Raw genomic sequence first — 144,179 nt, forward strand, 5'->3', positions numbered from 1 at the left:
GTCACTCACTGCTCCTGACTGAATAACTTTACTATCTTTATAAGGATCATCAATCTATATTTAATTATTACAGTGAGCACTTCAAATGATTACATGACAGCTTTACACCATTAAACTATCAGTCAGTCTGTAAATGCTTCATCAATAACTGTTCATAGTTGAATCCCCTTGACTTCAGTCATGTCCAGTTTCTCTTCTTCTTCTTCTTCTTCTTCCACACATGTTTCCTGCAGTGATTGTGATTATTGTTGAGATGGCAGTGTTTGCTGCTCCTACTGTTATTCTTCTTCAGATCATCTGTGCAAGAAGACCTGGTGAGTTTGAGCTTCACACAATCTGATGATTCACACTCATCTGATCTGGAACAATCATGGTAAAAACACATACGAGAGGTCAGTCAATGCTTTTATTTTGCAGGGAGGAAGGACTCGCAGCACCCAGAGGAAATAGAGATGCCTACAATATTACAATAAAATACTGCTGAGTTTGGAGACCATCTGAAACAAGATTTAAAACAGCAGAAACTCACAGAGGATTGTTCATTGTTTGATTTTCTTCTTCTCAGAAAACAGAGAAAAACTCCCCGAAGAAATAGTGACAACATCAAGTTTAGATTCAAATATCTTGTACAAATAAAAGGCCAGATTTATGTTCATTTATATGGTTTGATGGATGTTTTCCTACAGTGTTGAATGTCATTTTCTTGTGGTTCATATATAAACTGCTTTAAATGTAATATAAAATACAGTAATGGACAGACTGTTTGTACATAGGACATTACTGTCCATAGACACTTTGAAGAACTATTGAATATAGCAAGCATACATACTCTTAAATATGAAATAAGAATAACCATAAAGGGTACAATAAAGAGTAAATACTTGGAAAAAATATGAAAATACATGAATATATAAAATCAAAAGTAATATTTATAAATCATAAGCCATAAATTATTAACATGAAATATAAATAAAATGCATGAATATTGGCCTTTTTGGATCCACCACATAGCAACTGATCAAACTTCAATTTTAGTTTTGGATGGGTTTGAGACACTTAGCATGCTTCAAACTGCATGAAACTCGACTTATATGTCAGGATTGTCATCCAGTAGACATGGGCAAAGCCTCAGAAACGGGCAGGAAGGAGGGACTCTACAGCGCCACCTTTTGACAAAAGTCACCAAACTCGTAATACATATATTGATCTCATTAAAGGCAGGGTAGGTAAAAAATTTATAAACAACTTTCTTCCAAATTTGTTTAAACTTTCTATATATATATCAATGCATAATTAAAATGTAAGAACTCTGATAAAAAGAGTATAAAAATCGAGTGACTCTAGACCGTTTAATCTGTATTAAACACAGCTCATTATTTCCATCCGGGACGAAACATAGGATTGGCTTAGGCGACTGTCACTCTCTCGCAACCATGGCAACCACCCTGTTGCCACACATGACCTGCCCACTTGCGCGCGCACGTTTGATTTGAGGAATTCAAGAGGCACGGATCCTAGGAATACCAAAACAATGGCAGAGAAACAGCAAGCAAAATTCACAGTACCGGCCTATGCAGTTAGTGAAGGCAAACCAGGCAAAAAAGGAAGACAGTAACAGTACAAGAAAAGGCAATGAACAAAAAGTCTTTGGATAAACAAAGAAATAAAACGCGAGTTAATATCGGCGTGGCTTTCCAGCGATGGCGAGAATTGAGGGAACTCAAGGGGCTGAAAAGTGACTCCTTGATGGCTTTATTTCTGCTAGACAGGTAAATCTTTCTTTTTGTATTTTGATCATACATATTTTTTTGTTTATTTTTTCATGAAGCATGTGTCATTAGCACACGTAGCTGCGTAATATAGCTAACATAACATTACTTAGCGAGCCGTAGTAGAGACGATAAATAATCTATAGATGATAGCTATAGTGTTGAATTGTGCATAATTTTGCTTTAGATAACTAAATACATGTTTAACAGATAGTAGGCCTAACGTTACTCCGCATCTAGGAACTTTTCTTAGAACTATATTTACCCTCTGTCTAACTCTTTTACCATGTTCACCTGTAAGTTTACCTGCACGTTTTTTTTCGCCTTTGTTTTGTTTTTATATTCTCTACCTATGTTTACTGATGTCTTTATCTTGTATCTGTGTGTGTCGTACACACTTTGTTGTATGTGTGTGTTATTATTTTGTGTCTGCAATGCAGTTGTGAGTTGATATTTGAGTGTATGTTACTCTGTTTATCTGTAATCAAGACATTTTATAAATGTGATGTAATTGTTGTGTTGATTTGTATAATTTTTTTTTTATTAGTTATGAGAAAGACATATCAACGTCCACACCATCGAAAAGTGGATTTACAATGCCACCACCACCTGTATCCACTATTGTCTCGGAGTCGCTTTCTGACCGGTGAGACTTGTATGTTGTGTCGTTCAGTGAACGAGTGACAGTTTTTATAACAATCAACATGTTTATCTGTTTTTATTGTCATTTTTCCAGAGATGATGACTTCTCAGTCCCTGGAGTTGAAGAGTTGGATAGTAGCAGCGTACAGGATAAAAACATTCAGGAATTAGATGCAAGGTATTGATTAGTGAGACATTTGTATACATTTTTTATCAAACTTCACTTTATAGTTATTGTCTCCATCATTACTTCAACCAGTGATGGTGACATAAAATCTTCTCTTTTATCACTGGATCTGGATGTCATCAGTGAAGATGAATTTAACAACATTAAAAACTCAATGTAAGTTGTTGTGTTGACTGAATAGATGTTTTAAATTATATTGTTAGATTGAATATAATTTTCCAATTTTACTACATAGTATCGAGTGGGAAGATGACACCTGGTGTCCTGATATGGAGACAAAGTCTGTGTCATCATTTGAAGAAGACGAAACAAAGGAAATAGATACAGACTATGATGACAGTGATGATGAGGACTATATGCCACATATTTGTGTGCGGTAGGTTCAATACTGTATGACTATTATATTGAAGTTATTCATATGTTTGCTAGATATTTTTTAAATATTTGTGTTACAACAGGACTGGCGGTGCTCTGAAGACTCCGATTTGTCTGAATTCCCTTCAAACAATTAGTATGGAGGACACTGTGCACGATGCCGAAGACAACTCCCAAGACCCTACTATTGCAGACATGCATCCAGTCCCAGAGACTGCTAAAATCATGGTTGAGGATGACATAATTGGCCAGCCAGCATCTATAACATACCACAGTCGTCTGAAGCTGCTTGCCGAATATCTTGTTCTACCTGTGAACACGTGTACTGCTAAGGACACAAACACAAATGCAGAGTGTGGGGCACATGAACCATTTGAGGTCAACATCCATTCCAGGGGTACAGCTGCAATTGTGGAATGGGTGAGTCTGAACTTTGTGTGACTGTATTGATAACATGTTTTGAACAATTTGAAATGTTTTAGATGTGTAATATAGGTTAAATATATATTTTTAATTGTCTTTCTTTTTCAGATACGTTGTAATGGTCACACTGTTTGGAAATGGTCTTCACAGCCCAATTTTAACCCTTAAATGCATGACTGTTTCACCAATCATTCTTACATATTCGGGTCTTTATCGACCCGGATCTATATCTAACACAGAAGGATCTCTACCTGTCGCGATAATATAAAACTCCTCTGATATTAGAGTAACAATTACAGAAGAACAAAATAAATCATATTTTGTTTCCTTTTGGAGCTTGAAAGGGCTCAGTTTGAGCAGATGTTTTATGCAATCACCACTGTCCTCCTCAGAGCCCATTTCCCAGTAAATTCAGCAAATAATGGGCTAGTTTTATGTTTGAGGTCACGAATTTGCGATCTCAAATGTATTCTCAAAACTATATAATTTTCAACATCTTCAAAATCAATATTTCGATTGCTAACAGCTTCACCAGATCCATCCAGTAACAGTTACAGTCATATTTTATTGCGTTCAGTACTTGCTCTGCAGTAAATCACTGAGCCATATCATGTTTTTCTTATTATTTCGTTTTCTGTCTGAATGAGTCGTCACTTCAGCATTGTGTATCAGACATTGCACTTATTTCGTCATCTAAGATTCAATTATTGTTGTGCAGAAAAAATATATGTACACTCATACACACCTCGGGTCGTTTGCGACCCTATACAATTTTTACAAAAAATGAATACAAAAATAGGCATTCTTTTATAATTTTATGATTTTTTTCTTGTTAAATTCTTTATAATGAATTTATTGAGGAATACCAAGAAGGTTGATGTCTAACTTTAAAAAATGAACGAGGAGGAGGGTAGTGAATGACGTCCCGGGTCACTAAAGACCCGAGGTGTGCATTTAAGGGTTAAATATGGAATGCTTGCTGGGGACTTTATGTTGGCGTGTAACATACTGCTGTCTGGCAACAACTATGCCAAGATTTCACTTCTCTTTAAATTTACGAATATGGGGATGGTGGAGAAGTCATCTTTTTTCCGAATACAAGACTCATACTGTGTGGACACCATAAAGGAATTCTGGAAGGAGAAGAGAGCTGAAATCATTGCCCAACTACAGTCCAAAGGGCCTATTGTGGCCTTAGGTAAATTCACATACACACACAAATAAACAGGATATCTATTAAAAGAGAGTACAGAATATTTCAAAAGATGGTTGTTGATCTACCATGCATTTACAGGAGGCAAGGTGTGAATGATGGCTAAACCGCATAGAATGTGATCCTCAGATTTGTATGTATAACCCTATTTTTACACCTTGCCTCATGTGACCCTATTGACTCAAAGTGTGGGTCAACGACAATCAGCACCACTGTCAAGGTGACAACCCCACTATAGGTGAAATACCAGTAACTAAACATCACTTGGTAAAATGGAAACAGACACTTTGATGTATAAATGTTTGTGTTGTTTGTTTTACAAAATCTTCAATTAGTAAAAGATACCGGCCTTATACAGAGCTAATCTCATCTACGGTTGCCCAGTGATTTTATGCAGTTATATACTGTATGTATAAAATGAGTATGTCATTGTTGAACAGTGTTTAGCTCTTTTGCTTTCCCTTATAAAAGGTGATGCTCGGATGGACAGTATTGCACATATTCAACAATGGAAAATGAAACTAAACATATAATCAGTATGGTCAACATCGAGAAGAGGGAGACCATGAGGAACTCTGTTGTAATGGAGAAAGAGGCCTTTCAACAGACCTTCGAGGCACTCCGTCAAGAAATAAACTTGACTGAAATTTGTACCGATGCTCAAATATCAGCTCTCTTCAGTAAGTATCTTTACTATAGTCTTTATGTTTTTTGTAAAGCACCCCAAATTTCTGCACTCGTTACAGACAAAATACATCACTCTGATTATGACATGATATTGTTTTGGGTTATTTTGGGTGAGTATGCATTAAATTCCTAGCTTTTGTCCTCCAGACAAAGGGAAATACAGAGACAGCGGAGTCCACCACACTCTGGACGTCTGGCATGGGTCCAAAAACTTGAGCAAAAAAACTCATGCAGTAAGTATAATAAATCCGCATCAGTAATCACATTTCATCTGATCACAATAAAAACTTACCCTTCCATACCTTTTTATTTCTTTTTTAAATATATGATTGTATTTTTAATCCTGTTGACATAATCATAGTTTACCTAACACAAAAGAATAATTGTTTATGCATCCAGGCAGGGCAGCAAAAGGGGTGTGCCATTCTCCAGATGTGGAATAAAGACGGATATCAGCTAATAAGGGGATTCCTAGAAGCAGAACCAGGAGACCTGATGATCCCCGTCAACATGGCGTACTGTCTGGTGCACCTGCTCCATCAACACTGGAGCTATTGCAAATTCAAGTCAGCAGAGAGTTAGGTGAGTTCTTTAAATACTGGTACCTCTAGTAGTACCAGCTATTTTATGAGCTATATGGATTTATTGAAAAAAAAATTTAATGTGAATTTAAATTTCAACAATACATATTACACAATTTTAACTGTAACATATCAAACTCATAAACTGTTATTATAATCTAAAGTGGTTATATAAAAGTCATGATACAATCCAAATATCACGTGGGTGACTTTATCATCCAAGACAAATGTAGTAGTAAATATGATTTTTGGAAAACTAAGTAAAAAAAAAAAAGGTGTATAATAACGATCATTTATGGCCAAGATAAACACACAATCAAATAAAACTCTTCTCCCATAATAGATTATATATATATAGCGTTATAATATTTAACAGTAATGTGTTTGTTTTTGAAATGTGGTAATCATGTCAGAGAGATAATTATTATATTCTTTGTATAGGTCAATCGCTGCCGAAACAATGAATAATCTCCACAGGACCAGAGCTGATGTGATGCTACGTCCCAAGATACCTCTGGAAACCCAATGTCTTATATGTGTTATTGTTGATTGTGCTAATGTTTTTTATATTTGTGATTATAGTTTCTAGCTTTAGTAATACAGAAATTAAAAAGTGACATTCTACATTTGGTTGTCGTTATTGCCGAAATAATACATAAATTTAGTTTTGTAATCAAATGTGGTTTCTATTGCAAGTGTAAAGAATTAATTTATCATTTTCAGTAAATTTTTTTATTTAAAAATAAACGAAGAAAATAGTATACCAAACAAAAAAATAATAATTTTAATATTGTAGAATGTAAAACACAGAAACTATGTACATGTATTCATCCACACAATAGATGGGACAGTTCTCTAAAGCACTCTAGACTCTACTAGGAATAAAACCTCTGTACTGTTGCAGTGGATCAGGATAACGATCGCGTATCTTCCAGACGCAGCAGCTTGGTATCACGACTCTGTGACCCTGTCCCAATGCTCCATACTGCCACACTACAAATTGCCTGTATGCTGCATGACGAAACTGTCTATTACTCTGTCCCGGTTCTGGATTATCAGTCAATGCTCGAATGTCATTCCAGATACGTCTGGCAAGGCGCAGAACACCCTCTTCCAAAATGTAGGCTTCCATGTGTGGCAGTATGGAAATACAATAATCGGGATGTTGTCCACAGCACTTTTGTTCTACAAATGTGGCCATTCCTCTGCACCGCTGGCAGACACAACAAGGGGGTTGCCCTGACACAAGAGGGCATTTTCTGACATCCTTTCCAGAACATCAAACATAAGACTTGGGTCACGCGTCAGGCAGAGCTCCAGGACTTGATGTGCTTGTTCCAGGCTCAGTCCTCGAATTCTGGCCTGCAATGGAATATATAATTACAAATTATATAAAAATATGTAAATATTGGTGTGATTACACAGAACATTTGTCAACATGATTCAATTTTTTATTTTATTTTTATATAGCTTCGTGTTCTCTGAGATGACTTGTGTGCACATTACACTCCAGATCATATATACCTGTTCACATGCCCTTGTTTGAGCTTGAAGATCCAAAACTCGACGTAGGTCCTCTTGTCCAAGAAGTGCTCCTTGCCCTGCACTTCGACCACCCCGTCCTCGGCCTCTACTTCCTCGGACCCTAGTTGCACGGCCTCTTGCACGACCTCCTCTGCTTCGCCCTCGACCCCGGACCTGTCCTCGAGCTGACGATGCGGTACTTGTCTCTGGAGTGTAGTCCTCATCAGAGTCAACAATGCTTTCATCATGGAAACTCTTACATGCAGAACAACGTATATGTTATGAATCTTACACGAACTACATCTTCATCACAGTGTAAATGATGGTAATGGAAAAACGTGTATCATGCAACCTGTTTTTAGCTTTGCCTTATAGATAACTAACTCGTTAGCGAATTAAATTATGTTTATCTTCATAATTATAAAGTTATTTTTATTACATGTGATTCTGACATGATGTCACTACATGCACTGTGCTCCTTCCTCTCCGCTCGTCTCAGGTAAATAATGCGTCTTCCAGCTCAGTGGTCGGAGTCGCGCGTTCATGTGTTTTGGGGGCGTGGCTTTGGAAGGAGCCCAGAAGGGAGGGGGTGGAGTGAATGGAAATAATGAGCTGTCTTTAAAACAGTCGTGAGAGGTCTACACACACTCGATTTTTATACTTTCTTTTTCAGAGTACTTACATTTTAATTATGTATTGATATATAAATAAAGTTTAAACAAATTTTGAAAAAAAGTTTTTTATACATTTTTTACCTACCCTGCCTTTAAGCCGGACAACTTTCTAATTTACAGTCATTAGCTCCGACCAACAGGAAGTCCGATGTTTTGGTTTGAATGTGGATTTTTTCAGATGTCTGTTTCTTGCTGGACCAACACGAGGAGCCCATACAGTTTCATTCCAGAGCAGATTTGTTGCAGCATGGGAAGTAACCTGACTGTAGCATGCAGGACTACAGAGCTAACAAAAAGTTAAATAAATAAAGTTAAATAAAAAAAAATCTACAAGGAGAGCCTACATTAAAGGAGACGTCTTACTGCACAATGTCTTCCTTTCTTTGAATGGACACTGCCCCTGTGTATCCTGTCTGTGCACTCCATCAGGGTTTCATTGTCAGCTGCCTTAATCTTTGACAAAAACCACACTTACTCAAGTGACGCATACAATATAAAGATTATGGAGTTAATACTGTGAAAAAATAATGTATGTTTAATTATGGCAAACAAACACGATTTGCTTTGCAAAGGAAAACTTGACTCACAAACAAACAGAAAGTGATATAATAGTAAACTTTATTTTACAGAGACTTTAAAAGTTGTACCTCAAAGCGCTTCACAAGAACATCTAGTGGCTGTTTCCCAAAAAGGATACGAGTTTCACCTCTTGGGTTCTACACTCTTTGCTGATTCTGGGGAAATGCGGTTCAGATTCCCGCTTGTCGAATCTGACGTCATACATCAATGTTTCCGGGTTCAACGCTGTACTGTTGTGTTTCTAAAAGGAATCTTTGATCTTTGTTACTTTACTTTTTTCGGGTGTGGACAGAGCCTCTCACACTCCCAGTTCTGATGACATGGTTCTTCTTGTATAGCTGCGCGCACTGCGTCATCTTCTTGTTTGACAGATGTCAGCGTTAAGGTGCAATACTGCCACCTGAGAGCTCAACCAGGTACTGCCGCTGGAGTATTTACATGTCATGATATCATAAGCATCCAATTCATTTTAAATGTTGTGGTTATCGCCAATACCGTCACAACCTAAATTAACACGATATCGGTATTAAATGCTTTGAACGTCACATTTATTGCGATATTATGTTTGGCGATTGTTGCGGCAAAAATTAATTAGCTGACATCACTAGTAAGAGACAAACCTTAGGAGAATTCACTTTATAAAGATTTTATTTCTTGCAAGAAAGAGTCCACAGTCGACACAACCATACAATGTCTGCCCTGAGTGTGAACTAAAGACACAAAAGAACCCACAAACATTTATACCCCAAATGTCTGAGCAACTCTCCTCAGTACTTTTCCATACAGGATGAAGGTAACAAACACACACGCAAATGGCCTTCCCTTTTTTCTTAGACTATTTTAAATTAAAAGCAAGAAACACAATGGTCCCCCTTCTTATTTAAATTATCCGACACCCTTGGTTCGGGAAAGCTCTCAGTTTGGATGTCCCATCGTTACCCCCTGGGTTTCAACAGACGCTGTGTCTGTTGAGCTCAGAGAGGTGTTTTGCATAGCTTGAAGCAGATATTGACATATTAAATTTTTCCCCAACACGATACTGTATCGATTCTCAAAAACTCTGTATCGATATTTATTTACATCCAAGATTCGTGCAAGCAAGCAGCTTTACAGTATTAAATATTAAACAAACAGACATTCAGTCATGAAATGGACTATGCACTAGTTGTTAAATAGTTTAGAAATTAAAAACTGCTATACTGTGAACCTTTAAAACATATATACCTAAAGAATCCTGCAGTACTTTACTATTTTCCCTTAGATTGCACAAAATAGTGATTAGTCATATAAATGCAAATGATGCTGTATTGATTAAATAAAATAAAGTTGTTTGTAAGGTTTTATGCATATGGTGGTGTGTTCTTTATGAGCGTTTTTTCTAAAATTACATTTTTCAAAAAAAAAAAACAACAACAAGAAATATCGAAATATATTGCCTTTCTTACAGTATGGCAATATATCGCAATACATCGTATCGTAACCCCTGTATCATGATACGTATTGCCAGATTCTTGGCAATACACAAAACAACACCTCGTATATATCTATTTTCATCTATCCTTGACATTTGACTAGTCACTCTGACCTTGACATTACACCAACAACGACAAAATGGATAAGTTTGACCTTTTCTTATTAGACCACACACATACACACACATATATATATATATATGTTATATATATACACACACATATATATACATATATGCTTCTTCTCTTCTACCTCTCCTTTAATTCTGCAAATATCTCACTTCTTTTGTCCTTCTTTCTCTAAACTCTCATTGCAGGAGTATAATAAGGAACAAATGAATTTTGTAAATGATGTTGTTCATCTGTCAAGTTGTTTTACCTTGCTCTGACTGAAACTCTGAATGGGCACCATGAAATAAGTAGAAAGAAGGTACAGGTAGCATGCCAGAGATGTCCCTTACGGAACACAACCTTGACTTTTCCAGGGAAAAACATGACTTTTTTGTGCATGTTGACCTGCAAGACAGAAAAAGCAATATTTGCATGTTATGTCTGCATGTACATACATACTTAATTCTAAACGGTATTCATAATGCATTATATCTATTCATGAATATATGAAAAAATGTATTGTAACAATTATTCATGAGACCATAAAATGCATTATAAAGGTGCATTACAAGGCATAATTCATGCATTACGAATACATTTATAATGCATTATACAAAAAGGTAAATATGAGAGAGAAAGAGATAGAGATTTTGGAGTTGCCATTCATTCATCTTATACTGCAGAATTGCCCAGTGGTTTACACCTCAAAGCATTGTAAAACGATGATTTGCCTATCCATATCCACAGAGCCTTTGAAAAGGAGGAAACTGTGCCCGAAGGACACATCTGATGGACCAAATCTCTCTGAAAACAATGGTATGGTAAAGTTGGGTTTAAATCCTAATTCAATTTTAATTTTATTAATGTAATACCTGGATCAGGGAAGCAGGAAAACGGACAGCCAAAAGGCCATGGAAAAAATCTGCTGTGAATGCTGTTATGCCACACTTCAGACAACACATAAGTAAAGGCCGCTTGGCATCGATGAGGGAGTGTGAGGTCTGCAAAAACTCATACAGTCTCGATGACAGGCAAATGTTCCTATTCAGTAGAAAAATCTCTCCTCTTTATAATGTAAGGATCATATGATTTTCTGTTTATACCTCTCTTGTAATAGTGTCTAAACCAGTAAGGACATTCACTTCCTGTCCTTAATCTGAATTTCGTGCGTCATCAGAACCACATGACAAGCTATTTACCTGTGTCACGTAACCAGCAAAATATTGTAGCGCATTCCATGGACAAGAATTGAAAGTAGCTAAAACTGGCAGCTAAATGTCACTATAGATCATAATGGCAAATTCATTGATGTATATAAATATGAATATAGATCAGTGGGCAAAATAAGAATTTAGATAAGGTTTATCCAAGAAGTTGATAGATTTGTCCCTAATCTTTTGAAAAAAAGTTTCAAAATGGGTGGGGAAGTCATTAAATCTAGTGACAAAATTGTTAAATTGGCAACATTGCTTCACACGGGGCGTCGGCATCAACGCTTGCCGGAAGGCGTGTCTGAAGTTTGCGCTGAGGCGACCGCCATAGTGACAACAGCCAATCACATTACTTTCCGATGTTGCATGAACACAATTGGCTTGCGTCTGTGATCTGATTGGCTGACTCCTCCATTGGCGCTTGAAAAGTTGAGAAATCTTCAACTTCTACCATGAGGAACACGAGTGAAGCGACGTGACGTGACGAAACCCACAATTCAGTTCAGGCCGCACAATGTGCTAAAACCATTTTAAAAAATCATTCTATAGCATAGTCCTATATTGCAATTGACAGATCGCTGTAGCGCTTCAGTTCAGGCGGCTCGTGAACCAATCATCACTTCCTACTAGTTCATTTATAGCATCAAATAAACATGAATGAACATCAGAAGGAATTTTGTTTCAAATGCAGAAAGACGTCAGTACACACCATTTTTGAAGTTGAAGTCCACCTACATTATTAATCTACTAACTCTCCTGACTGCTTTGTCAGACAAAATGGTGGATTCGGCATTATGATTGGTTAGATCGCCTGTCAATCAAACTCTTGGCGAAGGGTCAATTCAATTAAATAACACCGTGTGCACCGTTTCATCAGATTTGTAAGGTAAATCATTTATAAACCTAGGCCAAAATAGGTTTATGTTTCTAATCAGTATATTTCTAAAAGTGCAAACTGTTCAGCACAATTTCAAAATAAAAGTTTAAACCCTCACTCTGAGTTTGCATGTTTTGATGTCCACATATTCTTGTTCAAGAAATTACAGTAGCTGTAGCATTTCTATCGTAAAGTGGCCACATATGAAAGATTAAATACATATTGGAATTAAATGTTGTTTGGCCAATATTAAACAGGGATTTGATCTGCTGTAAAGTGCAACAATCACCAGGCCACTGGCGCCCTCTGTAGGCATTTGTTATAATAAACATATAATATACTGCCTCATTGTTATTATTATATATGTATTTTAAATCATTTTAAAGGGTCTATTTTTATTACCACAAAAATATCAGATTACTCAATTAATTTCATTTCTCTTATTCAAGATTATATATTATAACATTTCTAAAGAACTTTTGTGGTATGAATAAAAACAAATGTGTTGTGTTAAACTGCAAGCATGAGACAACACATTCTCATATAATCTGACACCAGGGGGGTATTCCAAAAAGCAGGTTATGTGACATACCTGGGTATGTTTAAGGGTAAGTTCGTGGATAACCTCAACGATCGGTTCCAAAAACAGAGGTAACTTTCTGGGTATGTATGTAACCATAGCAACTGACTCTCTGAAGATAACCTGCTCGAGAGCAGGTTATGTTTCAGTGTAACTTCGTTTCAGAAGGTTGGTGAGCATGGCGTGCCCTTTTGACGAGGATCCTGTGGACGTAGAAGCACAAATTATACGAGGTTTTTTTCGTCGGGAGAGGGTTATAAGACCGCGTATTGATGTGTTTGCATACCCTAATGAATATTTAGAAGAGCGTTATCGTTTTTCAAAAGATTCATTAGTTTATTTAACACGTCTTTTAAAACCGCATATCGCAAATGTGACAAACCGCGGCTCTGCGCTTAGCACAGAAAACATTCTGTGCATAGCACTTAGGTTTTTTGCGTCTGGCCATTTTTTGTACAGTGTGGGCGATTCAGAGCATGTGGGAAAGGCAACTGTGTGTAGAGCCGTTCGTACAGTGTGTCTGGCACTTAAACAGTTGTTACCCACGTTTGTACAGTTCCCTGGCCATAAACCTCTGCTTGTTATTAAAGACGAATTCCACAGAGTGGCAGGTTTGTCCTTTGTAGTAAAATATATGACGCATATTTAATATTTAGTCATATTATTAATATCTATACATGTATTCATTATGCACACACTTCATACTTCCATAACTTTCTGTTTCAGGGTTTCCAAATGTAATTGGGTGCATTGATGGCACTCACATTCCTATTAAAGCTCCATCAATAAATGAGGGAGACTATGTTAATAGGAAATCTATTCATAGTATCAATGTGCAGGTAACAACTTACTTTTTTCCCCTTCTTAAAATCATCAAAGTCATTACTTTTTCCACTAACTATAGGTAATATGTGAGGCAACCCAAATCATCACCAATGTCGAGGCAAAATGGCCAGGATCTGTGCATGATGCCAGAATTTTCCGCGAGTCATCATTATGCCAGACATTTCAGCAGGGTATGATTTGCTTTATACAATTTTTGTTTTTTCGTTTTTACTATATTTGTGTTGTACACTTCAATCATTACAGGACAGTACAATGGTTACTTGCTGGGGGACAGAGGATACCCTTGTCTGCCCTATTTAATGACACCCTACCCTGAACCTGAGCCTGGACCACAGATACGGTTTAACCTGGCTCACAGCCGAACACGGGCCAAGGTGGAGATGACTATAGGGATCCTCAAATCTCGGTTTCAGTGTCTGCGTGGGCTCCGGGTTAGTCCAGAGAGGGCATGCGACATTATTGTGGCTTGTGTTGTGCTTCAAGTCAGTCAAGTCAAATTTATTTATATAGCGCTTTTACAATTGGTAATTGTTTCAAAGCAGCTTTACATATTAGACGCACAGAAAAAAAGGGAAGTGGTTAAAAATAAGCTGTACAAACAAGCGTGGTAATATGTAACATATACAAGATGGTGCTACATTAAGCCAATGTCGGCTGACTCCCAGGGGTGGAAAAAACCCCCTAGGAGAAAACCCAGCGTGGGAAAAAGTCCTAGGAGGGAAAAAACCCCTTGGAAGATATATATAATATATGTAAATGGATATGGAGATCAAAATCTGAATTATACATTTTTATTATAGAGATTAAAAATAGATTATATATATATATATTTGTAAGCGGATACGGGGATTTAAAAATCTATGCAGCCAGAACTGGATCTGTAGGCCCATTGTCTCCTGGGCTGCGTTGTAGTCAGGTCCAGACACAGGTTCTCCATCTGATCTGGATACGGCCTGGATCCAGCACCCGGAAAACCTCGGGATAAGCAGAGAGACAGATATTAGCGTAGATGCCATTCTTATTCTGATGTACAGGTATATCTAGTGTTATAGGAAATGTTCTCGGTTCCGGCCGACCTAATTATTGCAGCGTAACAATCCTTTAACGGATTTGAAAAATGTTAATGTATTGATAATGTGTTATGTGTATGCAAGAGCAAAGAGATGTGTTTTTAGTCTAGATTTAAACTGACAGAGTGTGTCTGCTTCCCGAACAATGCTAGGAAGATTGTTCCAGAGTTTAGGTGCTAAATAGGAAAAGGATCTGCCGCCTTCAGTTGATTTTGATATTCTGGGTATTATCAACTGGCCTGAATTCTGAGATCGCAATAAACGTGAAGGACTATAATGCATTAAGAGCTCACTTAGGTACTGGGGAGCTAAACCATTTAGAGCTTTATAAGTAAGTAGCAAGATTTTAAAATCTATACGATGTTTAATAGGGAGCCAATGTAATGTTGACAGAACTGGGCTAATATGGTCATACTTTCTGGTTCTAGTAAGAACTCTAGCTGCCGCATTTTGGACCAACTGTAGTCTGTTTAAAAGCCGAGCAGAACAACCACCCAGTAGAGCGTTACAGTAATCTAGTCTTGAGGTCATGAATGCATGAATCAACTGTTCCGCATTTGTCATTGAGAGCATATGTCGTAATTTAGATATATTTTTTAGATGGAAGAAGGCGGTTTTACAGATACTAGAAACATGACTGTCTTCACAATATTGCCACTATAAGAGGAGAGAGCCACCCTCCTTGTATTGAGGAAGATGGCCCAGAGGAACACAGACAGATTTTAGAGGCCAACAGAGACGGAAGACTTTTGAGAGACAGGATTTGTCAAAATTACTTTTATTAGTTTTTTTTGCACTGGTCTGCCAGGCAGTTTATTTCTTCATTTCCTGAAAAACAATAAAAGTAAAATTCATTAAAATGTTTTTTTTTTATATTGCTTTACACATACATACATACATACATACAGATAGATAGATAGATAGATAGGTAGAGACAGACAGACACAGACAGACAGACAGACCACTTTTAACATGCAACAGATTAATATTCAGACAAGTTCTCACCTTAAGGCGACTCCGTCCATCAGTATCTATAAGAACACACAACCCGTTAATTTCTCAATATTATCAAAGAAAATAATACATCATATGCAGTTAAATAAAATAAGCCTACATAAAAAATTAATTTTGTTCAAAAAGCCTTTAAGTGACAGAGATAGTAATTTATCAGGACAAAAAATGAAAACAAATCATAGAGGTAAACTTACATTTCACCCTTTTTTCACCATCACTTGTGGTGCATAGTATGTGTGATGAACTGCCCCCTGGAATGCCAGCAACCACTGGTCGCCCTTTATTAAGGGACAGAGCCAGCTCCTCAGATGGGGTGAGGGGAGGTGGTGGTGGCCCCCCGCCAGTTAGACGGGCTTCAGTCTTCTTTCTGTTAGCTGCATGACAGAATGAATATACTAAATCCTGTTATAATAATAGTTCAGTAATTGTGTAATCAAATATTACCTTTTTGCAGAATGTTTTTGTGTTTCATTTTGACTTGGCTTAAAGTTCTTGTGGCTCCAGAAGGATTACACCTTATTAAATAAGAAATATACATTATTATTTCAAGCTAAAGAAATAAATGGCAGGAAAAGTAAATGCTTTCATAGTGATTTAACATATTCAAAAGGATGTATAAGTCATACTTCATTATTTTGCATTTCAATAAAACGGGAGCCAATACCAAATTTGTAATTTAATACACTCACGCATTTACTCTGTCCGTTTGCCAAGCCAACTCTCTTGCTTTAGCCGATGCAGCTGTATTGCTTCTTTTTAATATTATTGGCTTAAACTCCTCATAAGCATGCATTAAAACTTCCAACTCCGCCTCTGTGAAATACGCCGCTCTCTTTTTTTCGCTTTGAGTTTCCATGGTGACTCGTGAAATCGGCGATCCATTGAAAATGTCTTTATACATGCACCGTGCACGAGCATTAACTCTGGGTAACCAGTCAGAGGTTGATTAAACTAACTCTTCTCAGGTGTTTTGGAACCGACATACTCATGGTATGCCTGTTTGGGGTAAATCAACCCAGAGGTTATAGTTTATCAAATGGTAAGTTAACCAAGCTTTCTGGAATACCCCCCAGCTCAATAGCTCCTGAATCACGAGAATTAATTATTTATTTTAAATAAATTAAAAGTTTTCTTTTTTCTTTTATTTTTATAACATGCTGTCTTAAAGGGATAGTTCACCCAAAAATGAAAATTTTGATGTTTATCTGCTTACCCCCAGAGCATCCAAGATGTAGGTGACTTTGTTTCTTCAGTCGAATGCAAATTATGATTTTTAACTGCAACCGCTGCCGTCTGTCAGTCAAATAATAGCAGTGGATGGGAACTTCAACTATAACAGTAAATAAAACTTGCTTAGACAAATCCAAATTAAACCCTGCGGCTCGTGACGACACATTAATGTCCTAAGACACGAAACGATCGGTTTGTGTGAGAAACCGAACAGTATTTATATAATTTTTTACCTCTAATACACCACTATGTCCAACTCCGTTCAGCTTCCGGTGAGTGAGGTCTGATCGCGCTCTGACAACGGAAGTGATGTCTCGCGCTCATTGAAGTATATGGGCGAGACATCACTTCCGTCATCAGAGCGCGTTTTTTGACCTCACTAACAGGAAGCTGAACGACGGCAGCGGTTGCAGTTAAAAATCATAATTTGCGTTCGACTGAAGAAAAAAAGTCACCTACATCTTGGATGCTCTGGGGGTAAGCAGATAAACATCAAATTTTCATTTTTGGGTGAACTATCCCTTTAAGTAATATGACAGTTTGATCTTTATATTATTTTTTTAATGAGTCCATACATATAGCACATATATAATGATCAAACCTGAACTTTCAGTGAAGATTCAAGGTGGACTTTTCTGTAAAAACCACATCATAAGACACACTTCAGCTGGATCACTAATGGCTCATTGGTGCTATGCTCCCAATATCCTAATCCTTGATATTTTTAATTTCTTTTTTTCTTTTACAAAGTACTAGTGCTGTCCACATGGACATTTATAACTATTCCAAAAAGTATAGTCTGAACCTCCTCCGGAAATGAAATATGGAGGCTGAATACCCCTGATATACAGTGAAACACTGTAAACAGTTTAACAAGTGCAAGCAATGCATTGATGTCCCAATGAAAAATAATAAAAAGACATTCCCAAAAGAAGTCTGTCTGATGTGATGTTGATTGAAATTATTATTATATATATATATATATATAATTTTGCTTCTCATTTTTGTTATCAGTAATGATTTAACATTACGTCACTTGATGAAATATGCAGTTATAAGTTGTAAAATATATTGGCATCAATATGCCATCCCATAATACCTGAAACAATGTCACCATATTTTATGGTGATGAATTCTTAGCAACCACCACAGCTGCTAGATGAGTACAAAAACATTTTTATAGTCACCATGAAATCAAAACTGATAATACTTGTTTTTTTATGAAATATTGCAGTATTTATTAAAAATAAAAAATCTTTTTTTAATTAAAAAAAAGGGTGGAGACGAGAGCCATGGGAACGGAGCGATATAAGCACCACGTTAAGCGTTAAATGTCCCATGGAGGAGCTCCGGAAGGATAAAAAAAAAAGCCGGTTCCATCCTCCTCCTTCCCTGAGCCGAAACCCAGAAGGAAGGAGGAACGCACTGCCAAAGATCGATCACCACTGTGGGAAAGGGGGACTCACTGCCGGGTGCACAAAGCGGAGGAGTTGTTGCCGTCCACCGAGTGGTATCTGGCGCCACCACCAGGCATCGTGGAGGAGTTCACCCAGCTGGTGAGCTTGTGTCTCCTCATCCTTCAGTCTCCTTCTCTCTCGCCTCATCTGTCCTAACCCTTAGGTGCTGGAAAAGGTTAGGGGGTAAGTGACAAGCAGGACGGGGCCGTGGGAACGAAGCGAGTGCAAATGAGCATCACCTGCTCACCACACCGGTCTCGAGTCTCACGGAGGAGCTCCGGAAGGATAAAAAGAGTGACGGCAGTGCAAGACGAGAGAGGACCAGGCCTGGATTTTATGTTGTTGTTTAAATTTATGCAGCAGTCGCCCGTAATTTATATAAATATTTTTTTGAAATAAATCTTTTTTCTTCTTCTTTTCCAAAGTGCATGTAAGCTGTGCTTGGACCCGTATTTGCATCTATATACATATATAGATTTTTTTCCGAGCACGCGAGGATTAAATATATCTCAGGTTGCATGAATCCACGCAAAGCTTTCTTTTTCTCAGGACGCATGAATCCACGCATGGGAATTCACTTACTATGGGTTCCTCGTTTTGACTCTCCGGCTTCAGGAGCAAAACTTGGAACCAGTCATGGTCGAGGATCTTGTCCAAGTCAATCCTCTTGGTTGGATCTGTCTCCATACACAAAGATATCAGTTCTTTGCTTTCTGTGAAGAAAGTGGGGAGAGATGTCAGATTATTATTGTAAGTTTTATACTTTGTGTAACTGATCACATTACTTTAAGCTGTAATTAAAGTTCACATGCTCTTACCTTTGGAAATTCCTGCTTTTCTCAAGATGTCGGCAATGACCTCAGGCTTCACCTTGTAAGGGTACTTCCCAAACAGCATGGCAAACAACAGTACGCCTAAAGAATACACTGTTGCCGGCTTGGCGTGGTACCTCCTTATTCTGCGGAAAGCTTCAGGGGGAGCGTAAAGTTTTGTGCCTGAAAGAAAGAGCAAGATTTTGTCCATTGCAATGAATTTGTATTTCTACAGCTTTTTAACAGCCATTTTTGGCTGTCTAGAAAGCTCATAATAATAGATTTGTAGAATAATACGTACCAAAGTACCTCGTATAACCAAACGTCTTGAAGCTTCTACTAACACCGAAGTCGATTAATTTGACCTGCAAGCTGTTCTCATTGATTAGCAGGTTTTCTAGCTTGATGTCGCTGTGGAAGATTCCCCTTTCAAAGCATATTCTTGCAGCAGTAACAACTTGATGCATCACAACTCGTGCTTTTGACTCGCTGATTCTGCCACCATTTTTCACTAGATACTGCCGCAGATTTTTGCAAGGCGTGGGCCGCTCTATGACCAGTATGTAGTCAGTGCGTGTCTCATACCAGTCCAGCAGCTTTATTATTTGGGGAACGCTGGGGCCTTCGCTCACACGAATCATCATAGCGACCTCATTTGGAAGCAGTTTGCCAAATAGACTCTACAGGAGAGAGAAAAGTTACACGAATGTGAGATAATTAGAGGACGTGATGCAACTCATCTTAATTATGTCCTAAGTAGTCTTGTAATTTAAACTAATTCAACTGGAAATGGTACGGTCACATTTACGGCTGAATGTCGAAATTTTGCAGGGCAAAATTCAGTCATTTTAACAGGAATCCACATGCTCTGGAGTTTTGCGTGAGGGTGGAAAAGCTCGATTGTGAATTTGCCATGCTGACCAACAGAAAGCTGCTTGGTTTGAAAGTTAAAACTATTGACAATGGATTTTTATGACACCGTGTGCTCTAAGAGTAAGAAAATGAAGGGAGCAGCAGCCTACTTACAAGTCGCTCATTTTCGTAGCATTCTTTCTTGAAGACGTATTTGAGTGCCACCTGTTCAACAAAAACAGAAAGATTTCTTAGTGAGAATGCATTACAACTAATTAATTATCTGTGCAGAGGTCACATGATTCTAGTAATGTAACTTTAAAAAGTACCAAATACTCTCGTTATCAAGGAAAGAAACAAACCTTTCGTGAATCAGACAACCGTATTCCTTCATACACTTTTCCAAATCCTCCTTGACCCAGAAGTCTACCAATATTATAGTCCTCGTTGATGTTCCCTGTACAAAGAAAGATTATAGTAAATGCACAGTATAAACCATACAATGAAAGAACACTTTAAAAATGGACACATTATTGTGGTCCAAAATCCATCCTCAGTCCACATTAATGAAGAGGACTTTAATGTTGGGGTTACTCCGTGGTAGTAAACTGACCTCTCTTTGCATTTGAACTTAAATTGATTATTTCATCCTCAGTTTTCCAAAAATTGTCGTCTGATAGCAAAGGAGCGCTGAGGTCCCCATTAGTACTGGATGACGCAGTTGGAGAAGTGCTGGTGTTCACGTTGTTGGATGACACAGTTGGAGAATTACTGTTGTTCACGTTGGATGACACAGTTGGAGAAGTACTGTTGTTCACGTTGGATGACACAGTTGGAGAAGTACTGTTGTTCACGTTGGATGACACAGTTGGAGAATTACTGTTGTTCACGTTGGATGACACAGTTGGAGAAGTGCTGGTGTTCACGTTGGATGACACAGTTGGAGAAGTGCTGGTGTTCACGTTGGATGACACAGTTGGAGAAGTACTGGTGTTCACGTTGGATGACACAGTTGGAGAATTACTGTTGTTCACGTTGGATGACACAGTTGGAGAAGTGCTGGTGTTCACGTTGGATGACACAGTTGGAGAAGTACTGTTGTTCACGTTGGATGACACAGTTGGAGAAGTACTGTTGTTCATGTTGGATGACACAGTTGGAGAAGTACTGTTGTTCACGTTGGATGACACAGTTGGAGAAGTGCTGGTGTTCACGTTGGATGACACAGTTGGAGAAGTGCTGGTGTTCACGTTGGATGACACAGTTGGAGAATTACTGTTGTTCACGTTGGATGACACAGTTGGAGAAGTGCTGGTGTTCACGTTGGATGACACAGTTGGAGAAGTACTGTTGTTCACGTTGGATGACACAGTTGGAGAAGTACTGTTGTTCACGTTGGATGACACAGTTGGAGAAGTGCTGGTGTTCACGTTGGATGACACAGTTGGAGAATTACTGTTGTTCACGTTGGATGACACAGTTGGAGAAGTACTGTTGTTCATGTTGGTCTCCTCTTGCTCTGGTCTGAGAGCATCAACCTCCTGCACAGTGTTGAGGGTAGATACACAGCTGTGCCAGCTGTACACTGCAGTGTTGCTGTTTTCTTCAGCTTTAGGAACATCTACGTTAACCTTCTCCACAGCGCTGAAGGAAGACACATGACTGTGCAGTGTAGTGGCGCTGCTGTCTTCAGCTCTATGCACATCTACTTTAACTACCCTCACACCGCTGAAGGAGGACACATGGCTGAACGCTGAACTGTTAGTGTCACTGCTCTCTTCAGCTTTGTCCAGTGAATGTACAATGTTATTCTCATTGGAAATGTTGATGCTCTGGGTGTTGTTCTTCTGTTCATCTTCACCATCAGAGCATCTCTGAGATTTTTGGTTCCTGCAATTTCTGCTCTGACCCTGTTGGGCTTCGATGGGCGTTTTCTTGGATTTCCTAGAAAAACACCATCTAAACAGCCTCCCTCTCTTCTTCTTTTCTACTCTCTCAGGGACAGGTGTTGGTGACATACATGCAGAAGGATCATGGACCGCAACGCAGCTGTGAGATGCGCACTGCCCCATTGCGTCAGATGTCTCGCTGATGTTCTGTCACAAACTTTATCACAAATCGATTTAACTTTTATAGCACACAGATCAGTGAAAAACTACAAATCAAGTGATATAACACACACAGACCGAGTGATATAACACAATTTGAGCGACTTTCACCACAGATGTACTACAGTACTAGAGTCAGACCGACTGATGCAGCAGAAACAGATGAACTGAACTTCAGTTTTCGCGGGGTTCCATTTATAGGCTGTGGGAGACTGTGACGTCACAAGTGCTGACGCGTCGGCCGGTTGCCAAGGGATTTTTCGAATGTTTTGGTCACGAGGATATGCAGATAAATTCAAACGATAACTGCTATTGTTTAGACATAAAATAAATATATTTATCAACTTTATCTTCAAATATTTCTTCCCTCAAAAGCTTCGTGTCACGATTACTACAACTTCTGTCGTCAAACACGGAGCTCGACGATCATAACCGACTCGAGGTAAAAAGCGTCATTCACAAACATTACTGTTTAAAAGAAATAAAATGATTTAAAAGAAATAAAGTGTCAGTGGTGCTTCATAAATGATAAATAATGATGGAAAACTTCGATATGATGATGTTTTCATGAAGCTTGAAACGAATTCAGCAATGTCGTAGTTAATCTAATTTCAGCACGTTTATTGAATTATGTTGATATTAATCGAAACCTTGACATTTAATCTGAACATTAGGCTAATGTGTATAGCCATATATGTCTCGTGATAGAACAGTATTACTCATACAAGCATATATGTGTATGCTTATTTTGCTTTTGTAAGAATATAATTTCTCTATTATTGTTATTATTATTTGTTTTAATAAACTGATTTCGGGAGTTCCCGATCGCGTTATTTGATGGTTTCGCTCTTTAAGGACCTGAATAACTGAAGGAGCTGTCCAAACATACTGTATTTAATTTATAATGCTGGAAAATTCATGGACATATGTCATTTTAATGCTTTTAATCCTTTCTGTAATTCAAAATCTGTTGGTGACTTGGCTATTATTTTTAAGTATAGCCTACAGTATTCCTGAAACATTTATTTTTTGGTATTTGTGTAAGTAAATGTCTACATCTGCCACTGCAAAAAATCAAAATGAGCCTTCATGAATGAATAGATGTATCAGTAAATGTTTAGTTTGGTCTGTACGTAATAAAATAATGTAAAAATATATAAAATAGCGCTATAAACATAAACTCAACAGTATAAAATGAACCTAAAACACCAAACTGATTGCAAAACTAAAGAATTGAATGTGGCATACAGAGTCTTCTGAAGGTCTTTCCACTGAATTACACATTTTTTACGTAGGCTACAAAATACTAAACAATATTGTCTCAATGAACACTGAAAAAAAAATATGCTAGATCTTTTAAAGCAATTTTCTCATTGAATTTTTAAGCAGTATTACCTAAAAATCTTCAGTTGGCGATGCTTAAAAGTTTGAGTGTCCCAGCAAATAATTTTACTCAAATTTATTGGTTGGTGTAACAATATTTTAAGTAGTTTTTATATGACAAATTACAGTTATTTCTACCTGAAAAAGTTTACCTAATTATAAAATGTAAGCTAATTTAGATTGATAATTTTTAGTTATTGAACTTTGAAATACAAAAAGGCACTAATCAATTAGTAATACATTACAATGAGTGGAAGAAACAAGACAACTGGTGAGTATGAAAGCACTTCTTTATTAGACAAATGCAACTTGAAACATTTTCAGCTGTTCAACAATTTAATAGAAACGTCTGTATGATTTGTTCTGAAATTGTGTTAGTATGTTTAGTGTGCAATGGTGTATTTGTCAATCATTAAAGGGTTAGTTCACCCAAAAATGAAAAATTTCTGTCATTAATTACTCAGCCTCATGTTGCTTCTACACCCGTAAGACCTTCGTTCATCTTCACAAATTAAGATATTTTTGATGAAATACGCTGGCTCAGTGAAGTCTCTATTGACAGCAAGATAATTAACACTTTCAATGCCCAGAAAGCTACTGAAGATATATTTAAAGGGATCCCCTTGTATAGCTTAATATAATGTAAATGATGTCTCTTATTGAAATATGTAGTACTAAACCCATGAAAGATTTACGTTATTTAAAAAATTACATAACATATTTGGACAATGGGTGGCGCCATTTTGTTTGCTTTCTATGTCGGTGACGTCAAATGGTTGCTCTCGGTGAGCTACTGACACTGTCCTATGGCTATTTTTACCGCAACACAACTCAGAATATAATATACGATGCCACATTGTGCACTTTTTGCTTGTAATTTTCAGTCGATGAGCCACAAGAGAAGCGATAAGAAGAGAAAAGAATGGGAAGTTGTGAAGAATGTGGACGAATAACTGCGTCTTCTTCACTTTAGCCCTGATGACTTTGAGGCTTTTTATCTGTATGTTTTGATGCAACAGTAATCTAGTAACGCATACAGGTCTTAATATCCGCGGGGTATGGTGTGTAAAAACCGTCTGATATGTGACCTGAATGAATCACACATGCTGAGAAGATGCTGCTGTTTATGCGATCACAGATATCTCGTGCATCTCAGCGCACCGCAAGCTTCGAGGCAGTCCATCTCAATCCGGATGTGTTATATCCATCGCCAACTGTAATATAATAATAATAATAATAATATGATCTCTGATCTCAATTCTCTAATTGCACCACAAGAACAAATTATTTTTTCTTTTTCAGTTTTTGAAGTTAAAAGTAAAGGAAACTTCCCCCCCATAAAACACTTTCCCACTGGATCTATTAAATACCCCCTTTTATAGTTATTTTGTGGCCATTAATACAATTGTTAAAATGTGTTTGTATGAGAGTACTCGTACAATATGATGCACATGCTGTTATTGCTGAGCAGACTTAAAATTAACAGTATCTAATACAGAATAGAAAGAAAAAAAGAAGACAAATATATACAAAAGAGGATTAGGGCCAAGCAATAATAAAAAAATAAAACCATCTCGAGATTAAAGTTGTTAAATTTTGAGAAAAAAACTTGTTAAATTTCAAGAAAAAAGTCAAGATAAAATGTTGAGAAAACTCGTTAAATTACGAGAAAAAAGTCGTTAGATTATGAGAAAAAAAGTCATTAAATTATGAGAATAATGTCATTAAATTATGAGGAAAAAAGTAATTAAATTATGAGGAAAAAAGTCGTTAAATTACGAGAACAAATTCGTTAAATTATGTGCACGCACACACAACACATCTAAATGAACCAATTCACTAAAACATGCTTTTTTTGAGAAACAAATAAATTAAGGAAAAGTCACACAAAAAAGTAAATAAATAACTTTTATTTCATTACTCCCCAATGCTTGTTCCTCAAATGCATTGTGTACAATAAATACATCATATTTCGGATACTGTTTCCTAGGCTTGCATTATGGATCTAAATAAATCCAAAATCACCATACAGCTTAGTGTGATTTTAGTTAAATATATATGGGCAATTCCAGCGTTATGGATGTGACATTTGAACTCATAATGACAGATAAAATGTCTCTGTAAAAATAAATTTCTTACAATATATAAATTGTCAATGCATATTCTCAGAGCACCCAATCTGGGAAATTTGTAGACAAAATATGTTTTTCTAAAATAATTTTAAACACCCCCAAAAAAGGCAAATAGGCACGTGTTATGGATGTGACAGAAAATGACAGAATTTGCAGTATACTGTGCAACTTTCTTAAAAGTCTGTGAACTTTTAAGTTGAATGTATAAATATTGATATTCACATGATAAAGGGGTCTTAGCTGAGCACAAAAATATCAATGTTTAAAATATAACATTTTTTATGAAGTGTATAATGAGGAAAAACCAACGTTATGGATGTGACAAAATTCTGTTATGGATGTGACACATCTGAAATACACATAAAACATGTTTGAGAAATCAACAATCAAACCATCATGGCTCTTTTGTTGACCCATAAAATGTCTCTGAATGGCAGTTTTAACATTAAGAAAACAGTCTGAAATTATTCTGAAGATTTTTAAAATGGCATTACAAGTTTATTTTTTTTAGATTGGATCCTATATCATAATAGCCTGACTACGTCAGACTTCCTACTTCCGCTCAATTTCATTTCACTTCTGTACTCAGTCTGATACAGTGTCAGAGCTTTCTGTTTGCCACCGGTCTGGAAACAGCCGGGCCAATCAACGAACAGAGGGCGGGCTGAGAGCCGTGACGTAGATGCTAAGCGCCGAGTTTTACATTGTAGGTTAGAGAAATCGAAAACCGAAACGACCGCGGAAATGGGAAACGAGACACGGGATGCAAACTTCGGGATGCATTAACTTCGCATAATCTGCAAAAGTCGTTTACAGCCATGTTCACTCCGGTATTTCGCTCGCATCATCATGTGTTTACAACAGGTTTACAGTGGAAGTTCAATCATAGATTTGAGTTCGATGCATGATGTCTGTGCTTCGATGCGGCTGTACAGGCGTCATAACTAAACGTATCTGATTGGCTTACGGGTAACCAATGATTTTAAACTTCAGACAAGCGCCCCCTAGCCAGAGAGAAAACACTTCTCTATTATGCCATTCCAGACATTACCAGGCTAATATCATAATACGATATGTAAAATAATTGATAATGAGAGAAAAGAGGAAAGAGGAAAGGTGAAGGAACTTATTTATTTCATTCATTCATGCTTAACACTTTCATCTTTCATATAATTCATGAATTTTCTTCTTAATTATTATTTTTTTCTTTCACTCTGCCAGTACTGCCTCTTTGAAATGATAACGGCCTCTGTTGTCAAGGAAAGGACTGAGGCGCTGGATTATTTGTCCTTTTTCCACCCATGACTTGTCTTCCTTTGTAGGGAGGATGTAAACGAATCCCATTTCATCATTTCTCCTGAGAAACTGAATTTCTAACCCATCAGAATCCAAATCGGTAACAAGGCCGACAAATTCCCTGCTAGACTTTTTGCCTTTGTAGCAGATCTGCAGACAATCGCCTGTTTTTATATTGACCAGTGGCTCAGTTGGATGGGCTTGGGGCTCATCCTCATTTGAATGATGAAATTTGTGTGTTGCTGCCTCTAATGAGGACGAATACTGACTATGTTTGATGAGGCCCCAAGAGATGGGCTCGATGTGGTGCACACTCTGGGTTCCTAAGAAAGAGTGTGAATAGGTCATAATACTACAGATATCACTTTAATAACTTTATCATTTACACGCATTCATTAGTGAGCACAAATTGCTATCCAATAGTTACCTATGAGAGGTTTTACATCCGTCCACAGACGCTCTAGCTGGTGTTCATGTGTGAACGTCTGTATGTCCCTTTCCATAACAAGTTTAATATTAATGTTCGGGCAGTAATGCGCAGCTGTTTTTGCGAAGGACTGTGCATTGTTCACAATAACCTTGCGGCTTAGCACAGCTGAACTAACGGACCTTTTCACTGTCCCACCTACTCCATCAACAGCTCCCTTTCCATGACTTGTGGCGAAGAAGTGCCATTCCACCTAAACAGTCAAATGATTGTCATTGAAGAACACCATATGTAAGCTTGTAACACATATGTCCATTATGATACAAAACATTTGAATAAATACCTTAAGGCTTGGAAAGATCTCCCCAAAGATTGTGGACATGAATGACCAAATAAATTTGTTTTTAAAGTGAGATGCTGCTCCATCACTGAAGATGTGCAATTTTTCCATTCTTGGATTTTTTTTCTTCAGGTCTTCCACCACCTTGGACAGAAATGTTACAGCTGCCTTCTTTTCATGCTCCAGTGAATCACTGACAATTGCATAGGATTGCACATCTGCTTTGCCCCATGCAACAGCAGTGAAAAGTGTGACTTGTCTGCTGGTCCAGTGGGCTGCCTGGATTTCATCTTGATATGCAGTAGTGTAATTTTCTGCAAAATCAATCTGTAACACCGCTGAAGTCTCACTTGTGTCTTTCATCTTCTGTTGGAAAACTGCACTTTGATTTCTTTTTATGAAGCAGTGTTTAAGAAATTTTGTGGCTGATGCCAACAGCAATGCAAATACATCCCTCAATTCTCCTCTCTTCATTATCTTTACCTGAAACCCTCCTTCAGATTCCCATGAATGCCACATTGTTTGGATGTTCTTATCTTCATCTGGGATGTTGCTAATGATGTTCTGAAGGAGAATTGCATTACAGCAAGTTTTACATCCATTCAACATACACTCCGGAGAGTCAGGACTGCAGACCAGAGCTCTGATAAATGCTGATACGCTTTGGAAGGCATGTCGTGGTATGTGTTTATGAACACTCTCAAGCAGCATTTGTGTGTTCTCATGGTATTTACAAAGGCAAACATTATGAGGTGTTTCTGCTTTTGTGAAGACCTCTCTTGGCCGCAGTGCTGCAAATTTTGATTTTCCTATTTTAATCTCTGGGTACTCATCCTGAAAGACTCTATATGCCTCTAAAACAGACATAGATAAGTGCCTCTTTTGACATGTCTTCTTAACTCCATCTTCTCTTATGGTGACAGAATCTTTTCTGCCAGGTGCCTGTCGTGAGATGTCATCCCGCACATAAAACTGCTTGACCTTTTCTTCAGTGTGGTCTGTTGTACCTGATAGGTCTACTTGTTTAATTTCACTGTGCTCAATGAATCCAACTGCGTCAACAATCTTTTTAATCACTGCTTTTTTTTTGTTTGGACTTTGAGGAAGAGCAGTAAGAACTCGTTTGACCGCCCTTCCAAGAGACTGCTTACACTTGTATGCTGGGACAGGAGCCAGTTGAACATCTAAACTTTGATGTTTAAGACGGAGTCTCCTTTTCCTCTGTCTCTCTTTTGCAAGAGTGCGGACTCTTTCTTTCTCCTCATTAGTTTGCTGTATTTTTTTTCTGGCTCTTTCCTCTCTCTTTCTTTTCCTCTCCTTTTCTTTGTAGTTTTCATCATTTTTGTGCCTTTCCCTGAAAGCTTTCTGACGTTCAGCATTGGACATACCTTTTACCTAAATTCAAACATGTAGCAGCCTATAGTATTACTAGTATTAGGTTAATTGAATAGGCATTTATAAATTTTGTCATATATAGAGGTCGTTATTGTCATATGTTGATAGAGATGCACCAATTGCAATTTTCTTGTCCAATTCCGACTTCCGATTTTTTTGCCAATTCCGATTTTCAAAAGTTTTTCAGGTTAACTGGGTTTTTATTCAGGTAAGAAATAGAAATTAAAGTTCAGTGTTATTGTACATGGGTTACCTTAATTTCTGTAGTCTTTATTGTAAATATTAATACAGATAAATTCTTACCATTAAAGTTATAAAACGTATTCAGTCAAGAGCAGAAAGTGATTTTCTTTGTCTTTTTTTTTTTTTTTTTTTGATTAACTTTGACAGACAGCAGCAGGGATATTGGACTGCTGTCCCTTTAAGAGTTTATGAACGGTGTTCAACGGACTCAATACTGTTAAATACAACATGGGTTCACTTTCTTAGTTATTTAACGATTCAAAACTGTGTTTATACCAAGATTGCCTGTGCTGCTGGTAACAAAACGGATCGGCTCAGAATCCCTGGCCGATCGATCGGTGCATCTCTAAAACCCATCCTATCTGAGGTGATGAAAGAGCTGGGGTATCAGGTCAGGTTACTTGATATGATACATTATAATAACTAGATATCTATTTAACTTAATTGTGTGCTGTTTTAGTGACATCTTACCATTTTTATCTGTCTGTCGATAACGCTATCTTCGAGCTGTCAAAACCTGAGATTGAATGACAGGCAGCGCGAGCGAATTAGAGGGCGCCTGTTTCGCGCCTAAACCAATCAGGTTCCTCGTGCACTTTCAGGACGCCTCTCTACAGTGAAGTGAATAGGCTACTATAAACACAGACGTAACATTACAGCAAGGACGATAACAGAATACAGATTTTCTTTCTTACAGCATTGCTTGCTAAAATACATTAACAAATATTAAAGTTTATCAAATAGCAGTTTAAAATCACAGATTTCTCCCACAGTCAGGTGAACCGATTGACACTATTGTCACTTTCAATCATGTCTAAATGATCGCACGATTTTCGGCTAGTTTATGCAGTTTAAAGCAAAGCCTTGAGTAAAAATGATCACATTTTATTTCAAGTCAAAATTATTGCAATATTATTATATTTTGTCAGTTTGACCGCGAGATTATCATCAGTTGCCTGTTCAATTAACCAATAGGTAAAAACGTAACATCCCGAGGGAAGTGTCCTATGAGACACAATGCTCTTCTGTACTTTTTACTTTATCATATAGGCCGACGTTCTGATGTTGATATTTCGTTCTGTAACTGGAAAAGAGCAAAGATTATTTCATGTGCGCCTGATCCGCTTGATCTGCCGCTTATTCACGAGTGATATCTATAGGTATTGTTTGAATTTTGTTATAAAATCGAATGAACTAAAAAGTTGAGACATTTTTTCATATTAAAACTAATGAAGCACAAAGATGATTGCTATTATTGGATATGTTCTGATACGGTAAGCCTGAAACAGATCACAGCAATATAAAGAAGAAAACTCATAGGATTTAATATGAAGCGTCCGTAACGGTCACGTCCGTAACGCTTATTATGGTTGTTCAAAACAACGTAGTAAAATGAATTGTTGATCCTAATAAGCATAAACATAATTTAGCTTTGCATATGAAGTTTCAAGTTATTTGCATTTATAATTGTTATATGACACAAACTTAATCTTTAAAACGTTATGGACGTGACAGAGCACTGAAGCGTCATGACCTCTTTATTCCAGCCCTTATAAATTACACAGGCAGTGCTGTTATGACGAAATGAGTGTATTTATATCTCAGGCATGCCTCCATCTTTCTACACAATGCTTACTGTTAAAATAAAGTTTAAAAAAAGGGGGGTCTTTGATCCATTTTTTGAGAGCATGAAATATGGTTGGTTGAAAATGTTATCTAAGCATTGTTGCTTACCTCATATATTGTGGATAAACAAGGCAATTTTCTTAAAATGTCCAATAGAGCACATTAATACAGTATATTACAGACCTAAATTAACAACTTACATAGGGTTTTGTTCTTTTATTTTAAACTTTTTTTTTTCATGGCAAGGATGACCTTTGCGTGGAATTGCCCATATATATATATATATATATATATATATATATATATATATATATATATATATATATATAAAATGTCATTATATATATGTGATTTTGTAAAGGCCATTTTTACCTAACCTTATTAAATGCATCCACATTTTATCAATAAATTCAGAATAATAAGGCACTAGGGCTGTTAACAATCATATGAAATGAGTATCAATAAAAAAAGACAAATGCAGACGAAACCCAGAAGTAACATATAGATACATTTACACAGACTGTTTAATGCAGCTCTGCAGGAACACAAATGCTTTAATATTGCAAAATTACTGCACAATTAATGTTATGACATTAAAGATTTTAACGTTGGTAAAAAATGCAATGATACTTTTACGTGAACCTAAACCACCAGTAGGTGGCGGCAAGTGATGTCATTGCATGAGTGAGATTGAGTCATTCATTAAACTGGTTCATTAGAACGGCTAAATCATTCACGAATGACAGTCTTTCTGCATGTCACACTGAATCATTGACTTATCACAGTCATTCATAAATGCTGAATCATTCAGAAGCACTGCTCAGAGATTACTCAGTGTTATTTGGAACAGTTTATCAGTTAATATTGTGTCTAATATGTAAGACCTTGCTGTCAATACATTATCATTTCGCCATTTACACTGAATCTAATAAAGCAGAAGCATTCTCAAAGTTTTGGTGCTTCCGTATTTTTTATTTTTGTTTTACTGATGTATTAATCAGGCTAACTGTCCGGCCGGGCAAGTAAAATAATCCTCCACTTGCCCCTTCAAAAAGTCTGATAAGAATTAATGTCAGGCCCTGACTTTATCTACATATTTACAGTGGCTTCTTTGACTTACTTTTGATATGTCCATGGCAGAAAGCCTGTCACAATCACTGTTAGCATTTCGCTGGGACTACAGTTTTTGTAGCCCTCCAAATACAGCATATTCTACATAATTTGCATTTTACTTTTTATTTACAGTTGAAAGTGGTAAGAATGTCTAGTTTCAGTGCTGGTCCTGGACCTTTGCTGTGGGGCCAAAACTTTAAACCTCACCCTTTGGCGGGACGAGGCCCTGGTGCCATTAGGCATTGAGGATGATGTTTTGTTCACCCATCTTCGACCATCAAGTGCCCAAATGAAGCTGAACTCATCAGCATATACACATGGTACCATAACCCTCCACAACACATTGTGGAGTAGGAATGATCTGTATGACAGTTTTCATAAAAACTCACTCTCTCACAAAATCATCACAGCAAAAGACCAGATGAGATACATTGTAATATGGGACAATGTAAATTTCCACCTATCTGCTGTGGTCCAAAACTGGTTTCATAAGAATCCATAATTTTCACTCCCAGGGTGCGATTTGTGGGGAAAAAAAAACAGAGGGGGATGTTTTGAATTTTTTTTTTTTTTTTTTTTTTTTTTGAAAATTTGTTAAAAGTTGAAAAATTTGTTAACAGTGGAGCTATTTACTATTTTTGGCAGCTGTTACAGAAAAATTTTTTTAAAAAAAAAAATATTCTGATTTAACCTTGAGATTTGAAGTATTAGCTTAGATATTTGCAACACTAAATGACACTAATGATTCTTAATTTCTGGCATTAGCTTTACAGTAATCAGATAATAATTCTTTCTCCATGAACATACACAAATTGTATACAGTCACTTTAAGTAGGCTAGATATTTAACTCTGTACCAAAGCAGTAACCATGTCTTGAACATTTATTTCTAATTATTTTGTAGAAAAAAAATAACATTACAATGTTCAGATATGAATTTTAATAGTACATTGAGAACCTAAGTTTAATGTTATAATTTCATAATACAATATATTGTTAGTTCCAAGTTTCTTCAATTTAGTCAATAATAGATCTGCGATAAACATTTGAATTCCCTAGTGGTCTAGTGGTAGAACTTTTGTTAACAGTATCAAAGGTTGCATGTTCTAATCCCCCCTCGCAGTTTTTTCTTTCCTCATTAAAATCAAAGATGTCCATCAATATGGTTGTATATCAAGAGCAGGGACACATTTGTTTTGTGATTTTACCGGAAAAATAGAACCTCCGCAACGGCGTTAAGCGATCGATTGACACGCCCGTCTGTGCTGTGAAGACTGTGTGCACGAGCATAAAGAGAACGTAAACCCCGCCTACTTTTTAATTTGATTGGCCATCTCAATCATTTTGACATTGACGAGCGTTCTTAGACCGCTGAGGCAGATCTTTTTGTCATCCTAGCAACATGCAGAGTGCTGTAATGAAGTGCAAGTTCTTACAGGTGCTTGTGAAAGCACGTCTCAACAGATAAATGTAGGCTACTCTCAATAAAAATTTCCGGTTAACTGTTAGCTGTTCATTCTGTACTTGCTATACACCGACACAAAACCATTTTTAAAACAAAGTTACATCAGTGTCTCCTGTGCGGTTACAAGGGGAAAGAGACAAAAACAGAATGTTTGCTGGCCCACGACCCATATGAATGAACAATATGTGTGAATTCAACACCTATATTTAAGAGTATAATTTCTTTTCATATTACAGAAGGATAAGCCTAACACCATAACATTATAAAACAACTGAAAAAATGAACAGAAGTTGTAATTTTTAAATCTATTTTGTGCTGTATTAATTGTAAAAAATAAAAAAAATCTGCATCTATAGCTTATAAATTATCACATTATCATCAAACCAAAGAAACCACTAAATTTATTGGAGTCCTAATGGTTTACACTGGTGTCCAGTAGATACCAATATGTAACCTAAAAATTGCCAAAGGTGATCTATTGGTCCTTAATGGTATCCAATAGACAACACATGCAACCAATAGAGACCCACTAGGACTGTTTCAATTTCCATTACAACCAGTAGTTCCCTATATAACCATTAAACCATTACAAATTCTGTGATGGTTTCTATTGATTTTTTCAGCAGGGTCCCCTCTTTCACAAAGATATATTGTCGAGAACAGCACTGATGTAGCGCGATTTGCTGGCGTGGATGTAGTCAGTTTTGACCGCAAAGATGAGGTAATTCGAGTGAATGTTGAGTATTTACGGCATTTTACCTGCTAGAAATACATGCCCAGATTTAATGTTATTTTAAGGTGGAGTAGATTAAAATAGCGATAGACCACTTTACTTTAAGTAGAAAACGTCAAAGGAAGATCGCTGAACTCCAGCTTATTTGTCTGTGTTTTCAGATCATCTGCGCTTCTTCCTAGACAGAGCATGTGTGGGGTTGCCAGATTGCAAAAAGATTAAAGGTGCCCTAGAATTGAAGATTGAATTTACCATGGCATAGTTGAATAACAAGAGTTCAGTACATGGAAATGACATACAGTGAGTCTCAAACTCCATTGTTTCCTCCTTCTTATGTAAATCTCATTTGTTTAATGAAGAACAGGCAAATCTCAACATAACACCGACTGTTACGTAACAGTCGGGATCATTAATATGTACGCCCCCAATATTTGCATATGCCAGCTCATGTTCAAGGCATTAGACAAGGGCAGCCAGTATTAACGTCTGGATCTGTGCACAGCTGAATCATCAGACTAGGTAAGCAAGCAAGAACAACAGCGAAAAATGGCAGATGGAGCAATAATAACTGACATGATCCATGATATTTTTAGTGATATTTGTGAATTGTCTTTCTAAATGTTTCGTTAGCATTTTGCTAATGTACTGTTAAATGTGGTTAAAGTTACCATCGGGGGGGGGGTTAAATTCTGGATATCTGGCAACCGTAAGCATGAACACAGTCTGTAATGTTTGATCTCCTTTATTCAACCAAAACAAAAAAGTGATTCAAGTCACGTTTCAGTCTCGTCTTTTTTCATCAACGATATTGCATGTGTTGATTTAGTTATCGTTTAATGACATTGGTGTCGTCTCATCATCTAGTTTTAAGCCAAGATTTTAGCAGTCCTATAAGATCATTACTTTATAACACTGGATCTACTAAACTTGGGTCCGACATGCATGTAGACTGTCCGATGATAACACCTGTTGACTCGTGAGCTACGATGCAAGTTTCTATAGAAGAATAAATCGTCATCAGCATGCGCTAGTGGCAAATAAAAAAAAACTGTTGAATCACACCAGGCTTTAGTCATGGAAAAAAAGGTTGTCAACGAACATATTTTGTCAAAATTTTATTGACAAAGTTATTAATAGAAATACAAACACGTTAAGAAGGACTACTTTAAATACTTTCAAATGGCTACACTGTTGTCCACATTTTTGGGGTTCAGATAGGTGTAGGGAAGCTCCAAATTCTTGTTCCGCTCCTCGATGAGATCCGACAACTCCCTCAGATCCTTCTGAAACTCTTCAATGAGCTTGCAGGGGACCTCTTCATCATGCAGATTTTCTGGGAAATGTCCCAGAGGGTACTAAGGATAGGGTAACAAGATTGTAATCGTAAATAACATGTTGATAATAAACATGTTTATATCAATGTTTAACACGCTGCGTATGACAGCACACTAATATTCTGCAAGAGTCCACTGCAACAGTTTGCTGATGTCCTTTGTAATGTAACAGTCAGGTAATGCAAACCAGAGGAATGAAAGCACAGAGTAGTATAATGGCATACTTGAGAATTTTTTTAACATGTGCTCTGATGATGTACAAACTCACATGGTCTGCAGAATCCTGGCTCAGCTGTCTCAGGACAGCCATCCCATTCACCGTCGTGCTCACATCAGGAAGGGTCTCCAGGATCGTGTCCTCAGTGGTCTGGCCTTTCTCCTTGGGAGGCGGCTTTCTGAGGGCACTGGGGAAGTTAGGCATCCAGCCGCCAAACTCAAACTGGGGAGAAACAAAGTGGTGAAAAATTATGACATGTAACCCAAATATTCACAAAGAATAATAAGAACACATAATTAACATCACTTAGGCCATGAAAAGTGGATATGGACAAGTTTTTCTTGGCGTTGTGGAATACTTGCTCTAAGGGCTTGAAGTATCTTGAGGTAATGTAAATAACAGACAACAGTTAAAAGTCCACAAATCTGTTGAGCTCAATAGCCAATCAACTGAAACCCCTCCCCTTCATGCTCCTGTTTGTTACTCATTCAAGGAGCCAGGACAACAGAGGGTTTTTTGAGCTCGGACACTGAACGGACAGCTAGAGGAATGTATGGAGCAATACGCTGGATTTGAGAAAAGGCGTATGGGATTAGGATCAGGGACTGCAGCTTTAATGGCTCTGCGTGACTGGAAGTGAATTGACTTGTACTAACTCACCTGTCCATTGTTTAGAGCGGCATGTTGGGCTGACGCAGTGAAGATCACCATGGTGACAAACTTGACAAGCTCTGTCACAGTCTGAAGAGATGATGGTATTCCTGTGAAGTAGAATGAAAGGCTGTTTCTGTGAGGAACTCAATTTGGGATGTTTATACATGCATGAGCACACACACTGAAATGGAGAGTTGAGCCATAAACTACAAACTACTTTTGACTGTTGACCTGGTTCAGTTCTAGTCAATGAAACAGTTAATTACAGTGGGGTTTACAAAAGAGGTTGTGCCTCAAACATGTCTATGCTATGCAGTGCAAATACTGAGATGATCACAAAAAAGAAAAGGAAACCTTTGTTGGATTAAATGTCCTGATATGGCAACCGTTCCTTTGGAAATGCATACTCATTGGTCTAGCCCATTTCATTTCCTTTAATCTCTGCCTATTCTAGCTTATGCTGAAAGCTGTATTGTGAACACTTCTTGAGTCTATATCTATTTGCTTCTTGTATTCCTCACTCGTAAGGCGCTTTGGATAAAAGCATCTGCCAAATGAATAAATGTAAAGGTAAATAACACACCTGAGCCATCTCTTCCCAGGAAGCCATTGGTGAATATCTCACTGATCCATTGCTGCAGCTCTGTGTCCTTCTGCACGTGTGCATCACATTGATAGTAGTGTGACAAGAAAGCCGCAACAAACCTGTAAGCAACACAGTCAGATGTTTTCCAGATTTACATATTTATAGCTTACCTTCTTTTTTCTTTTTTTTTTTTAGATTTGCTTTGCATTTATTTCTTAAGCTGGAATTTATTCAAAGTGACTTGCAATAGTACAGCATGTGCTTACAAACTATTAAACCCATGAACCTGTATAACTGACACTGTATTTGTTGAAATATGAATCAGAAAGTGCACCAGGATGTATTAGTTCAGTCCTAAAAACTGGATGTCTTAAGTAACACACACATACACATAGTTGGAGAGTAGAAAGCATAAAGCCTATTTAAAAAACACTAGATTAACTCCACTGGTAGTCATACTTCTTGATGATGTTCCACAGTTTTATCCCATCATCTCTGTAGTAGTAGTGGGGTACATTCTCCAGACCTCTCTCACAGATGTTATCAGGAAGACAGAGGGCGCTATAGGTCAGGGAGGCAGTAGCACGCTTCAGCAACTTTGCCAATGACTCTCCACCTATTCCTGCATACTAAGAGTTAATGGAGAAAAGACACATGACATAAAGTTAGGTTAAGGGCTATAAACAAAGATCTGGCACCATAAATGCCATTGTGAGGAGAAATTCAACAAAAAAGTGTATTGGGTTATAACTGAAGTTTGAACCTCTAGTGCCTCTTTAACAATGCTATTTGCATACCATGGTAATGGCCCCATCCTTGGATATCAGCCGATTCCGTGCCATGATGTTGATCTGGAGCGTGTATCGGATATGGGGAAAGAGTAGCTACAGAAGGAAAAAATGTAAGTAAGAGATTTGCATTCACTGGCGTCATATTCTTTAAAGATAAAACTATATTAATTAAAAATTAATTAAAAAAGTGTGAGTGTGTGCAAGGTTTAGGAATGTGTTTATGGGAATTTGTGACGATTCTTCTAGAAGCTCATTTCTGAGGTAAGGCAGTGATGTTGGATGAGAAGGCCTGGCTCACAGTCTCCGCTCTAATGCATCCCAAAGGTGTTCTGTCGGGTTGAGGTCAGGACTCTGTGCAGGCCAGTTAAGTTCCTCCACACCAAATTCGCTCATCCAGGTCTTTATGGACCTTGCTTTGTGCACTGGTGCGCAGTCATGCTGGAACAGGAAGGGGCAATCCCCAAACTGTTCCCACAAAGTTGAGAGCATGAAATTGTCCAAAATGTCTTGGTATGCTGAAGCATTAAGAGTTCCTTTCACTGGAACTAAGGGTTCAAGCCCAACCCCTGAAGAACAACCCCACACCATAATCCCCCTCCACCAATCTTTACACTTGGCACAATGCAGTCAGGCAAGTACCGTTCTCCTGGAACCGCCAAACCCATGCGCTGACCCCGCTCTGTGACTTTACATGGTCTACCACTTGGCTGAGTTGCTGTTGTTCCCAATTGCTTCCACTTTGTTATGATACCACTAACAGTTGACCGTGGAATATTTAGTAGTGAGGAAATTTCACGAATGGACTTATTGCACAGGTTACAACCTATCACGGTACCACGCTTGAATTCACTGAGCTCCTGAGAACGACCCATTCTTTCACAAATGTCTGTAGAAGCAGTCTGCATGTCTAGTGTTTGATTTTATACACCTGTGGCCATGGAAGTGATTGGAACACCTGAATTCAATTATTTAGAGGAGTGTCCCAATACTTTTGGCAATATAGTGTATATTAATTAACTCATTATCATTCTCTCTCTGTGGATGTGGCATGTCTGGAACATACCCGTTTTGCTAAGAGTTCACAAATCAAACCAACTCATGCATGAGACAGATTCATTACCTTGTAGAGAGGGTGTGGAGGTGGAAGATTGCGCAACGTCGCCACGGTGAACACCTCTGCCAGAAGGTGAGTTCTCAGCAGGTGAAAGTCGACCTCGTGAACGCCAAACTCTGCATTTCGGACAAAGATCTTGGCCAGTTTCCAGTCTGCCTTTGAATCCGTTGGGAGGAAGATGGGATTCTCTTTGCTGGGCTTTTGCTTTAACTGTGCAGATTAAATTTGAACATGCAAAAAAAATTGTACAAACAGTTTCTGCGGAAACCTACATTACATATCACCTTTACCTTTAATGTAAAGGTACATTACATATCACCTTTCCTTCGTTTCTTTTTAATAAGTAGATTGTTTACCTTATCATTCAAGATTATTCTTCTAAATTTGATTTTTAATAATGCCCCCCCCTGAAATTTGGTGCCTATGTCCCCCAGGTCCTCTTTCGGTCAAAGCACTTCGACGTCACCCTGTATGGGATATTGCTTCTTGAGCATTTCCCAGCTGAAGCAAATTCTTATCCCACTACATCTGCATCAGTCAGCTTTAAAGTCATCCCCCTGCAGCTGGCCCTCAAGCTAGATGTTACCCCAGCTCTTTCCTCCTCAGCCAGGGGCAGAAGCTTCTCTTCTCTGCCTCCTCAGCATGGTCTATAGGGGCCTTCCTCTGCCTTACTCCTGCTACCCCCATGCCTCTCAGGAAACAAGCTGCTGATGCACCAATGAAGCCACAACACACTACCTGTACTGAATCTTGTTTTCAGTCCCTAGTGGCAGGCTCTCCCCTTTTGAGCACACTCAGGGTGGGGAATGCGTTGTGTCCTCCTTCTCCAACAGACTGAGTGTGGCAGTCTGACGGGGAGGTATGACGCCTACAAATCTCCATTCTGTGCCTCTCCAACATTTCTTCCAGTCTGCGCAGGACCTGTTCCATAAATCTCCCATAGAGGTTGATGTGAAAGTGTTTTGAACGATCTCTTTGATCTCTGAGGGAGAACACAAGACGTCAACCCCCATCTGCCTCAGGGCTCACGATTGATGAAGTGCAGGACAGAGGCGGAACCAGTGGTGTGTACCAGCTTTAAAGCAGACTGACGTGGCCGAGAGCATCAGCACACTGTTACTTCACAGCAGGATTAGAATTGGCTTCAGCAGGGACATGCTCAAGGAGCGATATCTCATACAAGTTTGACATCTCGTGTTCTCCCTCAGAGAACTGAGCTTGTATTCATAACCCATATATTTCTGCTCTGACTTGCTTAGTTGAAAAAATGGGAAATTACACAGTTTTCTTTAAGAGCCAATATTATTTACCAGTTTTCACTGTAAAGCTGCTTTGACACAATCTGCATTGTAAAGACTTGACTTCAAATTCAAGATATTCACCTGTATGGCGATGGGCAGCATCATGCCATTGGGGTTACTGTACAGCAGGACCAGGGGAGCCGTGAGGTACTGCTGCCTGTCATTGACTACATTTCCCAACAGCCCATCCAACATCTTATAGTCAGACAGGAAAATGTTCCCTTTCTGGGTGTGGGTAGATCATACCAAATAATGAAAACACAGGAGATTAGACAAAACCAATGCAAACCAGACCCAGTAATTCCAAATCAGGCCAGTAGCGAGTAGTGTACCTTCATCTCCTGCTCCAAGCTGCTCCCTCTTAGGGAGTTTTTGACCATGTCGTCTGTGACGGGGAAATTCTCAGGCAGCTTTGAGCAGCGCTGGATCAACATTGGATTGAGGCCATTCAGAAACTGGTAGCCAAAGAACTCATCCTCATCCCAGTGCTCCTGAATGTATTCTGCAAAGCATGCTATGTCAGAACATATGCTACAGTACAGTACTTTACTTGTAATACAGTCATTTTGAACAGTTCAGTTAAAGATGAGTACCAATGGTTTTTCCTCTGTTTTCACAAAGAATTACTTCCAGTTGGCTCATGCTTTCCCACGATCTTCTGCTGTCAGCTAATCCAGTTAGTTTCAGAGCAGCTAACCTACAAACACAGAATACACAGGGACACAGTTAAAACATTAATAGCGGAACTAACCTTGATATACAACCTATGATTTACAGCTTTAGTTGTGAGCATTTTTGTACTTACTATTAGATATTATATTATTACTGTTTTCAATAAGAAAAAAGTTATTTTGCGAATGCCATCCACTTAAATGCAAAATATACTGAATTTAGCATAGCTTAGCATAGTTCATTGAATCTGATAGACCGTTAGCATCTCGCTAAAAAAATGACCAAAGAATTTCAATATCTTTCCCATTTAAAACTTGACTCTTCTGTAGTTACATCGTGTACTAAAATGAAAATGAAAAGTTGATGAAAAGCAGGAAAATACAAAAATAGGCGAAATTCATTGCCTTTAAAGTGGAAGTACAGAAATAGAGTAACTCATAGCCAGTGAATAACAACATTAGTAACCTTAAGGCTTCTAGAGTGTGAACCAAAGAAGGTCACTTACTGCTTTCCAGCATTGAAGTTAAACTCGGTTTCCTTTGTGAAAGAGAATCGGACTTCAGCTGGCAGAGCAAGGGCAGTGTCGTAATCGATAACTTGGGGTGTGCCCTCAGCATACACGCGCCACCTGGGAGTGGAAAATTCAAATGTGATTCAATGGAAGGAATTTAATTTCAATGAGTTTATTTTAATATAACACAGACACTTGTGCTGGTATGGTGCCCACAAACCTAAATAACTTTTGTTGCTCTTCTAGCTGCCTCGTCCTTTGTCTTTGGGCTATTGGGTTGATGTCCTGGAACACGAGTGAAGCTGCAATGCAAATGCCAACATTAATTCACAATCTGAACTTGTTTGTTTGCAAAACAAATGTAGGCTATATTTTGTATGTATCATTACTTGATCATAGGATGATGACTTGTCTCAAAAACGTGCATTTATGAGAACACAAGTATGTATAATGACATTGGTATTACACTGGTATTACGACGTAAACATTTCATGTGTGTACTTTCAAGTGCACTGGTAAATGACCTGAATTGGGGTTGCCTACCTTTAGCAGGTCTTAAAATGAGCCTCTCGTTGCTGTCAAGCCAGCTGTAGCACGGAAACAAAATCTCGTCACCTTCGGGCGTGTTGACCAAGATCTTATCGCAGAACCACTGGTTGTGAAGAAGACCCATAAACGGCTTGGAGTAGATCTCGACAGATACGAGCTCTCCCAGGGACACCTTACAGTGTATCTTAAATGCTCGCTCCTGCACAGACATGTTCATTAGGGTTTATTAGGGCCATTATAGGTGAAATAATAATAATAATACAAATACAGAGTTGGGGGAGCCATGTGGTTCCATGACACGAGTTTTTTTCTTGCAAATTTGTGACTTTATAATCACATAATATTCAAGTTGGTTTAATTGGGCGCACTTACCGATCCTTGCCGAAACCCCTGAAGGTGGTTCAGATTCTGTTCCTCAGTCTCGGCCTCAGTACCACGCAGCTGGATGTAGATGAGGCTAGTGGTGCCCGCCAAGAGCTGCTTTCCTGTGTGCGCCGTCACTGTGTAGATCATCATGGCTGTTCTGCAAAGACATGAAAATCAAATATGAGTGTCACTGTCACAAATATGAGTGTCACGGTCACCTGATGGAGGATCTGGTGAAGCTGTCAGCGATCAAAACATTGATTTTGAAGATATGTTGGAGATTACAAATGGGCTCATATTCACGACCTCAAACATATATATTCTCAAAATTGTCATTTGCTGAATGTACTGGGAAATGAGCTCTGGTGAGGACAGTGATGATGACAAAACATCTGCTCGAAATGAACCCTTCCAAGCTCCAAAATGAAACAAAATATGCTTTATTTTATTCTTCTGTAATGGTTACTCTAATATTAGGGGAGTTTTATAGATCCGGGTCGCTAAAGACCCAAACATGTAAAAATGATTGGCGAAACATTGATGCATTTAAGGGCTAAAAAGTCAGTGTTGGACGATAACAAGAACAGTCGGAACTGGGAAATTAATCTGTAAAACAATGGACTCAAATGAAGGGAATTCAGGGACACTTACATGCAACACTTTCCACTTCTTGTTGTAAATGACAACAAGACCTCCTGAAGTACATTTCAACATTTTCAGTTTGCTCAAATGTGTTAAAATGTGAAAGAGTCACTATTGGTCATGTGAATGTAATTATATAGACAAACACGTACACACACTCTTTCCTAACCCTGATTTAACCCTAAATGACAGTGAATAATGAATAGCACAGCAGCACCTAACCCTGGCTGTAACCCTGCATGTGTGAAAACACCATTTGACACCAGTTTGCTAGATTTGTAACCAGAATTACAGAGTTTGAATATAAAAATACAGCCAAATACAAATCCAACAAGACTTACTTTAAACTTACAAAAGAAGAAACTGTTAGTATGGATATCAACCTTTAATATAATGAGCTATGTGTTTAATTAGAGACTATGATTATTTGTGTAATTTTACACACATTTGTATCTAAATTTAAGAAAACAGAAAAAAAAACTATATAATACAGTAATTTTCTTGTATAAAAAATTCAATTTTTCATTAATAATAAAATAAAAAAGTTGATTTACAGATACCGTTTGTAATTTTACATGAATTTGTAATTTAAGAAAACAGAAAAAATACTATGCAGTAATTTTCCCGTATAAAAAAATGAGAATTACTATATTTTGTCATTAATGAAATAATCCTTAAAAGATTATTTTACAGATTTGTAATTTTACAGAGTTTTGAATATAATTTACAATAACAGAAAACTACTGTAAAAAAGATCAAGTTATTTTCCATAAAACTAGGATTTTTTAGAGTGTGTGAACTCACCTCGTCTGTCCTCGTCTGTTCGTGACACAAAAGTTTTTGATCCTGAAGGGTTCACAGGTGGTTTTATACTCTGGGGACGGGCTGGGACCATTGTTTTCTGGGGGTCTGATGTGCTTCCTGTGCCCAAACCTGTTTGATGGAGCTGCTTGGTGGGTTTCAAACCTGTTTGATGGTTTCAGTTCAAACCCCACCTTTATCAAACAGGACCGTCCACACTGTTGAGTTTGGAGCTCTGTTGAGTTGATTGACTAATTGCAGTATTTCTCATTTTTATACAGGGAAATTACTGTATTTACACAGTATTTTTCTCTGTTTTCTTAAATTGCATACAAATGTGCAATTTAAGAAAACAAATTATGTATATTATTGTAATTATGTAAAATTAATTATTGATTAAATATGTAGATCATTATATTAAAGGTTTATGTCCATAATAATAACAATTTCTCTTTGTAATTTGTAAAGTACATCTTCTTAATTTTATATTTCGGTGTATTTTTACATTCAAAGTCTGTAATTGTGGATCCAAATATAGCAATCTTTTTTCATTACACCAAACAATGCACTGTGTGTTTAAAGAGCTCTCCAGGTCGAGACTTTCAGCCCACACCAGTGGATCCAAACTGCTTTATTAAAAAAAAAACATTGTATATAAAAATTAAGAAAAGCAAATTTTTTTACAAGCACAAACTCCCCTGAAACTGGAAAAAGCAGAACATGGAGAGAATGGGCTGAAAGTACTAAAATGAATCCCAGCATGCAATGTGTTCAAATGTGGAAAACTTTGAATCCTCAATGCGTCAGAAGCGCACGTCTGTATGGTGGAAACACCTTGTTGTGAGGTGATGGTATTAAAGTCCCTGTAAAGCAATATTAATATATATGTGTTCAATATAACATGTGTGACATATTCAATATGTGTTCTGAGTTTGTCACTCCAAACGTGTTATTAATCACCCAGCAGAATTTGAATGATTAAAAAACGGCAAGTAAATGGGGAGGGAGTCGGTCCGGTGTTTCCGGTTTCAGTGGGCAGAGCGTACATGAATATTCATGAGTTTCCTGGACATTCACGTGGAGCTGAGAAATTTAGTTCAGTTTCTCCTTGTATCTCAGTAGGTTTAATGGATTATTAAATATAGTTTCAGCACAAACTTATGCCTAAACTACAATAGTTTATTGTTTTATAACAGTGTATGATGTTTTTATTAGTCTGCATGTTTTGTGCCGTCGTCCCTGACTGAATGAAGACATTCACTTCGTACAATGTTAGGATAAAAACACCATATATTTTTCCTTTTAACCTTGCAATTAGGTTCAAATTCAGTGTTATTCAATTCATGTGATTTGATTCTGCATTTTTCTCTTTCTGGGCATGTGCTGGAGAAATCAACACATCATTCGTTTACCAAAGCAGAATTTACCTGTTTGACATTAGTGGCTTCTTGATCCACACATCTGATCAGATTTTTTACACATATTGTGTGCATGTTCATAAACAATTATCATTAGTTCATGTTTTCAGTTCAGATTTATCATGTTATTGCTCATTGTCATAATGTTGATCTTTTCCTGAGTGTTTCTCCTCATGTTTTTATTCTTTATTGCTCTTTCTGTGTAATTTAAACAAGATTTATCTCGTTTTAAAGTGGTTTTGTTGATCTGTCTAGAAACTGCATGTATTTCTCCACATCTGCTTTGCATCTGGCCAGCAGCGGCCCTGTTAAAGGTCCACTGAAGAGTGTTGGAACGAGCAGCACTATTCAATGTGTTGACGTAATATCAAGTGAAACAGGAAGACAGGCTGCCCCGCCCCTTTTTAAGAATAGCCAATAGCGTTTCATTTATGTTACAGCTCGGCCAGAGCCATTAGACTCAGTAAAACCGTAGTTTCCTTCTAGTCTCTAAGCGTTTCTCCTCGTAATGTCCTTATTTACGCTATGTTTGTTTCCAGTCATGTGAATGCTTCACATGTTTGAACCCTGATCACTACAGGTATATGAAGTCCATTTACTAGCATTTTAAATATATAAGCCTGTAGACTATATGAAATTAGCAGTATAAAAACAATACAATTACAGCACAATTTACTTGCCTTAAACAACTCAGTAGGCATTACTATTATTATTAGTATTATAATTATAGTTGTTGAATTTATTGGCACACTTTAATATGTGAATTATATGAACAGAAAACGAAACACTTTTAGCGTAGTCAGGCTTTTATTTGTGCTTAAAGGGACAGTTCACCCAAAAATGAAAATTCTGTCATCGTTTATTCACCCTCAGGTTGCTCCAAATCTGGCCACTTTGGGCCACCATTGATTTCCATAGTATTTTTTTCCCTGCTATGGGAGTCAATGGTGGCTCAAAGCAACCTGCTTACAAACTTTCTTCAAAATCTCTTCCTTTGTGTTCAACAGAACAAAGAAATGTGTACATGTTTGGAACAACTTGAGGGCGAGTAAATGATGACAGACTTTTCATTTTTGGGTGAACTATAAAACAACGGAGCTGCGCTCTGCGGACCTGCCACAAGATGGCACTCTTTAGAGAAAAAGCTTCAAAAATTTAAGAGGCTTCATTTCTCCACACTGTAAAACATGATAGTCCCATTAAGTTAAATTACCTTACTTCCTGTCTTTAACTCCAATTGACATTATAAGTTTTGCAAATTCAACTTAAGTTTGTAAGTTTTCGAAATTTAAACTTAAAGTAACACATTATGTTGACTACCTGTGAGTTTTGCCACAAAAGTTTAGATGTAACAGAGAGCAGTAGAAATGAATGTACGGGTTTCCAGACTGAGTTGCCGGGCAAAATCGAATCGCTGGCAGATCAGGCTGGGTTTATTTAATACTTTTAGATAAAAATCTCTTTTTTGGCTCATTTTGCCTGTAAAAGAAAACCTGCCTAATAATTATGCACACCTGAATATAAGGCGTTTTTCATTTCCAGCCTTTATGAACAATTATATATCACTTATAAATTATTAAATACAAAATTAATAGTAGTTATTAAGATTGATGTGGTTTGGAATTTGTAAAATGTGCCTGGAAAAAAAAAAAATATGATTAGAAAATCAACTTGCCTAATAATTCTGCACACGTTATTATAACTTTTTTTGTGCTTTTGACATTTTGATTTTGACATTGACATTAATAACAGTGGCTTATGATATTTCTATCATTTTATTGACCAAATATATTACATGCCTTATAAATTTAGGATTGAAACTGTACATTTGTTTTAGGTTCATGGTGAAACCCTGGATGTCCTCATGAAAGGAATGCCTGTTGGCCTTCTAATTGGATATGAAGGGGTCCTGAATGATGCATTTCCTCTCGATGTCTTCAGCGTGGCTGTAGTGGTAGAGGAGACAATTGTTCTTCATGATCTCAGGGACATACCCACTGCCTTTGCTCTGTTAATGGGCACAATCTATTGCCTCAACCTCGAATACCCCCGCAACATGAAGTTGAATTCATGCAGAAAGTGATCATGAAGCTTAAACCTGACCACAAATCCATGGCCTTCGAAACAAACTGCTGCGCTATAATTTATAGACTGAACGTTTCTTCCCCATCAACATGAACCAAATGTTTAAAAACAGTCAGAGGGGAAAAACAATATAGCCTTGTTCTGAAATTTGTATTCTTTGGAGGACACTTCAGTTACTTGACACTGTTCAAAACTGATATCAACCATTTCAAGCGAAACCCAAGTACTGCTGAAAAATATCAGAAGCATAAATGTTTGGATGTGTTCTTATAACAAGGTTGTTCATTTTTATTGTTATTTCTGAAGCTGTTGCTGAGGGGACACTTAATGTTATTTTGCATTCTGTTTACTCTAAAGGGTTATTCTCTCTCTCTCTTCCCCAATTTGTGTCTTCTCCCCTCTTACTTTTTCTATACCACTAGTTTTTCTTCTAATGTTGATGAAATGTTTAAGCATGTTTGTTTTTAAATGGCTTATTAGAATGTTTTTTTAATGTTTATTAGAATTGTATTCTAAAAACCAATGTTTAATGTATTTTTCAACTTGTTACAATAAAATTTAAATATTTTTGAGCAGACGAGTTAATTCATTGAGCCAATTTTCCATAATGTAACACAGTTGTTTTAACTCAGACAATCAAGTTAAAACAACAAATTTAGTTAGTTTGAAAACTTGTAAAACATCTTTTTGAGTTGAAACAACAAATTTCTTTAAGTTGATTTGACTCACGTTTTTAAGGCAGCAGGTGAACTTTAACTGACTTGAAATGTTTTACAGTGCATCACTACTAAAATAGTTTGTTTTTTTGCAAATGTTTCAGTCGAATTTAGCCGTTTTAGAGAGCGTTTACTTAATTTAAGCCTGTTTTAAAATGTGAACTCTTTAATGTCGTTGTTCATGTGTGGAAAAAAAAAGGTGACTAAACTAGACTGTGTAAAAAAAAAAAAAAAAAATGAATGAAAGAATGATGTCAGGTTTTGTTTACAGGTGTGGTGATGCTGATTTTATTTCATTTATTTGATTAAAAATACAAAATGGAAAAATCATATTGCTGAATGCTGAAAATTCAGCTTTGATCACAGGAATACATTAATCTTTACTATATATTCACATGGAAAACAGCTGATTTACACAGTAATATTGTGAAATTTTTTTTATAGTTTTTTTTTAATCAAATAAATGAAAGCAGAAGAGACTTCTTTTAAAAACAGTAAAAATCTTACCAAAACCAAACTTTTTAATGGCAATGTAGGTTTAAACATTACAATTGGTAGAATTATACTGTACTATTACACACAGACGGACAAGAAGTCCATCACCAGGATGAATCTGATGATGAACATAACTCTGAAATGAACACAAACGGTTTGGATTGAAGTCAGAAAGCAAGGAGAGTGACTTGATTTCAGTGCCCACATATTCTGAAAATGAAGATGAACATGAACCTAACAGAAACAACGAAGAGTGGAGGGTCACAACACCAGGACCAAAACATTTCAGTATAGCAATAAAAATTGGAGAGCTGGGAAATAACAAATCCTCTTCACCTGAATGCCACCGGTAGTGTCAGACCAAGAGAGTCTCTTCTATGCTCTTATGTTGACAGGAATGGGAAAAACAAGCCATCACTTCCTGTGAGTGTGAGCTCATAACAAATCAGCACTCAATTCATACCTTGACATATTGGCTAACGGAAACATTAAGGGCAAATAACATCATGTGGAGACGGACTTCAGCTGGGGACTAATGCAAGTGTTCTTCTGGCATTTAATCATCTCGATGCATCTACAGAGAGCATTGTTTCAAACACAGCAAACAGTGGTGATCGTCCATTCACAGTCATGCATCTTTGCTCTTCACACAAGTTACTAAACATAACCACAAAAGCAATGATAAAACAGTGTAAAAACAGCGAAAAATTGACCTCATTAATTATTCAAGGCCCAGTGCATGATGGGAACACCAGTATCAGAAAAGTTGAGTAGTTTTACTTAATTTTATAATGTTGATATTTAAGCTGTATAATTTCTAAAGCTTAAATTGAGTACTAATATAGAATTTACTAAGTTTTAAAAAAAATTCTAGCTTGAACTAACTTTTTCATGTAAAAATTACATGTTTTTTCTGTAGTATTTAATTCAGCATAAAATCATTTTTTACAGTGCAGCGTCTGTTATTAGAAACCTACGAAGAGGTGAAACGCGTAATAAATAAAAAAGGCAATAATGCAGCAATAAATAAAACGAGATGGAAAGGCTATAAGTATATAGGCTATATAACTGCTTAAACATAACTGGTTAGATGCCATAAATGTCTAATTTGATGATGTTTATTAGATGCAGCTGCCAAAAAGAAGAGTGATGTGGCTGGATCTGGGGGACGGTCACCACCAGCACCCGTTACTCCTGCAGAGGAGCTGGACCTGAACAAGGGGAGGCCATGCAGTTATCGAGGGAATCTCCCAAATCCATGCCACCTATTAGAAGGTTGATATACAGCATATTCTTGATCCAATCTTGGCTCTAACATGTCTTGTCATAGTGATGCCAAATTCTCTGTCTATATACAAATTACGGCGAGCCGCGTTTGGATGCCGATGTAGGTTCGCAAAAGCCATGAGCATCAATAGTCCACCATTGTTGATGAAGGCTTGTTCGAGATCAGGGCTGTCACGATATTAGATTTTTCACACCACGGTTATGGTGGCCAAAATTGTATGTACTGTATGATATCAGTCTAAATATTTTTTTACTTTGTTTATTTAGTTTTTCTCTTTCAGGGTTGCTGCACATTTTTAAAGTCAAATTTAAGGCTTTTTAAGACCTGAAGAAATAAAAATTAATACTAGTGTAGTAGCCTATACATTATGGCTGTTACCAATCAAATGAAATCATTATCAACAAAATCCTTCTTTGCAATACAGAGGTGACACAGAATGAGAAGTGACATTAATATATTTACACAGCATTTACAATTTGTCTACATAAATTTAATTCAATATTTAAATATGGATTTTTTTTCTAATTAAAATGTACCTTAAATATGAAACTAAATTGCCAGTAGGTGGCAGCACGTCACTGTCTTAATGAGTGAGTGAGTCATTCATTCAACTGATGTGTTCAAATGATTCGTTCATTCAGGAGTCTTTATTGAATGGGTCATTTAATCATTAATTAAACTGATTCGTTCAAAACGTGGATTAAATGCCCGTGTATCTTGAATTTTGAGGGCATATAACTGCATGCACAGCTACATCACGCTGAGTAAGACGAGTAAAGAAAATGCGGTACTTATTAAAAGAAATCACCCTTTATTTAAATATATGAACACAGAAAATCACTGTTAACAGGTTAATATAACATTTCCCATTCCATGACCAGTAAAATAATCGCAACTTACTTCTCTATAAAATTGCCACACCCTAAATTAACATGATATATATATTTGGTTTCGCGATGGTTTCAGGATGAAACTCCTGAGGAGGATGAGGAGACTGTGTCTGTATGTTCAGGGAGGCCTGAGGTAAGCACTGATTGCACATTATATAGCTACTTAAAGACGACTTGTGTGGTGAGGGGCTCATAGTATGTATTTTCCAAAAAATGATTGGCTGCAGGACACCGAGATCCTTCCAGAACCCACTCAGACTGGGACTACAGGAGACAAAGTAAGGGTTAAGTAATTACAACAAATTGTCAAGAGCATTACAGGAAATAATCAATTTTGTTTTCTACAGAATGAAGAGAATGTAAAGAGCGTGTATAAGCGCTACCTGCTCAAACAAATCAATGTTTTGGATGTAGACATCCAATATAAGAAGTTGAAAATGAGAAAGCTGGAGCTGGAAATCCAAAAACTGGAGAAAGATGCAAGTAGAACATAATAAAGCTATGGCACATAAACTTTTTTAGTTTTTTGACACTGTTTAATCATGTCTTTCTTCCCCAACAGGCAGCTTCAACTTGACATTAAAATGAAAAATTATGTGAATGTTGTGTCTTGTATAATTAAATGAAGGTAAAGCAGGGGAGCTAGAAATAAGAAAATTAAAGCATTAACAGAAGTTTTGCAATATAATATTAACCAAAAAGATAATTTGCATATGTGTCTCTTATAACCCTTCCTGTTTCATGGTCCTCAAATATATAGGTCACTACACTGCAATATAGGCATAACAGAAATGTCTGTAAAGAGGGATGTGGGTAACTTCATTTAAACTGTGGAGAAAACTGCTGAATCAGTCTACAGATACAGTATTTGAAGAAAATGCATTTAGATCAGTGTAATTTGAATTGAACAGAACATAATCCTGAAAATAACCACTGCAGTGGGACCGTACCTGCACATTTATACTGTGCAGAGATTTCCTGTTAACAAAGTCTGCTTCATGGAGACCAGACGGACGCTTTATACGCACATGGGTGCAGTCCAGAGCCCCAATAACTTTTGGGAAAGCTACAAAAGTAAAAGGGTTTAGCTTCCAACTGTCACATCGAACATTAATTTTCAAAAATATTTCAGAGTCCTATACAATCGTTAAACTTACCAGTGATTCCATAAAGGGAAGGTGATAAACACATTGAGCAGTCTTTAGGTACACCATTCGCACAGAGCGGCAAACTGATGATTTGCTGATGTTTTCTGCATCTCCAGCGGTGTATAGGAATGTTCCACTTGCAAAAAAGCGAAGCGCTATGCATACAGTCTGTGTGACAGTGAGCGCTTTATTGCGGCATGTGTTATGTGCAATGTACGGCTCGAGTAATCTACAGATATATCCAATCCCTTCTCTTGAGAACCTATACCTCTCATACAGGTGGTTCTCTGGAAAAGATCTGACCTGTCCCTGAAAGTACGTTCCCTTCTGCATGCTCTACGTCATCTATTAAAGGACACGCCATGATTCATAAAGTAGCTTATGACACATGGGTTGAGGTCCTTCTTTATAGACCGTTAATTAAAGAAGTCACACCCACCAAACACATATAAATAATTTATTTATTTGTAACCAATATATCAAAAATGCATTTAAAACGAACCTGGTCTCATAGTAGAGACGTACCTGCGGGCACGTTTTCGCGAGACACAAAATTACGTACCGATACGTACGTCTCGCAACAGAAACGAACGCTAGTGGCCGGTAAAACGTCAATAGGCGCTTTTGCTCGTTTTCACACACGGGTTTGATGACGGCCAGGGTCGGATTATGGATGAATAAAGACTCGTTTTCGCATCTCCTCGTGCAATATGATGTCACGACATCAAAACGCTTCTTACCGGAGCACCCGATTTGTAAACGAACATACTTTTGGACTTTTCGTCTCTACACGTTTCGCTTTTTTGACTGCAACCAAGCTTGCTCGGTAGCTCAGCTGATACGGAGTTGGACTTACAACGAGGAGTCGACTCCCCCCTGCCTGGGTACGAATCCCGTGAAAGGCGACTGACTGGTTAAAAAAAAAAAAAAAAGAGAGATCTAAACAAGCTGAAAAACGGTACGATCGCGGACGCTTCTTACGCCACGTTTGCTTTTGTTAACACTATCGGGTAGGTTTAGGCGTAGCGTCGGTGGGACGTTATTTTAAAACGAAACGGAGCGCAAATGTCAAATCGAGAACCGCGACGATTCGTCTAAAAAGCAACGTCATAAAACGTACCGCATTCACAATATTATCTGCTCCGGCAAAAAAACGAAACAAAAAAAAAACACGCTTTTAGCGCCACTCAGTGGACATTTCAGAGCGAAACTGCAGCGATATGTACATACTGGTACGTATTTTGCGACTCACGAAAATGTGCCCACGGGTACGTTTTCGTCATGAGACCAGGTTGCAAAAAACATGATTTCTTAATGGTAATGGTAATTTCTTCGTATTCCCAGCAGGTCATTGATAGAGGAAGTCTGGTTAAAAGCATCAACTCAGGCTTATCCTGACAGTTAGCCAAAGTTGCCAGAGTAACTGAGTTTGAACTAATAGAATTCACTGATAAGTCTAACTAAAATAAGCCTGACTTGTTTTCCAATCTTGTTTCATGAAACAGCCCTCAGAAGGCAAAGACATCAGCAACAATACCAGCCAGATGGGAAACAGCACACTGATTCCAGACACACCAATGGAGCTGTCAACTACATCAAAACATGAGCCAAAATACAATACTGAGCCCCATAAAACATCTGAGGACATAACTGATGAGCTATTACTATTGTGTAAAATAATTCCAATGCATTTAACATATTTCTTACAAAAAAAATTTGGACCAGTAAAGACTGTGAAGTTGTTGTTGTGTCATGAGTTGCGTCACTCAGACCTTGCAGCCAAACACGATTAGGAGAGTGGTCAGTTTTCCTCACTCAAGCACAACGGCTGTCCATGCTCTGAAAACCAAGCAGGAGATGCTGCAGCTTCCTAGGTAATGATGTCTCTACTCTTTGGAATACAGTGTATGATATGTTAGAGCGTTATGTCAAACAGCAGGCTGACATATTTTCTGCCATGATGGACAACGAGGTAAAAAAAAATGTAAAGGACATTGCAACCTCGGCAAAACTGGCAGAGGACCTGATTAACACTCGACTGTGACAGCACTCCTGAGTACTGAAGCAGCCCCATCTGTGTCAATGATCATCCCTTTGCAAAAGATGATACTGAAGTCCATGACATCCAGTGATGTGGACGCTCCCCCGATCAAAGATGCAAAGGTAGCCATCTCTGAAGACCTCAAAGGCAGATACAGTGACCCTGATCTTCAGGGCTGTTTGCACAGAGCCACAGCACTGGACCCGAGGTTCAAGTCCATGCCTTACCTGGAGGAAGTACTAATACTGCAATACTGCAAGTAGGTCTCGTCTCTCAGCAGAAAACGTGGACATACTAATCTTCTTGCAGAAGAACATGAAAGTAGAATGATCAGAGCAATGTTGTTTTGTGTGTTAGTTTTATCTATGCAGTATTTTATATTTAAGGCCAGCTAATTTGTTATTTAATTTATGTACATTGCATAACACAGTGACACATTGACTGTTATAAGTACACTTAAATGTACATTACAAAATAATTACGAGTGTCTTCAGAAAACACAAGCAATATACACTGAATATATTATTTTACAGGTAATAGTATATACTGTATGCTCAGTACCTTTGGCTTATTCCAAATACTAAACATTACACACTTTGCAGTCAATAACAATACACTTTGTTATTACTTATACTTTGTATAATAAAGTCAGCATTTGAAGCGGATCTTTTTTGATCCACTTCAAATGTTGACAACTGTACTTTGAATTACATAATCTCACACAATACAGCTGTGCTACTACTTAAATTCAGTGTAACAATGTTCGTAGGTAAGGAGGAAAGAGGACAGGGTCGGCAGGTGACTACTGGCTGTTTTATTGACACCAAAATAATAAAGTCACAAAAACAGTGTGCAAACAGGCACAAAACAATCAACCTAATCGTCAGACTTTCACTCCATCCAACAGACATCCAGGAGTGGGGGAACAGCCAGTAGTCCTTCTCTCTCTCGCAGGCTCCTGTTTCTCCTGGCGTTAAATACTCTCTCCACGCCAATTACTGAAACAAGAGACAGGTGTTTAATATTTGTGTCTAATCCACTCAGACACCGCGCGTCTCCTCCCTCTCTCTCCCGCTGCAGACTCCGCTAAACCACGCCCCCCCTGCCACATACCCCCACCGCCCGACTCAGGCCGGGGAGCCGTCCGGCCTGCAGCCCCCCCCCCCATTTCTGGAGAGGAAATCGGCCACAGCCATCTGAACACCCGGCCTGTGGACCACCTTGAATTTAAAAGGCTGTAAAGCTAGATACCAACGGGTGATCCGCGCGTTGGTATCCTTCATGCGGTGGAGCCACTGCAGGGGGGCATGGTCCGAACAGAGGGTGAATTCCCGTCCCAGAAGATAATAGCGGAGGGTGAGGACAGCCCACCTGATGGCCAAACACTCCTTCTCCACGGTGCTGTACTTAGTCTCTCTCTTAGAGAGCTTACGACTAATGTACAGCACCGGCCGCTCCTCACCCTCTATCTCCTGAGACAGGACAGCACCCAACCCCCGGTCCGACGCGTCCGTCTGCAACAAAAATGGGAGAGAGAAATCAGGAGAATGAAGCAACGGCCCGCCACACAGAGCAGCCTTTACTTGGGTAAAGGCCTGCTGGCACAGCTCCGTCCACTGGACCGTATCTGGTGCCTCCTTTTTAGTAAGATCAGTCAAGGGGCTGGTGAGGTCCGAATAATTAGGCACAAACCTTCTATAATATCCCGCCAGCCCCAAGAACTGTCTCACCTCCTTTTTGGTCTTAGGGCGTGGACAGGTCGCAACTGCTGCAGTCTTATCAATTTGGGGACGCACCTGTCCATGCCCCAAGTGGAAACCCAGATACTTTACTTCCACGCGCCCAATTGCACACTTCTTCGGGTTGGCCGTGAGCCCGGCTCCCCTCAGCGACTTCAAGACCGCCCTCAAATGCTGCATATGCCGCTGCCAGTCATTACTGAATATGATGATATCATCCAGATAGGCAGCCGCATACGCAGCATGGGGCCGTAAAACCCTGTCCATCAGCCGCTGAAAGGTAGCCGGTGCCCCGAACAGCCCGAACGGAAGTGTAACAAATTGGTGTAATCCAAACGGCGTCGTGAAAGCTGTTTTTTCTCGGGATAATGGAGACAAGGGGATCTGCCAATAACCCTTTGTTAAGTCCAGTGTCGAATAAAAACGAGCCGTACCAAGCCGGTCAAGCAATTCGTCAACCCGTGGCATTGGATATGCGTCGAATTTCGACACAGCATTCACCTTGCGATAATCCACACAGAACCGGACCGAGCCGTCCGTCTTAGGAACCAAAACTATCGGGCTCGCCCAGTTACTGTTGGATTCTTCTATTACCCCCATTTCAAGCATCGCACCTAATTCTTCCTGAACTACTTTTTTCTTGTGTTCAGGCAAGCGATATGGCCGGCTGCGAACCACCACGCCCGGCTCTGTCTCGATATGGTGCTGAATAAGGTTTGTACGGCCAGGTAGGGGAGAAAACACGTCAGCAAACTCTGCTTGTAATTTGGTTAAATCAATGAGCTGGGAGGGCGAGAGATGATCTCCCCCTGGGGCCAGTGCGAGAGATTGTTGTTTTATATTCGCCTCTGGCCCAAGATCATCCTCTCCGCTAATCACCGTCGCCAGCATCACTGATTCCCCCTCATTCCATTTTTTTAAAAGATTGAGGTGATAAATTTGACGTGCTCCTCTCCTATCTGAGCGTATTACCTCATAATCGAGCTCTCCAACTTGCCGTGTGACCTCAAACGGCCCTTGCCACTTTGCAAGTAATTTTGAACTTGACGTTGGGAGTAATACAAGCACTTTATCTCCCGGTGCAAATTTACGCAAATTGGTCCCCCTGTTATACAACCGGCTCTGTTTGTCCTGGGCCTGTAACAAATTCTCCATAGATAGCCGCCCCAAAGTGTGGAGTTTTGTTCTCAGGTCCAGCACATACTGAATTTCGTTTTTAGATTGAGAAGGTCCTTCCTCCCAAGCCTCTCTGATGACGTCTAACACCCCTCTGGGCTGACGACCATAGAGAAGCTCGAAGGGGGAAAACCCCGTGGAGGCTTGCGGGACCTCTCGCACAGCGAACAACAGGGGTTCCAACCACTTGTCCCAATTTTTGGCGTCTTCCTGAACGAATTTACGAATCATTGTTTTAAGCGTGCGATTAAAACGTTCGACCAGCCCGTCCGTTTGTGGGTGAAAGACGCTGGTCCGAATCGATTTAATGCCCAATAATTTGTAAAGTTCGCGTAACGTCCGTGACATAAACGCCGTGCCCTGATCAGTGAGGATTTCCTTAGGAATCCCCACTCGGGAGATTAACGAAAACAGTGCGTCAGCAACACTCTTAGCGGAAATGTTGCGGAGAGCCACTGCTTCTGGATATCGTGTCGCATAATCCACAATGACCAATGCAAAACGATGTCCTCTTGCTGATCGCTCTAATGGCCCGATGAGGTCCATGCCAATTCTCTCGAAGGGGACCTGCATTAATGGGAGGGGGCGCAAAGGCGCTTTTGGGGTGGCCGGTGGGTTTACCAACTGACATTCACGACAAGCCGCGCACCACCTGCGCACATTCTCGTGAATGCCCGGCCAAAAAAATCGGGTCATGAGGCGATTTAGTGTCGTTACCTGTCCTAAATGACCAGCCATTGGATTAGCATGAGCCGCTTGAAAAAGCATTTCCCTGCGGCTCCTAGGAACTAACAACTGGGTTGTATCCTCTTTTGTCTGAGCGTCTTGGGTCACTCGATACAACCTATTTTTTATAATTGCAAAATATGGATAGGTAAGCGGTTGTCCAGGATGGAGAGGCTGACCGTCGATGGTACTGACCTGTTCAAACGCACGTTTCAGCGTCTCGTCCTGAGACTGCTCCAGGGGAAAATCATCGCGCTCCGAGAGAATAAGTCTCTCGATTTCGCTCTGCTCCCCCGAGGCAGTACTCAGAGGTCCCGATTCAGTCTCTCCCGCCTGCACACTCACGCTCCCCTCCGGTGCATTTTTACCCCAAGAAGCATCCGTACAAAAAGCCCCTAATAATTCTGTAAACGCTGGCCAATTCGTACCCAAAATTAACGGATGCTGGAGGTGCGGATTAACTGCCACCTCAACACTATGCTTTTGACCCCTGAATTGAATAATGACTGGCACGATAGGATACTCCACCACATCCCCGTGCACACACCGCACCTTAACCACGCGGCTATTATCCAATGCCCCAGATTGTATCAGATTTTGATGGATCGAGGTTTGGTTACATCCTGAATCCACCAATGCCTGATAGGTACCCCCCTCGATACTCACAGGTATTTGGTACCACCCAGCTTGACCGGGGGCAGCCTGCGGGGCATCCGGGACCCGGACCATTGTTCCCACCTCCATTACAGGACACCTGTCCACGAAATGGCCCGGGTCCCCGCAACGCCAACAGGCCGGCCCAGACCTCCCCGCCGCTCCAGTGGCGGAGAGTGGATCAGACGGCTGGCGTGGAGAGAGCGGAGACACAGGAGCCGTGTCCACCCCGGCTGGTGCCAGTCCCCCTGGGCGGGACTCTGGGAGTTGAATGGGGAATGTGACCATTCCCGCCCCGCCCCCGGGGCGGGACTCGAGGGCCGGGTGGACGAGACCTGGGTAAAGGGACAGGGCGAGAGAGAGAAGGAGATGGAAAAGAGGGAGAGAGAGAGGCTGATGGCAGGGGTTCGCCGACCCCGGGGCACGCCACCATATGATCCTCCGCAAGTTGGATAGCCGACTCCAGCGACGTGGGGCGGTGGCACTGGACCCACTCGGCGGTTCTCCTCGGAAGCCGAGTGACAAACTGCTCCAGTACCACTCGGTCGATGATCTCCTCCACGTCACTTCCGTCGGCCAGCAACCATTTGCGGCAGGAGTCCCGGAGCTGTTGGGCCATCACAAAGGGCCGGCCGGACTCGCCCAGCTCCAGGGAGCGGAAGCGCTGGCGATGTTGTTCCGGACTCCGGCCGACCCGCTGGATGATGGCCCTCTTGAGGTCGTTGTAGTCCAGGAGGCTCCGCACCGGAAGCTGCTGCGCCGCGACCTGGGACTCCCCGGAGAGCAAGGGGACCAGGCGCATCGGCCACTGGTCCCGCGGCCATCCAGAGATCTCGGCCGAGGTCTCAAAAAGATCAAGGAATGCCTCCGGGTCGTCCTCAGGCCCCATCTTGTTGAGTGGAATATGGACGGGCGCAGCACGTTGATCCATAGCTTCCGGCCGAACCTCCCGGTCCATCCAGCTCCGGAACCTCTCGCGGTCTTCCTGCTGGGCTTGGAGGACGGCCTGGAACCGCCTCTCCTGATCTTGACGTAAGTCCAGCAGGGCCTGATGTTGATCATGTTGCATGACCGCGAGGGATGTAATCAGATCCGCAAATGGCGCGGCGGAGGACTCGGGCATGGCGGCGGCATCCATCTTTCCTCCCGGGTTTCGGCACCAGTGTAACAATGTTCGTAGGTAAGGAGGAAAGAGGACAGGGTCGGCAGGTGACTACTGGCTGTTTTATTGACACCAAAATAATAAAGTCACAAAAACAGCGTGCAAACAGGCACAAAACAATCAACCTAATCGTCAGACTTTCACTCCATCCAACAGACATCCAGGAGTGGGGGAACAGCCAGTAGTCCTTCTCTCTCTCGCAGGCTCCTGTTTCTCCTGGCGTTAAATACTCTCTCCACGCCAATTACTGAAACAAGAGACAGGTGTTTAATATTTGTGTCTAATCCACTCAGACACCGCGCGTCTCCTCCCTCTCTCTCCCGCTGCAGACTCCGCTAAACCACGCCCCCCCTGCCACATTCAGTTTAACACATTTTCCCAAAATTGAATGCATTTGTTTTCAAGGCCATTAAAATAAATAAAATGTAACAACATCACTGATGAAGAGACATATTTCATTGGCAAATCCAATGGTTTTTATTTAAACTTAACATAAGATTCAGCAAAACTTACCATGTTTTCATTAAAGAAAAAAGATTATTGGACCAATGGTGACCCTCTGTACACAAATACAAATGACACATTATATTCCATTTTCTGATGATCTTCACATTATTGTGTCTGATGGCCGCTTACACAGAGGAGTGACCGCTGCTGGTGTGTTGTTCAATATAGATTTGTGTGTATGATTCTGCCAGTGTAAACGTATTAAACATATTTACATTTATTTAGAAATTATAGGCTACACTGCATATAAAAAATGGGCTTTTAATGCATTAGTCATACTGAAATAAATAAGCACAAGTAATAAAACTAATACCAAGGATGAAGAAGTAAACTTAAAAAATATACTCAAATTTAACATTAGATACACTACAACTTCAGGATACTTTCAGTGCATTGTTACAATGATCATTTTCAGCACACTGTTAAAATATTCCTCAAATATATTTTTATGAAGTGCAAATAAATACACTTTTAAAACATAAAATGAACTTACACTTAAAGTATATTTTTCTAAAATATATTTTTTAGAAAATATACTAAAGTACAATTATTTTAAAGTGTGTTAAAAGTTGTATTGTGAAAATATGATACTAATATACTTTTTATATATTTAAAGAGTACATTTTTGTTAGTATATTTGGAATGTACTATAGAAAAAGATTGAATATATTTAAAATACAATAAAGTATACTTTTTTTCACTAGGTACACATAAATGTTACTCTCTCAAAAATACAAACATGTACATACATGTTGCTCACATATTATGGTCAAGTCAAGTCAAGTCACCTTTATTTATATAGCGCTTTTTACATTGCAGATTGTGTCAAAGCAGCTTTACAGTGATAACTGGTACATCATTTTGGCTGCACAGAAGCTCTTAAAGAAAATGGTGTCAGTATCCATCTTAAGTAGATTCCAGAGTTAATAACTCATTTTATGTAATGGGTGGGAAAATATTTACGTGTCGGGTGCGGGTCAGACACGCGGTAGGCACGGGTAGACTACGGGTCCAATAGCCACTATTCCAACTCAATTCGGTGCATTTGACAGCTACTTTCAAATGGTCCCGTGTTTATTTGTGTTCACGCTCTGTTTGAAGACCGTTAAAGGCTTATAATTACAGCAGGATTTGCAGCGCTGAGCGTAGCCAATCGTGCTGCATCTGATTGAAAGCTATGATTACTGAAGGGAGCACGCTTTGCTCGCTTTACTCGCTTTATGTAATTAATATAGGGTATTTACAATTTGAATAAATGTTTTAGAAAATTTTTCGCACTGCTACAAGAGGACAGGCAAACACTGCTTAGTTTTGGAAGAGACAACCGCGTTTAAATGCGAGTGAATCTGACAAAATATTTACTAGCTTTAAACTTACAGTTAAATAGGTCTACTAAAATAATCTTTGTCGTATTATTTTACTTGTGTTGTTTAATGCAATGATTAATTAGATGCAGCGACATATCCCACACAGCAGGAGACTCCTAGGTGGATCCGCACTCAAGTCCCCAAACCTGCTTGACTGTCACATTCATTTTGGTGCCGCCCAGAGGATCAGCTCCGCCTCCGGGCAGCACCGTAAATTCTACTGTCAATCAGCGGATCCTGAGCGGACCCATGTCGGATCCGCGGACGCGCCTTTACTGTAACGGCTGTATCAATTTGCGGGTCCCAAACGGATCCAAAGTGGAGCGGATGCAGTGCGGAGCCACGGCGGGTCCACAATCCGCCTTCGTTGCAGATCCGTCACTGCGCGCAAGTGGACGCTGATTGGGGTCTATTCGCGGATATGTTCTGAAAGCCGTGATACCACTGTGGCCAATCCGCGTGCTGTATGGGATAATTCCCAATTGTTGGTTTTATTGCTTGTGTTAGGCTACATGAGGAAAATATTTTGTCTACCTGATGTAGGAGATTTAATGCGGGTGTGGGTCGGGTCGTGGTTTTTATGTCAAACGGGTCGGGTCGGGTGTGGGCTAAAATTAGCGTTTCTGTTGGATTCTTGTTTCTGTTGAAGAAACAATAGTTATTAATTTAGTTAATTTATATCACAGTGTCAATGCAGATCAAAACACTATTGAATATCAAATGTCAAATCAAATGTCAAGTGTCCCCAACTAAGCTATCCAAAGGCAACAGCGTCAAGGAACCCAAACTCCAACAGGTGACATCAGGTGGCAAACAGGTGTTAAAATGGAGAAAAAAACCTTGGGAGAAACAAGGCTTAGTCGGGGGGCCAGTTGCCTGGAAAATCGGCCATTGAATCAATTCGATTTCTAAGGCGGAGCAAATCCGAGCAAACAGGAAGCGGAGTGAACCAATCAGAGAAGGGCAGATATGACGTTAGCAAAGCGACAAGAGAGTCAACAGCGAAAAGTAAATAAACGTTCCCGGGCAAGCACAATAGTTTTTTGGCAAGCACGGAGAGTAGTTTAACATGGCTAGCGCTAGAGAAAGCGACGTTAATGACTTGTGTCGTTGTTGCAGTAAGAATTTGAGAATACATGGTGTTATTGCCAATTGTGTGTGTGTGACATCGTATCAGGCCATCAAGCTGTTCAATAAACTGTTTAAAACATACAGTCACCCGATCAGTGCTGAGATTCTAGATGGCATAAACAAAGATGTAATGAATCTTGACAAACTGAGGACGGAATCGAAACTGTCTCGTGTCTCTCTCACGCTCATCTGCTCTTGCTGTGATCAGCAGCGGCGCGGGCGACACAACAAGCCTCTTTACAGATGTCAAACAAACCAAAGAAGCTCTTTAATGCTTTTGTGCTCGCTTGAATGAGATTCGCCATGTACTTTGAACACAATGAAGCGAGAATGGACGAGCACAAGCTTCATTAGAGACGCAAGCCGTCTCTGTTTCTCTCAAAACCTCATCCAATATTTAAATTTACACTTCTAATGCATTCTTGTGATCGAATCTTGTCGATTCGCTGGAGTGTTTTTATTTAAAAAGGCTAAAGAGAAGCAGCTTTAAGAGACATGGTCTGCTCCGCTCGATATTGAAGGGACTTTCGCCGCACTAGAGTGATGCTGTTTGCGTCACTGAAATAAACGAATCTGATTCGTCAGTACGTTTTGGAGTTGAATTGCGACTTGATGGCAGACTGACCAGACTGATATATCTTGTAGAATATATATCAGTCTGGCCTTGCCAGGCAAGGGGGCCAGTTCTCCTCTGGCGAACAGTGCTTTGTTACGATTCAGGTAGCTATCATAAGTCTGATAGGATCGCAACATTCAAATGATTAATTCCAGTTCAATCCAGGTAGCCTAGTTTGTGCTGAATACAGTGTAATGACACTTTTGCCATTAAAAGTGCTGCAAGTAGATTTTGAACAACGCTGTTGGACATTGTTAATATTTGAAATCAACCCAAACAAACACACCCCTCTCTTCATTGCTCCGCCTCCAAAACTCACATGTGAAGCGGGATCAAAGCAGCCTCCGCATCTGTTTTCAGGCCTTCCCACTTAGCTCTCTCCAGCGCTGGAAAGCTTTTCTAATATTAACGTGGGTCCTAAAGATCTTGCCCAGGCATAAACCTCCATTCCAGTGATATTCTTTTGAGCTCTTTTGTATTGTGTCCCATCTTTAGGTCTGCAGTTTTTTTTTTTTTTTTTTCAAATCTCCCTCTTGCTCGTTCTCTCTCCTCGACCGTCATACGCCTCCTAATGCTGATTGGTTAGACGTTTGTTGTTGGTGTCGGCCTGACTAACTTCCAAACAGTGTTTTTGAAATTCTACTGAGTCCACCATTAATATGTTTATAAACAACTGAAAAAAGCACAAATGTCAAAACTACTCCAAGGCCCCAAAAATCCTCAGACCATGGAGGGTTAATGATTTAATTTTGAGTAATTTGGCCCTCCATACAGTCTTGATATTGATACAAATACTTTAGCTAAAGTAATTTTTGCATTATATCTAAGTTAATACCTGTTCAAGTCACTTCAGCAGGGTCTGCACATTTTTAAACACATTCCTACATATTTTATTTTAGTAAGTAAAATAATTTATATTTATTCAATAAATACACTGTCATTGGAGATCCCATAACAATTTACCATGGCTTTACTGTAGTTACAGTAAAATAGTTATGAAATATGATTAATGTCTTATTCAGTTGATTTCTGCTAAAGGAATGGATTATATTTCACATGCAGCTGATGATTCATACAGCATTTAGTCATTTCACCATTTCACCAATATTCACCATCAATAAAAATCTGATCTCAAGTTTATTTGTCATTGTGTTTGATTATTTGAGCACAAACAATAGAGGAAAATCATATGAATTATGACAATGACATGAATTGTGGGGTCATTCCATAGGCGTAATGGTTTTTATACTGTACAAACCGTATTTTCTCTCCCCCTACACTACCCCTACCCCTAAACCTACCCATCACAGGAAACTGTGCACACTTTTACTTTCTCACAAAAACTCATTCTGTGTGATTTATAAGACTTTTGAAAAGTGGGGACATGGGTAATGTCCTCGTAAGTCACCCTCTCCTTGTAATACCTATCAAACCCATGTCATTATACACATTTGTGTCCTGATATGTTACAAATACACACACTGATCTGCCTATCTATATGAGGATTTATCACACACAGACACATGAAGAGACTCTATAACATCTCACTTTCACTGATTCATCATGAGCTTAACCCTCTGGAGTCTGAGGCTGATTTGGGGCCTGGAGATGTTTTGACATGCCCTGACATTTGTGCTTTTTTCAGTTGTTCATAAACATATTAATGACACAAGTGTCATTACACTGTATTCAGCACAAACTAGGCTACCATAATATGTGAGGAACATGTATGTACATGTTTGTGTTTTTGAAGGAATAACGTTTATGCGTGGTTATTGAAAAAACAAAAAACTTAAGTCACTGAAATAAGGCCAATAAAAGTATATTAAATCTGTGTTTACAATACTTTAGGGTATTGGAGGTTGTAGAGTAGAGTTTTTGCTTCAAAATTATGTAAAAATTATGCTGACTACTCTTTCATTTATAACAATATATTGATTTAGTTTTTGTAAGACACTTTTTGCCAAGAAACACAATATGCGTGGAGGTGTGAATCACCATGAATAATGGGTCATTCTCACCTGAGAAGACAAAATAATCGCATAGTAATGACCTGAAATGACTTGCATATTAATGAGGCATTTCAGTCAGGTAGGCTGTGAAAAAAACCTTCTGTGATGTCTCAAGCTCATCATGGTATATGAAACATACAGAAAAATATTATTACAATATAAAATAATGGTTTTATATTATACTTTAAAATATAATGTATTTCTGTGATGCAAAGAGTCTGAATATAGGCTTTTAGTTTAAAGGCATGCACATGTGGAGAAATATTGGATTCTCATATGTTCATGACAATTTTCTATACAGAGGAGTTATTTTTTATTTAATATTCATTGTAATCACTATGAGCGCTGGTTTTTTCAATTCATACTGCAGCAGGAGGGCGCTCCCTGTGCATTTTTAGTCCACAAATTCATATAAAAGAAGAAGAGGCTATTCCATGAATGGAGTTTCCAATTCATACTGCAGCCGGAGGGCGCTAAAGAAACAAAAACTCATCTAAAATTTATCTATAGAAGAAAAGAAAACAGGAACTAACTGCATGTCTTCCAGAGGTCGCTAACCATGGCTTTTAGATCCAGATAAACTCTTTTCAAGATAATAAATACACGATTGAGACGATGTATGCATGTGTTGCCTCTGAATTTGTGTCTGAATAGCGCTGGCTCCGTGGGCGTGGCCGCATTAGCGGATAATGAGCTGAATCACGGACTTCTGACATGGCTCTCTTTTCATACAGATTACATAAACACAAAATGTTTGTTTTCGATTTGACTTACACGATTTAAAACCGGACATCTCAATGTTTCTTTAGTGTAATTTTTTTGTCATTAGTATTCACTAAGTTACAGTTCATTTTCTAAGAACTATCAGATTGGACTTTGTTCAGAGGGAGACGAGAGATCGCGCATCATGTTAGTTTTCTTTATTTTACAAAAAGCACAACATTGTGTTTTTACTCTGAGTGTATACAAATAAAAGGAGATATTCTATAGTTTCAATTGATGTATTACTTGTGTCTCTATGACAAAAAATGACAGAGTATTTTAAGTCTGTTTTGCTGCAATGTGAAAAAAAACCTTCAAACCGCGCCGGCGCGTTTTCAGACCTCAGGGAGTTAAAGCATTATGGGTAGAATCTCTCTACAGTCTGTTCTGATTCATCAACACAGTTTCAATGATCCATAATCAACCAGAAACCCAGGATAGAGTGGTTGAGTGAATGTGGTCTGGACTGTGTGGATGAGGATCATTGTGTCTCCAGAGACGCTGTAGAATGACAGAGTTCCTGCACTCTGATCCACATACACTCCTATTCTATAGTGATTCACTCCATACACTCCTGTTCTACTGATGATGGTCTTTACAGGGAGATCAGTCTCTATCTTATTGTGTCTGAATGAGTATCTGGAGGGAGAGCATCTCAAACTCCAGGACTGATCATTAGACCCAAACCCACACTCATGACCCCGTCCCTTCCTGCTGATGCTCTTATATGACACTGATATCTCCACATATGTCCCACTCCACTCAATCTCCCAGTAACAGCGTCGATCACTCACACTCTCTCTACACAACACCTGAGGCCACACATCAAATCTGTCTGGATGATCAGGATACTGCTGACTCTCTGGGAAAGTGTTAGTAATCACTGTGTTCTTCAGACAGAGTTCTTTATTTACTGTGTTCAGATCCAGAGTGATCCGATGGGAATCTGATGGAGATAAAACACATCACAATCAGGAATCATCAATCTGTCCATGTTTTAATCTACACTGTAAACATGATTTCTGCTGCTTGTTAAATTAACTTAATTCAAATTCATTAATCAGGCCTTTCCACAGAATCTGTGGACCATTTAACCACGTTTTGTTAGCCATGAGCTTCTGTGCAGTTATTCCTGTAGACACATCATCTGCGGGATTCTAATAAGTATAGATTAGAAAGTATACACTTTATGAGCACATGTGTTCTCTGTGATCGAACCCATGATCACATGATCACATGACTGCATATTGTTATTGCAATGCTCTACCAGTTGAGCTACGCAAAACCCGAAATATGACGCAGATAAAAGGGAACAATGCATTAAATTGAAAGTGTCCTGTTGTCGACAGGGGTGCAAATTTAGCAAACGCTCCTATGGGACGTATTTTATGAAGTAAAATGAAAGTGTCCTGTTGTCGATAGGGGCAAAACTTTAGTAAATGCTCCTATGGGTCATATTTCAGGGAAGTGGCAAACGACCTATATAGGCATAGAACATGTTGAATCTAGGGTAAGTTACAGAGCCATATCCCTTTTCCATATCCCTGACATCTGAGAAATGGTGTAATTGAGCTTGAACAGGTTGTCCAAAACCATGTGGCTTTAAAGATCGGTCAACTGTAAAAGCACTCAGGTGATCCAGATCAGTTACTCATTTGATCCATTGTTGATCAAGGATTGGAGGAGCCTCATCATCCCAGCTATAATTTGTCCTGCATAATCCCTGTAGAAGGAGTTTGACAGATAGTATCAGTGGTGATAGCTGAGCACTGACAAAAATCCCACATCCATGTGGATTGCTTCCTTGAAGGCTCTTCAGGCAATCATCTATATAGAAATTCTAGTAGACAGTGTTCATTATCTCTAAATCAAAACTGTGCTGATTGTCTTCTGCAGTCTATCTTAGCGCAAAGCATGCACAGCTTGGTGACAAAACTGCAAATAAATGAACTGTCATTCTGAGTTCAGTGACAACTTGTGTTACATCGCCACTGGGTCACCACAAGAGCCGAAAGAAGCCTTTATCCTCTTCAGTTGAAATTAACAAATGTTGAAATTAACAAAGATTAATAAATGCTGTAGAAGTGCAGTTCATTATTAGTTCATGTTAACTAATGCAGTTAACTAATGAACCTTATTGTAAAGTGTTACCGGATTTGGAGATCTTGCAGGTTGCTATACCACTGCAATAATTCGGACCCCACAAAGAAGTATAAACAAGGATGTGTGTGTGTGTGTGTGTGTGTGTGTGTAGACCTACATTTGTGTAGTCCTGCTGTAATCCTGAACTCTCCCCCATGATCCACACTAGAAAACACACAGTGACACAGTTAGTTAGTAAACATACACACACACAGGCTTGTGTGTCTATATACTGTAAGTGACTTGTATTGCTTTTATATCAGGTTAATGATTCACACACAGCAGTGCAGGGCTGTAATTTATTCATCACGTAAAATTTTCAATTATTTCTTAGTTGCGGTCGGTTTGTGGGTAAATGTTTTTGACCAGCTTTTTCCACTTTTGATGTGATTTCTATCAAGAAATGAGTATTGTTGTAATAAAGTATTGTCTTAGTTTATCATTAAAGCTCTCTGTGTTTAGTTGTAAATCATAAGACGGTCATTCTGCCTCAGTCTGTCTGAAGTCAGTTTTGGGAGGATCCTTCATGTATAGTCAGTAAATACACCTGTGTAGCGCATTTCTCTATTTGCATGTGTTGTGGACTTTTGCAGAGTGTTTCTCTATATGCATTTCATGAGTTCACACTTACAAATAAGTCAGATAAAATAAATGGTATACGTATTTGGTGTGCTGTCCGGGGAAAGGGCTCTGAGCTCGGTATTTGGCCCTATCACAGAGTACCCCCTCCCCAGTACCCCCACCCCCTATTTAGGTTAGGAAGTAACCAAGTGAGTGTGAAGAGACAGGGTGGTGGAGGAATGCTGAAAACTGTTGAGGATTCATGGGTGAGTTAACTGTGGTTAAATATGTATATGCCTGTACTCATTCTGATTGGGTAGATATGTTGATTACTGATTGTTGACAGCTGGTTGAGATGATGTGATAATTGGATAGCGTATTTGACTTTGTTCCTCCCGAACTACTGTCACAGACCCGCCAGGCTCAACCATCAGCCAATCACAGTGCACTCCCTCACCAGAGTTCTCACCAAACACACCTGATCCTCATCATCAGCCAATCACCACAGAAGCACACCACTCACCTCAGTTCACTGTCTGGTCTTGATGATACCAAGGACTATGAGCTCACCAGATCCAATTCAAGAACTCGTGGATGCCCTCCATCAAACGCTTTCTGCAAATCCTTCAACATCTTCACCAGCGCTCACTTCCGCAAGCACCGGCGTCACTCCTTCACCACCAGTATACGCCAGTCCCATGGCCAAACCAGCTCTCTTTTCTGGCTTGGCGGAGGATTGCAATGGCTTCATCCTACAGCGCTTGCTGGTCCTGGAGATGCAGCCGCAGTTGACAATCGCTCCAAGGTAGCTTTGATTATATCCCAGTTGAATGGACGTGCACTACAATGGGCGGAAACCATTTGGTTGCAGCATGGACCAGTAACCCAGTCTCTGGCTAATTTCCTTACTCATTTCAAAGAGGTTTTCGGTAGACCAGCTGGTGATTCATCAGTGGGTGAGCAACTCTATCAGTTAAAACAAGGATCAATGTCTGTTAACGATTATGCCCTCAAGTTTAGGACTCTTGCTGCTGCCAGTGGATGGAACAAAGAGGGATTGCTCATTACCTATCGTCAGGGTCTATATCCCAGGGTGCGGCTGCATCTTTCTGCATACAAGGATTCCATTGGGCTCGAACGTTTCATACAACTCTCCATCAGATTCGCCACTCGTATGTAGTCGTGTCTCAAAGAACACCAGGGTCCATCAGCCCCCCTGAACCAGTAGCAGAACCCATGCAATTGGAGAACAATCATCTAACTTTCGCTGAATGGCAGAGACAGTTGACCTGAGGATTGTGTTTATATTGTGGTGCTACTGGACATGTGATATCTACATGTCCCACTCGTCCTCCTCGTCCCATGTTGAGTGCGATTATACCCTCCATTAAGAAAATGAAGCCGCTCACCACAATCATAACGTTTACTGCTGTCAATGTTTCCATTCCAATCTATGCTCTCCTCATTTACATTTTTACATTTATTCATTTGGCAGACGCTTTTATCCAAAGCGACTTACAAGTGAGGAATACAACAAGCGAGTCGTCATGACGAGGCAAATAGACAAGAAGTGCTCATAATACAAGTTATAGGCAGTGCTCAGATTATCCTAAGATACAATAGAGAGGGATTAGAGGAAGTGAAAGGATAGGAATAAGAAGGTTTTTTTTTTTTTTTTTTTAAGATGAGGTTAAGTGCTCACGAAAGAGATGGGTTTTCAGCTGTCTTTTGAATATTGCCAGGGATTCCGCATTCCGGATGGAGGCAGGAAGATCATTCCACCAGCAAGGAACAGTGAACGAGAACGTTCTGGAGAGTGATTTTGTGCCTCTCTGTGATGGTACCACAAGCCTTCGCTCCTTTAATGAGCGTAGGTTTCTGGTAGGAGTGTAGACTCGTAAGAGTGAGTGGAAGTAGGAGGGTGCTGAGCCTGTGGCAGATCTGTAAGCAAACGTCAACGCCTTGAATTTGATGCGAGCAGCAAGTGGTAGCCAGTGAAGAGAGATGAAGAGAGGCGTGACGTGGGCTCTTTTGGGCTCGTCGAAGACGAGACGTGCTGCTGCGTTCTGAATCATTTGTAGAGGCTTGATTGTGCATGATGGCAGTCCAGCCAGAAGACCATTGCAGTAATCAAGCCTAGAAATGACCAGGGTCTGGACCAGAAGTTGTGTTGCATGTTCTGTTAGAAAGGGCCTGATTTTCCTGATGTTGTATAGTGCAAATCTGCATGACCGAGCTGTCTTTGCAATGTGGTCTTTGAAGGAGAGTTGGTCATCAAGGATTACTCCAAGATTTCTGGCCGAATTTGACGGGGTAATTGAGGATGTACCTAGCTGGATGCTGAAATCGTGATTTAGAGTCGGATTGGCAGGGAAGACGAGAAGCTCAGTCTTAGCCAGGTTGAGCTGTAGATGATGTTCTTTCATCCATGCCGAGATGCCCGCCAGACAGCGGTCTCGACTCCGGTTCAGCCGGCAACTTCATCTCTGGTGCCCTTTGCTGTCAGCTCAAGACAACCTCAATGCTGTCCGTCTACCAGATCCATTTAGTAACTGGCAAATCACTTGGTCATTACCCTGTTCATCAGTGTGCTGGGCCAGTGAAGCTTCAAGTCGGAATACTTTCCACATGAGCTTCAGCCTCCTGCTCCTCATCCTGAGTCACTCCCTGTCTGTTCTACATCCATAGAGAGCCTTGTAGAGAAACAGTCTGTGGATATTCCTCCATGTTACGCCCCCTTCAGTGATGTATTCTGCCCGAAGAAAGCCTCCAGGCTGCCTCCACACCGGCCATGGGACTGTGCCATCAATCTGCTTCTGGGTGAGTCAGTGCCTGTGTAGCGTCTGCACAAGCGTTGAAGGAAAACAGATCCCCTCATTAACTGTTTGCTAAACCTCAATTCAGGAATCTTTGGGTCCAAGTCTCACAACTGGCGCCCACCCGGCACAAGCCAAATGACACACGGGACTCATTTTATAACTGTTAATAAGATAACGGACATCTGCTAACAACTTCAAAGGGAATGTCCCCCACCAGGGGAGCGGGCGCGATGAAACAGGCGCGCATTCCAAGCGACAATAAACAAAGGAGCCCCACACACACACAGACACACACACAGAAACACACAATCATACATCATTATGTAAAATACAACTATGCCAACATATACCCATCCTGTATTTTGAAGCGTATGCATGTTTTCTAGTGTTTAAATGAGTGTATTTGTGCTAGTGTTAGTTGTAATAAGGGAATTTTGTCTGTAAACCATAACTTCTTGTATATGCCTTTCTGATCTATCGAGTTTGATCTCGTTTTAAAACTCCGGACTCGAGCTATTCACTGAGAGATGTCACATAGCTGATAAATGCATTTTTCTATGTGTTTAATGATATTGTGAAGAAAGCACTCCATCTCGAAATCCGATCTGATAGTCGTAAAGTATGCAAATTCATCTAGGAGACCAAACAAAGAAAGAGCTTGCCCGCCAACTTTGCATCAATGTCATTGGCTATTCCACTTCAAGAAGGTGTGTCAACTTATCTGTCATAAAAAGGAACACCAAGAATCCCCTGTGTGTTCTCCCGTCTTTGCCGAAAACCATCCGTCGCCCACTCACGCACAGCGACCGCGCTTCCATCGCGCTCAGCCCTCGGGATCACCATTCTTCCAGCGAAACTAACTTAAGTCCTCAGTTCAAATCTCCCGCGGAACGGACAAAACCAACGAACTGCGCCAGCGTCACAACGAAACTGACACGCAACCCAATGCAAGTATACTGCCGTTTCTCAATCTCAGATAGTGAAACTGTTTTCCGTGCTGGCCTCAAAGGACTGTTTGTAAGTTTTGCTGCTTCTTCTCTCTCTCTCCTTTCCTCTACTTTCACTTTTGTATATATTTGTACATTCTGTATATAGACGTATCCTCTGTAGTAGTTTGCATATTAAACACATAATTTCTTCTCGATTGTTCTGATTGTTCATTCAACCAAAACCCGAGTCAATTTAACGTTCGATCAATTTTATGCTTTGATGCGGTGATAGGACGTTATCTCTTTTGGCCAAAGGATAACTCCAGTCATACCATAGAGTAAGCTAGTTTGCAGGACAAACATAGTTCTCTAAATAATTATTAAAACAGAAACTAATCATATAACGTGATTGAGTACAATTCGTTGTGGTCAATTCACGGTATATGTTTAATTCCCCCTCGGGTCGATTTATGAATCATAATTTATCATAACTTTTATGATTTATTATAATTCATAATTTTAACCCATAAATTTATTAATAACTGTACAGAACCGCTACACCTGTAAACTCAGCCCAGCAGAGAGGAACTATGACACTGGCAACAGAGAACTGCTAGCCATCAAGTTGGCACTCAAGGAAGGGAGGCATTGGTTGGAAGGCACCAAGCACATGTTTACTGTACTCACAGACCATAAAAACCTAGAGTACTTGAGGGATGCTAAGAGACTCAACCCACGTCAAGCCCGTTGGACGTTATTCTTTACCCATTTCCATTTCTGTATCTCCTATCGTCCTGGTCCCAAGAATGTTAAAGCTGATGCTTTGTCACATCTCTATGCTCCAGAAGAAACCCCTGAAGTACCTGAAACCATCCTACCTGAGAGTGTCATCGTGAGTCCCATACAATGGTCGGAAACATCTGTTCCTACCATCAATGTCTCCAACAACACTCCACCGGGCTGTCCTCCTGGATTACAATACATCAGCAGAACTCAACGCACTCCTCTCATCCACTCTTCCCACACATCTCGGGGCACTGGCCACCCAGGGGCAGATGAAACCCTCTCACTGCTGAAAGAGCGCTTCTGATGGCCAAACATGGCCAGGTATGTGAGAAGGTATGTACTGGGATGTAAGACCTGTGCCATCTCCCATCCGGCAAGCTCCTTCCTCTGCCCATTCCCAACAGACCATGGTCACACCTAGGAGTAGATTTCATCACCGATCTACCTCCCTCCGATAACTGTACCTGTATCCTGGTGGTCATCGACAGATTCTCAAAATTCTGCCGGCTGATACCCCTCAAGGATCTACCCACAGCCATGGAAACTGTAGAAATCATGTTTAACCACATCTTCAGATACTATGGGACTCCCCAGGACATTGTATCAGACCGTGGACCACAATTTATCTCACGAGTGTGGAAAGACTTCTTTGCCCTCCTAGGTGTGACCGTAAGCTTCTCATCTGGTTACCATCTGCAGTCAAATGGGCAGACGGAAAGGAAGATCCAAGAGATCGGCCACTTCCTACATACCTCTGCCATGGCCACCAGAAGTCTTGGAACCAGTTCCTGGGTTGGGCCGAGTACACTCAGAAAGCGGTCGACTCCTGGTTCCGGGAGAGTGAGAGGGTCTGGGATGCAGCTCTTCGCAGCGCAAGATGACAGCCGACCTGAGACGCTCCACCGCTCCAGCAACCCGAGAATGCGGCTGCCCTGCAAAAAGCTCAGTCCCAGATTCATTGATCCCTTCACCATCCTGAAGCAGATCAACCCGGTCACCTATCAGCTCCAACTACCACCTCAATACAGAATTCACCCCACTTTCCATGTCTCACTCCTTAAACCGCATTACATTGGGTAAGAGCAGAGAGGGAACAGCACGATTGCTAATGAACATCACACTTGACACTGGTCTCGAATCTCTCACGGAGGAGCTACGGAAGCATAAAAGGAGGAGTGACAACAGTGAAGGACGAGAGAAGACCAGGGGCCTCATTTATAAAACTTTGAGTACGCACAAAACAGGCCCTGAAAGTGCGTACGTCAGTTTTTTATGCATAAGTTGAGATTTATAAAAACAAACTTGATGGGAAAATTTGCGCACCTCCATGCAAACTCTGACCCATGCGTACAAACATTTTGGAGACAGCAGTTTGGCGACACCGATGGTGAGCTGAGGGACTGACGGCAGATGAAGGAAAACCACTTTAAATCCTAATTATGAGTCATAATCATAAATACAGTGCATGTTCACAATAAGTTTAAAAAAAAAGAAAGATTTAAACTTGCATTTACATTAATATTACACTTTCACTATTGGCGATAAGCACTGAAATTACATTACACAGTCATTACGGAGAAGTTAAACAAAAATGATATGAATTTAGATAATAGATGTGCTACTGCACGGAGGTGTTGATGTCGTGTGAAGGATCTTCAAACAATTACCACTGTATTTGAAGGATATAATTAAAGGATATAATTTGAGGAAAATGGTAAGATTTGCACGTTTCCTTTTTTAAAATACCTTGTCAGTGACGTGCCGAGACAGACAATTGTATAAACTTCCTAAAAGATATGTTCACCTTATCAGCAAAACTGCATAAATTTGATTTGAATTGTTTTATACTATTAAAATACTATTTGGCCAGTGAAAATGAATGAAACAACTCTATTCTAAAACCTTTATCTTAAGCTTTTGATACAATTTTATTTTTTATGGATAATCTGTTGTATTTATTCTAAAACATAAAGAGGATTCTGGATGTCTTTGATCAGTTTAGTGTATTGAACAAATGGCATTTATAGTCCATATCTAATATTTTCTAATGTCTTGTACCTTTGACGGCGTTAACCATGGTGTCACGTGGAAACATGCAATGAAATGATATGCAGATGAGGTTATGCATAGTAAAACTAGGCATCATAATCTCCATATATGGTGATTTCGGGGAGGAGATGCACGTACACACAATCTTCCGCTGACTGAGATTTATAAAGGGATTTGTGCGCAGGTCCTGGCATATCCATGGTTTTATAAATCTGAATATTTTTGTGCGTACGCAGAATTTAGCTTTTGCGCGTACGTACACTTTTAGGATGAAATCTACTTAAAGTTTTATAAATGAGGCCCCAGGCCTGGACTTTACATTATGTTTTATTATGCTTGTGTCCTTCCCTGATCTACAAACTGTGTTACAGATGTGATTTGTGTATTTTTTGCGGCATTCATGCTGAAAACCATGATACCACTCAGACTTTTGCCACTCAGTGGGCGTAACCGCAGTCATAATGGCTCCCGTGATTTTCTCCCTAGGGGGATCCCCAGTGGTGTAGTCTATATGATACGCAGGTATATGCCTTATACCCACTAGGAAAGGTCAAGGATTTCCGTATCCACTTAAAAAAGAGTGAGGATACAGATTTGGCGCTCTTTAATGTGGTGTGATGGGTCGCTGTAGACTTAGTTCAAGAGAAGTAGCAGCCTGATGCACACGTGAACTGATCCTCCGCTTTAATACCAGTTATAGCGTGAAATAAACATGATTGAACAACTAAAGGTATATTAAAAGATTCAGATCATCTTACCGAAATCCATGTCATGCCTCGTGTAATCGCTTACTTAGTGTTCAACCGCGGAAAGATGTTAATAATTTTTTTTTAAATAACTATAAAGAAAATAACTATAGAGAGGCGCATAATAGAGAGCTAAATATATGCACCATTTTACATATTAATTATAATTTTTAATGTTCTTCTATAGCCTATATAATGCATGTTTGAATAAATCCATCAAGTGGACAGCCACCATTTAAATGTTTATATTTCAAAAAACGTATTGGAGTAGAAATAATTTTAAAGTTAGTAGGCCTATTATAACTTCATTATTATAAAAATTATCTTAAGTGTAATTTAAGTTTATATACAAATCAGTTAATTTAACCTTCAATATTAATGTAGTACCAACTGATTCCCATGTATATTATACAGCATTAGTTGAGTTTTTTTTCTTGAAAAAATTTGCCATGTACTGTAGTCTACCTGATATACAGTATATCCAAAATAACTGATATTGACTCGAAATGCAAGCTTGTGAATCAAAATGCATAACTATGATGAGAGACTGGCAGGAAATTGTGCAAAACAGAGTCCAAACAGGGTGATATTGTGACATACTGATAAGCCTCATCTTTCCATTGTTAATAGTTGCAACTTGCACTCTTTACTCTCCTCCTCAGGTCGCTAAATTGTCATATACAATATGCTAGTGCAAGTATATAACAATTAGTTCAAACTTTGACCTGAGGAGGGCAGTAATACACTTAGCAGTGTCTACACTGATGGAATTCTAATAGAGGAGAAGAAGAAGAGAGCTAGTTCAAGATGAGCATTTATGGTTAAAACGTATACAATTTTAATTTTTTTCAGAAAATGACATCGTTTCGCTAGATAAGAAACTTATTCATCGTCTGGCATCATTTAAAGCCCTTTGAAGCTGCACTGAAACTGTAATTTTGACCTTCAACCGTTTGGGGCCATTGAAGTCCACTATAAGGAGAATAATCCTGGAATGTTTTCATCAAAAACCTTCATTTCTTTTCGACTGAAGAAAGAAAGACATAAACATCTTGGATGACATGGGGTTAAGTAAATTATCAGGAAAATTTTAATTTGAAAGTTAACTAATCCTTTAAATGTGCATTGAAAATTGGCAGTTGATAAAACTGGCCCCACCGTCGTTTTGATTTTTTTTATAGTAATTAAAATCATTTAGTTGGAGAAGAGATACAGTTAAAAACTGAACGCGTCTGCTCAATTCAGTGAGGCGAATGAGAGTTGCAGCACAGATCAGCAGCAGGAGTCAGATTTAACCTCACTTTGCCCATTTCGCCTCACTTTTCTGAATGACAAGACTAGGGATGAAAAATTGGTTGAAAAGCGCAATGTAAAAGCGCATATTTAAGTGAGTTTGTCATTGTACTGTTTTGTTGTTGTGTTTTTCATTAAGAATAATAATAAACCCACCCAACCATTCAAGCAATTGCCACCTCCAAATTGCCACTTCTTCAAAAGTGAAAGTAATACATGAGCACGGGCATTCATAATGATGCGTGTTTGTTTGTTTTTTTAAATAAATTTTTGGGTACACTTCAACCCATAATGTACTACAAGTGGTAACTAAATATATTTTTTAAATACAGAGATAATATTTTAGTTCATATTTCACTTTTACTTTTTTTCTGGACCTTGAATGTCAGTAATTTTGTTGCTTTTAATGGAGGATAAAAAAAACCCTCAAAATATCTTAATTTGTGTTCCGAAGATGAACAAAGGTCTTAAAGTAAGCAAACTCTTTAAGTAAGTAAGTCAGATTGTATTTGTTGTATTTTGGCACTGGTAAATTTGTATTCAGCAATGTTTACAGAAATTTATTTTTATATCAGATTGCAAAGGCTTAGTTTCATTTTACTGCACAGTGCTGGAGGTGCATATGAATGTTTTCTATGACATTGTAGAGGCTTATTTTTCATAATATATATAGTGTACAGTTGAACGGTTTCATTTTTTCTGCATCTTGAAATAAATATTTCTATGTTCTGTATCACTCTGTGAGCCTGAGCCTTTAAATCTCCTTTGTAAAAGCTTCACGAAGGCATAAAGTCATCACAAAAATAGTTAACTGACAACTACGAAATGTTCTTTAACTACCTAAATTAATAATGAAATACAGTAAGAATACGTGAATAAAGCATTTATTAACACACTTAGTATTTATTACTATATGTCTAAACAATAAGATGTATAAATGTACATGTAAATAGTTTATTAATCATTTACACTTTCTAAATGATATTACAAACCACTGACAACTCCTAAATAACTGGTTTGTAAATAATGTAATACTTAATTTAGAAATGATAAATTAAAGACCCCTTGTGGTGAAAATCACGTTTTTAATGTTGTTTATATGTCTATGTAGTGTTTTAAATATGCTTTAAGACAAACCATGTGCAAATTCATAAGTCAGCACCATTGCTGAGTATTTTATGTTTGAAACTGCAGTAAACCAAAAACCCGCGGTTTGAAATCTTTGGTGTTTGTGACATCACAGACTACCTCGTAACCAATCATAACAGTGTGCCAGCAGGCTTTAGCATATCATTAACTATGACTGCTCTGAAGCAGGAAAGTCTCGAGAGAAGGTTATCCCGGTATATTCTGTTGATATGAAAAATTGTGTAGATTTATCAATATAGCGAGTCTATTGCGATGTTATGATGAACTATAAGCCTTTCTCCATTGACGCTCTGAGTTGTTCAAAGCGTTTGTAAGGATACAGATTGTTAGAAGGCAGCTGTCTGACTCTGAGATGAAGAACAGGAACGGTGTGTGTAACATTAGCAACACATTATTAGCTGTTTGATAACGTAGTCAAGCAAAAGGCTAATCATAATAATTCATATTAATGAATGACAGAACCGTCGCAAGCGCTGTGCCAAGTGTGCGAGAGCATAGGGGCTCATGCCAAAGTAAAGTACAGCTGATTTGAAGTACACGGGTGCCTGCATGATTTTATCTAAATGTTTTTTTTAATCTGAAATCTCCATAAAGCAATGAAATTGTCAAACATCCATTCAGCACATGTTCACAGAGGAAAATGGCTGCTTGTTCTCTCGATACTGTCTGTTTTACTGAGAAATAGCTTCAGGTGATTCAGTGAGAGAGCAGTCCAAAAACCAAAAGTGGATTCAGACCATTTTGCAAAGGCATTTTACCAATTTATAATTTAAAACACAATTTAAGCATCAGAAAATATGTAAGCAGTTCAGTTGCACAGCTGTTAAACTGAATATACGAAGCGAAGCAAGCTTTTTTATTAAATATCCACAACACAAACAACAAATTGCTTGTCACTACAGCAACACTGTTGCATATTCATTGATCCATGTATATTAAATGAGGCAAGGGTGTAGAGTTACATTCAAGCTATTTTAAAGGGATAGTTCACCCAAAAATGAAAATTTTATGTTTATCTGCTTACCCCCAGGGCATCCAAGATGTAGGTGACTTTTTTTCTTCAGTCGAACGCAAATTATGATTTTTAACTGCAACCGCTGCCGTCTGTCAGTCAAATAATAGCAGTGGATAGGAACTTCAACTATAACAGTAAATAAAACTTGCTTAGACAAGTCCAAATTAAACCCTGCGGCTCGTGACGACACATTAATGTCCTAAGACACGAAACGATCAGTTTGTGTGAGAAACCGAACAGTATTTATATCATTTTTTACCTCTAATACACCACTATGTCCAACTCCGTTCAGCTTCCGGTGAGTGAGGTCAGATCGCGCTCTGACAACGGAAGTGATGTCTCGCGCTCATTGAAGTATATGGGCGAGACATCACTTCCGTCACAAGAACGCGTTTTTTGACCTCACTAGCAGGAAGCTGAACGGAGTTGGACATAGTGGTGTATTAGAGGTAAAAAATGATATAAATACTGTTCGGTTTCTCGCACAAATCGATCGTTTCGTGTCTTAGGACATTAATGTGTCGTCACGAGCCGCAGGGTTTAATTTGGACTTGTCTAAGCAAGTTTTATTTACTGTTATAGTTGAAGTTCCTATCCACTGCTATTATTTGACTGACAGACGGCAGCGGTTGCAGTTAAAAATCATAATTTGCGTTCGACTGAAGAAACAAATTCACCTACATCTTGGATGTACTGGGGGTAAGCAGATAAACATCAAATTTTCATTTTTGGGTGAACTATCCCTTTAAGGCATGAAGAAATTTTTTTCACTTGAGTTTTTTTTTTAAATATACCAATACCTATACATTTATTAAGTTCTCTCTCTCTCTCTCTCTCTCTCTCTCTTTTTTTTTGTTGTGATTTTGCAGTTTTCCAAGCACAACACAGTGAGTAAACTAATGAATGGACAGCTTCTTTATTATTACTCTAATGAAAAAAGTAATAATTTTTATGTGCTTGTCACAAACTTAAAAAACAAAAATATCACAGTGTCCAATAACCTTCAAAGGGCATAATTACCAATATATATATAATTGTTGTTATATAAAAATAAATTTACAAATTACAAACAATACAACAAATACTATAGAGACACAAATTAAATAAACTTGTTTTTCAGATACAGTAGGTTTATTTACCATGTATACATTTATTTAACATGTTTTGTTGTTTTATTAACATTAATAACAAATATAGGCTACGGTCCCTTTAAGACCGAATCCATGGATACTGACACACATCCTGTTTTCACTCAAATGTTTACGTCCACTTAAGCCATAACCCACTGTATTTACGTGAGATACTCCGCATGATGGACATTTTGACAATTATGTGTGCATTTGACCATTCAGGCGCGAGGAGAACTGATCTTGTGCTGTCTGAGAGAACTGGGATCGTGCACAAGAAAGAGAGAGAGCGCATGCGAGAGAGAGAATGTGTCATTCATCACGATTCCGCCTATCCCGCCTTCACTAATTGATAACGAATTGTGATTAAAGCATGTAGTTCGCAGTGTGTGTGTTGTCATCATTAATTTTGAAGTATTTCCACACCACTGAGGCTGACATTGTTTCTGCTGCTGCCGTCGGTGTCTCTGTGCACGGACAATTCTGTCAGTTACGTCACGTGAGGTATCGGTCATTGGTATCGGGAGTATTTTTACAAGCTTGGCATCGCTAATAATTTTAGTAACTGAAACTCTCTTTATTTAAAGTTTATATACAATATGTTTATGCTTACATGAACTTTATGTAAATTACCTCATGCAGTTATGGGTTTCAATGCATTTACCATTTCTAATAGGAGGTGGCATAAGACTCCATGGTTGTTTATATAGTTTAATACTTTAATAACATTTCACTTGAATTTTTGTCAAATATTATGTAAACTTGTAAAAAGTATTGTCTTCAGATAATACCTGAGAAATGTAAGATAATTTATATAATCTCTTTCTGTTGTAAGCCACACACACATACACACCAACCCTAATTATATTCAAGTATATATGCACACATCCCTTCCATGAATATGGGTTAACTCTGTAAAACCGGTGTACAGATGTGTTGTGTACAGCCTGGATGAAAGTTACCCTTGTGTTGGGAACAAATAACCCTCCTTTGGATGAAGCATGGGTCCTTCGTTTTGACCAACACCCCTTGAGGAAATCTAGAAATCGGACATCACTTCATATAGTCCCTCTTTCAGACATAAGTTGTGAAACTATTTTACTAATTAAGTTGTGGGGAAGTGCCGACAACAATTTTCTGTGGACGTGTATGTTTATCTGTGTGTGTTAGTGTGTTTCTGTACTGTAAGTGTATGTACTGTAAGCGGGAGATAACATGCGGGAAATGGTGTGCTTTCCATAGATAATAAAAACTTACTTTGTGGGAATATCAAGTAGTTTGTCATGTTATCCTATTGTTGGTTATACATATTTGTTCAATATCATTGTGGGTTTTGGTTCTTTTGCTGTTGTAAGATGTAAGGACATAACATTGTAAATGCATGTAAGAAAGAAAGTCAAACTTTTCCTGCTCAACATACTTGAGTTTGCAGTTTTGATGGTTGAGTGTATCGGTGAGCAGCTTGACTCCTGACTCTCCTGGGTGATTGTAGCTCAGGTCCAGCTCTCTCAGGCGTGAGGGGTTTGAACTCAGAGCTGAAGACACATAACCACAGCCTTCCTCTGTCACCATACAGCCAGACAACCTGCAGACACACATAGCAACAGTCCACATGACATTAGTTTGGCAATCAGATCAGTCACTATCACACACTGACCTGTGCAGTTTGTATGCTGTTAATTTCTGTAAATTCAGCCATAAAAGTAACAAGTGTCTGTGGAAATAAACCAGAGTAAAAGTATTAATTTACTTGAATAAGCAGGCCAAGTCATCAGAAACATTTATACTTATTTGCATTATATGAATATTTTTTACATTTGTACCTATTTCAGCAATTCATTAGGTTTTATTTATTTTTAACTTTTTAAAAAACTTAAATAGTGATTAATTTTCAGTGACTTTTGAATTGAAACTGTATATTTACGTGATTCATGTGATTTGTAATTGAATATGAAGAAATTGTTTTCAGCATATTAGGCATACAAACAAGACTGAATGTGTACATATTTTAAAATCTTTAGACAGTCCCCTCCCATCCCCCAACCCCAAACAATATTTTTCTCATATGGTTTTTAATTGGTCACAGCTACCTATCTATACTAATTTAATTTAATTTTAATTTGACGTTTAGTCTTGTTGTTTGATGGGTAATGATCGTTTACAAAGCATTGGTTGTTGGTCAGGAAAATAATCTAAATTAACAAAATGTTTTCATAACAATTCTCCACCAGATTTGCTACTGCACATTAACTCAAAAACTTGTGTACATGAGCTGGCATCTGATGTGAGATTTGGTCGTAGCCACCTCTCACATCCATATTTGATAAATGCCAAGATTTACCAAAAATTCATTTTGTAATAAAAACAGGAATGCTTCATCAGAGCTTAATCTATTTGGGTCTCAACTGATTCAGATTCTGAACTGGGGGGCAGCAGAGTGGCAGCGGAGCTTGTACCGCTGCAAAGTTCTATGCCTTCCACTCTGATTATCACGCCCTCATCACGCCTCAGCAGATCTTCCAGAGCCGTGTCACTTCTCAGCAGATCTTCCTGAGCCCTCAGCCGAGATGGCAGCCATTCCTGAGCCCCCAGAGACTGCAGCGTTGGCCATTATGGACACTGCCATTTTGTGTGTGTGGGCTGCGCACACATCAACTACAGTCCCAGAGCCTGCTCCAGTCCATGAAACTGCTCCTGAGCTTGCTTCAATCTATGAGTCCATTCCTGAGTCCACCTCTGTCCAAGAGTCCAGTCCAGAGTTTGTCCCAGTCCTAGAATCCAGCCTTGTGGTCATCCCTGAGTTTCCTGTCCGTCTTTACACAACCACGGAGGTCATCCCTGAGTTTCCTGTCTGCCTTGACACGACCATGGAGGTTGTCTCCAAGTTTCCTGTCTGTCCCAATGTAACCACAGAGATTGTTCCTGAACTGTCTGCCCGCCGCAAAATGACCAGAGAGGATGTTCCAGTCAGAGCTCTGGAGGGCTTTTCTGAGCTCCCTGCCTGCACTGTCATGCCCCTAGGGGCCAATTCTAACCTCTCTGTGCTTCATGTTTCAGTTTCTCCTGTTCAGCAGTGTGGGTTTCCAGTGTTACCTGATCTGCTGTTGTGGTCGTCTGCTCCGCTGTGGGGGTCTTTAAGCCCATCTGAGCTGCAGTATTGGTCATCTGCTCCGCCGTGGGGGTCTTCAAGCCCATCTGAATTGCAGTGGTGGTCATCTGCTCCGCCGTGGGGGTCTTCAAGCCCGTATGAACTGCAGTGGTGGTCGTCTGCTCCGCCGTGCGGGTCTTCAGGTATGTCTACCTGGTCGTCTGTCCAGCCTTCTTCGCCCTGGTCATCTGCCCTGCTTCAGTCTCCAGGTCGCCTACCTCTTCATGGACCTGGCCCTCCATCACGCCCCTTGGTCTGCCTCTGCTCCACCTCCCTCCGGGACAGTTTAAGAGCGTCTGGAAGCCACTCCTTTGAGGGGGGGCTCTGTTACATGTGCCCTGGGACCGTGCTCTATACTCATTATATGAACTCCATTTCCCACAATTCCCCACCTAGGAACCAATCACACACTCACATCAGTTTCCCATCAGTGACTCTTTATAAGCTGCACTCAGACACACACATGGCTGAGTATAGTTTAGCCCTTTGTTTGCATTCCGTCCGTTCCTTGTCTTGCCTAGCCTTGCCTGTGTTTTTGACCCTTGACTGATTTCTTGTTCGTGATAGTTTGCTGCCTGCCTTGTGCTTTTGCCTGTGTATTGGATACTCTTTTGCCTTGCCTTCCTGTTTCTGTTTGCTGGTGTTTGACCAACTGCCTCTATGACTACGCTCTCCTGTAAAAATAATCTCCAACTCCGTTTTCCCGTTCCCATCCGTTACACTTTTGTTATTGTTTTTATTTCTTATTCATTCCATTTTTATTCTTATGTATTTATTTTCTTTTTATGTTAAGCAATTTGTATTACCATTGTGTATGAAATATAAATAAAATTGCCTTGCTTTGCCTAAAGCATTTATCATAATGATGCAATATTATTATGTCATTATGCCATTTATTAGCTCATTTGAATATGCCTTGTGGCAATATCCTGTATTACACTTAATGGATAATGTTATATTCTGTAATCCAGTACTGGATTTTTGTCTCTAAATGTTACTATAGTAACTGAATTTCTCTTATTATATATGTGATTTTTTTGCTTACATGAACTTTATGTAAATTACCTAAAGCTATTATGGGTTTGAATGCGGTTACAATTTCTAACCATTAGGTAGAAATGGTAAATGGGGAAAAAAATATTTTTCTCTGACTTATGCAGTCCAAGTGGGTCATACTTTCAACTCAGAAAATATGCACATCTGTAAAAAAAAAAAAAAAAAAAAAAAAAAAAATCATTTATTGTGATAATATTTCATTCATTATTTTAAAGGTGCCCTAGTTACTTAATATAAGTCTAAGGTGTCTCCTGAATGTGTCTGTGAAGTTTCAGCTCAAAATACCCCATAGATTTTTTTAAATTAATTTTTTTAACTGCCTATTTTGGGGGATCATTAACAATGCACTGATTTACACTCGACGCCGCCCCTTTAAGACGCGAGCTTCCTGCCACACGAGCTGTCAACTATATTACAGCGCATTTACAAAGTTCACACAGCTAATATAACCCTCAAATGGAACTTTACAAGATGTTCGTCATGCATGCTGTATGTATGCTTCGAATTATGTGAGTAAAGTAATTATTTTGATGTTAAAAGTTTTATTCTGAGTGAATCTGAGGCTGGGCTCCGTGGCTAACAGCTATTGCTACACTGTTGGAGAGATTTATAAAGAATGAAGTTGTGTTTATGAATTATACAGACTGCAAGTGTTTAAAAAATGAAAATAACGACAGTCTTGTCTCCGTGAATACAGAAAGAAACGATGGTAACTTTAACCACATTTAACAGTACATTAGCAAAATGCTAACGAAACATTTAGAAAGACAATTTACAAATATCACTAAAAATATCATGATATCATGGATCATGTCAGTTATTATTGCTCCATCTGCCATTTTTCGCTGTTGTTCTTGCTTGCTTACCTAATCTGATGATTCGGCTGTGTGCAGCTCCAGACGTTAACTGGCTGCCCTTGTGTAATCCCTTTGATAATTGTTGGAAACGTGGGCTGGCATTATGCAAATATTGGGGCGTTCACCCCGACTGTTACGTAACAGTCGGTGTTATGTTGAGATTCGCCTGTTCTTCGGAGGTAGTTTAAACAAATGAGATTTATATAAGAAGGAGGAAACAATGGTGTTTGAGACTCACTGTATGTCTTTTCCATGTACTGAACTCTTGTTATTTAACTATGCCAGGGTAAATTCAATTTTTGAATCAAGGGCACCTTTAACCTTTTAAGACCTGAAGGCTTTTTTAGAGTTTTTTTTCTGAGCGACATACACAAAAGTAAAGACTTGTAATGGCAAAACTTTAGCAAGGAGACTCAAAAGGTAGGTATCATTTGAAATAACACTTTTTAAATTTTTAGGAAATATAAATTAAATTACATTTGGATATTTTCATGCTGAGATATTGCAGATAAAAGACAATATATATATATATATATATATATATATATATAGAGAGAGAGAGAGAGAGAGAGAGATACATATATATTGTGATTTTTCATTTTTTTTTATTTTGATAAAGTATAGTTGAATAAAGTGTTATTAATTTTTGCAGCTAAATAAACTTTAGAGGCACTTCTCGGGATTCTTTAGGAGTTTTTCAAAATTTCAAAATGCCTATTTTGTTATTCCACGTTGGAAAAAGAATATGGATGGTTCCGGGAACATTGGATACACACTGCATCCCGGAAAGATGAGAGACGTGTTTTTATCCAAGTATATTACATCATTCCGTGAGTAATATATCTTGTGATCAAGGCAAACTTTGATTTTGGATTAATTTTAATCATGAGAATCTGCTTTAAATAATGATATGCCATTTTCTATGATCTGTGCATTTTTCATGAAATTATGAGCATGTGACATCTACATATTTGTATTCAGTTAGCGGCTGTGCTGTTTTTGTTGTAAACACATATTACTCAGACTCATTAGAGGGTGAAAACAACACAACAGAAGCATGTTGGCTTGATCTGAACATGTAAAGACTCTGGTTTTGTATGCAAAAATAATTTTTGTGCTACCTATATGGGTTCAGTTTTTACTGGCCCTTAAAGAGAGACATGCAAACGGGAGAGTGGGCACTCCATCCGGTTTTAAAGAGTTTACCTCAGTATTTCCAGCTGACAGTTTGGACTCTTTAGTCCATCAGAAAGAAGTTTCACTCCTGAATCCTGTAGGTCATTGTTACTCAGGTCCAGGTCTCTCAGGAAGTTTGAGGATTGTAGAACTGATGACAAACTTTCACAACACTGAGCAGTGATATTACAGCACTGTAGCCTGTGAAGAGAACAAAACAAACAGCAATATTAATGCTTATTAAGTAGTGTTTATAATCTAGAGCATTGGTAACTTGGAAAAACTTTTGACATGTAAGCAAAACTAAAATGATGTTCTCTTATAATAATGAAAAAAATGATGTTCTCTTATAATAATGAATCAGTATTTTCAGTTTCTTTAATTTGTGATACAATTAAGAATCATAACATGGGTAACACTCAGGTTCAACCTGTCTGATGGTGGAGACATTTTGGCTTTTAATATTATCACACCCGTTGATACATTTACATTTATTCATTTTTCTGAACAGTCTCAGCCAACAAGTTATCCATGTAAAAAGAAAGCCCAATTACAAAAGACCAACAGTATATAAATTAATGTAAAGAAGATTCTTACAGTGCACTTTTGGTGTTTTTGATCACTGGTAGCAGTCTTATCACTGCTTCATCAGATCTTCTGTATTTCTGCAGTTCAAACTTCTCTTGAGTCTCTTCTGACATCAGTAACACAAACACCAGACCAGACCACTGAGCAGAGGAGAGATTATGTGCTGAAAGATTTCCTGAGCTCAGATTCTTTTGGATTTCCTCCAAAAAGTCATCTTTCAGTTCACTCAAACAGTGGAAGAGATTGATGGTCCTCTCAACTGATTTCTCCTTCTCTATTTTCTTTTTGATATAGTCAGCAGTGTTTTTCATGTTCTCTGTTTTGAGTTCCAGTCGTGGCAGTAGTTCCTTCAGGTCACTCTGATTGGACTCCAGAGAGAGTCCCAGAAGGAACCGGAGGAAAAGGTCCAGGTGTCCATTCTCACTTTGCAAAGCATTTTTGACTAAAGCCTTATGAAGCTGAAACTGTGTCTTTTTGGACAGTTTACATGTCAGTTTTTCTCTACAGGATTTAAAAAGTGGCTTTGCTTTCTCATCTTTAATCAAAAACATATAGAGAGCAGCAAGGAATTCCTGGATGCTGTGATGTACGAAGCTGTAAACCTTTCTTGCTGAAACAGCTTTTACCTCCTGAAAAATCGGAGTGCAATACCCAAAGAACACCGACCCTTCATTGACATCTAATCCACATTCATGAAGATCTTCTTTGTAGAAAATCAGATTTCCTTTCTCCAGCTGTTGAAAGGCCAGTTTCCCAAGCTTCAGAATAATCTCATCAAAAGACCTGGCGTTGGCTTCAGATTCAGGGTAATCACTGTATTTTGCTGTCATCTGTTGCTGCTGAGTAAGTAAGAACCTTGTGTACATTCCTGTAAGAGTTGTGGGTGTTTTGTCATTGCTCTTTCGAGCCAGTAGAGGCTGAAGAACAGTGAGAGAGATCCAGCAGAAGACCGGGATGTGGCACATTATGTACAGGCTCCTGGATTTCCTGATATGACAGATGATGTTTCCAGCATCCTCAGGACTACTGTTATTTTTGAAGTATTGCTCTTTCTGCTCATCGTTGAATCCTCGCACCTCTGTCACCAGATCAATGTAGTCTCGGGGTATCAGACCGGCTGCTGCTGGTCTGGATGTGATCCAGATGAGAGCAGAGGGAACCAGTTGTCTCTTGATCAGGCTTGTAACTATCTTACTAACTGTTGTTTCTTTGTGAACATCTGTAAATCTGTCATCCTTTTTAAAGCTCAAAGGGAAGCGACACTCATCCAGCCCATCAAAGATGAACATGATTTTACCGTCACCATCAGGAAGAGAAGGCAGTTCTTTAGGATCACTAAAGAAGTATTTGTGAAGCAGTCCCATGAGACTGCATTTATTTGTGATTAAATTTAGCTGACGGAATGGCAGAGGAAAAATTAAGGCAATATCCTGATTTTCTTTTCCTTCAGCCCAGTCAAGGATGAATTTATTGACGGAGACTGTTTTTCCTACCCCTGCAATGCCAATCATCAACACTTTTTTGTTTTGTCGACCATTATGGACTTTAAAAATGTTATTGCACTGGATAGGTGTGTCCTTGGCATCAAATTGTTTGAATTCGATCTGTCTCACTTTGTGCTCAACTATTCCTCCAGTCTCATTCTCCACCACATATAGATCAGTGTAAATATTGTTCAGATGACCCATCTGAGAATTACCAACCAATATTTGCTCACACTCCTGTTTTAATTTGCCCTTTAGTCTGAGGCTGATCACATGAAGAGCAGCTTTACTGTCCTCTGCAGCTGAGCCTTTGAGAAAGAGGGAAGAAGTCAGCAAAAAGTGATCAGTTTTTAAATAAAATAATAAAATCTTTATGTAAATTCCAATCTAGTCTGTGATTCCTATTCATAGTTTTCATGTGACATCACACCCTTAAAGGAAAGCCCACCTTGGAGGGCAAAACAAGGCTTTCCTCCATTGCCCGGCAGTCATTTTTTACCAGGTTTGTCGTAAGATCTAATGTAGTATTATATTAAAAGACCAATTTCAATATTCACCTTATTGATTATGCATACTTTGTACAGGCAAACAAATGAAAACAAAATATTATTTTATTAATACAAGTTTTGTTTTTCATGCTATAAGAGGACCAACGACCTCAGTAATACAGTAAAATAAACAAATACAGTACATACAAATGCAGGATTCAAGCTCAAAATTACTACCATAACATGGGACAAAAATATGAAATAATAATAACAATAAGCGATGCGCAGACAAGAAAAAAAATTTGTATCAATATTTTTTCAATTCTATTCCAATTATTTGTAAAATTAATGACTTCAAAAATCTCACTGTACATTGCTATTCTTGTTATGGTGGAGCCGTTGTTTACACACTACATCTGCACTTTACTGTAGCATCCTGACTAATTTCAGGAGCACCCTCAAGAACAAAATATATGCAAATTAAATTGGACAGAAAAATGTTAAACTCACAGCACATGCAGTGATGAAGCTTTGAGACGCGAATCATGTGCTTCTTGCGTGAACATCATTCTGAAACCCGCGCAACCGATTTTATTAGATCAGCCTTTGTCGCGTGATAAGCGTACTAGGCTCGCATTTTTGTTTTCTGTTCAATTCACGGATGCTTTGCCAATGCAATGACGCAAAACACAGCTTTAGTGATCTTAGATTCATTATGACGGGACAGATTAGACTATGACGGGTCACCACTGTATAAAACAGTTTGCATACATTTGATATAGACTGCAATAAAGCAGGACAATCAATTTAAAAAGGCTATTATTCACCTGTATGTGCTTGAAGTCTTCGACACAGACAGCGTTTTAATCAATTGTTTATAAACTAGGCATAACCTTTACTAATCGATTCGTGTGAAGTGTAAACCCACTCCTGTCCTCACATAATCATCAGATGATCTCTTCTTGATGAACTGTAAAGCCACAAGATGCGTTATATAACAATAGATGGCAGTAATGCACGATTTTAGTTTGTGATCTGAAGACGCTGTGCTGCTTTATGAATGAATTAGGCTCGTCAGAACACAAAACAGAAAGTAGCTTGTAGCTTTTGGTCGCGCTACACCGCTACTTACTTTGCTACTTACTTACTTGCTTACTTGTTACTTGCTGGAAAATGTAGTTAACTACTGGAAAAGCTACACTGTTTTAAAAGTAGCTGAACTACATACAAGCTACTGAAAAATGTAGTTAAACTAGTAGCGCCGCTGCACTGATTGCCAACTACCATGGATATCTAAACTTTGTGTACTTGGTACTGTGAAACACTAAATGTTGGGGTGCAGCAAGCAAAGCTTGTCTTCTTCTTGTGACAGACGGCCAAAAGCAGAGAAGCAAGAGCAAGATCTGCTGTATGTCCTCCATTGTTGTTTACTGTGTCATTTTCTTCTTTGTGCGAGAATGACGTTGATCACCATTGTCCAGCTACACCACGCCTATCAAGTAAGGGTACTGTTGGTGGTGGAAACACAAGCCTGTTCAGGGTGTACTGTTCCGAATCAGATCAAACTGTATTGAACTGAACCATACCGCTCAGTAGAAATGAACCATTATTTAAAATCTTAGAGGCGTGCCTGCAGGAATCACTGTGATCACCCGTGATTAATTGTGTCATACCAGGTGAAAAAAATTTGTGTTCTTTAAGGCCACATCTGTAAGAATAAACCCAAATTTGGGGTTTCTCTATACAGACAGGGATCATTATTTACCCTCCATTGGTTTTGTACTGGCTCCAGTAAGCAAAAGGAAATATTAAGCTGAAAACCAGCAGTTATTAATTTATAAATTATTCTATAACAAAGGATAAAGCAGCTGATTTTGGGGATTCTCTGTACAGACAGGGATCATTATTTACCCTCCAGCGGTTTTGAACTGGCTCCAGTAAGCACAGGATCCTCAATACTGTCCCCAGCCTGAGCTGTGTGAGAGAGACAGAGATCAGAATGAAAATACTGTGACATTAAACCACACAAACACATCAGCAAAACAGAGGAAATATTGAACTGAAAACCAGCAGTTATTAATTTATAAATTATTCTATAACTAAGGATAAAGCAGCTGATTTTGGGGATTCTCTGTACAGACAGGGATCATTATTTACCCTCCATTGGTTTTGTACTGGCTCCAGTAAGCACAGGATCCTCAATACTGCCCTCAGGCCGGGCTGTGTGAGAGAGAAAGAGATAAGAATGAAAATACTGTGACATTAAACCACACAAACACATCAGCAAAGCAGAGAGGAAAGATTGAGCTGAAAACCAGCAGTTCCCTTTCGATACTTCACTCGTACTCGTGAGCCTGGCCTCTTTGCGCTCGCGGGTTGCTTTCTTCACCGGAGGCAGTCCCGCCGCGAGCCTGCGAGGAAGAGACAGCGGGGTAGAGCGACCCAGCGCCCGGAGTCGAGCGAGCTCACGTCGGCCCAGCCCCCGCGTGCCTCGCCCTCTCCCGCCAGAGAACAGTCGCCCGTCAGATTCTCCCACCCTGAGCAGCGTCCCTCAGCATACGCAAGTGACCTCGTCTCATTCGGTGGATCGGATGAAGAGCCGCTAGATGAGTCTATGTCTCTCGCGGCTTCCGAAGCAGAAGGCTGGGCTGGCGAGTCGGACGACCCCGCCCCCCCGCCTCCGCTGGAGCCCATTGAACACGGCTCGGGCATGGACGCCGAACTTCTCCGCGTCCTCTCTAAAGCTGTGGAGCAGTTGGACCTGGATTGGGCTCCGCCGGAAGAGCCGTCACGGAGCCGCCTAGTCAACGTGCTGCCCCGTTCTTCCCCGAGGTACACGAGGAGCTGACCAAGTCATGGCGCGCTCCTTACTCTGCCCGCCTGCACACCACGCACCGTTCAGCCCTCACCACTGTGGACGGCGCTGAAGAAAAGGGCTACGAGCACCCGCCGCCCCTGGATGAAGCAGTGGCAGCTCACCTCTGTCCTCCCACGGCTGTGGGCTGGAAATCAAAGAGAGCCCTTCCTTCAAAGCCCTGCAGGACTACCTCCACCCTGGCTTCGCGAGCCTACGCCTCTGCAGGCCAAGCTGCCTCGGCGCTCCACACTATGGCGATTTTCCAAGTGTTTCAAGCCAAGCTTCTCCGCTCTATGGACGAGTCCGGCTTTGATGCATCTGCCTTCAGGGACCTCTGCAGCGCCACTGACCTAGCCCTGCGAGCCACGAAGGCCACAGCCCAGGCCATTGGAAGGTCCATGGCCAGCCTGGTGGTTTTAGAGCGCCACTGGCTCAACTTGACCGAGATCAAGGACGCGGATAAGATGGCCTTTTTAGATGCCCCTGTCTCGCCCTCCGTTCTCTTTGGGTCATCGAAGAGGGTCTCACCGAGCGTTTCACCGCAGCGCAGAAGTCCTCTCAGGCCATGAGACACTTCCTGCCAAAACGCTCCAGCTCCACATCTGCTTCAAGCCGACCCAGGCCTGCGCCGGCTCAGCAGAGCAAGCCTGCCCCCTCTGCCTCCCAGGCAGCACCGCCAAAGGAGCAACGCCAGCGCTCTCGCTCTGCCAGACGCTCCTTCCCGAGACGCCAGGGACCCCGGCCCAAGATTGCGCTGGACCCTGTGACGCCTAAGTCATCCTGATTTAAGAGGAAGGAAGAGGACAGGGGAATGTCTCGCTGCGGCCGGACCACCCCCAAAGCTCCTTTGCGCAGTTTCCCCTCCGCCTCGTTCACATCAGGGAGTGGGAATGATGCTCAGTGTTACAGATGGGCCCACAAATGTTGCGTCCACACAAACCGCCGTTTTCACGGCGAACACATTTTTACCTTTTCTAATAAAGGGCAAATTTCCTCTTCCACTCCCCTCGGTGCACAACCACCCCTCAGGCGGGCTGTCAGCCGATGTCATTCAACCTCTTGCCACCCGGGTCGATGCTTGGCGGGCCATCCCCGGGCTGTCAAAGTGGGTCCTAGGGATCATAAGTCAGGGCTACTCGCTCCAGTTCGCCCGAAGACCCCCACGCTTCGGCGGGGTGCTTCAAACTTTGGTGATTTCGGACAACGCTCACGTTCTCCGAACCGAAGTCTTGGCGCTGCTCAGGAAAGGAGCTATAGAAATAGTCTCTCCTCCAGAGAGCAAGTCAGGCTTTTACAGCCGTTACTTTCTGGTCCCCAAGAAAGATGGCGGTCTCAGACCCATCTTAGATCTCAGGATCCTGAACCGCTCCCTCATGAGACGGAAGTTCAAGATGCTGACGCTGAAGCAGATCCTCGCACAGATTTGTCACGAGGACTGGTTCTGCTCACTGGACCTGAAAGATGCCTACTTTCACATCCAGATAGCCCCCCACAACAGGCGGTTCTTGAGATTCGCCTTCGAGGGTGTGGCTTACCAATACACGGTCCTACCCTTCGGGCTGTCCCTGGCTCCTCGCACTTTCACCAAGTGCATGAACGCGGCTCTTTCCCCACTCAGACAGATGGGAATCCGAGTTCTGAATTATCTCGACGATTGGCTCATTCTGGCCCACTCGCGAGCAGAGCTAGAACTTCACAGATCTGTGCTCCTCAGCCATCTAGAATGCCTGGGTCTCAGGGTCAACCTATCCAAGAGCTCGCTGCTTCCCAGCCAACGCATTTCGTTCCTGGGAGCAGTTTTCGACTCTGTTCGCATGACGGCAGTAGTCTCGCCAGAGCGCGCTCTGGCCATTCAGCAGCTCGCGGCTTCCGTCACAAACAAAGCCTACCTTCCTCTGAAGTCCTTCCAGAGGCTTTTAGGGCTGATGGCTTCCGCCTCCCCAGTTCTACGGCTCGGCCTTCTTCGAATGCGGCCTCTGCAGTACTGGCTGAAGTTTCGGGCCCCCCCCACGCCTGGCGGCATGGCCGCTTCTGTCTCAAGGTCAATCAGGCCTGTCTATCAGCCCTGAAGCCCTGGTTGAACCCCGAGTGGTTCAAGCGTGGCGTACCCCTTCAGGCGGCGTCGCGGAGGACGGTGCTCTCGACGGACGCATCCAACTCAGGTTGGGGTGCTCTTTGCGAGGGCAGACCGGCCTTCGGCTCGTGGTCACACGAGGAGAGCCATCTTCATATCAACTGCCTAGAAATGCTGGCAGTGATTCGTGCCCTTCACTTCTTTCAGGCTCACCTGACGGGACGCCACGTCCTAGTCCAATCGGACAGCATGACGGTGGTGTCGTATATAAATCACCAGGGAGGTCTTTCGTCCAGCCGCTTATGCACACTGGCGAAGCGTCTTCTGGAATGGGCTCTACCCAGGTTTCTGTCGCTCAGGGCGACACACATTCCTGGAAAAACCAATCTGGGAGCAGATATGCTGTCTCGGAGCAATGTCCCCTCAGACGAGTGGATGCTCCACCCCCAGACGGTTCTCACTATATGGGAATTCTTCGGGAAGGCAGAGGTCGACCTCTTCGCCTCAGAAGACAATTCTCATTGCCCAACTTATTTCTCGAAGAAGGACGACGCGCTGGCCCACCATTGGCCCAGCACCCTTCTTTACGCATTTTCCCCGATCGCTCTGATCCCTCAGGTTATCAGACAAATCAAGGAAGACGAGCACAAAGTCCTCCTGGTGGCCCCGCTCTGGAGGAGCCAGACTTGGTCCTCAGAGCTGTTCAGGCTCTCCAAGAGAGCCCCATGGCCCATTCCTCTGAGACGGGACCTTCTCTCTCAGGCGAACAGGACAATTTGGCACCCACAGCCAGAACTTTGGGCTCTGCACTTATGGTCCCTCGACAGGAGCCGGTTAACCTCCCCGGGGACGTGTTGAACACCATCTCTCAGGCGAGAGCTCCGTCTACGAGACGTCTCTATGCCCAGAAATGGTCAATCTTTGTTGATTGGTGCTCTGCACGCAACATAGATCCAGTGGAGTGTGACGTATCTCCGATACTGTCCTTTCTCCAAGAGCGTTTGAATTCGGGGCGAGCCCCTTCAACGCTCAAAGTTTACGTAGCAGCCATCGCAGCGTTTCACTCTCCTATCGCTGGCCAGTCAGTGGGGAGAAACGGCCTAGTGGTGCGTTTCTTGAGGGGTGCTAGGCGATTGAATTCCCACCTGGGACCTTTCTTTGGTCCTCAGAGCTCTCAAAGGACATCCCTTTGAGCCGCTGTGCTCAGCTAACCTCAAGCCCCTGACGCTCAAGACCGCTCTGCTACTGGCTTTAGCATCGGTGAAGCGTGTCGGCGATCTGCAGGCCCTCTCTGTGAGCCCTGCTTGCCTTGAATTTGGGCCCAACGACTCTAAAGTCGTATTGAAATCCAGGCTTGGCTACGTCCCCAAGGTGCTCTCGACTCCGTTCAGAGCACAAGTTATCTCCCTCTCTGCGCTCCCTGTCTCATCAGATGAGCAAGAGCTGGAGTTGCTCTGCCCTGTTAGGGCATTGAGAACTTATGTAGAGTGATCACAGCCTTTCCGGCTATCAGATCAGCTCTTTGTTTGCTTTGGCGGCCGCATCAAAGGGTCTCCGGTCTCAAAGCAACGCCTCTCGCGTTGGATTGTTGACGCCATAGCTCTTTGTTACTCCTCCATGGGCTCAGATTGCCCCATAGGAGTTAGAGCTCACTCCACTAGAAGTATGGCCTCTTCTTGGGCCTGGTCCAGTGGAGTTTCTATCAAAGACATCTGTGAGGCGGCCGGCTGGTCCTCGCCGTCCACCTTTGTCAGATTTTACCAGTTGGACGTTCCGACTTTGCAAGCTCGGGTCCTATCGGTGTGATGCAGCGGCCTCTTTGAGCCCCGCCTCAAAACTGGTTCAGGAGTTTCTCCTCTTGTAGTGTAACTTGGGTTCGACGGCTTCGGCCTTCTCACTAGTTTCGTGGACCCCCCTGGCGTCCCGAACTTGTCCAGTCGTTCCCTTCCGTGGCACGGCGCGGTTGAATTCGTTCCCCATACGCAGTACGAGTATCGAAAGGGAACGTACTCGGTTACTAACGTAACCTCGGTTCCCTGAGATACGGAACGAGTACTGCGTTACTTGCCGTGCCACGAGGCTGCGGCTTCAGGGTCGTCGCTTCAGTCGATATGGCCTGGTTTCCTATGGCGAAACGCCCGCTTATATAGCACTAAACCCCGCCCCTTTCGGCGGGAAATTTCGCGCGCTTTCTCGCCATAGGCCGCGCGGCTATGCCGCGCCATCATTGGTTCAACAACTTCTCATGAGTGAACCAATGACGATGCAGTTACACTGCGTTATTGAAAAAGGCTTCAGTGACGGGGAAAAAGGGAGACTTTTCCCCATACGCAGTACTCGTTCCGTATCTCAGGGAACCGAGGTTACGTTAGTAACCGAGTACGTTATTCATTTATGAGTTATTCTATAACCCATGATAAAGCAGCTGATTTTGGGGATTCTCTGTACAGACAGGGATCATTATTTACCCTCCATTGGTTTTGTACTGGCTCCAGTAAGCACAGGATCCTCAATACTGCCCTCAGCCTGAGCTGTGTGAGAGAGAAATAGATCAGAATGAAAATACTGTGACATTAAACCACATAAACACATCAGCAAAACAGAGAGATGAAAGATTCAGCTAAAAAAGCAGTTGTTAATTTATGAGTTATTCTATAACCCAGGATAAAGTGGCTGAGTTTGGGGATTCTCTGTACAGTGATCATTATTTACCCTCCAGTGGTTTTGAACTGGCTCCAGTAAGCACAGGATCCTCAATACTGCCCTCAGCCTGAGCTGTGTGAGAGAGAAAGAGATCAGAATGAAAATACCGTGACATTAAACCACACAAACACATCAGCAAAACAGAGGAAATATTGAGCTGAAAACCAGCAGTTATTAATTTATAAATTATTCTATAACTAAGGATAAAGCAGCTGATTTTGGGGATTCTCTGTACAGACAGGGATCATTATTTACCCTCCATTGGTTTTGTACTGGCTCCAGTAAGCACAGGATCCTCAATACTGCCCTCAGGCCGGGCTGTGTGAGAGAGAAAGAGATAAGAATGAAAATACTGTGACATTAAACCACACAAACACATCAGCAAAGCAGAGAGGAAAGATTGAGCTGAAAACCAGCAGTTATTAATTTATGAGTTATTCTATAACCCATGATAAAGCAGCTGATTTTGGGGATTCTCTGTACAGACAGGGATCATTATTTACCCTCCATTAGTTTTGATCTAGCTCCAGCAAGTGCAGGATCCTCAATACTGCCCTCAGCCTGAGCTGTGTGAGAGAGAAAGAGATCAGGATGAAAATACTGTGACATTAAAGGGACAGTTTACCCCAAAATGAAAATTATCCCATGATTTACTTTTACATTTACATTAAGTCATTTAGCAGACACTTGTCTCCAAAGCAACTTATAAATGAGAACAGTAGAAGCAATCAGATCAACATGAGTACAACAGTATGCAAGTGCTGTGTCAAGTCCCAGTTAATCCAGCAAAGTGCAAGTAGCAAGGATTTTTTTAAACATGGAGAGAGAGAACAAAAAGGGAAAAAAAGAAAAAGTGCTGATATTATATGTCAAGTGTTGACATAACATCAGCAGAAGATATGCCTTTAGCAGTTTTTGAAAATGGCTAAAGACTCAGCTGCTCTGAGCTAGGGAGGTCATTCCACCAGCAGGGAACAGACCAAGAGAAGGTCTGTGCGAGTGATTTTGTGCCCCTTTGGGATGGCACTATTTGCAAACTTCTGACTGAAGTAGCAAGTTTAGGTATAGTGGTGCAGAGCCAGTGGTTGTTCTGTAGGCAAACATCAAAGCCTTGAATTGGATGCGAGCAGCTACTGGCAGCCAATGCAGACTGATGAAGAGAGGAGTGACGTGCGCTCTCTTCGGTTCGTTGAAGACCAGTCTTGCTGCAGCATTCTGGATCAGTTGTAGAGGCTTGACAGTGCATGCTGGAAGAGAGCATTACAATAGTCCAGTCTGGATAGAACAAGAGCTTGGACAAGAATTTGTTTAGAATGCTCCGGTAGGAAGGGTCTAATCTTCCTAATGTTGTACAAGGCAAATTTGTAGGACCAGGCTGTTGTGATCTGTGGAGCTTAAACGATCATCCATCACCACTCCAAGGTTCCTGGCTGTCCTGGAAGGAGTAATGGTTGAAGACCCAAGTTGAACTGAAAGGTTGTAGTGAAGTGTTGGGTTGGGACTGACCAGAAGCAGTTCCGTCTTTGCAAGGTTGAGTTGAAGGTGGTGGTCCTTCATCCAGGCAGAAATGGCTGTCAGGCAGGATGCGATGCGACCAGCAACCGTCGGATCATCTGGTTGGAATGAGAGGTAGAGTTGTGTGTCATCAGCATAACAGTGATAGGAGAAACCATGATCCTGAATGACAGATCCTAGTGATGACATGTAGATGGAGAAGAGAAGTGGTCCAAGCACAGAGCCCTGAGGTACCCCAGTAGCAAGATGATGTGACTTGGACACCTCACCTCTCCATGATACCCTGAAGGACCTACCTGAGAGGTAAGACTTGAACTATTGGAGTATGGTTGCTGGGATGCCCTTCGACTTGAGTGTTCACAGGAAAATCTTTGTTTTAAACTTTACTCATTCTTAAGCCATTCTAGGTTTATATGACTATCTTCTTTTAGACAAACACAATCAGAGATATATTTAAAAATATCCTTAGTCCACCAAGTTTTATAATGGCAGAGCAAATTTTAAACAAAATGTATCCATCCATAAAAAAAAAAGAATCCATATGACTCCAGGGGGTTATGTAAGAAAAGTATCCATATTTAAAACTTTATACATTCAAATAATGATCTTCCGGCAGATGATTGTACACAGAATGCAGATGTTGATTTGGGTGGAAGAGCAACCTTTGACCCCACGCAATGAGGAACGCGGAGGTACAGAGGAGAGAGCACAACAAACACTGGTCATGAAGTCTAAAACAAGAAATTTTAAAGAGAAATGCCGGAGGTTCCCTTTCAAGGGAACTCACGCTGCGTCAAATGCTTTGGGAATGCCTCTGCGTGATTGCATCATGAAGCACATGTGAAATCAGTCCAATGGCGTGATGAAACGTCATAGGCGGGTGACGTCATGACCAGGAAACTATAAACCACACCTGAACCAAACAGTGTTAGCTTCTGTGTCTTCAGTAAGCGCTCTCTGTGAAATCGTCTGTCTCGGTCCTCTGAAATCGGTCCTCCTGCTGCTGAGGCACAGCAAAGGCTTGTGTCGTGGGGCTCGCAAATGGATCTTGTAGAGGGGTTAGAGATGGTATTGTTAGCATCGATCCTTGTGATGTTGAGGACTCGCCAGCTCACACACAAGCGTATGAGGAGCTAGTGGAGGTTGTAACTAGAGATGTTTGCCAGATTGAACATAAGCTGGCCAGCTGAAAAGCAGGAAGCCCGTCAGTCTAGTCTATTAGACGAGCGCTTCCTTCCATCCCGGTCACAACCTCCATGCCGGGGCTTGCCTTTCTTTCCCGACCTCCACACTGAGGTCGTGGAATAGACCCGCCTCCTATCGGGTCTAGCGCTTCCTTTAGTCCCCAAATATCTAATTACAGCAATATCATGGGACTAAAAAGGCGTGGTTATGGGGAGATGCCTCGGGTGGAAGAGACGCTTGCGAGCTATCTCTCCCCTGAGTCTGCATCTTCCCTAAAAGCCCTGAAGTTACCCACAAAGCCACTCAGAACATTTTCTGCTTTAGTGGGTAAAGTGTACTCAGCAACAGGTCAGGCGGCTGCATGGTTGCACTGTTGCACACAATGTCCATTCTACAAGCTCATCAAGCCGTCCTGCTCAAAGGGTGGGGAAGTTAGGGTGCGGTCACACTTGTAGTTCGGTTCGTTTGGTTAATTTGGTCCGGACCAAAGAAGAAAAAAAAAAACATTTAGTTCTGGTCCGATTAGCGTTCAGATTTTATCACGGAACCAAAAGATACCAAACCTTAAGGCATAGGGACACATTCACAATGTGATTGATCAGATTTTATGACGTATTGCCTATTTTGAGACGGAACTTACCGAACATCCAAAACAGTGCTGTGTGCTGAGGTAAATGCGCTCGTTGTGTGTGCGTAGCCTGCATGTGATGGTATTTTGGCCAGCTGGGATCTCGTGAAGAGCTTATAAAACGTGTAAAGTAGTCAAAACAGCGGCGGGAATCCATCCGTCACACACAAACAATCTGCTGCGTGGAGACGAGCGTCTGATGCCTGTGATGGGCAAACTCGCGACTATGACGAGAAAAACTGATGTGTGAGGATTCTGTCCTTTTTTAGGGTCTCGTCTTCCTGTTTTTGGTTTGTTTACATGTCTTTGGTCCATGTTGCATTCATATATCATTCGAACCGCACCAGAGTTCGTTTGGAAGCGGACAGAGACCCATCTTTTCAGCGGTCTCGGTCCACTTGTTTGGTGCGCACCAGGGTTTGGATGGCAGCGTTCACACATGTTCAAACGAACCGCACTAACAGAGTAAACGCACCAGGGTTCCTTCAAATCAAACCAAACAGGGAACCATGGTTACATACGTAACATGAGACTATTTCGATATAAGAGAAGAGAAGCTTGAGTTTGTTGCACAGGCCTATTTGTTTGATCCGTGAGAGGCATCTAAGCTTTCGATACTCCTACATGTTGCGCCATACATTGCATCAGTAGGTGCAAGACAGCTTAAGATTTCTGCATATGGTTGTCTGCTGGAAGCTAGTTATTTAAATTTATAATGTTTTAAATATGGGTATTTTTTTCTTACAATGCATCCCTTCACTTCAAAAGGCCTTTATTAGCCCTCTGTAGCCATATGGATAAAAAAAATTATGAATGGATGCATTTTTTTTTTTTTTTATTTGGGCTGCAATGAACAACCATTATACACCTTGGAGAGCTAAGGACATTTTTAAATGTATCTCTGATTGTGTTCGTCTGAAAGAAGATTGTCATATACACCTAGAATTGCTTAAAGGTGAGTAAATCATGGAATAATTTTTATTTTTGGGAGAACTAATCCTTTAAACCACACAAACACATCAGCAAAACAGAGAGGAAAGTTTAGGCTGAAAGCCAGCAGTTATTAGCTTATTCTGTAAACATTTATTCTGTGAGACATCAGTTTTAGAATAATAGTACAATTTTTCAAATATATTTATAAAAAAATCCATTTATTAGTTTTACATTTTTTTTTTTTTTTAACAGTACATTTAACCATTTAATTTTAATTTTTACCTTGCTTGTGTTTGTTCTCTAGCTGCTTCGCCAGATAGTTCTGGTTCATCTTCCTCAGGATCTCCACCATGATCTTTGCAGCTTCTTCTGGTCCAAAACGTGCTACCATCTTATCCACTGTGTCTAACCTATCTGCATTCTCCATTTCAGACTTTGTTATACACTCATGATCATTCACTAATTGCCACTGAAACTCCTTTAGTTCAGCTTCTACCAGATCTTTCAGTGAGTTCTTGAGCAGGTCTTTAACAGATCCCATCGTCCTTCACCGATCTGCAGCTGCAGGACAAAAAAAAAGAAAAAAGAAAGAAAAGAAATAAAGAACTGAAGTAGTTTCACTCTTACTATGTGGACCTAAATGCTCAAATGTTATTTGGATTATGAAATTAAGCTGTGATTGGATCAGGACCATCAGAGTCAACTCATCCAAAATCATCTGTTAAAGGTAGGGTGACCAGATGACCCGTTTTTCTTGGGACATTCTCATATTTCAGCTCTTTTTTTTAGTTTACACACTTATTATGAAAAAATCATGTTTTGCCCTATTTCTTCTTTCCTAAATTGTCTTTATAGCTAGGTGATCATAAAAGTGAGTAGTAGTCTTCTTTCACGTGAGAATAGCCTAAACAAATGTAGCCAACCTCGTCATAGTAAATTTTGGACTCACAATTCACAATTCGTTATCATTAACTTCCAGTTAGTAAAGGCGGAATATTAGAGACCGTGGAGGAGATCAAGTCAAGTAAGGCCTTCGTTCATCTTCAGAACACAAATTAAGATATTTTTAAATCCTAAGGCTCAGTGAGGCCTGAATTCACAGCTATGATATTTCCTCCCTCAAGATCCATAAAGGTACTAAAAACATAATTAAAAGAGTTCATGCGAGTACAGCAGTTCTACCTTAATATTATAAAGGGACGAGGACATTTTTGTGCAAGAAAAAAAACAAAATAATGACTTTTCAACAATATAGTGATGGGCTGATTTCAAAACACTGCTTCGGAGCTTTGCGAATCGAATCAGTGACTGTCAGCATGGGCGTACGGGACACCCCCGCAGCCCCCGCGGTGCGTGGGGGCCCCCACCCTATGATGGGCCCCGTCGCAGATTCACTTATCTATGTAGCCTTTGCTTTTCTTTTTTTTTTTTTTAGAACTGAACTCAATTGACTAAAGATGAAAATAAAGCATCCAACTGAAGCCCAAAAATGCAAGCAGAAGATCATAGAAAATAGTGCTAAATTACCACAAAAGGGGGGGAAATTCACTGTTTTTTCCATCGCTGTTATAGCCAAGACAACAGCAAGCTTTGATGCGCTGTGTTACTGTTAGCAGACGTGTGCCGAGACAAATAAATATGTTCGGTCTTTGCTGAGACATTATTAATGGCATTATTATTATTATTATTATATTGCCCAAACTTACCCCATCGCCAGCTCTGCTAATGGTCAGCTACCGGAATGTCTGAAGTTCTTTTCCAAATGTAGCCTAGCCAATAAATCTAGAATTATTTCTGTATTCTTTTACTGTAAATACATGCATTTAGTTTAGGCCTATATCATTTGATGCACCGATCGAAATTACTGAAAATTTGCGGCCGAAACAGCATTTTACGCGTTTGTCTAGAAGGGAACTTTATATAGCCTATACGCAAATTTGTGTCTAGAATTTAGACCAGATAAAAGACAAAAAAAATATATAATAAAAATTAAAAATACTATAATAAAATAAAATAATAAAGTAATGAAGAAATTTTATAAAAACAGAAAGACGTCTATTGCTTCAGCCTTATTCAAACGCCGCAGGAACATGGGTTCGTTTGTTACGCAATCCATTCCACACCAGATGTTCTTGGTTTTCTTCCTATTTATTAAATATAGGCAATTGGTTGATGAAACATTGATTGAAATTGACATACAATTTCTACAAAACGAAATTCACTTTAAAGAAAGACTTACTATAAAACAAAACTTATGTCTGACCCGCTGCATGTCTCCCGACATTGCGCATCCGTCATGCTATTCACTTTTCATAATCAACATAGGTGACATTTAAAAAAAATAATAATATTAGGCTATAGTCCAATATTTAAATATAAATATGAAACTAAATTGGCTACATTTTTGTCCCTCTGGTCGACGAAAGCGCCGGCGCGTTCTGATGGATGTTCTCCTCATGACAGCTGAAACAACTTAAAACAGGCCTTCGTCATTTTTGGCGATAGCCTACAGATTAATGCAAAACTACAAATGGTCTACTTTTATTTGTGTACGCTCACAATAACAACAAAACCTTTACTTTTGTAAAATAAAATAAATAAAAAACTGGGTGCGCTTTCAGCTGTCTCTGCGAGAATCTTTCCGAAACGTCTCAAAAATTAACTTAAACTCGGCGAATAATTGTACCTAAAAGAAAGAAACATCTCCATTCGATAAGAAATTTGTAGGTCTGTATTAAATTAGAGGGGATCTATCCTCTGGAACGTGTTGTTTCTGAAATCATGGCCAGTGCTCGTTGCTGCTGTTATCAGTTCTCTTGGCGCTCGTGCACACGCGCAGTTTTCACACAGACAATCGAGCGTTTCGTTCTGGTAAAAGCACAAAACAAAATGCACAAAACGTTTCCTTGCTCTTGATGTACAATCACTGATGAACACCTTTGGTTTTAATGAGTAAATTAGCCAAAATATTTATTCCTGCCGGTATTTTAGTCTGCGATATCAAAATCACTAAACATTACATCATATAATATTATTCAATAATAACATCAAATGAATCAATGCAATGATGATTCACTGTTAAATCAGTTTTTGTAAATTGTGGGGGAGATGGACTCAGGTGCACAACAAATTTTAACACATGACATCACTGCTTGTGGGAGGGGCCCCATCTCATTCTTTGCGGGGGGGCCTCAAAGACATGCGGTACGCCACTGACTGTCAGTACATGATTTCAGCAGTTTAGCTGTTTGATAGGAGATCTGAACCACCGATTTGAAATCGGTCCATTACTATTTTTTTATTTTTTTAAATTGCACTTAAGTATACTTGACTTATACTGACAGAAAAAGTATATTTGCCCTATAGCCTACTTGTAATCAATCTTTTGATTGAGTTGATGGACTCGATTCTACTCTACTTTTAATCATCATTCTGAATCTGATCCAGGTTTATGGTTTATGGAATTCGCTACCCCTTACACTTCGTAATATATCATCTTTGTCTACCTCCAAGACTCAGCAAAAAACATATCTGTTTAATATGTATTTTGGATAATGTGGCCTTATGTGGTTGTATTTTGTACATGGGTGTGTAAATGTATTGCATAGCACTATGTAAAGCGACCTTGATCTATGGAAAGAACGCTATATAAATAAAACTTAAAAGTACAGTTAAAGGTATATTTCAAGTGCCTCATGTCAGCCTCTGATCGGTCGAACAAGCCTATTGTCTTGATGTTCCTTGTTTGTCATTAGTCCTTGTATATAAATATCCCTCATGTTTCATTGCTCTTGATCTAGCATTGTCTGTGTTAACCATTGTTGGTGAGCTTGCCATGCCATGTCATTGTTTTGTATTTAGTTCATGTTTAAGTATAATAAACTGCACTTGGGTTCAATTCAACTTACCTACAGTGGAATCGATTGCAGTTACCATGGGTTTTTATTGATTGTTTGAGTTGATGCACCTGTTGATTTGGTTGATTTTCTTGATATTTAAACCCTGTGTTTGTTGTCCTTTTGCATTCCATTATACCAGTTGTTCTGTTCAAGTTTTTGAGTGTTTTGTTTGTTTCTTAAGGATAAAATAATTATGTCTGCTAATGCTGTAAACTATATAGGGAGCCCTAACTTGATTAACAACAGAGCCCAAACTATTAGCCTAAATTCAAATGCTTTTTATTTTTAGATATAATAATCAACACTCAAATAAAAAAAAAAGAAGAAAAAAAAAAGTGCAAACTTGTAAGGCAGTCTCCCCATTAACTTGTATGTAATAAATAATGTAATTATTTATTATAATGTATTTATGTAATTATAAAGTTATGTTTTTACTCCAAATTGTTGAAATATAATCATTTAGGCTTATCACAGTGGCTGTTATATTTATGACAGATTTATTTAAATAAAAGATCAAAAGTATTAACCATGCAGATTTACTTTCACAGCGTTCTTTGGTCATATTTACTAAGGGTATGAATAATTTTGAGCACAACTGTATATATATATAAAAAAATGACATCCCTTTGAATCTTAACTGTCTGTCATTACCTGAATGATCCACGATTGTCTTTGTTCGATGTTTGTGAGTCCCTTGTTTGTCCTGAACAGTTAAACTTTCCTCCAGGTCCTGCACATTCTCAGATTTTTCAGCATCTTCTGCATATTTGACACCTTTCCAACAATGATTGTATTATTTCGAGATCCATCTTTTCACACAAAGGATAATTGAGTCAGTCGTACACAGCTATTACAACAGCGTGAAAACATGTACTGATGCTCAAGAAGTAAATAATGCATTAAGAGCAGGGAATGTAAACTTTGAACAGGATGATGTGCAAATTTTGTTTGAAGATCATATTTTTTATTTAGTACTGCCCTTCGAAAGTTAATACTTCCATGATTCCCAGAAGACAAAATAATCACAGTTTACCCTGTTCATGCAATTCAAAAAGTGTACACACCCCAGCTCTTAATGCATGTTGTTGCATCAGTATTTCTTTTATAGGTTGTCTGCATTTTTTACTTCTGAAATACTGTGGAAAATTGATTTTGCTAAAAATAATATGCAGAGGAAAACCAAGTTCTATGTTTGGTAGACACTTTGTTACATAACTTATTAGTATTCCAAAGTATTGTAAAGTATTTAGATTAAGTTACCAAACATGTGTAATCTAACAAAATATGTTACAAATTAATTTTTAAAGCATGTATTTTGTACATTTGAACCTTCCCAACTCTGGTGACCGCACAGCTCTTTAGGGAGCCTTGCCAAATTTCATGAGTTTACTGTGGCTCAGGATTTAAAGGGATTTCAGAGATAAAATAGTAAAATAAATAGTTCAAATGTATTACAATAAATTCTATCTGCAAATAATAATTTTTTTTTTTTATTATATACCTAATATGACAAAAACGGCTCTGTTAATGTTTCTTGTTTCATCAAATTCAAACGAATTACTTAAATCAGAATCACATAAATTATCTATATTCATTTCAAAATCAAAATGGCAGCATTTGTCAAAAAAAGTCCAGTACATCACAGCATTGCTGTCAGTCATTTAACATTTCTATCATAAAACAGTTGACATTTATAATGAATAGTTAGCCTATACCTTACCTTTAACTCCTGCACCATTAAAACTGAAGCATCACACTGGAATTCTCACAATTCACTGAAGCGGACCAGCCTAAAAATGTAACATTTTTAATTTTTTGTCATCCTACAGAGTACAGCGCAACAGAGCAGCATCAAGAATATCAATGTCTATTGGCACTGCATTAATGCAAACAGCATAGCATCACAGAAAAATATCATTCTAAAACTTTTCAAGAGTAAAATCTCCCTACATTACTAAAATTTCAAAAGCGGATGAACACCAACAAGCCTCTATAATGGAATAACTTTATCACAGAGCTGAGATTTTAAGACAAACCTCATTCTTTACATGGCTGGGAGAGCAAAAAACAAAACAAAAAAGAGGTATAGCATCTTTACTGACACCATCTTCCTCACTGCTCTTTCCCTAGCTGTTACAGGAATCATCACCAATATTTTATTAATTCTATTTGTTAAATACCCAATTTTTGTAACATAATTTTTCACTTCTGCATTACTGCTTTCTAGCATTTTTGCTTTCATCCAGCCTCTTTCCATCCACCTTCTGCTTTGAAAGCTGATGAGGAGAGCTGTGTAAAGTGTTTTGAAAAAGTGTATTGCGAAATGTCCGTAAAGACGATAGTAAAAACTGTAAAAAGTGCAGATGACTTTAATTGTGTTCATCATACCATCTGGGTTTGATTTAAAAATATATGCTCATTATGTCAGTGTTAAAGCGGTCACTTCAACAGTCCAGTATGGGAGTAAACTGGTTGTCAGCGCCACCTGCTGTACTGATGTGAATTTGATCTTCATTCAGCTCTTCATCTATTCTTTTACATTTGGTTTAAAACTACAAAGTGAAAATTTCTGTGGAGGCTTGATATCAATGAAAGAAAACGCAAATTCTAAAATAAAATGAAACGTTTTCAGGATAAATAACCACCAGGCAAATATCACACACGATTACGCAAAATAAATCAAGAGGAGAAGAAATTGTGATAAATAAATTATGATTTATAGTTCATCTGAATAAACACTGAATGGACTTGAGCTAAATAATGACACTTCTGTCTTTTCGAGGCGCTGTACAGCAGAATCTGAACCATCTCCACAGCTGTTTCCATGACTGATCCTGTTTTTATCACTGTTTTGACAAACTATCAGTCCAGACAACATCCCAGCCATCGAAACACCAATGATGACAGAGACAGAAGAAGCTGCAAGAGAAAACCGCACTTGGTTTGTGAAAGCAAAGTCACTTGGCAGCTATTTCAAAATTTCCTCTGTGTCTTCAGAGGAACTTCCTCATTTTAACAGATACTTGGTTCCAGCAGTAGCTGATGGAGAAGAGGATCTCCAGCCTGCTGGAAACATCTCCAGGTTAACTTTACCAGGTTCAGCAGGTAATATAGTCAGTGGCCATGTCCCGAGTGTCAAGACTATTTCATTTACAGAGCATTTTGCAACTACACTACAGGTGCAAGTCAATAAATTAGAATGTCATGGAAAAGTTCATTTATTTCAATAATTCAACTCAAATTGTGGAACTCATGTATTAAATAAATTCAGTGCACACAGACTGAAGTACTTTAAGTCTTTGGTTCTTTTAATTGTGAAAATTTTGGCTCGCATTTAACAAAAACCCACCAATTCACTATCTCAATAAATTAGAATACTTCATAAGATCAATAAAAAAGGATATTTTAAACAGATATGTCAGGCTTCTGAAAAGTATGTTCATCTCTATGCACTCAATACTTAGTTGGGGCTCCTTTTGCCTGAATTACTGCAGCAATGCGGCGTGGCATGGAGTCGATCAGTCTGTGGCACTGCTCAGGTTTTATGAGAGCCCAGGTTGCTCTGATAGTGGCCCTCAGCTCTTCTGCATTGTTGGGTCTGGTGTCTCTCATCTTCCTCTCATAGATTCTCCATGGGGTTCAGGTCAGGTGAGTTTGCTGGCCAATCAAGCACAGTAACACCATGGTCACTGAACCAGCTTTTGGTACCTTTGGCAGTGTGAGCAGGTGCCAAATTCTGCTGGAAAATGAAATCAGAATCTCCAAAAAGCTTGTCAGCAGAAGGAAGCATGAAGTGCTCTAAAATTCCCTGGTAGATGGCTACATTGACTGTGGACCTCAGAAAACACAGTGGACCAACACCAGCAGATGACATGGAGGCCCAAACCATCACAGACTGTGGAAACTTCACACTAGACTTCAAGCAACGTGGATTGTGTGCCTCTCCTCTCTTCCTCCAGACTCTGGGACCCTGATTTTCAAATGAAATGCAAAATTTACTTTCATCTGAAAAGAGGACTTTGGACCACTGAGCAACAATCCAGTTCTTTTTCTCCAGGTAAGACACTTCTGACATTGTCTTTGGTTCAGAAGTGGCTTGGTAAGTGGAATGTGACAGTTGGAACCCATTTCCTGAAGATGTCTGAGTGTGGTGGCTCTTGATGCACTGACTCCAGCTTCAGTCCATTCCTTATGAAGCTCTCCAAAGTTCTTAAATCGGCTTCGCTTGACAATCTTCTCAAGCCTGTGCTCATTCCTTTCACTTGTACACCTTTTCCTACCACACTTTTTCCTTCCAGTCAACTTTCCATGATTATCCTTTGGCACAGCACTCTGCGAACAGCTCTTTCAGCAGTGACCCTCTGTGGCTTAACCTCATTGTAGAGAGTCTTGATGATCGTCTTCTGGACAACTGTCAGGTCAGCAGACTTCCCCATGACTGCTGTTGGTATTACTGACCTAAACCCAGTATTTATTCCCTGAGAATGGTCATTTAATAAAACTTGAAATTAAATATTCTAATAATTTGAGATACTGATTTTTTTTTATTTTGATGAGCAGCAAGCTGTAATCATCAAAATTAAAACAAAAAAGTACTTTACTTTTTCAATTAAATCACAGACAAAAAAAAAAAAACTATCATGATATTCTAATTTATTGAGATGCACCTATATAGACCAAAAGACTCTACAGTCAGTAAAAACACCATAAAAACATCAAATATATACATCAAAAACATAAACATAAAACAAAATACAGCCCCCAAAACACCAACAATTAAAAGTTACAGAAAATAAGTACGTTTTTAAATTAGATTTACACATCTCAGTGGAGGAAATAGATCTGACAAGAGAGAGAGAGTCAATATGCTGCTCTTTTTGTCACTGTGTTTTTTTTAAAACACACACACTTGTAAATGTAGTTTATGGGTAGTCTTCATAGGCGTAATGGTTTTTATATTCTACAGACTGTACATTCTCTCACCTACACTACCCCTACCCCTAAACCTAACATCACACAAAACTTTCTGCATTTCTTAATTAAAAAAAAACACTGTTTAGTCATTTGGTTTAGGAGGACACAGAAAGTGCAAAATTACTAATCCTAATGTTGTAATACCCATGTCATTAACCATATATATATATATATATATATATATATATATATATATATATATAATATATAGTACACACTCACACACACTTTCCAGAAAGCAGGTTTATGTCTCAGAAGATATTTCAGGGTTAGTTTAGTTTACTTAGTTACTAGTTTATCTCTAAGCTTCAGATGTGTGAAAACAGATTGTGTCAGTTAATTATACATAATTATTATTCAGTCCTACATTTCCCATCTCACATTTCACAGATCTGCATTCAAAAGTGAAAATATTTATGTATTTATGGACACTTTATTTCTGCAATGGGAATTTTCTATATCTGAAAATAGATGAAAGCAACTAGTGAAAGATGAAACACTCACCTCAAACAATATTTGTTGACTTCTCATTTTTTTCTCTTCTGAACGGTCGTGTTGGGCAGCAGCTCTGAATTTTTTCACTTTCTCTGAAATAAAGGAAGTGAAACTGCTTCTCAAGTGTCAGTGACAGTCAGATGTCCGCAAACACACTAACTCTTAACTGTTTTTTATTCTTAAATCTGTGTTCTCAGTAAACTGAACTTTTTGGAAGTAGGTTTTTCCAACTTTGTTAATACATGTTTTGAACATTACAGATTTTTATAGTCACTAGGACCAATGTGATTGTATAATGTGCAATAAACTGCAGATCATTTATCATTTAATTGGCGCAAAATGAATTAAATGACGCCATCTTTCAAATTATATGAATTCATTTCTCACTTTGACACAAACACCACCAAAACTCTGAACATACAGGCCAATTTGCACATGTTTACATACTCTTTTCTAAACTGTTAAACTTAAGTTCAAAACGAACATAATACAAAACATCTCAGGTTACGCATGTAACCATGGTTCCCTGAGAACAGGAAACGAGACACTGTGTCTAACACACTATGGGGAACGCCTCCGCGGGAACCGGTGTCTGATACGTTATCAAATCGCAACAATAGTATTGGCTGGCGAAAGCCTATGACGTCACTACTAGTGTGACTCGAACGCACATAAGGGGCACCTAGAGAACAAGCCATCCACTTATCGTCTGAAGGGACTGTTCAGCAGGTGGCTCCCGGGGCATGGCAGGGAGACACAATGTCTCGTTCCCTGTTCTCAGGGAACCATGGTTGCATGCATAACCTGAGACGTTCCCTTTCGAAGGAAACTTGGATTGCGTCTTATATGCTATTCCCTGAGAACACCACTGCACTCTGAACAAGCAAAACTACACACAGATGTGAAAAATGTTGATTATCTTATAATAATTTTTAGAAGTGTTTGCTTTTGCAAGATGTGTGTGTTTTGTGGTTTAGAGTTTTGAGAAATGGAGCCATAGTTTCAGGAACTGTATGTAACATTTAAAAAACTGTAACTTCTCTGTTAAGCTGCGAGTTGGTTATGAAAACTGTGTGAAGAACTTTGAAAAAGTGACCTAAGTATTGAGAAATGTGTCCTGGTGACTGCAAAAAAAAACCCTGTAAATGTGTATCAAGAGAGTGACGAACCGAAGGTGTGAACGGGAGTGTGTGTCAATAAACAAATGTGTGTGTGCTCAAGGACACAGAGAACTGTGGTTCTACTCTTAGAACCTTATAAGGACATCAGCCATCTTGGCTGAGTTTACTGGAGTCCAAGGACACAAAAGCCAGACAGTTTGCACCTGCGAGGCCTTGAGAAGGATCTGGAAACTTTGGGAAAGTTACAACGTACGTCAATCAAGAAGATAACCCAACGTCTGCAATAAACAACACGAATATAAAAGACTGATGAGCTGATTGCCTCTTCGGATACTGATACGTCAGTACCCCCTGATGCCTAGAAGCCCAGAGCTGAGGACAAAAGAGTGATTACTGTATTTTATACCTTAATGATGAAGTTTTAATGGCCTTTACATTTTTCTTTGCTATAAAAAGAAAAGTAACCAATTAAAAGAAATTTAATTGATTACAAAAGCTGCCTACCTTGGCTTGATTTATAGCATTTTAAAGGTGCCGTAGAACGTCTTTTTAAAAGATGTAATATAAGTCTATGGTGTCCCCTGAATGTGTCTGTGAAGTTTCAGCTCAAAATACCCCATAGATTTTTTTTATTCATTTTTTTAACGGCCTATTTTGGGGCATCATTAAATATGCGCCGATTTACGCTGTGGCCGCTTTAAATCTCATGCTCCCTGCCCATGGAGCTCGCGCTTGCCTTTAACAGCATAAACAAAGTTCACACAGCTAATATAACCCTCAAATGGATCTTTACAAAGTGTTCGTCATGCAGCATGTCTAATCGCGCAAGTACAGTGTTTATTTGGATGTTTCTGAGTTTGATAAAGCTAACATTACACACTGTTGGAGAGATTTATAAAGAATGAAGTTGTGTTTATGAATTATACAGACTGCAAGTGTTTAAAAATGAAAATAGTGACGGCTCTTGTCTCCGTGAATACATTAAGAAACGATGGTAACTTTAACCTCATTTAACAGTACATTAGCAACATGCTAACGAAACATTTAGAAAGACAATTTACAAATATCACTAAAAATATCATGATATCATGGATCATGTCAGTTATTATTGCTCCATATGCCATTTTTCGCTGTTGTTCTTGCTTGCTTACCTAGTCTGATGATTCAGCTGTGCACAGATCCAGACGTTAATACTGGCTGCCCTTGTCTAATGCCTTGAACATGAGCTGGCATATGCAAATATTGGGGGCGTACATATTAATGATCCCGACTGTTACGTAACAGTCGGTGTTATGTTGAGATTCGCCTGTTCTTCAGAGGTCTTTTAAACAAATGAGATTTATATAAGAAGGAGGAAACAATGGAGTTTGAGACTCACTGTATGTCATTTCCATGTACTGAACTCTTGTTATTCAACTATGCCGAGGTAAATATAAAATTTTTAATTCTAGGGCACCTTTAAGACTTTGAACGAGAACGTACCACAGTTCTTCTGACCAAATTGTAAGTCATTTTAAATGCTTATAATTTAGGCCAGTCTCGACTTACTTTACCTAACCTGAGAATAATAAATCAGGTTAAAGGTGTTAAGATCAAAATACACACTGCAAAACACTATAAAGTAAGTATGTGTAAGTATAGGGGAACTTTATGTAAAGTATTGGGAATAAAGGGGTAACAACCAGGAAAATAACAAATTATTTATACTGTAAGTATTTTAGAACTAAGGAGTACTTACCAATACCATTATGATAGACAACAATTTATGTGAGAATTTAGCGAGCACATACACTGCACACCTTTTTGTAATAATAGTGTACAAATATATAAAGCCATTTTTAATTACGGGGTAAGCTACATTTATACAGTATTTTGGTTTTATTTATTTTTTTTAATACTGAGGAAATATTGTTTCATGTACAGTTAACCCCAAACTTAAAAAAAAAATATATATATATATATTTTTATAAGTGGGTGCAGGATACTATAATTAATTTATGTAAGTGAGGATAGCAAAATAAAGTAAAATGACATATTATACCCAAAAATTCTTCATTCAGTGGACTACCAGTACAATTGATAAAAATTCTGGAACCAAAAATTATTCAGACACTTTGACTTGACCATGTTTTGCTTAAGATAATTTTTTTTATGACACAGTTTAACTCTGAGATCTTATATTTCATTACTATTTTTGTAAACTAATGTAAATTAATGAAAGAATGTTCAAGGTGTCTGAATAAAGTTTGGTTTGACTGTAGTTTCAGGGTAAGTATAACATTGCTGGCTGTAAATTAAAGTGGTGCTTGTTGCCCTCTTATTTCATGTAGTTACACGGTAAGGACAATAAAAACATGTTTATACACAATCTGATATCACTTAACCTTTATTTGAAAAACAACTTATTTCATAACAGATTTGCAACACTTCTTTTTCGTTTCTCTTGCTTGGCTTCCTCCTTCTCTTGTTCCTCTTCTTCTTTTTCTTTCTTTAAATTCTGTATATATTAAAAGAAAATACAGTACACCCAGAAATATCCTCACCATTTGCTCATCTTTTACCCTCATGCCATCAAAGATATATGCAACTTTCCTTCTTAAAATGAACACAAAGTTTTTTAGAAAAATAAATAATCTCTGGGAAAGCTTTATAATGCAAGCTCATGTGTTCCTAAAAGTCGAAGCATCAAACAGCACATACAGTAATAACTACAGTAATTCATACGACCCCATTGGATGACTCATTGTCTTCTGAAGTGAAATGATGTGTTTGTAAGAAAAATACTAAATATTTTACATTTTTAAACTGTAGACAAACCCTTCTGACCAACTGTTACCTGTGCGTGCATGAGAGGGTTGAGAAATTATGCTTGAAATAACTTGATGTAAGCGTACCAAGAAACTCACACGATAAGTCACACGGATGTCGGATACTGTTAGATGAAAATCTCAAACATAAGTAAAATATTTGCAGTCTCAGTCATCAGTTAAGAAACAGGCGCCTCAACCCCTGTGATGTGTGGCAGCAGCAGCGCGAGAAACTCGGGAGAATGACCAAGCAGACACAGATCAAGTGTGGTACAAAGCATTCTCAGATTTATTCAGGAAGAAGGGTCATATTTATAGACATAGGTCTACTACAAATTATGTACTAACAAAGGTTATTTGTCCAATTCAATGCATATTGTATGCATGAAATTTATTGTTAAATAAACATAATAACTGGTAAAAAAACAAAAAAAAAACATTAGTATCAATATATTAATTTGAGTATCGATACTTTCAATAGTCAACGTCAGTATCGATGTATCGATATATCGATACTTCATATCGATATGCCCATCCCTAGTTTCTAGTGCTCGTAATGATTACATTGGTGCATTTTGGGTAAAAACTTAATAAATATTACTCCTCTGTTTAGAAATTTGATGTAAACAGGAAAATCCATCAATATTTCTCAAAATGTGCATGCTTTTGAGCTAAAAGCTCAGAGGGAGCTTTTTTATCATGAACACACATGAAGTGTGTTCAAAACACTTATGTCCTAAATGTCCTACTCCTTCCCTATTCAACTTACGGAACGAACGCAGCGCCAGTACCATTTTTTCCGTAGTTTTAATAGGGAGGGTGTAGGACATTCAGTGTAAGCTTTTTGAAGAATATGGAATTGCATTCTGGTGGAAGCACTTGTGATGCGATCATTTGTGTTTATATAAAGCATATACATTTTTCTTTTTCTTTTTTTTTTTTTTTAAAGAAAATGACCAATCATTTCGTTAGATAAGACCCTTATTCCTCGTCTGGTATCGTTTAAAGCTCTTTGAAGCTGCATTGAAACTGTAATTATGACCTTCAACCGTTTGGGGTCCATTGAAGTCCACTATTACCCCCTTTCCACCAGCACGAACCGGGTGCTAGTTCAGAGCTAGTGCTAGTGCCAGTTCGGAGTTGGTTCAACTGACGAGCCTTCTAAGAACCGGTTTGCCTTTCCACAGGCTAGAGAGCAGCACAGAGCCAGGTGTTACGTCACTGTATATGTCTCATATTTCACAGCAAAGCTAGCGCTGCAGCGCCAAACACAAAAACACCAAGCTTGTTCCAGATGCATCGGCTTCTCGCATAGCGATCGGCGCATGACATCAAAACACCGCGAAAACGATCCAAAAGCACAAGGAGTCGTATGCTCTACAAACGCTCCCGCGGATCCGCAGCACCCGCCGAATCGGTCCGCGCCGCGATGCATCTCGAACAAGCCTTCTATCAACAATCGCGGATGTTTCACTACTGTTGATGCTCATGGCTTTGCGAACCTACATCGGCATCCAAATACGGCTGGCTCGCCGTAATTTGTATATGGACGGAGATTACAGTTAAGCTGCTATTGGCTCGATTAGCTGCTATTTCAAAAATGGCGGTCACAGATGTCTTGTTGGTCATGGTAACCCCGCCCCCAGCCCCTGACGCAAGCGGTTCTTACTTCTAGCCCAGCAATGTTTTGGTGCTACTTACGAACCACTTTTCCTGGTTCGGAGCTGGTGCTTTGTGTGTCGAAAAACAAAGAACTGATTTGAAACTAGGCTCTGGCTCCGAACCAGCACTCAAACTGCCTCGGTGGAAAAGGGGTATATAAGGAGAATAATCCTGGAATGTTTTCATCAAAAATCTTCCATTTCTTTTCGACTGAAGAAAGAAGGACATGAACATCTTGGATGACATGGGGGTGAGTAAATTATCATTTTTTATTTGAAAGTGGATTATTCCTCTAATAAATGTAATGTTTTCTGAATTAGTGTTGGCTGCAAAGATGAAGTTGATATTAGAGGTCTGCATTCCCGCGGGAACTGCTGGACCCGATAAGATGTCTTGCTGTGCGGGATTAAGTTTTGAATGAAAGGCGGATTGCGGTCGGTAACTACAGTATAGTGTACTTTAGGCGGGAGCGGGCGGTCTGACAATAACCCGGTCGCTCCCGAGATTATTTGACATCAGCGCATCTGTGCTTGAACTTGAAGTGAACAAAACTTTCTGCAGTGCTGGTGTTCACACAGTCCTGAGAAACCTGGCAAGATATGTCCTTTGCATTAGAGGTCTGTCACCTTCAGAGAACATTCAACTTTTGTGATCGGATTTTGGAGGAGAGACGTTCTGAAACGGTCATCAATCAGCGTCATTCTGTTCTTGTGTGGATGTTAAAATAGATTTAATTTTGCAGTATAGATAGTAAGTTTAGGGTGTTGACAGCATCATAGACAAATAACAAATCTTGTTTTTATTTTTGTTATCTTTCTTTAGGGGAAGTTTAAATGCGAGTGTGGTGAGGGGGGCGTGGTTCAGCGAGGTCTGCAACCGGGGAGAATAGCGGGAGACGCCTGGTAAGTGAGTGGGTTGAATACAAATCACGAACACCTGTTTCTCATTCCAGTGATTGGCGCGGAGACAGGATAAAACGCCGTGAGAAGCAGGAGTGTGTGAGAGAGAGGGGAACTGCTGACTGAGTCGTGTCGAGGTTCTTGGAGTGAAGCCCTTGTGGATTGTGTATACCAAACTTGGAGAGAAGCCCTTGTGGATGGTGTATACCGAACCTGGAGTGAAGCCCTTTGTGGATTGTTTATTTTTGTTGTTGTGCGCTGCACAGTCTTTCTGTTGAACCTTTTTGAAAGTTAATAAAGTCTCAGTCAGGAGTTGTTCGTCGACCATGTCCTCTTCCTTCCCCCAACTACGAACTTAACTGTGCTACACTGGTGCCGAAACCCGGGAAGGAAGACGGGAGCACGTCGCCATGCAAGCATCGTCCTCCACCCCATTTGCGGACATCATCGCGTCCCTCGCGGTTCTGCACCGCAAACAACAACAGGCCCTGCTGGAGCTAAGAAGTGATCAGGAGCGGTGCTTTCAAGCCATCCTACAGACCCAGCAGGAGGACCGCGAGGCGTTCCGGAGCTGGATTGACCGGGAGGTTCACCGGGAGCCCACCGAGCAGCCCGCTGTGCCTGTCCACCTGCCCCTAAACAAGATGGGCCCACTGGACGATCCAGAAGTTTTCCTCGAGCTCTTTGAGAGATCCGCTGAGGCGTGTAAATGGCCGCGGGACCAGTGGTCTATGAGGCTGGTCCCGCTCCTCTCAGGAGAAGCACAGGTGGCGGCACAGCAGCTCCCAGTCCAGAACCTCCTGGTCTATGACGACCTACGGCGGGCCATCGTCCAGCGGGTTGGTCGGACCCCAGAGCAGCATCGACAGCGCTTCCGCTCCCTTGACCTGGGTGAGTCCGGCCGGCCCTTCATGATGGCCCAGCAGCTCCGGGACTCGTGCCGCAAATGGTTGCTGGCTGAGGGAAGCGACGTGGACCTGGTCATCGATCGCGTGGTGCTGGAGCAGTTCATCACTCGGCTCCCGAAAAAAACTGCCAAGTGGGTCCAGTGCCACCGGCCCACGTCGCTGGACTCAGCCATCCAATTGGCGGAGGACCACATGGTGGCGTGCCAAGGGGTCGGCGAGCCCCTTCCAGCTGCCTCTCTCTCTCCCTCTCTTTTGTCCCCCTCTCTCTCTAGACCTGTCCCTCTTCCTAGGTCTCGTCCGCCCGGCCCACCTCGTGGACAGCCACCTTCCCAGGGGGGCGGGACTCCCTGCTGCCGGGACGGACCCCACTCCTGCTTCTCCCCTTTCTCCGCGCCATCCATTCAGCCCACTCTCTGCCACTGGAGCGGCGGGCAGGTCTGGGCCGGCCTGTTGGCGGTGTGGGGATCCGGATCATTTTGTGGATAAATGTCCGGTTATGGAGGTCGGGACAGTGATCCGGGTCCCCGACGATCCACAGGCCGCCCCTGGTCAGGCTGGCGGGTACCAAATACCTGTGAGTATCAAGGGGGTACCTATCAGGCTTTGGTGGACTCGGGCTGTAACCAAACCTCTGTCCATCAAAGCCTGATTTCATCTGAGGCGTTGGATACAGGCCGCATGGTTGGGGTTCGGTGCGTGCACGGGGATGTGGTGAGATATCCTATAATGCCCGTCATAATTAAATTTAGGGGACAAAAGCATAGTGTTGAGGTGGCAGTTAACCCGCACCTCCGGCATCCGATAATTTTGGGAACGGATTGGCCTGCGTTCAAGCAATTATTGGGATGTTTATGCTCGGATGCCTCTTGGGGAAAGGAACGCGGGGTAAGCAGGCGCGAGTCCAGGTGGGAGAGACTGATCAGAGACCGGAGAGTTCTGCTGCAGGGGATCTGAGTGAAGCCGGAAGACTAATTCTTCCGGAACGCGATGATTTTCCCCTGGAGCAGTCTCACGATGAGACGCTAAAACATGCATTTGAAAGGGTCTGCATGATTGATGGTCAGCCTCTCCAGCCTGCACGTCCGCTTGCTTATCCATATTTCGCGATTATAAAAGATAGGTTGTATCGAGTGACCCAAGACACTCAAACAAAAGAAGATACAACCCAGTTGTTAGTGCCAAAGAGCCGCAGGGAAATGCTTTTCCACGCGGCTCATTCTAATCCGATGGCGGGGCATTTGGGACAGGCAGCGACACTAAATCGTCTCATGACCCGGTTTTTCTGGCCGGGCATTCACGAGAATGTACGCAGGTGGTGCGCGTCTTGTCGTGAATGCCAGTTGGTAAACCCACCGGCCACCCCAAAAGCGCCATTGCGCCCACTCCCATTAATGCAGGTCCCCTTCGAGAGAATTGGTATGGACCTCATCGGGCCATTAGAACGGTCAGCAAGGGGACATCGCTTTGCATTAGTCATTGTTGATTATGCAACGTGATATCCTGAAGCAGTGGCTCTCCGCAACATTTCCGCTAAGAGTGTTGCGGATGCACTGTTTCGTTTAATCTCCCGGGTGGGGATTCCAAAAGAAATCCTCACTGATCAAGGCACGGCGTTTATGTCACGCACATTACGCGAACTGTACGAATTATTGGGCATTAAATCGGTTCGTACCAGCGTCTTTCACCCACAAACGGACGGGCTGGTCGAACGTTTTAATCGCACGCTTAAATCCATGATTCGTAAGTTCGTTCAAGAGGACGCCAAAAATTGGGATAAGTGGTTAGAACCTCTGTTATTTGCAGTGTGAGAGGTCCCGCAAGCCTCCACGGGGTTTTCCCCCTTCGAGCTTCTCTTTGGACGCCAGCCCCGCGGGGTGCTGGATATCCTCAGGGAGGCTTGGGAGGACGGACCATCTCAGGCCAAAAATGAAATTCAGTATGTGCTGGACTTGAGAACAAAACTCCACACTTTGGGGCGGCTATCAATGGAGAATTTGTTACAAGCCCAGCACAGACAGAGCCAGCTGTATAACAGATGGTCTAGTTTACGCAAATCTGCACCGGGAGAGAAAGTGCTTGTATTACTCCCTACTTCAAATTCGAAATTACTTGCAAAGTGGCAAGGACCCTTTGAGGTCACACGGCAAGTGGGCGAGCTCGATTATGAGGTGGTACGGTCCGACAGGAGGGGGGCACGTCAAATCTATCACCTCAACCTCCTGAAAAAATGGAATGAGGCAGAATCAGTGATGCTGGCGACGGTGATTAGCCGGGAGGATGATCTCGAGCCAGAGGCGAATATAAAAACTCAATCCCTCGCTCTGATCCCGGGAGGAGATCACCTCTTGCCTTCCCAGCTCACTGATTTATCTAAATTGCAAACAGAATTTGCAGACATGTTCTCTCCCCTGCCGGGGCGTACCAACCTCATTCAGCACCATGTCGAGACGGAGCCGGGCGTGGTTATTCGCAGCCGGCCGTATAGGTTACCTGAACACAAAAAAAAGGTAGTTCAGGACGAATTAGAGGCAATGCTGAAAATGGGAGTAATAGAAGAGTCCAGCAGTAACTGGGCAAGCCCGATAGTTTTGGTTCCCAAGACCGACGGCTCGGTTCGTTTCTGCGTCGACTATCGCAGGGTGAATGCAGTGTCGAAATTCGACGCGTATCCAATGCCGCAGGTGGACGAATTGCTTGACCGGCTAGATGCGGCTCGATTTTATTCGACACTGGACTTAACGAAAGGGTACTGGCAGATCCCCTTGTCGCCTTTATCCAAAGAAAAGACAGTTTCGCGACGCCGTTCGGATTACACCAATTTGTTACGCTTCCGTTCGGGCTGTTCGGGGCACCGGCTACCTTTCAGCGATTCATGGATAAGATTCTCCGGCCCCATGCTGCATATGCGGCTGCCTATCTAGATGATATTATTATCCATAGTAATGATTGGCAGCGGCATATGCAGCATGTGAGAGCCGACCTGAGATCGCTGAGAGGGGCTGGGCTCACGGCCAACCCGAAGAAGTGTGCAATTGGGCGCGTGGAAGTAAGGTATCTGGGCTTCCACTTGGGGCATGGGCAGGTGCGTCCCCAAATTGACAAGACAGCAGCGATTGCGACCTGTCCGCGCCCCAAGACCAAAAAGGAGGTTAGACAGTTCCTCGGGCTGGCGGGATATTATAGAAGGTTTGTACCTAATTATTCGGCCCTCACCAGCTCGTTGACTGATCTAACTAAAAAGGATGCTCCAGATACGGTCCAGTGGACGGAGCCGTGCCAGCAGGCCTTCACCCAAGTAAAGGCTGCTCTATGTGGCGGGCCATTGCTTCACTCTCCTGACTTTTCTCTCCCTTTTCTGTTGCAGACTGACGCGTCGGACAGAGGGCTGGGTGCTGTCCTGTCCCAGGAGATAGAGGGTGAGGAGCGGCCGGTACTGTACATTACCCGTAAGCTCTCTAAGAGAGAAGCTAAGTACAGTACCGTAGAAAAAGAGTGTTTGGCTATCAGGTGGGCCATCCTCACCCTCCGCTATTATCTCCTGGGACGGGAATTCACTCTCTGTTCGGACCACGCTCCCCTGCAGTGGCTCCACCGCATGAAGGATACCAACGCGCGGATCACTCGTTGGTATCTGGCTCTTCAGCCTTTTAAGTTCAAGGTGGTCCACAGGCCGGGTGTTCGGATGGCTGTGGCCGATTTCCTCTCCAGAAATGGGGGGGGGGCTGCAGGCCGGACGGCTCCCCGGCCTGAGTCGGGCGGTGGGGGTATGTGGCGAGGGGGGCGTGGTTCAGCGAGGTCTGCAACCGGAGAGAATAGCGGGAGACGCCTGGTAAGTGAGTGGGTTGAATACAAATCACGAACACCTGTTTCTCATTCCAGTGATTGGCGCGGAGACAGGATAAAACGCCGTGAGAAGCAGGAGTGTGTGAGAGAGAGGGGAACTGCTGACTGAGTCGTGTCGAGGTTCTTGGAGTGAAGCCCTTGTGGATTGTGTATACCAAACTTGGAGAGAAGCCCTTGTGGATGGTGTATACCAAACTTGGAGAGAAGCCCTTGTGGATGGTGTATACCGAACCTGGAGTGAAGCCCTTTGTGGATTGTTTATTTTTGTTGTTGTGCGCTGCACAGTCTTTCTGTTGAACCTTTTTGAAAGTTAATAAAGTCTCAGTCAGCAGTTGTTCGTCGACCCTGTCCTCTTCCTTCCCCCAACTACGAACTTAACTGTTGTAAAAAAGGCCACCCTTCAGAAATGGACTCTCCCAAACTCCCCCGCCTCTGTTCGTGACTTGGACTGTTCCAAAACTTTCCGGGGAGTTGGAAAACAAGATGTTATGGAGAGAGACTGCGTAGATATGCTCATTTATTGTAAATAATAGTTAAATTAGTCAGAAGTGTTGCAATCCAAAGATTTTGAGGATTATGTGTGTGCGTGCAACTAATTGTAAGTACATTTGCATAGTTATAATACGTTCATGAGAGAGATTAAAGATCGCCATCGCGGCATTCCGCCTAAATGTTCAGACTGTTAAATATGTTTGCACTTTATATTATCACGTAAATTTCACATGATCCTTCCGTGTTACTTATCTGGACAGTATTTAATGTTATATCTGTATTATATAGTGTTGGATTACAACGTGTTTCAGGGAACATGTTCAGGCATGTCTATTTAGTGAGTTAGACGTATGCGCTGTTAACACTACATGCGCTGAGCACGCAGTACAGTATTATAATCATTTGTATAGAGTTCCCATTTATATATATATATTTATAATTCACTTTATTTGGTTTATAATGCCCTTTACCATGCTGATTATATTTATAACCAGTATTCAAGTACTCACTTATAGATCTAGTACTGTTTATAGATCTGTGATTGTTTATTTATTTATATTTTGTATATTGTTTATGTTTACAGAACCACACACGCAATAAATTATCTACAAGTACCCCTGGTGTGAGACGTTATGTTCTAACCGGACATCCTGTGGTCGTTCAATTACTCCGAACCAAAAAAGAGTGAACAGTAGTTTTTTCAACTGTGCTACAGCGAGATTCTGGAACTGATCTTTAGCGGGACCCGTCGGGTCGGGAAGAAAATCACTATATGCGAATAGCGGGTGAACACAGAGTGAATTTTAGGCGGGAGTGGGTTTGTGCAGAATAGAACCATTGCGGGCGGGGGAGGGACGAAAACAAACTACGTTTTCTTTAATGGCTACCAACAAGTAGTACAGTACAGAGAAATGTCATGTTGTGAGCAAGAGCGGATCTTGAGTCGAATCAAGAATTATTTATTTTTAAACTTATATTTAATATGTTAACCTGTTAACAAATAAGTAAACCAAATGTCATTATTTATAGACCCACTATCATTTTATTCACCCACTGTAATAAACCCAAGTTCTTACACATTATTTTAGTTATTTTGTAGTTATTAAGTTGACTTCGTGACATGTAGGTGATGCACAGATGTGAGCAGGTTGGTGGAGCAGCATGCATACCTGCTCATCCAGGCCCTAAACCCATTTGTTTTGCAGCTGTTTATGGCACATATCACCAGCTCTTCAGTGACATGGAAGACACAGTCCTCAATAGGTTAGTAACAGACTTACCCGGTGTTAACTAAACATAGCATTTTACAGATTACCATCCTTTTTGCATTTTATGCAATGATCCATACAAGCTAACCAAAATAAGTTTTATTCTCAGTTGCTACAGACACCTGGCATATAGGAATTTCGTCCGGTGGTGCTCAGGCACTACATAGGAGCTGCAACATTAGTTCAGGTAGAGCATGAAGAGATAAAATCCTGATGTGTAGAGAAAACATAAACTGTGAGAAAAATCAGAATGCAAAACAAGTCTTTGAATAAAATCCAGAACAAACCTGCACAACATCCCCACAAAAGAGAATGCCACTCTCTTTGGTGCAAATCTGAGGAGGATGAGACTGTGAAATGACTCCAGTCCTGAGGTTCTCCAAGTCTTTAAGCAACTTGGGTGCCAAGATGACCTGAGTGAGCTTTTTATTGATATATATTGATAAATCACTAATATAAACATAAAAAACTACAACTATTAAAGGTGCCCTTGATTCAAAAATTGAATTTACCTCGGCATAGTTGAATAACAAGAGTTCAGTACATGGAAATGACATACAGTGAGTCTCAAACTCCATTGTTTCCTCCTTCTTATATAAATCTCATTTGTTTAAAAGACCTCAGAAGAACAGGCGAATCTCAACATAACACTGACTGTTACGTAACAGTCGGGATCATTAATATGTACGCCCCCAATATTTGCATATGCCAGCCCATGTTCAAGGCATTAGACAAGGGCAGCCAGTATTAACGTCTGGATCTGTGCACAGCTGAATCATCAGACTAGGTAAGCAAGCGAGGACAATAGCAAAAAAGGGCAGATGGAGCAATAATAACTGACATGATCCATGATATCATGATATTTTTTGTGATATTTGTAAATTGCCTTTCTAAATGTTTCGTTAGCATGTTGCTAATGTACTGTTAAATGTGGTTAAAGTTACCATCGTTTCTTACTGTATTCACGGAGACAAGAGCCGTCGCTATTTTCATTATTAAACACTTGCAGTCTGTATAATTCATAAACACAACTTCATTCTTTATAAATCTCTCCAACAGTGTAGCATTAGCCATTAGCCACGGAGCACAGCCTCAAACTCATAGAGAATCAAACGTTAACATTCAAAATAAATACTTTACTCACATGACCCGAAGCATGCATGCAGTATGCATGACGAACATCTTGTAAAGATCCATTTGAGGGTTATATTAGCTGTGTGAACTTTGTAAATGCCCTGTAATATAGTCGAGAGCTCGTTTGGCAGGGAGTGTGAGCATTTAAAGGGGCGGCGTCGAGTGTAAATCAGTGCATTGTTAATGATGCCCCAAAATAGGCAGTTAAAAAAAATTAATAAAAAAAAAAAACTATGGGGTATTTTGAGCTGAAACTTCACAGACACATTCAGGAGACACTTTAGACATATATTACATCTTTTAAAAACATGTTCTAGGGGACCTTTAAGTAAACTGTAATAAATGTAAAAGTTTCATTACTCGGTTTAAGCCACTGCCTTGCCTGGTCACCAAAAAGAGGAGGATGCTGGCATCTTGGGAATTCCCCATCATCTTCATGGATGTCTTGAACATGGTTTACAACGGATCACCATTTTGCAACAATTTCCTTCCCTGATGATGATGAGGCTCCACACCAGTAAATGTGATTAACAACGCTTCTTTTTCCGGGGGCCGACCTCTCTGCAGCTTCTCTGCTCGCCAAGCTCGCTTGCTACACACAGTTTCAATGTGTCAGTAGTTGATGGCCATCCAACTGTCTTGCCTTAGCAGTTTCGCGGGGAAAGCCATGCAACAAACCTAAACTTTTACACCACGGAAACAAACACTTACGACCCATGAATGCTTCTCTCCTCTACTGCGCAATCTCACAGTTTGACATGTCTGTCAGTTGAAGGAATCACCTGAATAATTAAAGGGATAGTTGACCCAAAAATGAAAATTATCTACTTACCCCCAGTGCATCCAAGATGTAGGTGACTTTTTTTCTTCAGTCGAACGCAAATTATGATTTTTAACTGCAACCGCTGCCGTCTGTCAGTCAAATAATAGCAGTGATTGGGAACTTGAACAATAAGAGTCGAAAAAACTTCCACAGACAAATCCAAATTAAACCCTAAACCCCAAATTAAACCCTTAAAATTTATATCATTTTTTACCTCTAATACACCATTATGTCCAACTTTGTTCAGCTTCCGGTTGGTGAGGTCTGATCGCGCTCTGACAACGGAAGTGATGTCTGACACTCATTGAAGTATATGCGCGAGAGATCACTTCCGTCATTAGAACGCGTTTTTTGACCTCACTAACAGGATGCTGAACGCTGTTGGACATAGTGGTGTATTAGAGGTAAAAAATGATATAAATACTGTTCGGTTTCTCACACAAACCGATCGTTTCGTGTCTTAGGACATCAATGTGCCGTCACAAGCCGCAGGGTTTAATTTGGATTTGTCTAAGCAAGTTTTATTTACTCTTATAGATGAAGTTCCCATCCACTGCTATTATTTAACTGACAGACGGCAGCGGTTGCAGTTAAAAATCATAATTTGCATTCGACTGAAGAAACAAAGTCACCTACATCTTGGATGCACTGGGGGTAAGCAGATAAACATCAAATTTTCATTTTTGGGTGAACTATCCCTTTAAGATACCGTGTCTTCTCATAGGATAAGAAAACTCAGTCTCATTAATAATTATGAGACACCGACACATCATCAAAGTGTTATCGTGCACCTCCACAGCCTGTGACATGGACATGGTGTAGATTTTAAACCAAGGCCAATGGTTGTAAACTTTTTTTACAAATAAATGAAAAGCCTGTTGAAATTAATTTGATTGTCAGTGTCACAATGATATGTCCATTCCTAAGATCAAGCTGCCTCATTCTTTCAGTTTTTTGATTACATGACCTTGAGAATAACTTATTGTTTAAATACTGTAAATGGTATATTATAAGGCTTTATATATTATGCTGATGTATGGTACAGATGTAGTGTGCAGACGAGTCTACGGAAGGTATCATTGTATTGTTATACACTGAAGATATGAAAACACATGTTTAAAAAGATTTACTAATGTGAAAATATCAAACATCTCAGGTGGACTTTACAAAGTATCAAGCAATGATCAGTTTCCTGAAGGAGAATGATAACCACTGGAAGTTTTCAAAATATATCAGTAAGTCCTTCTTCATGGATATGTGGTCAAAGCTGAACTATAATTTGAAATGGTTCCTCTCTTTTGTCCAGTATCTACATGCATCTTCCAGTCAGGTTTTCCTTATTAATCCACAAGGAACTGATGAGGAGAAGGACTCTAAACAAGAAGCTATCAGATTTAGGTAAAAATACAATGCTAAAATTACTTACATTTACTTTCAACTGTATTACCCCTAACTGTGTCACATATTTATCAAAGTCAGTACTTCAAAATGAGGTTCGGCAAAAAAGAGTGTGTGGAGATTGAGTGGAGAGTGTCCACAATTAAGCACACAATCCAGCAGGATTCATACAGCGGTGGTGTATTTTTGTCTCAAATGGTAAGTACATTATAGTTGACACTAAATACAATTAATTCTTACACTTAACTACAACTATCGTTCAGAGATGGCAAGGAAGATTGTCACTAGTTTCCCTGAAGTTCACTCCCACCTGGACATCAATTCCTCTATAAGCAATGTGGAGGAACTGAGGAAATCCTGAATGGGAACAAAATGACATTATGAAACTGTTTTTGGCTTAATATTTTGATATCTTCAGAGTTCAGAAAGAATGACTGTTGTGGTTTATGCGGTTTGACGCAACCCACTGGAGCTGGTCCAAAAACTGACTGGGTAAGTACTTTCAACTATATTTATAACTTATATTTATTTATTTTTTTTATATTTAATGTCATGCATGCAAACACTGGTTTCATGTGAAATGCCATGAAACCTCCTGACTTTGAGAAGGCAAAACATACTAATTGGGCTTGCATTTTTTTTTTTTTTTTTAATAATTGAATTTCAGCAGGCCTACAATAAAAATTCAGATTTTAGTTTTTCAAATAAAATTGTAAAAGCGACACTAAAAATGTTAGTGTGATTAGCCTTGTTTCAGCATTAAACGAAGTAAAGCTTATATTCTAACTTGTTATTGATGCACAATAGTTTATATGTATTGTGTAATGCCATGTCATGTATTAGCTATGATTGATATAAACACAGCCATTGATTTGCCAGAGGTGTCATTAGGATATGCTAAATGAGCCAATAGTGTTTACGTAGCCTATTTTTGTTGTTTCCATTTTACTTTGAGTCTTTAAAGTGTATTTTAGTCAAAATGTATGTAGTTACATAAGTGATGAACACCTGCTGTTAACAAGCAGAATCACAGAAGAAAAGAGAAACACAAGTACTACAACTGACTTCAGTCACAGCCTTATTAATTGCTTAATTATCTCATTAACTTTAACTCTGCTTCAGTGTTATTTTAACACTATTTAGAGAGGGAGCTGACCAAGTTCCTCCAGGAAGAAGCACTTGATGCATCATCTGATCCCTTGATGAAGTGGCGTGAAATAGCCAAATTAGCACAAAAATATATGTGCATTTGTGCTAGAAGCACTAGCTCAGAAAGAATGTTTAGCACAGCTGGTAACATTGTTACCCCAGAAAGATCCTGCCTTAAGCCCCACAAGGTAAACATGTTTGTGTTCCTTTCTCGAAATCTGCCTAACAATTAAAAATAGATCTGGTAGCAGATATGGCCTTTTGAGGCTTCTGTGTGAGACACTTTAACAGTCTAATCTTACTTTGTTAAACATGTTACTTTGTTTCTTTTTTAGTTCTTGTTACCTTGCACTTTTTTGTTAACAAAAGTATATTTATTTGTTTTATTTAGTTAGGATATATTTTATCACGTTCCAATTGCAATGTCTAAATATTCTTAAGAATAAAATGTTCTTTGTTCTTTGAAAGAGTGTATTTGCATTATTATGCTATTATTTTGTCATATTGTCATTATATAATCAGTGGCATAAAATGGTCTTGAAATGACAATAATATCGTTTATCGCAATTAATTTTGGTGCAATATATCGCACAACAAAAGTAGTTATCGTGGAAGCCCTAACATGCATGAAAACGGGGTAATGAGCTTTAAATATATTTTAATGATTATCTTTATAGGCAATGTTGAATTATTCTTGTGCATGTGTGAACTTTTGCAGCAAATTCATTTTATGCTCTGTGGAGAGCCAATTTCTCGTTTGTGAATAAAATTTCAACACAGAATCAGTTGCTCTTTTTTTTGTTCAAAATGAAACTCATTTTCTTTTATCTTTGATATTACAGATATGCAAATTATTACATGGTCTATTATTTTAGCCACTAAATAAACGTCATTAAAATTTAAACATTGTAATTGTTATGGAAAGCCTGTAGAATAGAAAACATTTCATAGTGAAGTTTGATCATTTCACAGCTGTTTCATATAGTTTCATATCAACACTGTGTTAAACTGAATCCTGATTCACAGTGCTTCATGTTTTTTTTCCCACATTTAAGATGTTTTTTCAACTAAATGCATAATTTTGTGGGGGAAAATGATTCAGAATGTTTCCTAATAATATGAAAATAATAAAAAAAAAAAACAATTCATTTTAGGATTTGATAAAGTTTACGAAATCATTTACCAACTTAGCAAGCAATTAATGTCCCCCTGTGGTGAAAATCAAGTTTTTAATGTTGTTTATGGTGTTTTTAACTTGCTTTAAGACAAATCATGTACAAATTCATGTCAACACCATCGATTAAACCAAAGACAGTCTTTTTATGATGTCTATGACGTCAAACGACCTACTTTCTACCTACTTTTTACTACCTAAAAGTGCTACTTTTTTTTAAATCAACTACTTACCTTGTAACCAATCAGGTCAACGTGCCGGCAGGCTTTAGCATATCATTAACTGACCGCGCGAGGGAGTCTCCAAATCTCGGTATATATGCCTTTGTTCAAAGCGATTGTAAGGACAGCGATTGTTGGAAGTCAGCTGGTCTGACTTGTGAATGTGAACATAGTTTGTGCTGTTTGATAATCAAGCAGAAGGCTAATCATATTAATTACCGTCATGTGTCGACGTTGTAAAAAGCGATAACACGATTAAGCAGCGTTTACTTCAGGAAGATGACGAGTGGGTGGAGGCGGAGCTAATTAGCATATTCATATAGATCCCTGAATATTAAATGAAGCGAGGGTGTAGGGTGTATTTTCAAGATATTTTAAGGCATTTTTTCACAGAAAAAAACTTTAAATATGCAATATTGGTAATAAAAGATGAGTGTTAAGGGATGAAATTATTGACTACAGGCAGACTTTAAGAAGTGCCAGAACTTTGTCTTCTCCATTATAAACATTGGTAAATAAAACCCCCATTAGTAACTTTTAGTTTTGTTACAGATCAATTTAACCACTTGTAATTCAAATTTTAACATTTTAGTTGTCGTGGAAAGCTCTAAAACTTAGTGAAAGTGCTGCAGGGAAGCTAATATCTCCATCTCATCATTTTTATAATCATATAGAGTATTGCAGAAAAAGTTGAAGTAGGTTTACATGCATTAATTCGTGCATGGCTTTACAAAAAAGAACTGCAGTATAATTAAGCACAACCATATATTTGCAGTATAATCACAGTGCAACTGCAGTACACTGAAGTTCAACAGCAGTAAAACTGCAGTTGTTTTGCAGTAATGGTGCAGTTTTGGGTGTCAAAACCCCCACAATTTGGTTATTTATTAAAAAAAAAAAAAAAAAAAAAAAAAAGGTTGTGGACAATACTTTTGTTTATCGAGGAGGCATCACACTCTATCCCAGTAGGTGCACTCTAAAAATGGCTGGGTTTGCCCATTTGGCAACCCATATGCTGGGTAAATATTGGACAGAACACATGCTGGGTTAAATTAACCCAGCACCATTTTAACCCAGCAGGCTGGGTTGTTGAGAAAACCCAAAATGTAGTCATTTTTTACAATTTAATGGATTTGCTATTCTGGGTTATTCTTGTAATTTCTCCTGTGCTTTCCTGTATAACTAGACAATCATGAATAAACGAATAATGAAGAATACATGTTTAGACATAAAATAAGAATTTGTAATGCTTGTCAACTGACATTTACAAATGTGTTAAAATGGCAACAATGCCAATTACAATAAAATGCAAATGCAACAATCATTTAAAGTGGCAAAACTGACATCAAATATTGTAGTTTTAATAAATAAATCTGAACAATGACATTTATGCTTTAACATGTTTATACAACTGCTTAAATTCAGCAAAAAAGTCAGCAAAAGCAAAATCATTTAAATATGCTAACATTTACATCAAATATTAAATATAGTCACATACAGTTTTAAAAAAGAAAAATTAGTTCTGAACAATGATGAAACATGATTAAATTCACAGTGAAATTGATTATGCTAATTTAAAATAATTAATGAAAACATCATATAAACTTACCTTAAAATGTCTGCAACCAGTGGCTTTGCCCCTTTTATCCTCTCAATGCTCCCAAATAAACCTTGAGGTCAAACACATTAAATTTATGGAGTATGTGCTCCCAAAATGGTCACAAACTGTCCATCACACCTTCAGATTCAAGGTTCCTCTTCAGGACAGAACTGGAAACGGTGATTTTTCGCTCTTCAGCACCAGCGAACACACAGAAACTGGCTGATGCGGTTGCTCGTAAGTTGACGCTCTTTGAAGCATGTTGCATCTCTCGCAGCGATGATTCTTGGACTTGTTTTTAAAGCTGTGTTGCCAACATTTGCAGTGACCACATCAACGCCGGATTTTCACCGTCCCTGACAGGGCATCAACGTGATGTTCTTCAAACCTTCCACTTCTCCTGGTGGTGTGACGTAAACGTTGCCCCTGAAGTCGCGGGTCGAAAGATTTGAAAGACTGTAGGAGCGCCGATATGAGCATCCCATAATTGTGCCTTAATTTAGCTGGATTCTTCTTCCAGATAACATGTCTGGGTTTCTAAGATTTTCCCGTAATAAGACACAGATTCTGTGGTTGTGCTTATGAACCCAGCCCGTCCTACCAAGACGCCTACCTGAAGCTTTCACGATGTTATATCCGCCTCTGTCAAAGTGCAAAGATCCTTTTTCGCTCTGACGGACTTCAGGTGAAAGAAGTGCAGCTGAGATTTTCTTTATTGAACACCCAGGCTATTTCTCAAGTCACTACTCTCTTTTTCTGTGCCGGTATTTTAGATGCCACACTTCCAGTGGGATCCAAACAGAGGGTTACTGGTGACCCTTTCCTCAAGTGTGTCACTAGGATTGAAATTCCCTTTTCAGTGTACATGTGACATCTGAAAGGATCCACATTCAGGAAGTTCTGAATGTAACCTGGCAAATGTCTGTAATTTGGTGTCACATTCCTTCATAATTCGTTGTGTTAAATGCGTTTCTAACGAAGACACTGGCATGTAGTGATGCAGTCTTTTTTACTTCAGAGGAAAGGACTTTAGTACATTTCCTGCCGTAATCTCTTCCACAAGAGTCCTCTTGAGCTTACTGAAGTACATTTTGCTCACTTCTTGTTATGAGATTGTCGTTCTACATGTCTGTGCAGGCAAAATCACCAACAACAAGGACTTTATCTGCAGCTAGTACTAATTCTGATAGAAAATCGGCAATTTGTGTGAAGTGTGAACTTTGTTTATGGTGTTTAAGGCAAGCGCGAGCTCTTGGGGTGTGGAGCACGAGATTTAAAGGGGCAGCGTACCCTGAATCGGCGCATTTATAATGATAGGCAGTTAAAAAATGTATTTAAAAACTATGGGGTATTTTGAGCTGAAACTTCACATAAATTGAAATTCACTTCCTTTTCATTCAGGGGACACTTAAGACTTATATTACATCTTTTTATTCTTGCCGCCTGTAAGGGCGCTTAACACGTTCTTCGGCACCTTTAAATATTGTCGAAGACTGCAGCCAGTGCTCCTTTATTATTCTACAGGTGACCAAAACCCATTCCAAAACTGCTTGAAACTAACGTAAAACACTTTGTTTCAAAGATCCATGTGTTTATTTTTGTTGGGTTTATGAGGAAAAGACTGTTTATTAATATGCATATAGTAATGAGTTATGTGTTAGACATCAGAGGGACAAATATGTGAAATATGAGACAACATATGTGTGAAAAGTGGTCTTGGATGTTTTTAAAGAGTTTATAATCTTGATTTATTATTGGATGAGAAAGTTTAAGCGAGTTAATTGTGCGTTTGCAACTGGAAGTTATCTAGAGCCAAAATGGCGGTGTAAGCGTGCATGAGTTTGAGGGTCGTCGCCGCTGATTACTGATCAGCGGCAGCTGTGGGTTATTAGATCTTGCCTATTTAACGCCTTGTCTTTCGTCTCATGTTTGTCAGATCGTTGTTTTGGAGTCCTAGTGTTGTCTCGTGTTTCCGTGTTTCTTGTTTCCTGGAGTTGGAGTTATCGTTGCCGTTTCCTGTCTGTTCCCCTGGATACTCGTTCTGGATTTACCTTGCTCATCTCATCTCACGGATTCTCACCACGGAGCACCACTCACCACGGACACCATCGCCCATCCAGTCCCTGTGTTACCATCTCTCCTGCTGTCTGTGTTGTGACTGTATGTGTATACATATCTGACTACCTGGCGTGAAGCACTATTAAAGTGATAACTTGCTATTGCATCCAGTCTTCTTTTCACGTGACATAAGCGTGCATTAGAATTAGAGACATAAATGGCGACTCGCGTGTAAAACATGAGGATTGCGTGAAACAAAATGTCATATTCATTTGTGACAGTTTTAAAGATGAGATTAATGTCTCCTGAATCACTGTTGAAGTGATGTGACCATACATTGTCTGGCATTATTTAAACATTTTTATTAAATGAATTAAGTGTTCAGGATTTTTTTCAGCATCAAACTAACCAAATGTCAGGACGTTACTGAGTTCCAATGTGGGACATGTTACCAAAACACTAATGTATGATCTGTACTGATGTTTAATCTCAGGTGACATTGCACCATACTGTGACTGAATGATAATAACAGAATTACAGCAACCATGTAAACGGTAATGAGAATGGTTCAAAATACGTGAAATTTACTTATTTGGTGCTATTTAACTTAATGTTAATGGCTTAGTTTTTAATATTTCTAATAGGATGGGGTTTGTCACATGAGTTCTGGATAGTGGATGCACAATACTACAAGGTGACATCAGCTGATGTAATCAGCAGCATCAGCACAATATGGAAAATTACGCTGACATGCCTTGTCAGATATGGACATCATGTTGATTATGTGCTTGCAATAACTCACCTGTATGCAAGGAGTGTTAGTGATGAGATCATGTCAGCAGTGTGTGGTCATTCTTCTACTTCTACCTGTGATCAGATTCACTTTAATGGACTGCTGTGTTGAACTGGACGGTGTGAGTACAATAAAATTAAACCGAAATTGATTTCATGAAGTCAGAAGTCTGATTCGACTTAATGGTCTGACGCTAACATAACACTTCGTAAATATCTCCAGAATAAAGAGAGATGTAGTATATGAGCATTGATTATTGGCCAAAATGAGTTGAAAAATTTTGAATATTGACAAAAATCCAATATTGTGCATCCCTAGTTCTAGAGAAGCAGCTAATCTGTCTGTCGACAAATTAATTTTCCCATTCCCGCTCTCCCAGATGAACACCTTGAGATGTGTGAGCTCTACCTCATCTCCAGCGTTAAGCTCACAAAAAGCTTCATCACGTCCTTCTCGCCACACCTGAGGGACAGGTCCAGGACAGGATCCTGGCATCCTTGCACCTCTGCAATCCTCAGAGGTTGTATCTGCAGAATAATAGCCCAATGGTAGCGGTTCTGTTCACCATCAGAGAGACTCGTTGTTGTTGGACCCTTTGCATACATGAAATTAACTGTAGGGAGGAAGAGCTGAATGGCATACTGCAGAGGAGACCATATAAATCTGCTTAAAATCAGGCCGCACACCACCGCTTTGACATTAAGCTTCTTTTCTTTGGGAATCAAAGTATTAATTTAACTAATTTACTTATTTAATAAAATATAAGTATGCATCTGTGTACAACATATACTAAAATTTAAAATGTTGCCAGTAATCTTAGTAATAGAAGAACAAGAGAGAAAGGCAGAGAATAAGTCAATAAATAATTATCAAACACAGTGATTACCACTGTAAAGCTGCTTTGAAACCATTTGTATTGTAAAAATCACTAAAAATAAAGATGACTTGATTACAGTACCGGTCAAGGTCACTTTTAATTTTATAGCACCTTTAAACAACATTTCTGCTGACCAAGGTGCTTCACAATGACACAATAAAAAGATCATACAAGAAATAGCAAGTATGTAAATCAACAACATAAACCATAATGCCAAGACTAAGATTTATGAATAGGCCTGAGAAAAAAGATATGTTTTCAGAGATGACTTAAATACAGATAGGGGAGGAGGAAAACCTAACTGACCAAGGTAGCAAATTCCACAGCTTAGGGGCAAATACGGAAAAGGCTCTAACACCTTTAGATTTCAAGCGACGACAACGGAACGGCTAATAATTTGTCAGAGGATGATCTGAGAGTTTGAGTAGAATATGGACAAATAAGGTCTGAGATATAAACTGTAGCCAGACCGTGCAAGGCTTTAAATACAAAAACTAAAATCTTGTAATCAATTCTAAATTTGACCAGGTAACCAATGTAAGTGCGCCAAGATAGGGGTGATGTGCTCACATTTTGTTTTTTCAAAAAGCGAGCTGCAGCATTTTGAACTAATTGCAAACATGATAGGGAAAACTGGTTGATACCAGCATATAAAGCATTACAGTAATCTAGCCTTGTTGAAATGAAGGCATTAATAACTGTCTCTAGGTTAACAAAAGATTTCAAAAGATTTCCATAAACTCCTAAGCTGGAAAGTTGGCACAATAATACTGGTATCTTCAATATGGAACAATGAGGATAGATTTGCATGTACTATATACAGGTGCTGGTCATATAATTAGAATATCGTGAAAAAGTTCATTTTTTTATTGTAAATTATTTTTTAAAAATGAAACTTTCATATATTCTAGATTCCCTACATGTAAAGTAAAACATTTCAAACGTTTTTTTTTTTAAATTTTGATGATTAGAGCGTACAGCTCATGAAAGTCCGAAATCCCGTTTTACTCAAAATATTAGAATATTTCCTCAGATCAATCAAAAAATGGATTTTCAAAACAGAAAAGTTCAAGTTCTTTAAAGTATGTTCATTTGTGCACTCAATACTTGGTCGGCAGCACATATTACAGCAAATGACTTGCTCCTAGCACAAATTACAGCATCAGTGAAGTGTGGCATGGAAGTGATCAGCCTGTGGCACTGCTGAGGCACTATTGAGCCTTCAGATCATCTGTATATTGTTGGATCAACTGTTTCTCATCTTTCTCTTGAAAATATCCCATAGATTCAGGGATCAGGCATGTTGGCTGGGCCAATAAAGCACAGTTAATATCATGGTCAGCAAACCACTTGGAAGTGGTTTTTGCACTTGTGGGCAGGTGCTTAAAGTCCTGCTGGAAAAGGAAATCAGCATCTCCATAAAGCTTGTCAGCAGAATGGAAGCATAAAGTGCTCCAAAATCTCCTTTTTCTCCTTAGCCCAGGTAAGATGCTTCTGATGTTGTTTCTGTTTCAGAAGTGGCTTGGTAGTCTTTCTCCTGAAGATGTCTGAGTGTGGTGGCTCTTGATGCGCTGACTCCGGCTTCATTTGACTCATTGTGAAGCTCTCCCAAGTGTTTGAATCGGCTTTACTTGACAGCATTCCCAAGCTTGTGGTCATCCCTGTTGCTTGTGCACCTTTGCCTACCCAATTTCTTCCTTCCAGTCAACTTTGCATTTAATATGCTTTGATACATCACTCTGTAAACAGCCACCACATTCAGTAATGAACCATCTGTGACTTACTCTCTTTGTGGAGGGTGTCAGTGATTGTCTCCTGGACCATTGCCAAGTCAGCAGTCTTCCCCATTAGTGTGGCTTTCAAAGAACAAGAGATACCCGGAATTTATAAGTCAAGTCAAGTCAAGTCAAATTTATTTATATAGCGCTTTTTACAATTTGTAATTGTTTCAAAGCAGCTTTACATATTAGGAGCACAGAAAAAAGAGAAATGGTTAAAAATAAGCTGTACAAGCAAGCGTGGTAATATGTAACATATACAAGATGGTGCTACATTAAGCCAATGTCGGCTGACTCCCAGGGGTGGAAAAAACCCCCTAGGAGAAAAACCCAGCGTGCTAGCACTGGGAAAAAAGTCCTAGGAGGGAAAAAACCCCTTGGAAGATATATATAATATATGTAAATGGATATGGAGATCAAAATCTGAATTATACATTTTTATTATAGAGATTAAAAATAGATTATATATAAATATATGTAAGCGGATACGGAGATTTAAAAATCTGAATTATAGATGCAGCCAGAACTGGATCTGTAGGCCCATTGTCTCCTGGGCTACGTTGTAGTCAGGTCCAGACACAGGTTCTGTGTCTGGACCTGTGTCTGGACCTGACCTGACTTATAATGTAGGGATGGTCATTTAATGAAACTCAAATGTAAATATTCTAATATTTTGAGATACTGGATTTTGGACTTTCATTAGCTGTACGCTCTAATCAACAAATTAAAAAAAAAAAAAAAAACTTTTGAAATGTTTTACTTTACATGTAGGGAATCTAGTATAAATGAAAGTTTCATTTTTTTAAAATAATTTACAATGAAAAAAATGAACTTTTTCACAATATTCTAATTATATGACCAGCATCTGTACTTAGTGAAAGGCACCATGGCCACCTAAAGTCACTATAACAATGAACACTGAACCACACAAGTGAGGACATCCTGAAAGAGGTGGAGGGGGAGTAATGAGTCATTTGATCACATTACCTTCAGTGTAAAAATCATTATGAATAATTTTCACCCTAACCCTAAACAATGCAAATTATTTCATCTCACCTTGTTGTAACAGCACTTTTTTATTCAAATCTGCGTTCGCGCTGCCATTGATCTGAAGAGAGTTGTCATGTGTAGATATAAATAGCTTCACAAACACTTTTCAAACGCACAGTATCAATATTTCTGTGACAAATATCCCAATTATAACAGAAGTATACAAAAGGTTATTAGATAGAAATGTTGATGTTACCGATCAAAATATAATAAATTTAAATTTAAAAAAAAAGTAACGACTGTATCGATTGCATTGTTATGCCACTAGGTGGCAAGAAATTTACTGTTAAAATGAAGGATGAGTTCACTAGGGTCAAAGGCACATTTTGTGTAAACAGTCATTCCTAGAAACAAAGATTACATACAAAAATGTATATGAAAATCACATACCATGAAGGTGTTTGGTTTTCTGTACACACAGTTAACCTATTGAAAGAGTAATCTGACTTACACATACTTTACATAAAACTTAGGCATACTTGAATTTACACATGAAACATGTAGTGGTACAGAAGAAAAAAAAGACATTCAGGGCAGGACAGTGGAAAATAAAAAAAAAAAGGTGTAAGGTTTGTAAAAGCCCACTCTTACACCTTGTACATAACTTACTCAAAGAGACATTCGGGGTAAAACAGTTCAAGGAAGGCCATTTTGTCAATCTCCTTGATCTCTGTCAGATTGAGCCAGAGATGGCGCTCTAGCATGACCAGGTTGGCCATGGACCGCCCGATGGCCTGGGCTGTGGCTTTCGTGGCGCTGCGGAGGTTGCGAAAGGCAGGTGTGTCGGTTCCAGACTCATCCAAGGAACGGAGGAGCTTTGCTTGGAACACCTGGAGAATGGCCATGGCGTGGAGCACAGAAGCAGCTTGGCCCGCAGACGAATAAGCTCTGCCAGCCAGAGCGGAGGTCGTCCTGCAGGGTTTTGTAGGAAGGGCAGGAGTGGCATCTGCTCATATCCCTTCTCCTGAGAGCCATCCATGTAGGTGAGAGCTCCAGAAGTGGTCGTACGTAAGCCGGCTGAGTAGGGGGCGCGCCACGACTTGGTCAGCTCGTGCACTTCAGGGAAGAACGTTGTAGAGCGCTGGTGGGGGGCCTGGTGGTGTCCCAGCAGGAACCATTCATCCAGCCTGCTGCATGTTGGCTCTTCAGGGGGAGTCCACTCGAGGTAGAGTTCTTAGGCCTTAGAGAGACGTGGAGCAATTCGGTGTCCATTCCAGCTCTGGGTTAGGGTTAGGGTCGATTTGGCTCAAGAGACGGCAGGTGGGTGGGGTCTTCGGAGTCACTGGCCCATTCCTCCATTTCAGAAGCCGCCAATGACATGCTGTCACCGAGCGGCTCGTCCTCAGAACCGCCAAAGGAAACGAGGTTGCTCACTTCAGCCGAGGGACGCTGTTTGGGACGGGAGAAGGCTCTCTAGGAGGGTGCAAGGCGGGCGACCGCATTCCGTAAAGAAAGCGATCCGCGAGCGTCATGCTCTCGCAGTCTGCATGTGCCACAGCTGTGGTGCGACATTTGGATTGAGGCGTTTGGGAGGCTCTTTTGTTCCGCTGGAATAAGCTCTTTTAAAGAGGGGTAACAAACTGCTGAAATCTGCTTTTTTAGAGCGCACCGGATGGCGGTAAGGGAAACGCTGAGATTAAGCCGGAAGCGCGAAGCGGGCAGTCTGCAAGGGCGCTGGCCCTGCAGGTGTTCGGCGGTCTCAGTTGGTCTGCTGCACTGCCTCTTCAACGGCGAGGAGAGCTCGTTCCAGCAGGTGAAGGCTTCAGCTCGAAGTCCAGCGAAGAGAAGAGTAGTTGTCGCTGAAGGAAAGAGATCTGAAATCCTATGGCGAAATGCTCGCTTATATAGCCATATGCCCACCCATTTTGGCGCCCTGCATTGCCATAGGCTCACGCAGCTCCGCCGCGCCGTCATTGGTTCAAAAAGTTTTCCAATTTGAACCAATGGCCGTGCAGTTACACTGCGTTATTGAAAAAGGCTTCAGTATCAGGGGAAAAAAGGAGTTTTTCCCCATACGCAGTGTGAGTGAAGTATCGAAAGGGAACACTTTTTATTTTTAACAGTCGTGGGTGGGACTTTACTTGTTTCAGCGTAACCTCAAATGTCATTGGTCAATTCAGTTTTTCCGGAAGTCTGTTGTGATTGGACGCCTGTTGTAAAACGATTAGACATGGCTTCATCAATGGACCAAATGCAAGTGAGTTAAACTTTATTTATTGACTGATTGATTGCATTATTATTATAATATGTCCTTACCAGATACTATATTAACTTGATTTGTTATTATTTTTATGGAGCTGTAGCTGCTGGGGAAATAAGAGAACACATAGTTACAGTATATTTGCCGTAGTTCACCGCTACATTACCACTATACTCCCACTAAACCGTATCTATGTTTACCCAGACAAAATTTCAGTTATGAGAACTACAGAAATGTGAAAAGTGTCCATTAAATGGTTGTAACTATGATTCTGAATTCACAATTGCTTCATGTGGCTTTGAATGAAAGATAAATCACTTTTTCATATCAGTAAGCAAGAGTTGTTGTGAGCTTTTTGTTATCATTCTTTGTCAGTTTAATATATTGTCAGGTTAATATATTTTCCGTTTAATGCAGTGTAAAGGGGTTTCAGCACTTCACCCTGTTGAAAGGTTGCAGATAAAGTTAAGATACAGTACACAATTTTCATACCCCTCTCCAAATTTGAAATTAATCTTTATATCTAGGACACATTTATTTATTTTATTTTTTTAATAACATTATGTTCAGATTATTCAGAGAATTAACATTATGCTCATTTATACTGTGCACTGTACTTACTTTGAACTTAATTGTTATGATCCCAGCCTGTGTTCCCCTGTCTTGTGGACTTTTGTTGTGTTTCCTGTCCTAGTGCCATGTTTTGTAGTTTTCTTGTTGATTAGTTCTCTGAATGCTCCTAGGTGTTTCTTGTTTGTCAATCACCCCTTGTGTATAGTAACCCCAGTGTTTCTCTTGTTCTTTGTCTGGTGTTGTCCTTCTCGGATGTATCGTGTGCGTTTGTTTTCGTTCTTGTTGTTCCCCGTTATGGATTAACCTGTTTGTTGCCTGGACTCTTGTGTTCTCTACCTGGATTTAACTCTGTTGTTTTGTTTAAATAAACTCTTAAACTGCATCCGGATCCAACGTGCTAAAACAGCCACGTCACGGATGATTACAAAAAGTTAAATAAATATCTAATGTTGCTCAGTTTAAGCACATTTTGTCCCTCTGTTTATATGTATACATATAATTAAGGATTATTATTATTTTGCTCTGATGCTAAAGTGTGTTCTTAAGGTTTTTTGGTTCATTTGCATTTTGATGATTTTTGTTTGTAATATTTTATAGTAATTTAGTTTTTTCAGAGTGACTATTAGTGTTGTAGTTCATCAGGCAGCGCTTATTGAATTGAATGTATTGTTTGTGTTTAAGACGGCATTACAATACCAGTTGTCTGTCATTCTTTAATAAGCTATTATCCTATTAAACAGCTATTTGTCTTGTTTTCATCAGTTATCATATACAAATTATCATGCATTTTTTTCTCTGCTTTACAAACAAATTAATAAACATGTATTTTCCTCCAATGTCTCTTTTACAGTTGTTATGCTATCATGAATAGTTCTCTTCTTTCACGGTTTACCCATAAACAAGTTATCAAACATATATTTTCCTCCAAGATATCTCTTTTACAGTTGTTTTTCATGAATAACTATCACTCCAATTCACATTTTCCAACAAGCTGTCATAAATTTTGTTTACATGAATGGCTATCACTCCAATTCTTTCACTGTTTACCTATAAACAAGTTATCTATATATCTCTCATAACAGCTGTACTTCATAAACAGCTAACTTCTTGTCACTTGTTTACACACAAACATGTCATGTTTCTTCCTCCTCTATGATAGCTGTACTTTCATAAACAGCTTTTTTCTTTTTTTCATCTTCAAATCACAGTTGTGTTGTCATTATCATTACTTATAAATCACTTATTTCAATAAATGTTTTTCTTCTTAAATCTCAGTTGTGTTGTCATTATTATTCTTCATAAGCAAAAGAGGTACTAGTAGCTTAAAAAAGTGGCATTCCCTAATGAAGCAAGGTGTGGCTGATATCAACAACAGTCATTATTAACTGTTTGTGTTTGTGTGGTTGCCACATTGGTTCTGCTTCATAGATTAGTCCACTTGACAATTTTGGGGAATGCTAATGTAGCCACAATTTAAGAGTAATGGACTTTCCTGAAGAACAATTGGAGGGAGTCAATCGAAATAACGGCAGCAACATGCTAAATTTACCTTGAGTTTCTATATATATAGTTATTGTACTTGGATTCATTTTGTTTATTCTCATATAATTAAGGTTTATTGTTATTTTGTTCTGATGCTAAAGTGTGTTCTTAAGGTTCATTTGCATTTTGATAATTTTCTGTTTGAAATGTAGATTTAGTTTTTTTCAGAGTGACTGTTAGTATATTTACTAACATTTCAGCATATGTTGTAGTTCTTCTGTGTTTTATGCTGCACATTTGGAGGTCTCCAGGGAATCCAGCTCTGATCAAAGCCTGTAACTTGTTCAGTGTCCTCTGTCTAGGCTGTCTATAGAGTACCTCAGGGATGACGCGTTTTTGTAGGCAAAACCCGGAAGCGAGTTAGCATTTTAGGGCTTCCGGTTCCAACGGCGTAAAGTCTATGGCAGTGATTCTCAACTGGTGGGTCGCGACCCAAAAGTGGGTCGCAGACCTGTTTTGGGTGGGTCTCGGTAAGCTGGTCAAAAAAAAAAAAATTTAATGTGCGTCTCATGTTTGATTGGTCTTTTATTTTAAAAAGGGTTTATTTTGACAGGCATTCGTCAGAGACATGCGGTAGTTTACTATGGTAGCCATGGTAACCATCCTGTGTTGTTTTGACATTCAGATTTGAGATGGCGAAGCGCAAATATGACCCAAACTATTTAAAAAATGGATTTTCGTACATTGAGGATAAAAATGGACAGAAACCCCAGTGTGTGCTTTGTAGTGAAGTGCTTGCCAATGAGAGCATGAAACCGTCCAAACTGAAGCGCCATTTAGAAACAAAACATCCCGCATCGAACGCTGAAAAAGAGATTTGGTGAGGTAAGCCTTTCCCACTTCTGGTGCAGCGATGTGATGACTGAGTATCCATCCCTCGCCACTTTAGCAGTCAAAACGATCTTACCATTCAGCACAACCTATTTGTGTGAAAGTGGCTCCTCTACCTTGGTCCAGCTCAAGTCAAAGCAGAGAAACAGGTTGGACACTGAGCATGATCTGAGAGTAGCTCTGTCTACTGTCACCCCAGACTTTGAAACTCTTATCAAGAGTAAAGCACATCCCCAATTGTCTCATTAACTTCCACAAATGACCTGGTTAGGTGAAAACTTTATTTTCGAGTGATTTTGACATTGATTTTATTCACTTTTGTACATGCAGTTGTCATGGTCCTCCTTAGTTTCTTATTAATTTGCTCTGAATAGAGTAAAAATATCTTGTTATGTGGCCTTATTTATTTAATTAACTTTTGTACATGCGGTTGTCAGGGTCCAGTTACTTATTAAGCTCTGAAATGCACGTTGTACGGGGTAATACATGTATGTATGTAGGGTTATGTTTTTAAAAAGATGATATATGAGTGTTTTCAACAGTTATTTTTGAATAAATAAATTTTGTTGGTTGAATTCTAAAAAAGTGGGTCGCGACTTAATGACCATGGGAAAATGTGGGTCCCAGGGTGGGACCAGTTGAGAACCCCTGGTCTATGGGTTTTTTGAATGGGTTTTTGCTAAATCACCTGAAATAAGGTGTGTGATAAACAAAGCCTCTAAATACTTTCACGTTTTGATCTATGACATAAAACACACCAGTTATAACCCACTTGTGATTTTTTAAATCTTTATTGTGTCTTAAAATCGGTGGTTGCTAACAAATTGCTAAAAGGGACTACTTCCTTTGGCGGGGACTTTAGACATCATCATTAAAAACGGGACATTTGGACAGCATTTCTCATGAAAAAGTGGATAAGTATTCATACACAGCGCAGATCATAATCAGCGAGCATGTAAATAAAGTTGTTTTCTAAATAAAGTTTGAGGACGCTTGGTGGTGACGACGTTGCACCCATGGTGTGCTGTAGTCCGTTTATAGCCTACTGTTAGCCTTTTATATCTGACCACTTTATTTAGGCTTCAAAATCTATAAATATTGTGTTAACTTGTAAAGATTATCTTGATAGACAAAACGTGTAAGTGTCATAACCCTTTGTTAAACACAGAGCTTATTTTCTGCGATTTTCCAAAAGTCTATGGGGAAAAATGCATATGCTTTCAACCGAGGGAACCCGTGCGCCGCTAACTTCCGGGTTGGCCTACAAAAACGCGTCATCCCTGGGGCACTCTATGGACACAGCATTTATGTGTCTGTTGGGGAATTATGGCATCACTGACATACTTTGAAGCAGCAGGATCCTTCAGACGGCTCGTTCTCTCTGT

At 39.8% G+C, this 144,179-nt stretch overlaps 6 protein-coding genes and 1 long non-coding RNA gene across 10 annotated transcripts in view; 3 read left to right on the forward strand and 4 right to left on the reverse strand.

The window, feature by feature from the left end:
* Positions 1 to 528, forward strand: part of LOC125264939 — a 529-nt gene extending 1 nt beyond the window's left edge. Inside the window, exons 1-2 of the long non-coding RNA XR_007184174.1 lie at positions 1 to 314; positions 418 to 528. The exon at positions 1 to 314 is cut by the window's left edge and continues 1 nt beyond it. This is a non-coding gene — a long non-coding RNA (uncharacterized LOC125264939). The remainder of the gene's footprint in view (positions 315 to 417) is intronic.
* A 2,079-nt stretch (positions 529 to 2,607) lies between these two features.
* Positions 2,608 to 6,490, forward strand: LOC125264809. The gene is made up of 9 exons (XM_048184586.1): positions 2,608 to 2,754; positions 2,834 to 2,974; positions 3,057 to 3,393; positions 3,505 to 3,553; positions 4,358 to 4,594; positions 5,081 to 5,289; positions 5,444 to 5,529; positions 5,696 to 5,878; positions 6,319 to 6,490. Exons 2-6 carry the CDS (start codon positions 2,868 to 2,870, stop codon positions 5,140 to 5,142), a joined length of 792 nt encoding a protein of 263 aa, XP_048040543.1. The 5' UTR covers positions 2,608 to 2,754; positions 2,834 to 2,867; the 3' UTR covers positions 5,143 to 5,289; positions 5,444 to 5,529; positions 5,696 to 5,878; positions 6,319 to 6,490.
* An 11,944-nt stretch (positions 6,491 to 18,434) lies between these two features.
* LOC125264637 (uncharacterized threonine-rich GPI-anchored glycoprotein PJ4664.02-like) lies at positions 18,435 to 22,645 on the reverse strand. The gene is made up of 6 exons (XM_048184155.1): positions 20,800 to 22,645; positions 20,549 to 20,643; positions 20,361 to 20,411; positions 19,636 to 20,014; positions 19,341 to 19,517; positions 18,435 to 19,235 (listed from the first exon to the last, which is right to left on the reverse strand). Exons 1-6 carry the CDS (start codon positions 22,256 to 22,258, stop codon positions 19,021 to 19,023), a joined length of 2,376 nt encoding a protein of 791 aa, XP_048040112.1. The 5' UTR covers positions 22,259 to 22,645; the 3' UTR covers positions 18,435 to 19,020.
* A 12,865-nt stretch (positions 22,646 to 35,510) lies between these two features.
* LOC125246255 (hydroperoxide isomerase ALOXE3-like) lies at positions 35,511 to 43,312 on the reverse strand. Its single transcript, XM_048157473.1, has 13 exons — positions 42,170 to 43,312; positions 41,847 to 41,928; positions 41,621 to 41,743; positions 41,037 to 41,140; positions 40,776 to 40,945; positions 40,525 to 40,668; positions 39,149 to 39,352; positions 38,035 to 38,121; positions 37,697 to 37,866; positions 37,235 to 37,356; positions 36,658 to 36,758; positions 36,049 to 36,219; positions 35,511 to 35,801 (listed from the first exon to the last, which is right to left on the reverse strand). Exons 1-13 carry the CDS (start codon positions 42,390 to 42,392, stop codon positions 35,622 to 35,624), a joined length of 1,881 nt encoding a protein of 626 aa, XP_048013430.1. The 5' UTR covers positions 42,393 to 43,312; the 3' UTR covers positions 35,511 to 35,621.
* Positions 43,313 to 54,823: 11,511 nt separating this feature from the next.
* Positions 54,824 to 59,889, reverse strand: LOC125264762 (neurotrophin receptor-interacting factor 1-like). The gene is made up of 2 exons (XM_048184438.1): positions 58,373 to 59,889; positions 54,824 to 55,063 (listed from the first exon to the last, which is right to left on the reverse strand). Exon 1 carries the CDS (start codon positions 59,496 to 59,498, stop codon positions 58,542 to 58,544), a length of 957 nt encoding a protein of 318 aa, XP_048040395.1. The 5' UTR covers positions 59,499 to 59,889; the 3' UTR covers positions 54,824 to 55,063; positions 58,373 to 58,541.
* Positions 59,571 to 106,377, reverse strand: LOC125264538 (NACHT, LRR and PYD domains-containing protein 3-like). Of its 3 annotated transcripts, XM_048183934.1 has the most exons (14): positions 105,776 to 106,377; positions 101,508 to 101,786; positions 97,468 to 97,530; positions 97,220 to 97,282; positions 96,974 to 97,036; positions 96,730 to 96,792; positions 91,488 to 91,550; positions 91,242 to 91,304; positions 87,368 to 89,150; positions 86,801 to 86,971; positions 81,954 to 82,118; positions 68,178 to 68,224; positions 66,712 to 66,863; positions 59,571 to 59,769 (listed from the first exon to the last, which is right to left on the reverse strand). In XM_048183934.1, the coding sequence occupies exons 2-14, from the start codon at positions 101,764 to 101,766 to the stop codon at positions 59,767 to 59,769; spliced, it is 2,958 nt and encodes a 985-aa protein (XP_048039891.1). In that variant the 5' UTR covers positions 101,767 to 101,786; positions 105,776 to 106,377; the 3' UTR covers positions 59,571 to 59,766. The 3 variants fall into 3 exon arrangements, with proteins under 3 accessions (XP_048039891.1, XP_048039874.1, XP_048039882.1); XM_048183917.1 differs by lacking the exon at positions 59,571 to 59,769 and having other exon boundaries at positions 66,205 to 66,863; XM_048183925.1 differs by lacking the exons at positions 59,571 to 59,769; positions 105,776 to 106,377 and having other exon boundaries at positions 66,205 to 66,863; positions 101,508 to 102,400.
* A 10,741-nt stretch (positions 106,378 to 117,118) lies between these two features.
* Positions 117,119 to 123,024, forward strand: LOC125264751. Of its 2 annotated transcripts, none has more exons than XM_048184426.1 (2): positions 117,119 to 118,564; positions 121,870 to 123,024. In XM_048184426.1, exon 1 carries the CDS (start codon positions 117,493 to 117,495, stop codon positions 118,474 to 118,476), a length of 984 nt encoding a protein of 327 aa, XP_048040383.1. In that variant the 5' UTR covers positions 117,119 to 117,492; the 3' UTR covers positions 118,477 to 118,564; positions 121,870 to 123,024. The 2 variants fall into 2 exon arrangements, with proteins under 2 accessions (XP_048040383.1, XP_048040372.1); XM_048184415.1 differs by lacking the exon at positions 121,870 to 123,024 and adding an exon at positions 121,355 to 121,454.
* The last annotated feature ends 21,155 nt before the right edge of the window (positions 123,025 to 144,179 follow it).

This window comes from Megalobrama amblycephala, linkage group LG1 (assembly GCF_018812025.1).
Source record: "Megalobrama amblycephala isolate DHTTF-2021 linkage group LG1, ASM1881202v1, whole genome shotgun sequence".
NCBI classification, from domain to species: Eukaryota; Metazoa; Chordata; class Actinopteri; order Cypriniformes; family Xenocyprididae; genus Megalobrama; species Megalobrama amblycephala.

What these genes read in the sequence shown, in the direction of transcription:
- LOC125264809 (XM_048184586.1), top strand. Translation starts at nt 2,868, where the DNA reads ATGGAGACAAAGTCTGTGTCATCATTTGAAGAAGACGAAACAAAGGAA. An exon ending in ATGCCACATATTTGTGTGCG is followed by an intron (nt 2,975 to 3,056) that starts GTAGGTTCAATA and finishes GTGTTACAACAG; the next exon opens with GACTGGCGGTGCTCTGAAGA. An exon ending in ATGGTCTTCACAGCCCAATT is followed by an intron (nt 3,554 to 4,357) that starts TTAACCCTTAAA and finishes TGCATTTAAGGG; the next exon opens with TTAAATATGGAATGCTTGCT.
- LOC125264637 (XM_048184155.1), bottom strand. Translation starts at nt 22,258, where the DNA reads ATGGGGCAGTGCGCATCTCACAGCTGCGTTGCGGTCCATGATCCTTCT. An exon ending in AAGTTCAAATGCAAAGAGAG is followed by an intron (nt 20,644 to 20,799) that starts GTCAGTTTACTA and finishes TTCTTTGTACAG; the next exon opens with GGAACATCAACGAGGACTAT. An exon ending in TGGTTATACGAGGTACTTTG is followed by an intron (nt 19,518 to 19,635) that starts GTACGTATTATT and finishes TCTTTCTTTCAG; the next exon opens with GCACAAAACTTTACGCTCCC.
- LOC125246255 (XM_048157473.1), bottom strand. Translation starts at nt 42,392, where the DNA reads ATGAACATGTCTGTGCAGGAGCGAGCATTTAAGATACACTGTAAGGTG. An exon ending in CATTTTAAGACCTGCTAAAG is followed by an intron (nt 41,929 to 42,169) that starts GTAGGCAACCCC and finishes TTTGCATTGCAG; the next exon opens with CTTCACTCGTGTTCCAGGAC. An exon ending in CTGTGGAACATCATCAAGAA is followed by an intron (nt 37,357 to 37,696) that starts GTATGACTACCA and finishes TGTTGCTTACAG; the next exon opens with GTTTGTTGCGGCTTTCTTGT.
- LOC125264762 (XM_048184438.1), bottom strand. Translation starts at nt 59,498, where the DNA reads ATGGATGCCGCCGCCATGCCCGAGTCCTCCGCCGCGCCATTTGCGGAT.
- LOC125264538 (XM_048183917.1), bottom strand. Translation starts at nt 101,766, where the DNA reads ATGGGATCTGTTAAAGACCTGCTCAAGAACTCACTGAAAGATCTGGTA. An exon ending in CAGTACAAAACCAATGGAGG is followed by an intron (nt 91,551 to 96,729) that starts GTAAATAATGAT and finishes TCTCTCACACAG; the next exon opens with CCCGGCCTGAGGGCAGTATT. An exon ending in CAGTTCAAAACCGCTGGAGG is followed by an intron (nt 89,151 to 91,241) that starts GTAAATAATGAT and finishes TCTTTCTCAAAG; the next exon opens with GCTCAGCTGCAGAGGACAGT.
- LOC125264751 (XM_048184426.1), top strand. Translation starts at nt 117,493, where the DNA reads ATGCAAGCATCGTCCTCCACCCCATTTGCGGACATCATCGCGTCCCTC.